This window comes from Diprion similis, chromosome 6 (genome assembly GCF_021155765.1).
Source record: "Diprion similis isolate iyDipSimi1 chromosome 6, iyDipSimi1.1, whole genome shotgun sequence".
Classification (NCBI taxonomy): Eukaryota; Metazoa; Arthropoda; class Insecta; order Hymenoptera; family Diprionidae; genus Diprion; species Diprion similis.
The window spans coordinates 4,922,795-5,066,973 of record NC_060110.1 but is presented as its reverse complement, the minus strand read 5'-3'; the positions used below and the strand labels follow the sequence as shown (position 1 = coordinate 5,066,973).

General features: G+C 35.4%; 8 protein-coding genes across 12 annotated transcripts in view; 3 read left to right on the top strand and 5 right to left on the bottom strand.

The window, feature by feature from the left end:
• Window positions 1–3,674, bottom strand: part of LOC124407253 (multiple inositol polyphosphate phosphatase 1-like) — a 6,123-nt gene extending 2,449 nt beyond the window's left edge. The window contains exons 1-4 of the mRNA XM_046883215.1: window positions 3,597–3,674; window positions 2,561–2,780; window positions 1,886–2,196; window positions 1–67 (exon numbers count right to left, since the gene is read on the bottom strand). The exon at window positions 1–67 is cut by the window's left edge and continues 59 nt beyond it. Of these exons, the coding sequence (XP_046739171.1) occupies window positions 1–67; window positions 1,886–2,196; window positions 2,561–2,732 (550 nt within the window). The 5' untranslated portion in view covers window positions 2,733–2,780; window positions 3,597–3,674. The remainder of the gene's footprint in view (window positions 68–1,885; window positions 2,197–2,560; window positions 2,781–3,596) is intronic.
• Window positions 3,675–5,132: 1,458 nt separating this feature from the next.
• On the bottom strand, window positions 5,133–22,465 carry LOC124407238 (alkyldihydroxyacetonephosphate synthase). Its single transcript, XM_046883195.1, has 6 exons — window positions 22,016–22,465; window positions 15,010–15,099; window positions 11,045–11,325; window positions 9,734–10,022; window positions 7,230–7,551; window positions 5,133–6,372 (listed from the first exon to the last, which is right to left on the bottom strand). Exons 1-6 carry the CDS (start codon window positions 22,192–22,194, stop codon window positions 5,584–5,586), a joined length of 1,950 nt encoding a protein of 649 aa, XP_046739151.1. The 5' UTR covers window positions 22,195–22,465; the 3' UTR covers window positions 5,133–5,583.
• Window positions 22,466–24,334: 1,869 nt separating this feature from the next.
• Window positions 24,335–43,338, top strand: LOC124407236 (serine-protein kinase ATM). 2 transcript variants are annotated; one of them, XM_046883192.1, is made up of 19 exons: window positions 24,335–24,522; window positions 24,943–25,080; window positions 26,812–27,262; window positions 28,107–28,460; window positions 29,802–30,204; window positions 30,583–30,907; window positions 31,247–35,036; window positions 35,160–35,489; window positions 35,749–36,051; window positions 36,659–36,873; window positions 36,959–37,302; window positions 37,439–37,917; window positions 37,998–38,221; window positions 38,440–38,556; window positions 39,616–39,771; window positions 39,936–40,081; window positions 40,795–40,901; window positions 41,631–41,909; window positions 42,678–43,338. In XM_046883192.1, exons 1-19 carry the CDS (start codon window positions 24,451–24,453, stop codon window positions 42,854–42,856), a joined length of 8,412 nt encoding a protein of 2,803 aa, XP_046739148.1. In that variant the 5' UTR covers window positions 24,335–24,450; the 3' UTR covers window positions 42,857–43,338. The 2 variants fall into 2 exon arrangements, with proteins under 2 accessions (XP_046739148.1, XP_046739147.1); XM_046883191.1 differs by having other exon boundaries at window positions 30,583–35,036.
• Window positions 43,339–46,630: 3,292 nt separating this feature from the next.
• Window positions 46,631–56,299, bottom strand: LOC124407208 (sodium-dependent nutrient amino acid transporter 1-like). Its single transcript, XM_046883096.1, has 9 exons — window positions 56,202–56,299; window positions 52,085–52,171; window positions 51,585–51,849; window positions 51,265–51,484; window positions 50,018–50,392; window positions 49,195–49,561; window positions 48,636–48,912; window positions 47,829–47,923; window positions 46,631–46,915 (listed from the first exon to the last, which is right to left on the bottom strand). Exons 1-9 carry the CDS (start codon window positions 56,214–56,216, stop codon window positions 46,781–46,783), a joined length of 1,836 nt encoding a protein of 611 aa, XP_046739052.1. The 5' UTR covers window positions 56,217–56,299; the 3' UTR covers window positions 46,631–46,780.
• An 8,999-nt stretch (window positions 56,300–65,298) lies between these two features.
• Window positions 65,299–82,199, top strand: LOC124407102 (C-type lectin 37Db-like). Its single transcript, XM_046882927.1, has 4 exons — window positions 65,299–65,598; window positions 78,404–78,516; window positions 79,043–79,278; window positions 81,593–82,199. Exons 1-4 carry the CDS (start codon window positions 65,517–65,519, stop codon window positions 81,708–81,710), a joined length of 549 nt encoding a protein of 182 aa, XP_046738883.1. The 5' UTR covers window positions 65,299–65,516; the 3' UTR covers window positions 81,711–82,199.
• A 2,231-nt stretch (window positions 82,200–84,430) lies between these two features.
• LOC124406691 lies at window positions 84,431–86,496 on the bottom strand. The gene is made up of 3 exons (XM_046882219.1): window positions 86,412–86,496; window positions 86,166–86,315; window positions 84,431–84,594 (listed from the first exon to the last, which is right to left on the bottom strand). The coding sequence occupies exons 1-3, from the start codon at window positions 86,431–86,433 to the stop codon at window positions 84,533–84,535; spliced, it is 234 nt and encodes a 77-aa protein (XP_046738175.1). The 5' UTR covers window positions 86,434–86,496; the 3' UTR covers window positions 84,431–84,532.
• Window positions 86,497–108,537: 22,041 nt separating this feature from the next.
• On the top strand, window positions 108,538–111,056 carry LOC124406575 (thioredoxin domain-containing protein 17-like). The gene is made up of 3 exons (XM_046882011.1): window positions 108,538–108,796; window positions 109,292–109,373; window positions 109,768–111,056. The coding sequence occupies exons 1-3, from the start codon at window positions 108,592–108,594 to the stop codon at window positions 109,922–109,924; spliced, it is 444 nt and encodes a 147-aa protein (XP_046737967.1). The 5' UTR covers window positions 108,538–108,591; the 3' UTR covers window positions 109,925–111,056.
• Window positions 110,280–142,921, bottom strand: LOC124406574 (SEC14-like protein 2). 4 transcript variants are annotated; one of them, XM_046882006.1, is made up of 12 exons: window positions 142,754–142,921; window positions 139,607–139,797; window positions 136,211–136,339; window positions 118,968–119,037; window positions 116,476–116,519; window positions 115,281–115,398; window positions 114,327–114,536; window positions 114,127–114,207; window positions 112,561–112,760; window positions 111,296–111,444; window positions 110,801–110,952; window positions 110,280–110,694 (listed from the first exon to the last, which is right to left on the bottom strand). In XM_046882006.1, the coding sequence occupies exons 2-12, from the start codon at window positions 139,760–139,762 to the stop codon at window positions 110,576–110,578; spliced, it is 1,428 nt and encodes a 475-aa protein (XP_046737962.1). In that variant the 5' UTR covers window positions 139,763–139,797; window positions 142,754–142,921; the 3' UTR covers window positions 110,280–110,575. The 4 variants fall into 4 exon arrangements, with proteins under 4 accessions (XP_046737962.1, XP_046737963.1, XP_046737965.1 ...); XM_046882007.1 differs by having other exon boundaries at window positions 142,782–142,909; XM_046882009.1 differs by lacking the exon at window positions 142,754–142,921 and adding an exon at window positions 136,964–137,028 and having other exon boundaries at window positions 139,607–139,746.
• Window positions 142,922–144,179: the final 1,258 nt, after the last annotated feature.

Below are 144,179 nucleotides of genomic sequence, written 5' to 3'. Positions count from 1 at the left end.
GACCGAATAAGCCAATCATAAAATGCTTTGCACTTTCCTCTGCTCGTTGTGTGGGAGTGTATTTTAACTAGAGCAAATGAAAAACTTGATATTTTTTACAAAGCTGCTACTGGTTAGAGGAGCAACTCTTAAAACTAACCGTTTACGACAAATCTGTGAGATGAATTAATATTCTATAGTGCATTTTCGAGATACTAAATTTTACTAATTCCAATTTGTATAAGTATACGTGAAGTTTTTCGTGAGTAAATTTATTCAATGGAATGAGTCTTCGTTGAGAGAAATATAATTTAAAGAGATTGTTTTTATGAAAATCCTCAAATAATATATTAAATATAAAAAAGATTATTTTCGTCATCATGATATACAAAATACGATCAGCATGAATATACACGAAATTTTCAGATGAAAAAAAAAAAAAATTGACATAATACTGACAGTGTAAATGGTGGGATAGTGTAAGTCGGAATCCACCTTCGAAATTTGCATAACAGAAATATATCTTCCAGAGAAGATTGTTACTGTACGCTATTAGTTATATACATTTATAAAATGATTTTTTCAGGCGCATTCTCTACGAAATCTCTTATTTTTTTTAAATCTAGAACACGCCGTTTGGTGGTAGTAGATGTATCGCATGAACTGACTAATATTTAATTATGAATATTATTTTGATCGCATATTTTACCCCGCATTAACTTAATATAGCAAAAGAAACGTTCAAGATCTAGCACGGCGTTCTCTGTGCCACGATAATTAAAAAATTTGCCGAAAACGTACAGCTGATGCCAACCCTCGACGCTACATTTTCCTAACCACACCCACATTAAAAATTCTAATAAAAAACTTCTGAATTCGATTTTGAAATAGGAAGTTGATTTTCACCGTTTGTTAACTAGTTAAATTTCAACCAGATGGCAAAAATTGTAATTAGTCGATTATAAGTTAAAAGTATAATTTGCAATTTAGGCAACAGTAAAGTACGAATTACATTTGTATTTTGTGATTACGTCAAAATAAAATACAAAATACAAAATACATCGGCATATAAATATCTGTACTACACTTATTATTAGTAGATTTACTAATACTCATATACGTTGGTACACATGCGTTGATTTCCGTAGATACCTACGTACAAGAGTTTTGTATTGAATGCATTTATTCATTATATTGAAAAATTATAAAAATATCGAGTAGATGTTAATTACATTTGAGAATTGTAATTGATGTGAATCAAGGTATCAATTTTAATTGGGCCGAAATTAATTACTCATTACACGTGTAACAAAATTTTTTTTTCAGAATATTAAAATTTCAGTATAACTTGGACAACATCAAATTATTGTGACACGTAAAATCGATTGTATTTTATATTACTACAGTTATAATACATATAAACACATAATTGTAGTAGAATACTATAATTTTGTAGTATATTACTACAACCATTATAGCATGAAATACAATTGACAATAGATGTTACGACAATATGATTTCTAGTTTTTATTACACTTGTAGTACTAACAAAAATATCTTTTGTCTGTGTATTTTGTTCAATACTTTGACTTACGTAAAAAATACAAACGTAATCTGTAATTTTTTTTCACAGTCACTACAATTTGTAATTAGATGGTGTCAAATACTGATTTGAACTTATACATCCAGTCCGTAGATATTTACTGAGTTGTATTTTTAAAACGTTGGCCCTGTTCATACTAATACATAACTAGACACGCATCAGATAATAATTATAAATATTGACATCCCGCAAGACGCAAAGTTTAATTTTACATACACAGATTTTGCGTAAGACGAAACTGCACTTGTACTGTACAAAACTAGCGTACCCTTAGAATCAAACAAGGCTTGAATCATAAATTACTTTGTAGGTGTTATTATTGTATATTTCCGGTAACAGGGTGCGAAATCGGGATTGAATCCTTTCAGCGAGATCTATGAACTCCCTTTCGCCTTCCTCAGTCAGTTTCATTGCATCAGCAGTGACCAAGTCAAGTCTCCATTTAGCAAGATCATGGTATGCCTGTTGAGAAATCTTAGATTCATTGTACTCATAATGGTTCATTATTAGCCGCCTTAACTTTGGAAGCTCCTTAATCATTCGAGATGAATCTTTTTTACCGGGAAAACGTGTTCCATGACGCAACATCAACCATATTTTTTTCTCAGTACATCCTGGAAGGCAAATTCGTATCATTGTGGGTTCAGTTGTATCATGTCAAGACGTTTGAGGCATTATAACAGGGCGTAATTGGGTGATTTTCTATTGTGAGACTTTTTTACCTGTAAATCATTTTCAGAAAACAAAATTGGGAAGGAGATTTAGATCTGCTTGAAATGCGGACCAAATTTCTGCTCCGAGTTAGTAATGCCGATAGTATATGGTATAAATATGCCGATGGTATATAAATGGAAAAAAAATGGTACAAACGAGTACAAACGAAATACAATCGATATCAGTTTTCGAATTTTTTTTTCTAAAGTTGGGTGCCAGGTTCACATAAGTCACATATTTAGTAATATTGCAAACCATACATACCTGGATAGTTTATTTGTGAATCGTTATAATTGGCAATGTACCTATATGGTGTTCTAGATGCAAAATGACATTTATAATGATCATCATCAGTTGAGAAACATTTGCAAGTCATTGCGATACGAATAAATGCACAGTAGATTACGAACAACAAGGTAATTGCATTGTAGAACATTTTTGGTAGTGGAATTCCTTGGAAACTTCTAAAAAAAAACAAGGCTGACGTGGGTAACGTTCTTGTAATGAAATATCGAAGATAGACCCACTATTTTGTAACTTTAGAATGGCTGACTAAGTTGAGTCTGAAAAATATAAGTATCTTATTATGGTTTCGTTCAGGTTTACCAAAATCATGTAATCCTAAATCAAACGAACACTAATTTTTCAAATTTCAACTCTACACTAACTTTACAAACTTCAACCTTGTCAAATATTGGATATTTGTAAACCAAACATACTTACCGGTACGGACAAAACGCGATTGTGAACGTTTCATCGAATAACAATATGTTAGAAAATTTTTTCAATATTTCAAATAGTGTGTTTCAACAGTTGCAGTAAGCTGATTAACGTCTCTCATAATCTAAATAACTAGCATGCATTGGTTTCGCTGAACAATATAACTGCATCCATTTTATATTGCAGTGATTTCCTACATTTTGTTGATAGAAAACGATATAGAAGGTTAAAAAAAATGTACAGGCAATAGTCAAAATACTCTGTGGAATTCTAAATTTGGAATAACATAATTTGAGTTTGATATCCAGTAAACCATGATATTGCGAGACATATTCATACTTTGGAAACTCAAAACCTCTCATGACATTCTAAAGTCGTAAAACAGTGCATTTTGACGATATTTCGTAATGTTGAGGTTGCTAAATTCAATCATGAAACGTAACTTAAAATGACTAATAATTAATAAAACGTGACATAACCTTACCGTATAATACTTAGGAAAATTACTGTCGTTTGCTTTCTTGGCAAAATAATCACGTATCGAATAAAAATTGTGCAGCGATTATAGTAACATACATAATTGACATTTCTCGACCGTCACATCACAACATAACACTCATTTCCCTCATTTCGAACGTATTTCACCACTGAAGTATAATACCCATGTAAACACGATGTCGTTCGGTGGTTGTTTGTCAGATGACGTTCGTAGATAAAAGTTGCCTTTTCGCGAGCCAAACCGACAACTTACAGGCAATTTACAGTCAACGAATGTCCATCTGTGAGTTGCTTTTTTCTTGCCTGGACGATGATTCCAAGATGACTTTTCGACACGGATTTAATAACCCAGGTAGCATTTTCTGTAGCGTGTAAGTGTAAACTTGATAATTGATTTTGGATGCTTGATTCTCATTCTAGAGATAATTTTGTGCTCAACCTGGACATGGGGTGTAACTCCGATTGCCTGCCTTAGGCGCACGAATCGTTTCGCTGATAGAAAAACTCACGGCATAAAAATCAGTGCCCTTCTTTCTGCCCAGTAACGAAATATAGCCAGAAACCTGATCAGTTGTGGTAGCTATTCATATAAGAAAAAGAATCAAAATCGGTACAGTAGTTCTGGAGTTATTGGATAAAAAAAATCAGATTTTAAAAATCAATTTCGTTTTCATTTTCTTCAATCAGACGTATAATTTTGTAATACTTTGTAAGTTAGATGGTACTTTGTGCTCGAACTAATTAATGCTTCTATGTACTGAAGAAAATACAGGGAATTAATGCTTTTTTATATGCGATTTTATTATGTACATTTAATAACATTATTAGTTTTATTATACGTGCTATATGTTAAGATAGATTAATTTTTCCCTATTTTTCGACATAAGCAGTCACGCTGTCAAAGTATCAATAAGAGACTCGCTTACTTTCTTCATATAAACCGTGAAAAGAAGACGTATGCAAAAATACAGCTAAGCGACAATCTTTACACCCTATATTCTAAAATGATCGGTTTACTCAGTACAATGTGAAGAACAGAAAATTTCTTAAAATAATTGGAAAATAGTAAATATTGAAGAAGTAATAATTTAAAAGTAATGAAAAAGACATCAATCATATGCAGAATTTTTATCACTGCGTTAACAATTATGTATTTACCTCAAGTGTCAATTTTTTCTGGAGAAATATTCTAACTATAGGGGTTAAAAACTTTTGGAGAGTATATTGCACTCATCGTCTACTTAAAAATCCCTGTAACTAATACCACGTACTTCGTGCTGTGGATTTGTTCAAAGATAAGGGAGAAAACGGTGACTGAGGCCGTAAAACAGAATATTTTTTAAATTGTTTTATTTTTTGAATACTGAACGTATTCCATTGAAACCTTTTATTGGCACATTATTTCAGCATGCATTAGTGAACATTCAAAAAATACTCGTATTTGAAGCAAACTTTGCAATGCTTCGGTTCGTGAACTATAGACGCTATAAAACTGTAATATGAATTTTTAGTGCAAAACGGTCTGAATAGAAGTCAGAAATTTTTCGAGAGTATATAAGTCCAGCCATAATCGTTGGATGCACCTACAGATTTAAAAAAAAAATCATTCTCTCCAGAGTGTCAAACTTTAAAGAAAACGTGAAAATTATTTTGGTAAAATACATTAGAGGGACAAAAAATTCTCACGTCCTATGGTAGCCACACTTATACGTATATACATTAAACAAATTGTAAATCTTGGTTGATCTTTGGTCCTTCGGATCATTCTGTACTGAGCATTTCTTCTTATACACCTCCTTCACCTATGTATCTTTTTAAAAAATCATGATAAATATTAATTTAAACTGCTTATTCATAAGAAAACCAATAGCAATAATAGAAATATCCTTGTTTCGTTTCTCACCACGATGTTTCCCTTCAAGTAAAACCTTACAAGTAACGAATGCAGGGGTAGAACGTGTAATGTTGCTGTGAATGTGGAATGGTGAAAAAGGGGACTCACGAAGCGGAGAATCTCAGGTAAAATTCTGTAATATCCGTATCAAACCAATCGATAGTCCGTTCATTGTTCACAACTTAGATAAGATCGTTTGACTATGTTTGTACTCAGGATCTATATTTCCAGCAGCAAAAATGTTGAGAGGATCGAGATGACTTTTCGCCGCGCGATATAGCGCAACTCCAGCGCTTCCAACCGCTTTGGGATAGTAAGAAGCACGCAGTTTTCCTACGCCATGATGATGGGAGAGCGATCCACCGTTTGCCAATATCTCATCGCGGGCGTTATTTTCGATTCTTTCATAGGCATCAACGGGATCGGCCAATCCGCGATAGTTGAAAGCCATGTAGAAGTATATGCAACAGCCGGCGTCGTAAGTTTGCGTGATACGGCAGGAGATTAAGAAATGATTAACACCAATGGCCTTGCAGTCTCGACTAACTCGACGTTTCACATTACGGCACAAGGACGAGGCGCGGTCCCACGCAACGGAAGTCTCAAAGGACTCCGACACGACATTGTACTCGAGTCCTATGTCGCGTATGTACGCAATGACGAAAGTCAAAACGTAACCCCGTTCGCCGTTAGTTTCACCCGATGGGATCCCATGAAATTGTTTCGCGATCTGGTATATTTTTTTCTCTTGCAGGGCAATATCGTTTGCCTCTCCTTCAAACAGCAGCGTCGCTACGCAAATCGTGTCCCATTGGAAACCCTTGATCTGTGTCACGTAGGCCTGTTTTAATACTTGAGAAATGAGACCGACCCAACTTGCTGCCGGTCGTAGTGCCTGGCCGAATTGAAATTGTTCGTTGTCCATCAGGCGAATGCTAGCTGGTTGACATCGTTGACGCGCCACCTAAAATTCAATTATTATTTAATAATGGAAAACTTATTCACAAGGCCTAGACAACACCGTTAATCGAATAATTGTAAATAACGTTTCGTTTGCATTATTTCATCGTCTATTTTTCACTATCTGATCAGCTATGTTCTGGAAGAAAGAGACATTGTTCGACCATAGCATATAAGTTAAGTATACAAAACTCTTCTCGCCTCAAAACGTCCGAGAACAATTATAAGGGATGAGGGAGTATTTAATATGTATTAGGATATTATTCAATGAATTTTATTATTAGACTTCGATTAAGTGTTTTTCCAGTGTGTTAGTCAAATAATTGAAAAAGTGAGGAGCGATATTTTATCAAAATGGGAGTAACTGAATAATATATACGCGTACGGTTCTTGATAATTTCGGTAATTTTTTTTTCATTAGCGAGAGATTTGTTTCCACTTCTAATAACGCTGTTCCAGTCAAATTCATCTCTACCAACTTGTATTTTACATTTCTGTATATCTTTGATCTGTAGATTTTTCCGACGACACTTTTTCGATAAAATAGTTATACACAAAGACAAATAATAAAAAGTAAGAAAGTTTGAGATTATACTAGGGATGTGCGATTAATCGTAGACTTAGATTAATTTCGATATTTCCAATTATTCATTTCTTCGAATAATCGATTAATCGGTCCGTTAACTCAACTGTTTTTTTGACTAGTGAGCCCTTTTAATTATCAATTCGTTCGATTAATCTGTCCCTTAAATCAATAATTTTTTGATTAATCGACTAACTGCACAGCCCTAACATACATGTGGCTTGTAGCTACAGGATAGCTCGAGTTTTCGTAGGAATATAAAAGCATGATTTCCACACCTCCCGCATCGCCCGGAGTCCACTCTCGAAGTCAGGAAACACGACGCTTCCGTACTTAGTAATTGCTGGCACAGGTCTGACTTTCAAGACGACCTGTGTAATGACGCCGAGCGTGCCTTCGCTTCCTAATATCACATGATCGAAGTCCGGTCCGCAGGAAGAACGCGGCACTTGAGCGCCCTTTTCAAGTGTTATCTTCTCGCTTTCTTCGCCATCGTTTACTCTCCCCGTAACCATCCTGACGCGCACCACCAAGTTCTCGATGTTTCCATAAATATTCTTCTTCATACCGCTCGCCCGTGTCGCAACCCAACCACCCAAACTGAAATAATTTTAAAAAGTTTGCCAGTTATTAAGCGTTCCTAAAACTCAAGAGGTTCAAGTTTGAAAAGTTAGCGCAGCGAATCAATCAAAAGCAATAACTGTTTCGCAACTTTTGTATACTAGTTTCCAAAGGGGTATAATACATTCGAGTATAGACGATTGAAAAAGCCAGTGAATTTGAATAACGTACGTTTAGAACCTTGGCAATCAATTATTTAATTTGATTGGGGTTTGTCTTATTTAAAAGTATGTCGATTGAGTTTTATATACACATTTTTTTATTAGAATTGATCAACGGACAGGGCTTTGCTATGGAGAACAAGGTCATTTAATTCACTCGGTGACATGTCATGTTGTTTTGCAGTGCTCATGATACTTTGAAAATGGATAATGTATGCTTGGATATAGTTTATAAATAAAAGTAGTGTTAAGTTAACGTTAATTTCAGCTTTGTAAATTCATGAGGTTCAAGCTGGTGACACTAAAGCAACGTTTCGCATTGAATGAAAATCACTATTTTGCTAGTGCAGAATTACTTTGATTGAGTAACTTTTACTTCGTTTGAGCTGTAATTTGTGGGGTAACGATTCTTTCTGAGAATGCTTTGTTACATGAAAGTTATGAATTGCAATCTCGTACAATTCATTATGTTCAGCATTCGAACTTTTCTCAAACTAATTACCGTGCACATACGCGCGTTCACACACACATACACACACACGCAAAAAATTATGAAAGAATATAATATGTAATTTGAATTGATTCTACGCGTTTAATTTTAATCACAACGGTGTATTCCAACGACCTATGAGCTACTAACTTTAAACTTATTATACCAAGTGAGATAAAAAAGTTGAAAGACTGACTTGTAATTAAAAGTTTTTTTTTTTTCATAACTATAGTGGTGAGTTTTACTATCCTCTATCAACGTTGTAATTTACTATTGCGGAGATACTAGCCTGAAAAGTCATTGCAAAAAAATTTTCTTTAAGGTTTATAAAACTCTAAATTTCACGATTGAATATTTTGGCCATGATTCAGGCGGAATTTTTTTCTGTGTATCTGAAATTATCAGCAGTTTAGGTGTCACGTCTAGGTGACCTAGCGATGACGCAGCATTTGCATTCGCTTATTTAACGATCATTCATCATTCGTAGCTATGGTCCTGATTCTGTGGAAAGTGTACCCGTGTGGTTAAAATTTATGGTAAATACTCTGAAGGCGAGATAAAGACTTGCTGAAATCTTCAATCTTCAAATACTGGACGATTTCCAAAGAAGTACTGCTCGGTAAAGGAGTAGGCTTAGTAGTTATTGTGAAGGACTTTTTTTGTCATTGAACCAACGTTCTTTACAAAGATTTGAATACCTGCATAATTTATTTATGAGGCAGGTCACGAAGGTAATATATAACTACGTCAAGCTTTACTTTTCAGTCATAGCAACAGCACTTGTCACATTAGAGCAAAGCAATGCATGGAATTGGCAATGCTGTCTTTAGGCATGGGCCCACCGGGGGCCCGGTCCTGGGGCCCCGGTATCGAGCTGAAAGTGATTTTTTGATTCGTTCAAAATTTGACTGCCAACTTATTTGACGTTATTATTTAGCGAATGTTTCTGACGCTGTTTCTGATTTTGAAGTGAAACGTGACGTCGCCACTTTTCAATCTACGAATGCAAATTTTTCGGGATTCCTAAAAACGGCACTGAGAATTGGTCGATAATAGGTAAAGATTTTTTGTTTCATCTCGATGAGCTGATGGTTTTCTTGTGTAATTGATGCCCGCAAAAGCTGATCAATATTATTTTATCGCTGTACTGGAAATACTTTTCCGTGAGAAAATCAACCTAAAATGTATTTAAAAGAAAATCTCATCAGGATGGTAAAAACGCGGTAAAATTCTTCATCAAGTGCTACTAAATTTATCTTGATATAACTAAAACCGGAAACCTCCCTCCTATACGATCCCCTTTCAATACTCGCACAAGGTACGGATAACGTAAACAAGATTAAAACTTTTGAAAAAATTGGACACCGAATTTTCTGAGTGGAAAAATGACCCTAAAATGAGTCCCTAACTCCGTATTACGTTTTGGTGGATTAATTTGTTGCACCTTAATAGTTTAAGTAGTTACATTAGTATTAGTATCATCGTGACGTATTAAAATAGAAGAGCTTACCTTGAAAATTCGTACGAATCAGGTTCGTGACCAACAGTGAGTCTCTGACTTCTTAACTCACGTTCCAGGTCTTGGCCGACGATGCCAGCCTCACAGCAAATGAGCAAATTCTCACGATCGATCCACAATATCCTATTCATTTGTGTAGTATCTAAAGAAACTATCGTGCGAGTTTCGAAGTCCGGACATCTTGCAGCACCGCTGACGCTCGTACCACCGCCAAATGGGATGCAGGCGATCTGGTACTTTGCACAGATTTTCACAATTTTTTCCACTTCTTCGTGGGATTCTGGTGAAATAATTCATATTATGTTTGATGGTAATACTTGATTGCAAATATCATATTAAACGTTAGAACTAAGTGAAAAAAATGTTCAATTTCGGTAAACTTTCTATCTTATATTTCATTAACATACCTCAAAATTCGTATGTTTCTTTTTAATTACGCAACTGACAGAATTTAATCAGCATTGATGTTAGTATTTGGTGAAAAAAGTTTGACCGTAACTTCCAACTTAAATGCAAGCGTAGCTACGTTTTGGGCTGGAATGTATTTCTCGATTAATAATATCGATTACCTATGCTTAACAGTGATTTCACTAATCACACGATTTACTAACAGGCTGATTTTTCTAACAATCCATGACTTTCTGATTAAGATTTTTTTCTAACGCACTACTATACGTGCTAACAGGAAACTAAAATTGGTAATGGCAAGTATCGTGGCCGAATTCAAACGACCTGGAAAACCACAAGTTATAACTATATAAAGATGTTTGCAGAAATGTTACACAGAAATTTCAGATACGATTGTATATCGTCCAACCTTCCTACTTTTACCTTGAAAGGGCGATCATTCAGCAGCAGAAATATTTGTCTGTAAAATTTTAAGTACAACGCTAACCATAAGTATCTTTTTTCCAGAACAACAATTTCCACGATGTGCTCTAACATATCCTTACGATAGCGAAATGGGCTCATTGGTAACACAATGTATATTGCAAATTTACGTAAAGTAACGTTGACGATAGTCAAAACAAGTAACATATAACGTGATCGGTAAAGTCTGGCTATAGCATCCCCTTAAGCCAGACGGACTTGTTACGGCAGACGATGTGCACGGTCGCACGGTTACCATGCTACTATAAATTGTAGTTAAAAATTTCCAAGTTTTATGTATAAACTACATATAGCGATCGATATTCATCTATCTCAATTAATTTATGATCAAGACTTTGAGGACTGGAGAGTAAGCTGCTGCACGTATAACAGATGAAAGAATGGATATAACTTTATTGGAAGATAGCTTACTTGGCCAAACAACGATGTCAGGTATGCGAGGAAAAGTTCCTTCTCTCAGCAGAAATATCTCGCGTAGCGTGTGTCCATGTGCTCTGACAAGCCTGTCGACGCCGTCGGTAGAATACTCAAAATTTTCCCGCCGCAGACAGTCAATCAACTCTGGTGCAACAATGGGATCCGGATAGACTTGCGGCAGAGGTTGGGACGCAACGGGTTTTGATAGATCAAGACCGAACACATCCGTGACCCAAGCAGTAAAGTATGGTAATACTTGATCGCCGATATTGTACCTGTCGGATGAAAATAGGGTAGCTTTTTGAGCTCGTATCGTTGTTCCATGAATTATTCGTTCTATATAATACATGAAAATCATGAAACATGAAGTATTTGAAGTTTAAGTCGATGAAGCTTGATCGAGAACACGAGTTACAGATAATACTAGGCATAATGTTTATAAGACGAGTGAAGACTAGACAGTACATTAACGTATGTTGTTCGTTTTTATCAAACTCAGTTTAGTGATGGGTTTGATTGGTGATGGGATCAAGATTCCTCGATGGAAGCTTCAGGAAGATGTGCAAACACCTCTGAAGGTCTGAAGAGTGTAACTTCCAACAGTGAAGTTACGTCAAGTTGATACAACGGAATTTTCAATCCTAACAAATCTCGAGTTAAGCCAGCAGTATGCATACGTAGTCGGTTACATGAAACGTGTGATCTCTGTCAACCATAAGTCCACGTTGCACAACAACGTTGCATCGCAAGTGTTACCAGGAAAATTGCATCGTGAAGCATCGATCTATACGTGTAAATATAAGGTGACATCATGTTGGTACAGCGGAGAAACGAACTTATGAATGACATTGAATAAATGTGTCTTAAAATTTCAGAGTATACAAGGCATTCCACGTCAAATCCACGAGGGTCTGAAACTAAACCTCATCGATTTGGCTCGCAATTTTGAATATGATTGTTCTGGCGCTCTAGAGCCCTGATTTTTTTTTGACAATTTTTTAAAAAGACCATATTGCTTGAGGGTTTTTTTTGGGGGGGGGGGAGGAGGCCTTGGTTGGGGATCCATAGGCGATGGCCCAGTGGTTCTAGTGGATAAGCCGGCAGCAAGGCAAAAAAATCCAGAGTATCCTCATCGATTACGATATGAATGGAGGGTGAAACGTATAGAAAGATAAACTGAAATTTTCAAAGCACATGTTCTTATTGTTATATAATTGCCAGTATTGCCTATCGTGTTTGCTTTATTGAATATGTCGTAATTGTTTGTATTGCCGGTTGATCGGTTGTACAGTTTCTCTTCCCAACTCGAGGCTGAAGTAATCACACTGTTTACAGAAAACAGCTGGGTCTGATCTATAGAAACTGAAGGAGAGAAAATGATGCGTGCGTACGGGGCATTCCACGGCAAATCAACCTGGGTCTGAAACTTGACCTTTACGATTTTGTTCGCGATGTTTTGTATGATTGTTCCGACTCTCGAAAGCACTTGTTTTTTTTCGAAATTCTCCGAATTCATTGGAATTAGATACAATTTTTGAAAACGACCACAAGGATCGACAGAATTTAAAAATCTTAAATAAATCTGATAAACTATGTGACAGACGTGACAATTTTTTAACCTTGAACCAGGGTGGGCTGGCGTTTCCTTCTTATTTTTTTCTACCTTTTTTTGAAAGAAACTCAGAAAAAAAAATAAAAGAACTGCCGACCCCGAATTAAAAATTATTAAGCTGGTTTTTATGTGTGAATCAATAGTCCACAATTCGACAAGTGTTCTGCCTTTTGAAGTGGTGGAATTACTGTCATTTAATCTTTTTGCAACACAATAAACGCTAAACTATAGGTATGTAAGTGCTACCAGAGAAAATTCTTAATAAAATTTTTTTTTTCTTTCCTATTTCACTAAAAATAGCCTTCTAAAACTTTTTTTCTATCTTCTATATCTGCTTATACTAATATAATTGAGATTGAACCACTCAATAATAGTACGCGAGGTAAAGTGAAAAAAGAAAGAAAGTGAACGGACAGGGACATAAATTTGTTTTGCCAAATTTTTCAGGGGGTCTATCGCACCCCACGTTCTCCTATATGTAAAATAACTTTACCTTTATAAAGCCATAAAAATACATCCCCACATCCATACAAATATCATCGTTTACATTCGTTGAACTATTTGTCTAAAAACAGTGTTGGTGAGCAGGAAATGGGGTTTCTAATCCAAACCAGACATTCAAAGCATATACAGAATTAAAAATCAAACATGTTTTGTCTCAAACTTTCTTTCTACAAGAAAAAAAAAAAAAAAAAAAAAGCAACTCACTGTACCCAAAATATACATTTTTTGATCCCATAAATTTCTTCCAAATTTCATTTCGATATCTTTGCCTGTTCATAAGTTATTTCCAGGATCCCGACGCTTTTTGCATACCCTGTAGATATCTTTATACCTATGTATGTAATACTTGAAAATAGTGATTAGAATGTACAAGAAATTTCGCACATACTTATTGCGCAAAATCTGATCATTAACACCTTACCCTTACATATACATATGATAATATTAATATGTTGATCCTTCTTTTTTGTATACTATTACTTCTTTTGAATTATTCAAAGAAACAGCCAAGCATTTACTGTTAATTTAGAATTTTTACACGTGCGCAGTGTTTTCATAGGCATGAAGATTTTGTCATTTTTACCGCGTTTGTTATTCATACGATAATGATGGCACGGTTAAGCCAGCGATGGTAATAGTTTAATATTCGCGAGGAATATTATGCCACAAATATTCAGTACCGTTGATAAAATCTATAAAAAATTTATAAATTGCTCCGATTAACATTCCACCAAAATTATTACGCTATCATCGCGATCCTTATTTCCAGGTGATTTTGCATAATTATCTAAATTCTTTGTTAGGTGAAAGGCGAGAGCTAGCCGAGAATTATTATATCCCCGGATTTTCACGATAAGTAATCTGAGGTAAGGAGTTTTCACTCTGACATAAAAAGTTCTGACATTTTCATTAATACCTTCGAAAAGATTTACCCCCAAGGATTTTCTGTTGATTAAAAATCATGAAAGAAATCAACTCGAATTGGATCCTAAATTTTAAGAGGTCCAGAATTCTAGTATCATAGATATTTTTTAGAAGCTTCGAATTCTAGTAGTATTTTAGAATATCCATACAATAGACCTTAAAAAATGCCAAACTATTCTGTTCCCACTAAGCTTGTTGTATGTAATGTAGAAACCATTGATGAAACATCGGATGCAAATATCGATTTTTCAGAAAACAATGCCGTTAAATTATTCCAGATTAAATGGTATTTGAAGGTTAAGCGTAAGTAAAAAATTCGTGACGTCGAATATTCCGAAATCGAACATGATGTACTGAAATAATTCGTATTTTTCAAAAAAAAAAATTATTAGCACAAAGTTAGCACAAATAATTATTACTTTTTTCATGACAAAATAGTATAGTTTTACATATTCTTTCGACCTGCTTCGAACCTTCAAACTTTTGTCGGAAACATTTTTCACTCACACTTTTGGTTTTCGAGATATTTGACCGAATTGATTAAAATGAGACACCCTGTATATTTAAGTCTTGAGAGGATAACCTAACACATAAATTAACTCGAATATCTCGGACTATGGACTTGTGTGGAGATTAGAAAAAAAAAAAAAAAAAAAAAAACAATTATCAGTATTCTCCGGTATGTAATGATATTTGAAATGAATCCGCGGAATTTTCTGCTGGAATGCAAACAGAAGTTTTTCAACACGACGTATTTTTTGAAAACTTTAACGTCGAACAATAATTTGATTTATAAAATTACGACATTAATTAGAATCTAAATAAATGACCCGCGTTTCAACATCAGGTATTTTAGATTAGCGAGAAATTTTTTTTAATTCAAATGTTGATCGCAATGTAATATATTTCGAAAACTTACCTCTTTCCAGTGAATTCCAACATCTGTTTTTCGTTCATACGAAACTGTGAGTCCTTGTATCCCCATCCATTCCATTTTAGTAGATCTTGCCTTCAAACAATAAAAAAAAAAAAAATTGAGTTGAATTTATTTTGCTAAAAGCAAAAAGAAGAAAAGTTAGTTAGTTCTTTGAAATTCGGAAATGTAACACCTGTGCGAATCCGTTCATTTTCATTTCAAATTCGTGAACTACCATTCATTTCAAGTTGCATACTACCTATATATGGGGCATTCTCCGTCAAAACGTACGAGAATGGTCACTTTCTCGCACTTGTATCACAATATACTATTTTTCAACTTAGTGTGCAAAATTCGATTACTCATGCCTGCTAGTAGTGTGCGAAGTAATTTATTTTGTAAATAGTAAATTTGGCACATTGACATAAGTTAAAAAAAATAGTGAATATTTACGATGCGCGTGCGCGTACGTGATCCTCGCACTAGTATCGTAACGTGCTATTTACGCACTGTGTCATTAAGGGTGTTACTTAAGCCTTATTTTACGTGCTGTCAGTCGCTCCTTCGATGTTTCTAAAGTCAAACTTTCCTTCACAGATATTGCATAAAATTGCATGTGTTGTGACGTGTACGTGCGGACGGGTAATATCTGCATAATATGACTTGTGTGATTACAGCGCTCGCCTTGGCTCGTGTGCTAAGTTTACACGAGAACTTGTGAAATTGCAGCACTCGCCTTTGTGAAAGCAGTTTTTGCCTTAAAATTACACACTTATCGGAAGTCACCCACTTTCCGCAGTTCCAACACGATATAATTATTAATTTCTTAGGCTCATTAGTCCTTATTTAATTTTTATAATTTACTCACGTTTAATTATTGCAATATATTTTCAGGTCTTAGCATTTTGTTTGTTTTTCTTTTTTGGTCTGAAATCTTCTGATAAATTTCCTGAGAATTGCGAATCCCACTTGGAATAGGAATGACTTATTTTTTGCAATTATTTCAACGGAACCAGAGTTGAAGCGATCGACGATGCAATATTCTTATTTCGTTTACTTACGCATGTTTTTCAGTGTTTCAGTCGTAACGTATCGGTAGTGAAATGCCCATGGCCTATTGAGGATTGATAATTAAATACTAAATGTGTGAATTAGTGCATTTTCGACACATTTTCGTGCGCTAAATACAATGGCACTGCCCGTCTTTTCCCATCAAGTCAGGATTTAGACATATTATGATTAAAAGATGGAAAAAATGGCAAAATTTAGTCGAAATCAACTAAACATTTTGTTAGACTAACAGACCTTGAATTGACTAAAATAAACATTCACTTCGTCTTCTGTGACCACACATTTCTTTGATCAATGAGTTTATTCTATTAGTGTAAATGCAAAATACCTGACAAATACCTAATTGCAGTAATTGCGAATGTAAATAAGGCAATATAATGTAATAAGACACATTACGTCTCACATTATAGTTATATCGACTTAAGTTTTATGATCTTGTGAATAAGTAACTGATTCTATTTTACACAAATTACTTAAAGTAGTTATAAAACAATTTAGCGAAATAGTTAAATGAATAATTCACGCGGCATTTAATAGAAAATTCATTCACAATTTTTCTCATAATTTTACGTAATCAATTTGGAGTTACACCCTCAGGAATTCCAGGAATTATATTTTTTTCAACATATTCAGTTTTGTGAGTTTTAGTCGCGAGTCATTTTACATCAATATGTACATATACGTTCTCAGAACGGTCAGGTTTTCAAATATTACGAAAGTTTGTGAATATATTGTCTTTGCATCGAGAGAAATCTCATAATTTTTTTCGAATTTTGATGTCAGGATTTTTCGAAGTTACACAGGGTCGAAAACTGTCGGTGATCTTTGAATGATCGTATCTCGGGATCTATTTGCATGACTTTATTTATACCAAATGTTCCCTTATATAATCTAGATTTCGTTAATCTGTACAAAGAGGAGAACATTAATTTCCTTACTCTTCACAATATGCACTACATTATTTCGCCATCACAAGAATTTAGGATTTTATTGGATATTAAACGAGGAACATCGTGATATTTTCATCAGAGTTTTGAGTCGTGTAGATCATGGTGAAAAACCTATTTGAATATTTATACCTATGGAAAAACATGTTTAATTAAAAAGGAAGTGAAATTAGCTTTAAAATGAGTCCCATCCGGAAATATGAACGTTTGAAGATTACCGTGTGAGACTATTTTGCCATTTTTTTTATTTATTTTGGTTTTGGTTGTTTTTTTTTCTTTTTAATTTTCAACCCCCGTAACTCCGAAAATACTGACACTGAAATTCGATATAAATTAGAGGAATTTTCTCGGGGCTACAACAACTTATTTACAAGTTTTTGTAATATTTGGAAATATTGATGTAAATTTTGTCCCAAAAAATTTTTGTGCGGTTTGTTTGACGTGAATCGATTCACTTACGAAAAGGAGAAAGATGAATTGTTTTTTATTTGTATACAAAAACTTGGGACGTTTTGAAGATCCTACAAAAATTGATCACACAGAAACCGAGGCATGACTTACAATTAGCGTATATTAGCGTGTAATAATCGAACAAAACTCATTCTTTTATGTCCCTGTCTGGCTGGCGGGACAAATGCCAGCGATTTTAATTTTCAAATTAAAAATTTACACAAAAAATATTCTTAAAAAGTTTTTTTCTTGAATTTTATTTTGATAACTATTGATCTTGGAGAAAAATCTTTCCCACAAAAGTTGTAGAATATAAAAAGACTCATCTTTTATATTCTATGTAGTTATTGCCTGAAATAATTTTATTTACAAAAAAATGGGATGATGCTCCAATAAGTACGTTTTGCCAAAACTCAACTAGTTTTGATATTGGCTACTTACGTAATTTACCGCGGCACGGTTGGAGGTCGGTCTTTAAAGTGAATTTCTCTTTTTCTTTTTGACTTTTGTGTTTTAATACCGTAAAAAACATGAATGCCAAATTTCGCAGTCCGAAGGTTATAATAAATAAGTTGTAGCAATTTTCACAAAAATCCAAATTATTTTAGTTTTATTTCAACATATTTTAATTCACCAAGTTATTCAGTCAGTGAAGTAATCACTGCTTAATTGTAAGTGATAGGAATCAATTCAAAAAATTTAAGTAGTCAACTATACGTCACCTTCTACGAAGAAGAGCATATTTGAGATTCACCAGTTTCTTGGAAAAGCTTGGAACGAAAAATAATTACTTCCCAATTCTCTATTCCGTACAAGTACTTTTTCGATGGTTCAGAAAATGCCTCTTTTTAATGAGAGAGAACAAAAATTATTATATTAAACCAACCAAAAATGAATAGAAAATGGAAAAAAGTACAGAAAGTAATTGAAAAAATTGAAACAAAAGAAAAACGAAACAACCTACGACGGTTCCAAGCCCGAATTCGAAAAGAGGAAGGTTTCATTTCTAACCACTATAACTTTGCGTCTTTTTCTGTAGGTTTATCAATAATATATGACGAACGAAAATGACATGAATTTAGGTTCATTTCAAAATATCCTAATCCGATGCAAAAGAAGTGAACATAAGGATCGTGCATACGTGCATAAACTTCAAAGCTTTTTTTGGAGCTGTAGATCTCAACTTTTGGGGTACGGCGAAGAATTTTTTGTACTTAAAATTCGGCCATTTAATTTTTTTAAAATATTGCGTTTTCGCTCTACTATAATAAAGAGGATAAACGTACTGGAAAAAATCTAGATCATCGAGATATAGTTAAAAATAACGACTCCTTGCAGGATACTGACAAAAAAGTGAGAAAAAGTGAGAAAAGTGACGCACTGTGAGCCCTGCAATAACTTCGTTTTTTCTCTGAAAACTGTGAAACAGGAATTTGTTTGAATGATATAAATCCGAGATTGGCAATCGCGCAACGTATGACTGTTCATCAGCAAGAACGATTTAAAGGTAAAACTGTCTACTATCAATCATCCCCGCTTATGAGATACGGGGGCGGGTCTCAGTTATGATTGGATTAGTCAAGTGAACGATAAAAGTTGAGAATCGTGACGGAAGTTCGAAACATCGTAAGCAAAGTCATTGAAAAGAATCCACTATTTTGCGAATTGCAGCTTTGGAATAGTGTATTTTACACGATGCTGCAGTTGCGAAATGAGTATATTATAATTAAAGCTCTGCTTTATTCACGCCATTTATATTTTCACGATTTATTGCATTTGGTTCTATTCCCAAAGCCCCGAATCATCCATACTTATGAAAAATGTTCCGTTTTATTGATATTAGACGACCTTTGACCTCGTCAAATTTCACATTTCTGTATGTATAGTTTATACACTCTTAGAATAATTTAACTAAACATAATGTCAAACTCATTTCTGTTATTTGTTACATTATTCTGTTGACACAAAATTCTGTAATTTTAGCATTCAAATTCTGATTTCAAAATTTCATTTGGGATATTTTTTTCTAAAAGTGTATTACAATAAACTGCGAGAAAAATCCCGGAGTGAACTTCTATAGACTACAATTTGTAGTCAACTTAATACCATCTGATACTAAATTTTCGAAGTGACCACAATAATTCTTCTACAGCAGCTTACATCGGCCAATTTTCACACCGGATTTTCACCGATCCATGCCTGTATATTATCCGCATACTTTCAAGGACCGTCACCTTTCGTAATGAAATATAAGCCGGTTGCGTGATCATGAAACTCTCTCATTTACTTGCATATTATTTGTACGCGTTCATTTACAGATGCATTTTGTACGTTTAGTTTGTCATGCTAATAAGTACTGTCGACGAAGGTACGTAAGATGTATGCCGAGCGGAGTAAAAGTCTTGACATGGAACGTCGAGTGGAATGAATGATGCTGGTCAGTGTTGAGTAGCATCGACGAGATAATATTCCAACACTCTTTTCTCATTTAAATCTTATATCTGTATACTTAAGTTGGTACTATTTTTATCCGGTATCCTGTACACGGATCAAAATGTTTTTATTTGTAATTGCATCTGAAACTGCAAATTTATTCACGAATAAATTGACCGTGACTTGTCACCCTGAGAAATTAAGAACACTTAAGTCGTTGATGTGTTTTATACGGCGAACTTATATTAGGTCATAGACGAAATTTAGAGAGATATTTTTAAGGAGATCAAAGTTTGATGATAACGATTCGTTTTTTTCTAGGGAAAATTGTTGTTTTAGTAGATTTAAATTTGGCTGAAATTCAGTCATTTATAATAAAGCGAATTAACATGCTCGTATTTTTTTTTGCAAACTCAACAGCTTACGAGTCATTGTAAAAAGTTACAAGAAGCAAAAAATATGAGTCGTTTTTTGCCAACTCAACTCCTTTAAAGACATTCTTTAAGGTGAATCTTTTTTCAATGTTACGTTACCTCGACGTTGCTATATATTTAGCCTCTATTTTTCAAATCTGTAGTGCAGATTCAAATAGTTCCCCTTTACACATTCCTTTGCTTTGAATGAAGAGTGTCTCTAAATTACAGCGCATTCTTTTTTACATGAAATAAACTGATATGAGAGATAAAAAATTAACCGAAGTGACATAGTAAAAGTGTAATAAACCCTTCCGATTTAGGCAATTGATGCATCGCTTTACGGTGCCACGATATTGAAACTGTCGATTTCTTTTTATTGTTTGATCATCAATTGCGAATTAAGTGGCCTAATTTGCTATTTTGTACTCATCGCACAAATCAGAGCTGCGTTCCGTCTCGGAATCGAATGAATCTTTACAGACCTGTAAAAGGGTTAAAAATATCAAACACGCATATTTTTTTATCGGCTGAATTTTACGTCGACTATATTTTCATTCTGCCTGAGCTCTGAACGAAATTCAACAGGGGATTAACAAATTAATGGCAGGACAACGAACCAGATAATTTTAGGTGTAAAAGACGTTCATTAACGTAAATAATTTTAAAGTATGTTACTGAAAATTTTCGGAAGATTTTTTTCTTAAAAAATCGACCTCGATCTTCAAGAGTTTCAATTTTTCATTACACTGAAATTTGCAGATATTTCAATTCCGGATACAATGGTGCATAATACCAATATATTGTTGCAAGTATGTTTTAGGAAATTTCATTAGAACTAGACTAAAAATCTTTCCAATGAAAAGATTAACGTAAATATTCTGATTTTTCTCTCGTGAAAATGGTAAATGATCTGGTTTGATTCGAATTATGGTTATACCGATCAACTTTGGATTTTTAAATTTGATGGGTCTTATACCCTTGATCTGCTAGTTACCTTTAACTACTAGTATTGATAACTGAGTGTTATTCATTCATTCATTTTTAATACTTTCCTGCGGAGAACTGTATTTTAAAGAGTTTGACGTATTTTTTTATCTGTTTTAATTCTTATTTATTAAGCGATTGTAGACATATTTATTTGAAAAAAAAAAAAATGTATTTCACCCCTCCTTATACCCTATCAATAGAATCCCATCAAGACTTCTGAGTTATTGCAAATTCGAAAGGATAAAACATTTGAAAAATATATAACTAGTAGATAATACCTATTCAGTATCTGAATCTCGTTGTCAATTTAGATACTTTCTAGAATCTCATCCAACACTAATACCGAAGATGGTATTACGCTGCAGCCTGCGCTCCTTACTCAAAACTTCCTGCTAACTTTTTACCACGACGAATACCACAATTAAGTAACACGAACGGCAAGAGGATCCTAAAGTGAAATTAGTGAGTCACTCATTTAGGCGTGGCTACAGCCTCTCTGTCAGTCAGAATTGTAAGGTTTGTAACCGCCAACGAGAATGTGCAGCCGAGCAATACACGCGGTACCGAAAACACGTGTACAATATACCATTTGGGCTCAAGTTGCAACGGATCAAACGGAACGGAGTTTTTCTCATTCCCCCTGGCCCGTGACAACGGTCTTCTGATATTGAATGTGTAACAGTTATCCAGAGCGATGCGACTTACCTCTGTTTCGGTATCGTGGCTTTTACCGCCGTGGGAAAGTCAATGTTGATCGGCATGTCCCGGCCGGCGTTCGTCGAATTCGGCACTATTTCGCGTCGCTCGCAACCCTCAGATTCAGCGATTTTTCTCACTTCTCTCCAATTATCTGGCGCAATACCTAACCTAGCGTGCGACGACATGATTACTCTCGAACCTAGTTGCTACACCGCACAACGTCGTGTATTCGACGTGCTGTCCAACAAACCAAATTTAAATCGATAACACCTCGCCCCCCGCTACTCCGCGTCGCTCGTGCAGCTGCATGCTATCGGCAGCCAATCACAGTCCGCTATGGCTTTCCCGCTATTATAACAACTGACTGTAACTTATCGTCAAGCGATGGATTATAGCGCCGCGATAGTACGCTCTTGTATTTCTGTCTTGCGCAAATTTGCTGTCCCAATTATCATTATTGGCAAGAGTAATATTGTCTTCACTTTTCACACGGATATTACTCTGACTTTTACGCTTATTTATGATACAAGCGCGAGGGGGTAGGAGTATCGGTTATGTTATTAGTTTGGCAATTGAAAACTACGATATCTTGGAACATTGAACAATCGGAGGAGGTTGTCCTATTGTTCTCTGGTATCGAACGACACGCTGCTGGAGTTTAAAGCTACAACAGTTGTGCACTTAAGACGGTATTGTAAGAAGCAGATAACACCGGTATCCAGTTTCGTAGGCGTGTTCAAACCGCAATGAGCCCGAGAATTCAGGGGGCGTTGTAGTATATGAACATGCGTCTGCTTTTTTTCCGCTTACTCGCACGCATACGTCGAATGTATAAGAAATGGGTCAAGAAGGGGTGACGGATACGCGATTGAAAATTCGCGTGTGTAGATATTTTTCGTTCATTCGTCATCTTATTCATACGCTAGATCCATATTCAAACTGAGATCCTTCGGGTGTTACGAATTTTTGCCTATTAGACAAGATTAATTTCCCTTTCAAAGTAATAACCAGCGTCCTATCCACTCTGCCATACCTATACATACACTACTGTATTTTTTCGTAGGGTATTAGGGTACCAACCTACTAAACTGCAATATAACTGGAACGGTGACTGCAATGGCTAGGGATAGGACTGATTTTCCGGCGAGTGAGAGGTATAGGACATAACCATCTCTCTCTTTCAAAAAACTTATCCCCTTGTTTCCACGCTTACATACATTATATTTGAATCTGTTTTCAAATCCTTACATTAGCTTATGCTTGATAACACTCTACGGTCTTTTCACGTGATATCAATATATTGTATTGAGATTTTGTATTGTGACAAAAAAATAAAAAAAAATAAGCTGCTGTTCTCTCTTTCCAATTACCGCGCAGTGTATCTGTAGAAATCTATGCAGCAGGTAGGACGATATTAAATCGATGTTATGTGGGCAGAAAAGTAAATATGGATACACGAGCAATATTGTTAATCTCACAACTTTTGCCGTTGGAACGCTGAAGTAACCCAACTAAACTCTTGTCGTTTCCACCGATTATTTTTCTGAGTCTACCCAGAAATTTTTTATGGTAGAGTTTGGGTGAAAAGTTTGTATTTCCAACGCGAAAGGGCGTACCCTCGGTGGTAACGATATCCATGAGGATGGGACAGGGTAAAGCAGAGCTGCATTCTGAAACCTTACTTGAGTTATTCGAATATCATTGTTTCTCTGTTTGATCTTACGCGTTTGACAGAGATACGCCTGTAAATCTATATTACGAATATTTATTCTCCATGAGCATATTTTTTTATTGAGAATCTAGCAGTCAGAACGATGGTATGCCGTGAAGGCAGAATTCTTAAAAATGGTGCGCAGCAGTGGTCAACTTTGTGAATTCTTAAAGGGTATATTTGATCATAGATGAATATTCAAAATAGTAAATATTATTTGATCTAATTGTAAGATATCAAATGTTAAACATGAAGAAAAACCCCGGAGAGAAGCTTTCTCATTGTGATGATGCTTTTTGCATTTCTCTTGTAAGCTGAGTAATGATTGGCTGTTGTAAGATTCCCCCACAGTAAGCAATACTGCTGGCTCAGCGCGTGTTCGAAAATTATTGCACGTGACTAGACGTGAAATTGGAATCGCATGCGATTTGGCCTACGCGATAATTATCTCACGAGTTCGAGAATAGGCCCCCAGGTGCTCGTATGCGAGTGACTGAATACGCATAAGTTCTATGTTTCAAGATAATGATAATTTTGGCGGGCGATGAGTTGTGCGAGCCGGGTTATTAACGTGAAGTTTGTGATACCAAGTGATACTTGCTAGTGAGGTTGAATAAAAATGTAAGATTATAGTTTTCCAAGTTGGTGTCAGAACCTACAAATCGGAAATCACAAAATTCGAAGCTTAAACTGTGGTAATGCGTCTAACCTACATTGACAATTGTCAAGAATGCCTAGATACGAGCAAGCATTTCGCGACGTGTGCTCACTTGCGGGTTCCTCTCGAGTTTCAGATAGAAAGGTATGTTCGACACTTTTAAACAGGCGTTATTCACAGTGCCAGCATATTATTTTCTTCCTGTCGTTCCTCTATTTATGTGAATCGTGTGAATCGTATATCAAATTGTAACGCTCAATCGTAGGTATATTCTGACTCAAATTAGCTGTCAGAGCAGCAGCCACTAGTTGACTGTAGTCAGCAGCCGAATTTGTCAATTATAAACACAGCCACGTGTGATGCTCAACAATAAAAAACTTGTCAGCTGTCACAAAGGCACTAATATATAGCATATCAGATGTAAATTCGTGCTAAATTTTCATTTAAAGTTAGCCTAAACTTTCCTGGTATATTCTAGAATTTACTAGAATTTATTCTTTTTTTTTTATTATGTTGAAATATTCATTTGTCTGTCCCCTCATATTTTATAACTTTATCTTACAGAAATGCATTGTAAAATTAACAGAGCTGTACGACAGTGCAGAAGCTATAGAGGAACTCGACACAAATTCAAAGACTCAAAATGGGACAGCAACTACTTGGACTGCAATTATGTACTCTGTACATAAAGTATTGTTACATGTAAGTGTTTCGAAAGAACTACATGGTCTAGATAATGAAAGTCTATTTCATATCTAGGAAGTGTCTATTTGCGTAACAAAGTGAAACTTTACACGATACTCCAGTCACTTTAATTTTTTTTGAAAAATTTGTGACACGAGAAAATTTGGCATATTTAAGATGTATCTGTTTTGCAAATAGACACAGTCAAGAATTTGAAAAAAGATTTTATAACTAGGGTATTCGAAATAATTGAGCTCTGGTGTTCTTGATTGATCCGACTCTAGTATTTTTGTGCTTATTCTCCTCATTAATTTGAACTCCACATATCGTCTAAATACACCTGAGAAATTGTGTGTCAGGGTATAGTTTTGACATGCAAATATCACTGTTGACGAGCGACTGTTATAGTGTTTTTAAGGTGATTCTTCATCAAAATTAGCAGTCAAAGAAATATACCATTTATGACTAAAATGACCAGTATTATACATGTTCCTGTACGTGGTGGCTAAGACCACGCGACAGTGAGAAAGCACTGGGCGTGAAGTTCTAGAGTTAATATATAGCTTTATGGGACTCACTTCTGAAGCCCTTAAATTAAATAATTTTCATGCGTAAACATTTTGGATGCCATCTAAAAACAAGATCAACATTATTCTTTTAAATTCTAAATAAATTGGAAGACCATTGGTTTGACTGATATGCTGTAAAGATTGTCAAATTTTTAGGTAAAAGTCGAGATTATGCTACCTAACTTCATTCTAACTTTTAAAAAACTAGCTCATAGCATGCGCTTTGTATCTAATGCCAATTTCATGAATCTTCACAAGTATAAAGTAAAACACGTAACAGCATAGACATGTCTTATTTCGATAGAGCACAATATACATCTGCTCAATACGTAAAGTGATGATATAATTACACATTCAGTCAACACTCGTTAAAATGATCGAATTTCGAAAACTGAAAAAGTTATGTCAGTGTAATTCTTGAAATTGAAAAAATGAAAAATAGTAACAAATTTGGAGATGATCGTAGCAGTGTTACGTCTCAGCCGATAATTACAGCAATACCCTCTCTGCACCGTAACTTATTGACGTGCAATTACCATAAGAGAGCTTCACATGCTCATACCACAGATTTAAGATCCATATCGATTTAGATCCAGTTATCATCTTAGTATACAATGATGTTGCACCGACAATCTACATACAACATACGATCCGTTATTTTGCCACCAAGCCTAGCCGCGCGAAATTTTATACAATATGTACATATTTTTTATTCTTAACTTTATATCTTTAACTTCAACTCACAGAACTCAAGTTCATAAACCTCTAACCGAACTTAAGAAACAAGTAACTTTTTAAGGTGCTAGCAGAGTAGTTTTGCATCCAGTATTTCGCAGTTGTAATACTTGACTCAACAAGAAAACAAAGAGGATAAATTTGTAAATAAAAAAAAAATTATGTTTCCATGAAGCATCATTGTTGATGAAACGTACTGAAAGCATGAACCGATTTATACCAGACAGTCAGAACGATTTCTGCCATTGTTAGTATGTTATTGGTTGTTATTGAAGATTTTTCGTCCCATTAACATTCTAGTTCTATCCGCCCCAATAAATGTTCGAAATTTAGTCAACTCTGTCTCACAATCGGATCATTAGAATATATATATATATATAGTGGTAAATTTTATCACGCAATGTATATTATTATCGGAATAACACTGTTCTGTTTCTAAACATAGGAAGCAGAGAGATCAACACGTGTGGACGATAAACTATCAGGTTCCACATCTAAATCATCACGAGCACGTGAAAACAGGGAGTCCGTTCATCGAAATAATTCCATTACTATGTTGGACACGGTTAAAAAAGCGAACAGCTCTGAAATATTCCTAAAATGCGGGGACCTTGTAGGACTGATACTTCAAATTTTTTCTGATCACAAATACATGGATTATCAAAAAATATACCTCACTATTTTGGTAAACCATTTACTGCCGGTTAAACAATACCAAACGAATATGTCCTCTGATCATTGGAAGGAATTGTTGGATAGCTGTATTGGATTGTACAAAAACCCGTACCCTAATATTGACAAGATTTTAATTTTGAGGGCAATTTGTGGTATAGTACAACATGGTTGCACGCAATCACATCTTGCTCTAAGGTTGAAAGGGATTCTTCAATTTTTAGGTATTAAATTGTATCAAGTTCTAATTTTAGACGAGGTTTCTCATTCTGGAGGCCAAGCATTCTGGGTCAGTCTTAACTGTTCATAGTTTATGCAAGCAAGAGGGATTAGTCACTATGTAAAACTGGCTTACACTGATTGCGATTACAAGCTAATTACCAAGATCATAGAAATTGCAGAGATTACATAGATTTCCGAGATCACAAGTGACTATGGAGATTAGGATTACAAAAAATGAGAGATTACAAAGAGATTATACAGATTACGATGATTAGAAGGAAAGACAAAGATTATAGGGGGTACCAAAACAGTGCTAAGATTACAAGGGTTTACAACGGAATGGAAATATCACAAGTGATCACAAAGATTACAAGAATTTCAAGGTCCATAAGGATTTCAAAATTTGAAAAATAACATCAAGAATACAAAGAAAATACAAAATACTACGAGTTATTATCAAGATTGCAAGTGATCAGAAAGGTTACAATGATTACTAGTGATTACAAAGAACGATAGTGTGAAGAATACAAGAGGAATAGTCCAAAGATTACAAGAGATTTAAAACATTACAAAAATGACATGAAGAATTCAATGAGATCATGAAAAAATATAATGGAGTACAATGGATTAAAAAAAAATTACAAGGATTACATGAGATTACAAGAGACAATCAAAATTACGTACGATTGTATGTCAGATAATTACAGTGATTAACCCCTCTTGCAAGCACCAAACAGTTTCTGTTGGTCTTAATTAGACATGATGAACTCAAATGCTAGTAATGTATAAAAACAACCAAATGAAGTAATACTAAATTACACTTACAAATACAACTTACTTTTTTAGTCCAAGTCATCAATGATGCAAAGTCTGACCCAAGGAATCTTTCCGACGACACATTCGTACTAGTAAATGCTGTATGTCAACGAATTGGCCCAGAAAGTAGAATGGCTCTTTGCGAGTTTGGAGAAATTGTTATGCGTTCTGCAATCGATTTGAATGATAACTGCGCTAAGTATGACTGGATGCTGCTAGTAGTCCGAGCTCACCACCCTGGAAGTGTAACGCAAAATCATAACGCAGCCTATGCTTGCAATTGGGATACATGGAATAATATATTGCGTGCAATTTATTGCATGGTTATTAACAACCTCTCATTGGAATTTGTATCGATCAGCTTTATTCAACTCGCTTGTGAAGGTAAGATCATTTAATTTCATATTATACTTTTAATGATCATGGCTTGTAATTTTTTCATACTTTGTTAAGTTTCCTTACATTTCTCGCAGGAATTTGTTGAAAGTATAGACATTATATGTGATAATTGAGACTTTGATTTGGAAATGTTTCAACAAAAAAGTTGATCATTTTTTACTTTAAATTGAGTTGTTATGTTCTTTTCCGTTACAACTAGGACCATAAAGTGATTATTCTCATTGTGCTAATAAGTTAAATCCTGAGAAATAGCAACAAAGAGTTGACTTGCTTTTGCATAAAATGCGTATTATTTTTGCAAAGGAACAGCTATGTGTATATGGAGCTTGTCGTGCTAACTAGACATGCGACATGCCTGACAATTTTTGATTCCGTTATTTGTTTTTTGAAATATCAGTACCCTGTCAAATCATCTTCCATATTTTTTGTTTTTATTTCAACAGCCAGAGGTGTACTTTTATAAAAAAAATATTCGAGAAGTCATTTGAATAGTTGACGTGATTGTATAAGACTACCAAAATGGTTGCTCGAAAAAGATTTTTGTGAAAGTGCAATACGGGATGAAAAAAATAATTCACTAACTTTTGTAAAAAATATCTCTTCTCCGTTGCGTTATAAGACAGTTGAAGTTTTCAATATCAAACTTTGCAAAAAAAATTAATGGCTGGAAATTGAATCGAGGTAATAAACTAAAAAAATTATAGGTGCTACTGTGAAAGAATTTTCAAAAATCCGGTGTGACTTATGAAAATGTTTGAGCAACGATTCATAGTAAAATAACTCCCGCTTTTTGCAACGTTTTTTTTTTTTATTTTCAAAATAAAGCTTGAAAACAATACGAAGGAAAAATCTCTCTGGCCTGCCTCTACGCTTAAAATTTTCGATATCTGACACACGATTTTTCAGAATTTTTTTCAGATTCTTAACTTGTATCGATCAATAAAATCGTTTTAACAAATTATAAAAAATTCAAATCAAGTCGAAGGAATATTAAAAAAAACGGGGTCCTTTTTAAAGTGAGAACAATCGTATAAAAAATCGCGGGCCCAATCCGAAAGCTCAAGGATTGAAGTGATATTGAATGCCCCATAGATACTGGACTATGAAAAGAAATTAACGAAATCAAAAATGGTCATGTTTAATTGCGTATTGAGCTGGCACGGCATTTCCCATGTGCACAAATTAATAGTTGAAATTGAAAAATATTCGTTTCTCACTCACAATCGTTAATCCGTAAATTTGTAATGGAGAATTCATTAATTATGATCATGATAGCGTTGTTTACAAAAACTATACTCCATTGAAAATGTTAATCTTGATTCACAGTTTCAAGGCAACTGAAAGATGATTCAACGTCCATTGACAATGACATTGCCATAAATGAAAGTAGTTTTTTATTGCAACCACCGAAGCGCAGACGAACTGTAATCGGTATTCAAGGAATGATCGATGTTCTTATAACTACCCCACTTAACGAATCTAAATACTCAGTACAAATTTTGAACACATTGATAACAGAGTATTCTGAATGTGTGAAAGAAAATAATTTCCTTCCACTACTTGAATTTCTGAATGCATCACTGAATACATGCACAGATACCGATGTTATGTATCAACTATGGCAATTGGGTAGAGTTATGGTAGAATTTGAAAAAAAACTTTCGACTGACTTGATTAAAAATACTGAAATTCAAGCAATATGGCTCAAGATATGGAACACTACTCTCAGGTAAGAGTAAGATTAATGTGTGAACAGTAAAGTTCCAATTTAAGTATTTACTTACACTGAAATTTCGGTATGGAGTAAAACGGCTAGTATGAAAAATTTTATTCTTATTTTATGCTAACTATCAATTAGAAACGTAAACAGAGCAGTGAAATATATAGCTTTAAATGAATTTTCAATCAAGCTGAATGAATTAAAACTTCAGGAAGATGTATTGTTCATGAATTGTTTATCATCAGGTATATTTGGTTCATTGATTTCAAGCTATTCTGAGTTTCTTGTCAGTATAATATATGTACTTTAGGAATTACAGATATTTATGTAGCATAATGACATTACCATTATTTTTACATTAGGCTACATTTTTTATATTTATTTCAGGTCAGTAAGCAAAAAAGAGAACGACGACCAAGTTCATAAACTCTTGCAGTCTCTTCTGGTAAACAAGAAAGTAATCGATGGCAACGACCTTTTGAACTTATACCTGAAAGATACAGTCACATGGTCAAAGTTCAGTATTCATAGTCTGTTGGTTTTTTGTCAGCATAATATATCACAGATTTCTGCAGAACCACCTGTACATGAGAATAATTTGATGCTACATAATGATGTACCACTAAAAGTACGCCTTTTACGATGGGTTTTAGCCATTCCGCAAAGTAAATGGAATGTTGAGTTTCCTATTGAAGATGTTTGCGAGCTGCTGGTTGGCTTGACATTGAAATCTTGGCACAATGTTGTCGAAGTTAACGTATCAAACGTTTCTCAATCGAGGCTCTGGATGAATAATGAATCCCTATCAAATCATTCCTTGCCATGTAAAAGTACACGAGATAGTCTTACAAGTATGGAGCGTGTTCACTTGTTGACAGCATTTGAAAGTAGCTTGTATGACGAAACCAACATCAACAGTTTTCCACAAAGCAAAACTTTGACAAATAACGTATTGTATGTTAAAACCAATTGTGATATACTTGTCAATGACTTGGTAACAAAAAATACTGCAATCAGTGAGTCGAAATTTGTAAATGTTCTCATATTACAGACAGCAGTCGTTGCTAAGGTGTTTTCAAACTTTTGCCAGTTGAATATCGCACAAGAGAGTATGAAAGTATCATTTGGCACTATAATAAAGAATTCGTTGCAGGAAATATCTCTATCGATCGAAGAAATGATAAAATCTAAGAGGAAACTCAGGGGAAAATCCCTTATACACGTATTAGAAGCTCTATATGTATTGTACAATACACCGTATCACATTGCTATAATTGATATTATTCGGTCGTCCACCGAATCTAATATGCTGAAAAATATCTTATCACTGACGGATGTTGAAAGACTGCGAAAAATAAGTGATGAATCCGAGATGGATAATTGCAATACAAGTATTGGTTACATACAAAATATGAATGATTTATCCGAAAGGCATAGACTTATGAGAAAAAGCGACGAGTTTCAGAAGACTGATTCTCTGTCAGAAGCGAATACTATAAGAATGAAAGCTTGTACAGTATGTGCATCATTTTGTTGTATGGTTAACAGCGATGGAATGACTCGAAGACAGGAAAATTTGCAGATAACTCTTCTACAGTCAGACAATTATGATCTGACAGAAATATATGACTTTAAAATGGCTCTTCAAGTGTTGGAGTCATTGATGTCTGGTCAATCAGTATCGCTTTCTGGAAATGTGATTCAAAGTTTGTTGAAACTTTTACAGCAGTTATGTATAATTTGGCATAAGGATAATGAGGCTGTCATAAGTATTTTAAAAATATTATCTAAACTGCTTTTTCGCATGAGATCTACGGGTAGTGATGTACAACGCCAAAACTTGTTGCGGATTTTACACAAATTCCATCAGCTTCTACAAAGTGAAAATAACTACGGTCCATCGACATATGTTACATTCATTCACTGCCTTGAAATAATTGCAAAAATTGATACCACTTTCGATTGGGCTAAATGGCACACTGATACAGATACACCTGTTGTAGAAGATATTTTAATGTATATCCAAAGTCCGTTTCATGTCGTTCGTCTTCAAGCCGTAAAGTGTTTGCAACTAGTATTTGCTTCAAGTGATGTAAACCTTGAATGGCTGAAAGAATTTTTTTATAAGCTGAAGACTGTCATTAACACTTTGTTCATTGTTCAAGGGGAACTCAAAGAAAAAGTGAAAGAAGACGAAAGAACAAATCGCGTCGCAAGTGCTCTACATATAATGGGTATTGTGATTTCTTCCAGTGCTATATTTCGCAGCGAAGCATTGCTAACCACATTTCGATTGACCGTAGACAAAAATATCAACTCTAAAATTACACAGAAGATGTTAGATAGCATCAGTTCGACTTTAAAAATGAAGGATTCATCTACCCTAGTTGAAAAAAATTTGAACTACCTTCTAACACATTGGCTGGAGAATGGGTGTTCTTTGGAAAAATTTCCGGTACATCTAGCTCACTGCTCGTCTGATCAAGAATTCTATCAAAAGCATATGAACATCGTCGTACCGACAGTCATTCAGAAATGCAGCCTGAAAGAGGCGCACAATCTATGCAATCAATTTGGTATGCCATTTAACAAAGTTGTCGAGGATTGTTTTCCACGGCTCATCGCTTGGCTGTTACCATGTATTTCTGCAGATCCACATACTCCATCTGCTGGCATTAGTGTTCTCGATATTCAACGAGCAACTGGTGTTTTCAATCAATTTTACAAAAATGAAAACGAATTTCAAACAGTTCAAAGAATGTCTACGTTAATTGAAAAGAATCTAAAGAGCGTTATACTCGACATGATTGAACGTTTACACGATGAAGAACATTTCATGGAGTTTTTAACTGTCTCGATTAAATTTTCGTCCAATGATCCGCCACACTTCAAGCATGAAGATATTACGCGAAGCTTCATGTATTTAGATGAACATATGATGGGAGCTGGTCATTCCTTACTTTACCTCCTCGCTACCGAAAAGCAACATGTATTACAAGCAGTATTATTGGATTTAAAATGCAGCATTTACAATGTAAATTCGATTGAGGATAAATCAAAGGCACTCCATCATTACATGTATTTTTCAATAATGTTACTACAGCAAATAGATCGCCATTACTTTGATCAGATGTCGGCGTACATTATCAGAGATATTTGTTACACCTTGATCAATCTCACACAGGAAAATTTAAGGTGTATCACCCAAGCATCTTGCAGTTACCTTTACCATCTGCTCAAGTACATTTTACCTAAGAGGCATACTGATATTGAATCGATCTTGAGATCGATAGTAACGAGTATGATACCAATTGTAAAAACTAATGAAGCAAGACATGCTTCCGAGATCCTGACATTCCTTATTGTTGAGCAAAATCATTTACTTGGAGAAGCAATTGGAAGATTAGATTCGTTCCCCATGGATGAAGTTTTTCAAGTATTGCGAGATATACATTTAAAGTTGAAATATAAGAGCAAACAAAAGCAAAGCTTGGAGAACGAAATTCGACACTTTTTAAATACACGAAGTGAAAACACGGAGGATTACAGTATTGCAGAACTTGAAAACTTACTGGAACAGTTGCAGACTCGGAAAATAGAATTAAAAGAAATCTATCAGAGTCTAGGGTCTGTTCAAAAATTTTCTGAAGATTGTGCTGTCAGTATATTGCATCAATTAATTTGTGCATTAGTGAAATTGACTTCGTCTTCTGATCCTGATATCTCGCTCGGGGCCGCAAAATGCTTAGGTGAATTGGGGCCTGCCGATTTATCAACAATGATCTTACAACCAGAAAGTGATCACAAAGAGTTAGTCGCAAACCCGATGTTCGCATGTACTTACAGAATACTTGTTCTCTTATCAAGCTTTTTGATTCATACCGACGTACTACTTCTAACTGCCACATCTGAAGCCTTATACAAAATCATGGCTTCTTACTGGGGAGCACAAATATTTGTCGAAAAAAGTACGAAAGTACAGTTTGGAGCTACTAAGGAATCGCTGCGAATTGAATACATCAGACCATTCATTACTAGCCTCAGCCAGGCAAAACAAATTTATACAATAGATCAGAGAAATTTCATCAAATGCATCGATCAGGACCAAAAATTGTGGTTCAGTAATTCGTACCGCTCTCACAGTGATTGGATAGCAGACATCACATGTGAAATTCTGAACTGTTTCAGTGACTCTTACTTGAAACATTTGATACCAGTTTGTAGAGCAAATGTATTATTTTGTGAAAAAATATTACCATGGATAATTCATTTGATACTGTACATAGAAAAAAAATTGTGCACTGGAATATGCGACTACATCAATCGGTTCTTTGATCTTCACTTTACGAATACCGATGAGTTAAAAAAGAAGTCATCTCCAAGAGACATGCACTACAATATCTGTCTGAATCAGCAATCAGTTCGGTGCATGCTGAATGTAGTTGATTACATAAGATCACAGTCGGCGGACAATTATCAATTTCCATTAAATTATTTACACATAGCAAAAGCTGCTCAGTACTGTTCAGCTTACTTTACATCCGTGCTTTATGCTGAATTGTGGTGTGAAAAATTACTGAAAGAATGCCCAGTGATTGATTATTCAATGCCCATCGATTACATTTGTGAAATTGAAACTGAAAATGGGAAGGTGTTGCAAGAGATTCTCAGAGAAGCATGTATAAAAATTGGAGACCCTGATGCTATTTATGGATGTGGCAGGTCATATTTTCAAAATGTTTCAGCCAAAATAGAACATTACGTTCAGCTTCGTCAATGGAACAAAGTACTTCTTGCATATGATATAGAAGTATCGCTTGGAAACAAAAAAGCAACCAAAGGTACGCAAACGTATCTACTCTACGAAAATAGTAGCTTTGAAATTACAAGTTTCTCTCTATTTTCACTAACCCTATGACTGATAATATTGTTTTCACCTCATGATTGTATTTCTCTGTCGATAGGTTTACTTGATGCATTGCAGCATTCTGGTCTGCAATATCTTTTAGGTGCCTTTGTCAAAACTGTTGATAGGAGCGAAGAAGACTTAGATGGCAATTGTCGATATGAGTGTGCCTGGCGATTGTCAGATTGGAGTATATCCACGTCCCAACAAATGATAAATCTTCGACAAGAAAACTGCACTAGCCTTCAAGCTTCTGTCAATAATAATTATCCCTTATTTCATTATCATGCACTTAAATCATTTCATGAACTTGACACAGACGGCCTCAAAACTGCTATAAATTGTGGACGCGTCTGCATTATTAATTCATTGCGGAACATCAGTTTGGGTAAGAAATACCATCCGTTTAGTGATTACGTTTATAGGTTCTACGATTAACCTTATAATTTAGGTTCTAGACATTCGATCTTTGATTTTTCGTCAGAAATAGCACAACCAGATAATTTTTTAAAATTAGAGACGGTCAGTCCAGAGGCATTTGAAAAAACAAAATTGTAATATGTTATTTGGCTAATATCGATTACAAAATTTGACTTCTCCAAATCTGTAAATAATGACGATTTCATTTAAATGATTCATTTTTTCAGAAAGTTGTAAGACCATCTACCCTGCTTTATCTCAACTTCAAATGCTGCGTGAAATTGAAGAAATATACTTTGCCAAGCTTGATGATTATAGTTCAATGATTGAAAAATGGAACACACAAGATTCTATGGGAGTTAATGATTTTGAATATATTGAACCGATTTTATCACAACGAATAGTTTTGTTACAATCTAACGAAAAAGGAAAAAATCAAGTTGTCAAAAATGCTCTTGTTGATACATATTTTCGATTGAATCAATTATCTAAGAAGCATGGATATTCTCAAACATCTGCCCGAGCCTTAGGTATGTAAAATTTTAGAATTTGCTCTATAATTTAAATGTTGAATTATAATCCGATGATTGTTTTCCATTTCATATGAGAATATTATATACACACTATTTATCATCACTTTTGCCCATCCTTGTAATTTGCTGAATGGAATTTCCGAATTATTTCTCATCGTATTATTTTGCTCGTTTTACCGCAATTTGTATAAAATTTTGTTTAATTTGTCGGAATAGACAGACCATCATTTTTCTAAAAACTTGTTTTTCGAATACTATACTATACTTTTTCGATCGAAACCAGTAGTTTTCTTTATTTCACCATATATGATGAAATGTGATAAAGAAACTATTTTATGAAAGAAAAAAAATCTTAACAACAAAGATTTTTATCATGCTTCCAATAATTGAATTAGTTTATATGGTAATGAAAAGTAGTGTGTTGAGTGGCCAATTAAGTGGTCAAATATAAACATAAATATCAACTACAGTTGTTTCTGAAATCAATAGAAGTTGATGTAAATTGTTTAAAAGTCTCATAAAAATATTAAGAATTCAGCTATGAATTTATTTAAAAAATGGGAGATAATTGATTAGTAAATTGTGATAATTTTTCATTGGATAGGCAGTTTGGCGAAACAGGTTGAATTGTCAGCTGAAGTAAAAACTAATCTGCAATACGAAGAAGCAGTCTTGGCATGGATGAGCGGGGATCAAGAACTTGGGCGGCATCTTCTTCATAATTTGTTAGTCAACGAGACCTTGAGTCTAAGTATGCAAGCACAGGCATTTACACAATATGGAAATTGGATGGCTGAAACAAAATCAGAAAATCCGCAAGTAATGATCCATTTACTTTGTTCCGAGAGAGATCTCACTAGATATGTCAGCAGAGATGATTAAGGATTTTTTACGATCTTTGCAGAGGGTTATTGACAAGTACTATTTGACCTCTCTGAAGTACAGTGAGAAGATAAAAAATCCAACAGAGAGAGACAAAAAAAATTTGTTAGATACTCAAGCTGCTTTGGCACAATTTGCTGACGTCCAGTACCAGCGAATACTATCTTACATGAAATCACCACAATTTGAAAGCTTTAAGGAGTGTGTGGCTTACTCAGAAATGACTGCTGAAACTTTGTCCACACATTCAAAGGATGTCGACGAGAGGCGAGCTGCTAATCTCAATAAGAATCAAACCAGTAATGATATGGCAGAGTTGGAAAATATTGAAAAAGAGAAAAATATGTACTTGCTGTTAGCACTGAAGTAAGTGAAACTTGAAATTTCAGTATCTATTCTTCTATTCTATAAACTTCTTCTATAAACTTCAGTTACTATTTGGGCGTGAAAATTAGCAAAGTAAATAATACGTACAAGTTGAATAATTTTTATCATGTCGCAGGTATTACATCTTGACATTGCAACAAGGCGAGGATCACAACTTGTTGGTGTTTCGACTAGTGTCTTTATGGCTGGATAATACTCATCATAAAGAATCCAGTGATTTGCTACAAGCATATCTGAACAAACTTCAGTCTTACAAATTTGTCTTACTTGTGCCACAACTAGCCCCACACATGACTAACTCTGGTGATGCATTTTCTAACCAGATTTATGATTTATTACGAAGATGTGCTATTGAACATCCGCATCATACATTGCCAGTACTCTTGGCGCTGATGAATTCGCACAAAGATCATGAATTCCAAAAAGGTAAAAAAAGGCAGAAGATCAGCCCAGAGCCGCGGGTTCTAACTGCACAAAAACTGATTGAAAATCTCATGTCTACCAATATCAATCCCATTATACAAGAAATGCATAAACTGGCACATTCCTTGATCATGTTAGCAAACTTAGAAACGCCAAGAAGTAACTCCCAAAGTATGTATGATTTCCTATTTGCTAAGTTACAAGGATTTAAAATTGAGACGATGTTTAATCATATGTCTTGATTGATCCAGAACTTCCAGTGCCGAACGTCTCTCATTCAGTTCAACAAATTAAAAACTTTAAACATACTCTAATACCAACATTATCGATTGATATAAAACCGAACAAAATTTATAATCGAATTGTTAGCATAGAAAAATATGCGAATGAGTTTGAACTTGTTGGAGGTATTAACGCACCCAAGAAAATAACCTGCCTGGGGACTGATGGTGTTACGAGGAATCAGTTAGTTAAGGTAAACACGTAACAAGTATGAATATTACGTAATTATGCATGAGTACATATGGGGAAGCTCACCAAATATTCACACACCATTCGAGGCTAAACTTTCGATTTTTCTGCAATTTTGATATTTTACAGCATGTACTAAGATATCCATATCCTATAATTTTCTGACCTCGAGCTTTTATGGTTTTCGAAAATCACATTGCTCAATGTATTTTTTTTTTTCAGGGAAGAGATGATTTAAGGCAAGATGCAGTTATGCAACAAGTATTTACCGTTATGAATATGCTTCTCAAAACCAGCAAAGAAGCCAACAAGCGTAGACTGAATGTCCGTACATATAAGGTATGACAAATGATTTGAATGGTTTTAATCACACATGCATTCATTAAGGCCGAATGGGTCATATCATCCGAATCAAAATTTGAGAAAAGAGGAAATTTTCAGTCGCGTTTTTTGTGCTGATTATGGTGATCACAAGAAAAACAATATCCTTACTATGCTATGGAAATAGTTCTGCAAGAGTTTGAATAATACACGCTAATAATAAGATATCCGCAATTTGAAAGAAGGTTTTATAATTAGAACTTTGAAAATTTTGAAATTTCGGTGTTTTTTATTTGATTCTAATGTTTTTAGGGTGAATTTTATTCATTGACCAGATCGCCACAAAAACTTGAGAATATGATCAAAAACACTATAGTTTAAGCATTGTGGACAACGATAATTTTTTTTCAGAATCAGAATCATTTCCATGGGGGTGTCCATTAATCACGTAAGACTTACAGGGAGGGGGAGGCTACTTGAAAAGATTATGACCGGTCACATTAGTGGGGGGAGGGGGGTCTCGAACAGTATCACGCGTATTTTTTGTGTACTTCGTCTCAATAAATAGTGAGGGAATTTAAGTTAAATTTTTGTTTTGGTGTCAATAAAGCTTATTATTTTTGTTCGGTAAATTATGGACATAGTATACATTATTACACTCTATGACATACCGAACCGACTCACAAATTTACCGTATGAGTAAGAAAAATCTACGCGATAACAAGCAGGGTGAGGGGGGTTTGCTAGAACCTCACGGCCAGTCATAAGGGGGGATAGAGGAGTGGGGCTAAAAACGTATCACGTGATTGATGGATGCCACCCCCTGCCCCATTGCACAATAAGGATGTTGCGGGTGTATTTGCCATTAGTGTTGTCGAAGTCTAATTTTTTCATTTGGAATAGGGCTACTTCTTGTGACTCCTTCAAATGCTTTGTCAAGCGTTACCATTCACCTCAAATCCATAGATTTCATTTTGTCATTACTGCAATAAAAACTTCACCTGCTCTTTCACCTTCAAATGCGTATCAAGGTTTTTTGTGAAACAATCAATTGTTCAACCAGTTTACTTTTGGCAGGTGGTGCCTCTGACTCGAAGATGCGGTGTTTTGGAATGGTGCAATAATACATTGCCTCTCAGTGTGATTCTAGAGGGATCTGTCGGGTATTTGGGACTTCATAAAAAATATTATCCGAATGATTATACAACAAGGCAATGCAGAATGAAAATGGAGGTGAGATGAGAATATGTACTATTTTACTGTCTCAATCTTCATACTCCAAGGATGATCTGTAGCTTTAGCGTGATATATTGTTTTTAACACGCGTTTTAAAAAAAATTTGTGTCTGCGCGTGTATAAGAAATCTTACTATATATTTTCTTCTCTTTTCTTTTCAGGCAGTCTTCAAAAAATCAAACCAAGAAAAACTTAGGGTTTATATAGATTGTTGCAAACATCTTCATCCGGTTTTCCATTACTTCTTCCTGGAGAGTTTCTCATCCCCAGAGACTTGGTTTGAACGAAGATTAGCCTATGTACACAGGTAACTCACGTTGACTGTAAGATGAAACATATAACCCCGCGGATGTTTTGATACCTTTTACTGTACTGTATACTGTACTAAATATACAGGGTAATCTGGGATTATCTCCCTATAGGCCACGAATGTATCCCCCATTAAAACTCCAACTAGAACCTTTTTTACTCATAGGATAGAATATTTCTTTTTGTCAATTATAGCAGTTCGAAATTGCCCAATCCGGTAGAATTTATTCACCATAATCAATGAAATACAATTGTTTGAAATTTAGTGGAAATCTGTTGAGGTGTTAGCGTGGTTGTTAAGTAACAACGTTTTTCAAGGACATTATAAGAAATGTTAAAATAACGAATTTCATCTTCTACACAATTTTAACGTATTTTTCAAAGATTGTAGTTTTTCAAAATGTTAAACATTGATTTTTGTCAATCCAAAGTTTGGGAAAGCACTCTAAACAGTAAAAAAAAATTATTCCATCGTAGAACAAAATTTCCGAGAGTTTTGGGGAATTTTGAAACACGTGGGACTATTAATATGTTTGAATGCTTGTACCTCAATAGTCAATCAACCCCAAAAAAAAAAAACTTCTATGAATAAATCGGTTCTGTCAGAAATGCTTTTATAACTTGACAAAGTTTTGACACATGTTAAGGGTCAAAGTTAGTCGATTTGTCATGGAATATCCCATATACACTATTTATTTGTATTTTTATCAGTGTGGCAACAACTTCAATGATAGGGTACATCTTGGGGCTTGGTGACAGGCATGTGAACAATATCCTGGTGGACAAATTGACAGCTGAAGTCATTCATATCGACTTTGGTAAGTTAATTCATCATTATGTTGTTTTTTTCTTCTTTTTTTATTGTGTAGGTCTTATGGCGACAGCCTTCACTAAATCTATACGTAAGTAGAAATAAAGGAATACATTTTACTGGAATCGATCGAATTATATTTTTTTTTCGTCAAGAATCAACTATTTCCATGCTTGCAAATCATGTATCCACAGACTAATCAACTACCCATTCTAATATTCAAAATTGCATCATGTTTAAAATCTTGAAATGGAAATTCTCCTGGATGAAAATTTGTTGTACAGAAAACATAAGATCAAGAAAATCGACTCAAATAGGTTTGCGGGAAATGTGAAATTGGATAGCTTGAAACATTTCTTAATAATTGGGAATGTGTGAATGGTGCTTGAATCGAATTCAATAGTGAAATTGGCTTTGAAAATTGAATCCAATATTCGAGTATTCAAATAATTGTGTCAAACTATTCGTGATTTGGAATTAATTACACATCTCTATTAATAATCATAAAATAAATTTCATGAATTTCCTTCGATAGAAAGATCGTAATAAAGTTAATTAAGCTTTAATACCTTCCATAGCAACAAATTCGTTACAAGTAAAGAAACCACAATTTACTTGATAAATCACTATTCCCACAGTTTTTCACACTAATATAATTTTGAATACTTTCTCTGTGTTATTTCTGTGAAAGTATAACAAGAATATTTTGCAATATCGATGTAACTAATTTTCGTAGGTATTGCATTTGAGCAAGGTAAAGTGCTGCCGACTCCAGAGACCGTTCCATTTAGATTGACCAGAGATATCGAAGCTGCGATGGGTGTATCAGGGGTAGAAGGTGTTCTGAGGCGGAGTTGTGAAGAAACAATAATTGTGCTCCGAAATCATAAAGAAATCATTATAACACTCCTACAAGTGCTTCTTTATGATCCCCTCTTTTCATGGGCCATAACTCCAGCTAAGGCTTACAGTCTTCAAAAAGGCGAACAAGAAGGTTCCTCGGAAGGTCAAGAAGGTTTGTGCAAAAATAATTGTAATCAGTGTGGTATATTAGCTAGATCATTTCATCTAAGTTAATGGCCTTAGACGAATTCATTTTATCTTTTATCTTCTTCTAGATAAACTGTTCAATGTCATTTTTTTTTACATCATAAGGATGACGTAAATTGCTCACTGACAGTTAAGCGATGCTATTCAGAGTAAAGACTAATATAATTTTGCCGAACTGAATAATTCAATAAAAATTTCTTTCCGAAAGAAGCTCTTCGCAATCTACTACCTATACTGAAACATTGGATTGTTTAAGGCACATAATAAGGAACTATTTGCTTTATTAGTGGGCAAAAACAGTTCTTGTTCTCTACTGGAAAAATGGTTTGCCATTTCTCAGAGTTTTTTCTTTCATTGAAAAATGGCAGCCAACATAGTCTATTCTTACGTTTGAGTTCACGAAAAACTACTTCCAGCAACAGCATAGTTTCACACTAACTGCAAAGAAATATTTCGCAATATCAATAATTTTTATCCTCAATTTATTAAGAATTTTTACATTTTATCGTTATATTTTTTATTATCAATATGGAAGTAAGGATGTTTTGATTTTCTATAGAAATAATTGCACGAGATATTACGTTTCATCTGATCTGGATGAATTTTGATATGAAGAATCTGATATTGATCTACATAATAGTACTCATTATCTTGTACAGTACTGAATTTGTAATTGACTTGAACTTTTTGTAATGATAGGGTGCAACGTAATACAATGATAGGTATTTTGCAGCTGCTGGAGAAATAAACAAACTTGCAGAGAGAGCACTCTTACGATTAGAGCAGAAATTGCAGGGGACAGAAGAGGGTTCAGCATCTAGTGTCGCTGGACAAGTAGAGAGGTTGATTCAAGAGGCCCACGATCCAACTAATCTGTCTCGTTTATACTATGGGTGGCAACCCTACCTATGATTTTCCATTTAATCTGAATAATAAAACTTTGTTCTACTTTTGCTGACATGATGATATCCCCTCTGGGAGTTACGAACTTTCAAAGTACCTCCTCGATTTCACAGTGCCATAAAATCTACAACGAGTAAATGAAGGTTTCATTAACTGTTGTGATATTTTTTTTGCTTTTATAATAAAGTTCCGAGTAGTGTTCTCGAAAAACCCCAGATTTCATTACATGAAACTGTACCTACTTGAAGTCGTGACATTTCGAATTTGATAAGTAAAGACGAACCATGTATAGTATACTTCTTATCCCGTATATGTTTTTACATCTTTTTTGTACTGTTATTGTATTACTAACTTAAAAGAATATTGTATTCTTAAATAAATGTGTTTATATCTTGTTAATTCAATACCAGTAAATACATTCTATCTTGAGGTTTTAAGGGAGAGCTATGCACAAAATAGGTTTCGAAATAGATGTATTTTCAGTTCGTAGTAGCGCTGCCAGATTTATCAATTAATTTTAAATCGTTTTTCTTATTGATCGATTAACTCTTTGTTTGATCAAACAATTTATCGGTCAATTAAAAATACAATCATTAGATCAGAATGTCTGATTAACAAATTCATAGTACAGCTTTAATTTGTAGTGAATACATAAAAGTTTTGTTTTCCTAGTCCGTATTCATGATTTTATTATTCTAATTTTTTATTTTTATAAAAATTCAAATGTGAAAAATATTGTCTTGTTAAACAAATGTATTAGAAATTGAATGGAAAAATATTTTCAGAATCTTGTTCAAGTGTCTCATTTATATTATTTACAATGTGAGAAGAGTAGATGGGACTTAGATTCAAGAATTTATGCTAATGAATCTGCGAATTGATTTCAACATTCTTGTGCCCTAAAGCGCGAAATAGGCAAGGGCACGGCGGAATGGACGCTTTGGGAATCATGGTGTAAACGGCGTTTTGCGAATCACAGCAGGATCGACGCCGACGCTTCGCTGCTAATACACGTGCCTCGCCCCGCCACAAACGCCTTATACCGATGGAGGGATTGCGTCTACGGGGCACGTGACGCTCGAAATTCAAACAAGCATCCCACGCCAAGGTCTATCTACACTCAGTCTGGCCACATCTACCAACCGAAATATTTTTTTTTAACCATTAGGTATTGGCCACCGAATATTTCGAGGATTCATTTCTGGGGCTTCCCCAGTGGTCCAGAGTCCCCTACCGAGTCGGTAGAGAACGGCGAACCGTCCATGCACCGCGTCGCAGCCAGTCTAGAATAGAAATGTTAACATTAAATATCCAGCAGGTGAAGCATGGCGAAAGCGGTCCGAACGCGCTGCCCCCTGGTGAGCTCTTTTGCACTACTGCGTCACCAGCCGACAATGACGAGCGCTGGAAACGCTCGACCAATCAGCAGCAGCGACAGCCGTACTCGGTTCTGCCGATCCCGATTTCCAAATCTTTGTTGTGGGAGGGGGGAGAAAGGAGCTCATTTCTATTCTGGGTGTCGACTGCGCTGGACGTCGCTTTTGCATCCGGCACATTTCGTGGAAAAGTCTGTGTTCCCGCTAAGTTTCTTTTTTTTTTGTGGCCCTGCTTTTCTTGCCGTGTTCCCGACGATCTTCTTTACGTAAGTGTGGCTTTTGTTATACCGCTCGAACCACCGAGTATTTTGATTGAATTATTCCAAGAATTATTCTTTTGTTTTAACTGTTTGAGCGAACAGTTGCTCGACTCGGGTTTTCCTGTGGAGTATTATTTCTTTATTGATAATTTGTTTGATCATGTCTATGAGTCGTCCAGAATTTACTCCCTATTCTAATTTTTTTCACTGTTGTTAAGCTTCGAGTGTTGCCGAATTTGAGAAATAAACCGATTGGCGTCGCGTTACGCTTCGTACTCTGTGTTAGATATTCCGCGTCAGTTATCTCTTGTTTTCGCGTTTCTATTAATCTGATTCAGCTTCTTATATTTTTAATCTATAAGTTATGTTTGGTAACGTATGAAATTCTCCCGGACTCGTGTCGCGTTGTAGAGATTGTTTTATTTCGTCTGTTACATTATGTTAAGCACTTTCATTCCTATTAGATAGCTCCTTATCTGTCAATAAAACGCATGCAACGTTAAAAAACTTATCCAGAATTTTTGCGTTATGAAAGGAGAGGACCGATTCTACAAGTTCGTTTCCACTTGTGGCGATCTAGCGATAACTAGCGCAAAATGCTTTTTATTCATCAAGAAATATTTCTTATTTGAAAAGATCAGATCAGACTCACATTTCATAGAATTTCTATGTTTGCTTTGTTTTATAACGGAATCTTGAAAATTCTAAAGATAGAAAAGAAGAAACATAATTACATTTTTGTTAACAGGTGTTTTTAATTTTTAATGAATAATTAATGAAAAAAGTTGACATGTATAGATAGTCTGTAACTAGATCAAAACTTCTCACATCTTATGGAATCTAAAAGAATCAATGATAACGTAGTCTGTAACCTTACTTCAATTATACGATCAATTCCAAAATAAATCAAATTTACTTTTTATCATGTTACGTACTCATCACCCTATCGCACTGACAACTCATTTTTCGTCTGTTTTGCCTGAAAGCCTCTTTATTTCGTCAGACTCAACAATCATTCACACACCCTGTGCACACCTAACTATCTTCTTTCACTCCCAGAATCCTGATCCTGCACTCTGCTTTTCGCCACTCACTGACACTTCGCTCTGTTCATTCGACTTCACTTCCCATCTACCTTCCAAACTGTATAAGCCTCGTCTTTACCTCTATACACCAGGTATATGTTATAATCAATAAATTACCAACTATTATTTCATCTTCGAAACCTATATTTACTTTAAATATCTCAATCGCGATTCCTCATTAGATCCCTAGTATCCGGAAAATAAGTTTGTAGAAAAATAATAGTCCTTTTGTCGGTCTGTCAATCTGTCGTGATAAACTGCCGTAATGATTTCGGAAACTGCAGTCGGGAGCACGTGGTTAGCTGTACCCTCAAATGAGTACACAAATAATAATACTTTATTCAAATATGCTGCGAAATAGTTGCAAAATAAAATATATGCAATGTTTGTTGTTTATTTGATAGTATCTCTCGCAATGCCAGTAATAGAGATCAAAATGACGATCAAAAAAATTTCAGTCAAGAAATCCGGGAAAATCCCGAGATTTTTTTCCTGGAGCTTGTTACACCCTGTTGTGTACGAATCAAGTTTAATAAACCAGTATTAATCATAATATAAAGTTTGTATCCAACAATGCATTCACATAAATTATAAACCAAATATGCCAACTGCTGGCTCGCAACACACTCTGTATATTATACCAGTATACTAAGAGTAAATAGCTCTAAATATAGCAGGGTAAGTGACTGACTACGCATGCGCAAAACAATTGAATTCCAATCGTCTATATCATTGCAATATTTTCGACTGTAAAGCAGGGGAGCCAACTTACTTGAAACGGGGTATAAGCAAACCCTTCTGCGTCAAGTGGCGAATTGAAATAATATGAACAATGAAAGTTTGTCCAGCCTTCTCAAATCACTACATCAACTTTTTAAGATCTGTTAAATCTTAAAAAATTCGCATCATATTTGAGCATAACATCTGCCATCCGAGATTGACAGCTCAAGTTTGAGTTGCCCAACCTGCGTGAAGATCCGACAAAGTTCGCGCGTGCGCAGTCGAATCGAATACTTAATTTGCTAATAATAAGGCGTACACTCTATATAGTTCGGCCAATACCGTATTTCATAGTAGGCATTGCAGGGGTCAAACTTGGTGAAACGGTTTCTCAATTATTTCTATAGGCAGTGACAGATGTAGCCGTGTAATGTGAATGTAGACAAGCAGAGACTACCAATCGAAATGAATCTATAATTTATGTATATAATCTTATCCAAAGAAGAGGTTACGGAGTCCACCGGCAGACTTTTGTCGCCGTTCTTCGCAAAATACTTTCCAGTCTTCATTGTCCTTCGCATCCGCAGGCCCCCAACGCGTACTTGGAGTAAACGCCCTTCGGAAAGTCTGAAATTGAAAATTGAATACGGCAATGAATAAACATATGAAATACGCATCTTTTTCGCTGTAAAACTAATTGATTATTACACATGCATATAGTTTTCCAAATGTGTATAATATAATATTCATATTGTACACCAAATAGTTGGAAAATCGTAACACTCTTCACTGGCAGAAAACACTCCAAGACCCTATATCGTTGAATTACTTATTATAACAGTGGCGGAATTAGCTAACTACCTAATTTCATTCACTGTAGAGTAATGATGCCAAGAGTATGTTCATCTACCTAAATCTTACACTTTTGTAACAAATTGATCAATGAAGCTTAACAGGTTTTTCAAAATTCCAACAGTAACTTTTCTTGCATCTAAGAATGCTAAAGTATCGTTCTTTTGCTGTATTATTGATCAATTCAGCATCAATCACGTTTAAAATATTATTTTTAAATATTTTTTGTCAGTCGGTCTCTGCAAGTAGAATTTTTTCTTTAAAATGCAAAAAACCAAACCTGCGCATAATTCGATAGTTGATAGTCACATTGCTAATTAAATGATTATTCTACATCATGTTACCAGAAAAGCTGTGGAATTATTTTAAATTTTGTTGACAAAAGTGGTGACGTAAAGAAATTTTTGAACTAAGTTTTGGATGATCGGACGTCTGATCGCATATTAGAGAATATTCAAGAGCCGGATATGACAATCTAACCGCCTAAGGCAAGTTACAAAAAAATGTTATCGGAATTTGTGAATACTGGTGACAGATTCAGATGACCAGATTTCTGCCATATAGTACGTATCAATTTTCTTAAAACTGATGGTGGAAAAATCCATTATTAAAGGGTGTTATATATTATTAAACTATATGTCACATTCAACATGGTTGAAAAAATATATATTTTTTAAGTATAACTTACCAACTTAATTGATGATGACCTGTTCTTGATCAGAGCATGGCAGATCCAGAATAGCAGTTGAATGATTCCCAAACTGAAGATAACCCAGCCGAAAGCTGTAATTGATAATGAAATCAGATTAGGAAACATCAGAACCTCAAATTTTGTGTAGACCTACCTTATACCGTTCTCAATTTTACGTTAATAATTACGTAATATCCCAGGTAGCACAAGTTTGACTCACGTTTACCTTATTGTCGGCAGAAAATTAAGTCGTACACTGATGAAAAGGGCGTATTTGAAGCCAACAGTTGACTACATTGTTAACCATGTGTTCAAGAATATCCACAGTCAATAATGTGAAAGGTGACTGTAAATTGATTTGACTTCATCAAAAAATAATCAAACGAAACTTTGAAATTTCTGAAGCTACTAGATTTTTCAAATAGATTCCACTAAGCCATTAGATTCTAGTGATTTTGAAATTTTTTTAAGATATTCGTCGACATACGGGTTGGCCCACCTTCGACTTTTGGCTTAACAGTCATTATCATGTCTTATTGTTAGGCGAACAGTCATCGTCCTGTCGACTTTCTGCCAACTCTTAATCAAATTTTTCATCTGTTGAAATTGCGTCGGCTTCAATTGGTTCAATTATAGTCGATATTTCAACAACTCTGCTACCTAGGATTCCTTACTATCACTTAAAAATCATGACAACAACGAACTAAGTATTGAAATAAGTATTTATACCTAATTTACGAGGAAAAATGGTACACTTTTCACTTTTGCAATATTGATACGAATACAATAGAATCGAATATTTACCGTAAGCAGCACTCGGAAAGTATTCGTCATTGTATGTAACATCCTCGTAAACGGCAAATGTGTAAACGAGAACAACGATCATAAGTAGGGGTGTAATCAGCAGCCAGCACGAACGCCAGTAAATACCCGGTCGGTATCCTAACATGAATTCAACATCGTTGAGAAAGTTGTTGAGTCCGTAAATCCAAAATATAGTTATAACTTCGGTCACTCCAACAATTATCGCTGTAAAAGTTCCGCCGTAATAGTCAACCAAAGTCAAGATCCATTGTCCACCCTGAAATTAAAAAAAGCTATGAGTGTCAAGTAACATTTTTCGAACAAGATTTTCTTTAATTCAAAAACAGAATTTTCATTATATCTATTTCAAAACGATTGATGTACGCAAAATGATTGTGAAAAAGCAAGCCTTTCTACAACTATCCATGACAAACCATGAAATTTTCATAGGAAATCATAGAATTTTTTTCCATCAGTGTCGGAGGTGGTCGAGTTAGTATAACGAAATGCTCCACGTGTTGTTTAATGAGTTGAATGGTCATTGTTTTTGTTTGCTTACCGGAGTGACGTATGTGAGACCCAGGAGAAAGCCGATGATACTGATGACACCGACAACGTAAATCTGTTTGAATGAAGTGAAGCGATCAGTAATCACGCTGGCAATTACGCCGACGAGGGATTGCGCGCTGCCAATCCCTAAAACGAACATCATTATGAAAAACAGAACAGCAAAGAGTTGGGGAACTGCCGGAAATCGCGCCAACGCCTCAGGGTATGATATGAACGCCAATCCGGTGCCACTGCGAACGACGGTGCTGATATCGTCTGTTCCCATCTCATGTGCTAAATTTCCCAGAATCCCGAATATTGTGCAACCAGCCATGAAGCTCGTGAACGTGTCCAATGTGGTAACGATCATTACATCCCTGAAATCATAGTCTGGTGATGTTTTACGTACTACGTGTGTTTATTTGAAGAGGTTTGACTAATAAAAGCAAAAATCGTATCAATTTTTGTTTTCATTCTTTATCATACAAAAATACAGTTTCATGGCATTTGGTTTTCTAGGGAATAGTTTTAACTGATTGTCTGAACCATTGTCGCTTCAAAAGTGTCGGAGGATCTTAAAACGTTCTTTGCAAGAAAAATAGTAGAAAGATGGATACAAGAAAGAGGAAAGTACATGTTACCTTCGAGGCTAGTTACCATGCCTTTGGCGGATAAGCCATTTTCTAGGCTCACTTTTCATCGCGTAATATCACAAATTTTTTATTGGTCACTGGCTCAGGCAACATTTGACAATGTGGAACCTTTCAAATGATTTACCTAACTATCGATTAGAATTAGGAGTATGCGTTTGATAAGTATTGAATGTATCTTACCTGTAGAGATTGTGACGGAAATTGTTGTAAGAGGAAAACATGATGATCGCACCCATGCACACGCTGAGAGAGAAGAAACACTGTGTTATGGCAGCATACCACACCCCTGGTTGATAAAGCTTGTGCCAATCCGGTGTAACAAAGAAGAGGATACCATCCACAGCGCCTTCCAATGTCAGTGCTCTGATCAGCAGCGTGATCATCATCACATACGGAAAGAGGGCTAGAAAGTATGCTGCCTTGCCAGCACTCTTTACACCCCGGAATTGAACGAAGAAAACACAGATCCAGCTAGCTCCAAGACAGAGAGTCAATTGCCACGAAGGAACTCCTATTCCATCTTCGATACTGTCTATTTCTTGGAGGACGATGTTCCTGGGAGTCAAACAAAGATGTCATCAGTTTGTATGAAAAATAGTTGAGGAGTTTCCAGTTATGCTTGCTGGTGAAAAAATGATTTTATACCACGTATTATCGTAGATTCAAACTTGAAAAATAGTTCAGTAATAGTCAGATTTGAAATCTTGAAGAATTGATCAAGTCATGCCTGCTAGAACTGAACAATGCATGCTGCTTCTCAGTTGGCAAGATTTCTGCAAAACTTAGGCTAAACGTTGTCTCAAACTCATGAAAATCATGTTATATTATACTAGCAACCCGTTGCGGCTCCATCCGTGAATATTTTCAAGTACTTTTTGTCGCAAAACTATTAGAGATAGGAATATGCTGTTTCGGAATTTTTTGGAAAACTCATTGAGACCTTGAAAACTCTTGAACCCAACTTACAAGGACGACATTGTTTGATTGATAATACAATCGCAGAAAATTTAAACGTTCCAAATTTAGTAAATTGTTAGATAGTCAGTAAATTTACAGTGTAATTGTCTGAAATTGAAAATTTGATTACTACTTCCAAAATTAACATTGTGATTCTTAAGGCTTTGATCTGATCTGAAATCTGATACTGTTAAGTGTTTTGTATAAAATTTATTATGCATTCAAAACTTGAGTAGATTCACAAAAAAATTCTAAAATTTCTAAAAACTGTTTAGAAACTTTTTGAATACAGTACGTGTGACTATCTTTACTTACATACTATAAAGTAAAACTAAAATTATTCGGGGTGAAGAAACAGTTAGATGTATACAACTGGAAAATAGCAGGTAATGAATCTGTAATATTTGATTGTTGCCATGACACATAATTTAAACTAGATCTTCGGCTCATATGTCTTGCAAATCACTAACCTGAAGTATAATTCAGAAGAGCTTGCTAGTGTTGTATTGCCCAAAGTAACGTTACTTGATCCACTTGCATCGACGCAAATCCCAGCCCATTCATCTCTGCAATAGGACCATGGAAGTGTTGACTGAAAACTCACGATTAGATAGTATATCGTCAGCGCCATTAACGAACAGTAATAAGTTACGACCCAAAATGCTGCAAGTGCATGGCCGTATCCAACTCCTACAAAAAATATGCTGTATTACAATATGTCAATTTCCTTACAACACCCTGAGGTGCATAACGTGGATAATTTGTTAGGATTAAATGTAAAAATACTAACCTTGCATCGCTGGCGATACGGACCAGACATTTACACAGGATTGACTGGTGAACTGTCCCAGAGTAGCCTCGAGATAATAAAATGGCTTTCCGACTACGAAGAGAACTATAATGTAAGGGATCAGGAATGCTCCGCCGCCATTCTCGTATGCAGTGTAAGGAAACCTCCAAACGTTTCCCAATCCCACGGAGGTCGCGATACATGACATTAAGAATTCCCAGCTTGACCCCCATTGAACTCTTTCCGGTGCTTTCGGTGCGGGTGGCTGAAATAATTTCATCATTGGCATTTTCCGAAAAAAAAAGAAATTGAGAACCCGAATCTTATTTATGTATGTAAAGTAGAGAAACAAAATTATTAAATTGTATTTTTCTCTCTCTCCAAGCAATTAAATTTCAATTCATTTTCAACATGTGGATCATTCATTTTGTATGAGATTATATTCTTGTAGTTTTTGTATATTCCATTCACGTTTTGTTCCGTTTGAAAGAGGATCTTACCGGATTGTCGATTTGGAAAGGTGGTGGATTCTCAGTTTTCTTGCCTGTGTCCTCTTCATATCCTGCATTGTCATATTCCTCCTGTTTCTATTACATAGGACATCAGAAAATGCTGATCAAAATACGTGTAGAGTGAACCGTTTGGTTGCGTTTTAATTTAATCTTATTTTAATTGAATTGGAAATCAATCAGTTTTCGTTAGATTTCTTACTATAGATAGACTATAGAAAATGCAGAATATTCAATTGAATCACAAAACCGAGATAATCAAGTAGTCAAGGCTTATTCCACTCTGACTTACTAAATGTAGTACAATAAATTGGAAATCTTATGTTATTTTAAATTCAGCAGATTTGTTCCTTTTCACTCGAAGATGGCTTATTTTACACAGAAGACTATTATTTACAAATTTACTGAAAAAACTGTTTTTATCATGTTGGTATCATTAAATATTTAATTTTACAACCTTTATAGAATAGTTGTATTAAATTAATAATAGAGAGAAAAATCGTTTCCAGTAAATTGGTAGAAACTAGTCTGCCAATAAGATGAACCATCGTAGAGTGAAATCGAATGAAGCTATTATATATTTTTTACTATTTCTGACCAATTTTAAACAAAGCATTGCGAATTCTGAGCTTTTGTTTATAAACTCAGTATTTTCTATTTTTACATTTTTAAAGAAATTTTCGCAGCTTGATATTATAATCGTTTGATAAATACACTCAATGTACGACTATATCGTAATAAAATTAATAAAAAATATCAATCCTTCGGTCAACCAATTTTTTTTAACGGTAATTGATTAGAAATCGAAACTTACAAACATTCGACACGTGTTCGTACTACAATTATCTCGAATATGTTTGATACCAACGTCAGGCAACGTGATCGATCGAAACTTTTTTTGCTCAGCGGATGACTGAAATGATTCGCAGAATGCTGGAAGTCTAGACTTTTGATGGATAGTCGATTCTTCTGGGACTATCTTGATCTATTAAAAACGCTGGTATGACTCCCGCGGAGAAGCGGGAATGAAGCAAAGACGATACTAATTAAAGTTGAGTGAAATTAAAGCTTGCAGATTACCACACTGAAGGATTGATTATCATAATATTATTACGCAATTTTATTAACAATCCCTACAGATACGTGGCATTGCTGATTCGTCATGTTTTAATTTTTTACTTTCAGTAGTTTCTTGGAGTTGGCAAAAATCCCCGTAGAGATTGCTGTAGTTTTCGTTTAACAGGATGCCATATCGTATGCAGAATCAGTGAGTTAACCACAAAATTCGAGAGTGCTAAGTTTGGAAAGGTTTCTTTGAAAAGACACTGAGTTATTGATTTTTATCTGAATTTTTTGTGGTCAAAACATCTGTAGAATGATTTGATGTCTTGGGAATGGTCATAAGTCAGAATCGTAGAAGCGTTAAATACCTAATTGAAATTCTGAATGAATTAAGTGACTGACGTACCAAAGTTCTGAATCATATAATTACGAAGAATTTGCATGAGGTTTTAGGAACTTTTACAAGATTTTCAAAATTCGACTATTCAATCTGTTGACTGTATTCGGAAGTTTGGCATTTTGATATTTTAAACTGTCATAGAAATTTCGGATCTTTGGTAGCTGAAAAGATACGACATTATGATAAATCTGAATTTCGGCAGTTCAGTAGTATGATTGAAAGTTTTCGTGGCCTGAGCCTCTGATATTCAATGTCCAAGCTGAATAGCTAAATATAGTTTTGACGAACAATATTTTTATAATCTTTTTCGCCCAGAAATTTATCCTAGCTGCATTAATTAGTTACGGATTGATATTGACAGTGAAATCATGAAACGCACATATTTAAATTCGAACTAAACGATTATATGAGCTTGCAATTATACGTAAGGATTCGTGACATTGACGCATCGTCAAATTTCGATACAGATGTCCGATTATAATCTAATCAAACTTGCTGCAAGTACAGGTAATATACAATAAAAAGTTTGAATGCATATCGGCAAAAACCGTGAAATAGATTATTTGATCAGGCTTAGTTGACTGTCTTACTTAGAAAAATATATCCCAATATCGAATAATCAATAATAATTCATTAATAATCGTAGATCGTAAATTATCATTTGAGTTGTCACTGAGAACCGTCAGACTACTTATTAAAATATTGAATGTGACCAAAATATTTACTTCACATATGTTGAACAGCAGATGTTTCTGATCTATTGAGCTGTGAGAATTTTTTCTGTACTGAACCAAACTTATTGTAACATTGAAGTTTCAAAATACAATTACGAATCGATTGCAATCAAATTCACTACTTTAAAACAGTTGTCAACCCTTGAATGTTTCTACAAGAGAATGAAAATTTATGTACTCCTTGAATGCAAAAGAAAAATAAATATATGAATTTCAACATTTATTAAAATTGTTTATCGGTTGTAATCGATAGCTTCCGCGTTGATGAAGAAACAGTGAATATAATATATTTCCTTTCAAGCTATTTTGTCATGATTTTTCACTATCAAAGCCGGTGTAAATAATTAAATGAAAGCTGATACGTGATGCGCATTGAGCATACAATAAGCAAAGACAGATGTAAGTGTGCGAGTCACATAAACTTTTTTGAGTATAGAAATATTCAATTTTAGTTCTAGTAAGTCATGCGTCGTTACGTATATCAACTGAGCAATTACCGTAAACCGGAAGTACAACTTTGAAAAGAGGGAAATTTTTATATTTCGAAAATCGGAAGTAGTACTCCCAGTCCAAAGTTACTCTGGTTTGCGCTATTTCTTCCGAAAATCTAAATCTGTTCAACATTAAAAAATGATTTAGCATACCAGCTGAAAATAAGTCGTTGCACAAAATAGCAGAATGTAAATTAACTATCACGCCATTTTGGTAGCGAATCGAAAAACAAAAATGATGTAAAAATTCTTTGGCTTTACAGAGAAAAAACCCAAAGTTTACCGCTAATGTTGAGGGTTAATCCCAAAAGTTAAGATTTTTTTTTCGATAGATTATCAAAAATAATTCCGCGTGAACGTTGAATTCATCGTTTCAAAAGTGAAACTGTTTATAGTTTCCGGAATACCGACTTCTTTTTGTGGGACTTTATTCCCCCATGTCTCCGAATATATATCTTTAAACTCAAGCTGAGAATTTGTCCTGAGTATTAGGGTATCATAAGGTATCATTGGGACCTTTTTCGGAAAAAATCGTGCGGACCCCAAAATGGTCAAAAAGTAGCCTATTTTGCGGAGGATCTTTCTCAACTTTTTTTTGACTGTTTTTGATAAAACTCTGACATTTTCAATCGTACCTGTAGCTAAATTATTCGGTTTTTTAATATGTAATTTGTATGTACTTTATTATGAAGTGTTATCAATTTTTGTTAATCAAAACTGCGTGGCACCTGCTTGTATGACTCCATCGTTTTCTCGAAGTTTCGATTTCTCTGAAATCTTGCTTAAGAATATGTAGGGAGACTCTTTTTTTTTATCAATAAAACATTAAAATTCTAACTTCCACTAGATTAGATTGCAAAAGCCGAGCATAAAAAACGTACTTTGCCTTTTTGATTAACAATCTCTATTATTTTTCTTTCTTTTCAACTTTTCGTATATTCTTGAATGAGAATTGATAAGAAAAAAAAAAATGCAAATCCTTCACAAATTTTGTTGAAGTTGTTCATTTTTAATAAAGTAGGAACCCTTGATCGAAATTTTTTTAATCTCTAGACTTGAGCATGACGATTTACCGTGAAATATCTCAGGATCTTACACCACCTCATACGCGCATCGGAATTTAGGAACTAGAATAACCAGTGCAGATACGAATAATGTCCAATAACGAGAAACAAATCGAATCTGTAACGCTCTAGCATCTAGAAGGCTAGAGTCAATAGATGCAAAACTATCTAGTTAAGATTACCAACAAAGATTATATTAAACCGAGTTTGGCAGATATTAGTAAAATGTTACATCTGCAGACGATAACCGTCAGGAAATTTCGAAAAAAGTCTTTTATTTAACGTGGCTGTGAAAATGAATTTTAGGTACCTAGTATAAAAGAATGAAAAAAAATTATTGACAATTAGTAGTTGCACCTTTCTCGTCTCCATGCCTTTGATCCAAAGTGCGGCCGTCTGTTTTTCGGTGTTGATGGTGAACGGACCGACAAGGTGATTGGACTGACAATGAGCCAGAAGTTTGAGACTCTCGCTTGGAATCTACTACACGCTACGACATTGAAAACAGTGCAAAGAATACTATTACACGGATAAGATAAGAGATAACAGTTGTTCTTACAATCTGTCAATTCCTTTGTCTCTGCTAAAACTTAACGAATTGCTGATCGCAAATCAATCCTAGTGGATAGATCTCTTTTATTGTTGATGAACGACTTAGGTATACAGTTTTTCCCAGCATTTTTCGGACCTAAGAAAATTCCAAAGCAATTACGTCGCATTTCGAAGCATTTAAGCTACGTCGTCAAACACTTTTTGAATTTGCACATCGATCGTTCTTTGAACAGTGTTTTTTTTTTCTCGATAAGATTTTCGCCAGTTGTTGCATGCTGCGTAAAATTTCGTTACATTGGTCAAGCAATTTTCACTCTATACTGTAACAAATGCGATTTTTCAGAGCTTACTTTAGCTCGGGTTGAAAATTACGCGTTATTTTGAGTTGTTTTACCGTGCAAGATGACGATTGAAATTAATTATAATAAACGAAGTTTGGCCTCCTTTCTGTCGATGAAAAGTAGCAACGAAGATTCGGGGTTTTTGATCCAGAACTTCTTTTTGAAGACACGGGGTTTTTAAGCCGTGGCTGTTTATCAAATTTTGGATTCTCCAAGAGCCGTTTACGCCAAGGAATCAAATTGGTTCAAATTGAGGTTTTAATTAATAAGGCAGATCAAAAATAAACATATTAATAACTCAATTGGAACGACTCGATGTAAAACCAAAAACAGGTATAAATAATTACAAAACTAAAATAAAATATTGCAGTATTTGCAGGTACTGTTGCTATTCGATTGTTCTAAGCGGTATGCATGAAGTTACAGCTCGAACTTAATCCTGGATAAATTTAGAGATCGGCCGAAATTTACTAGCTTCTAGAAACGGAAAAAAATTATTGTAACAGGCGCTTTGACATCGAAAATTGAACATTTCTAAACAAATCTAAGTTAGCATGACGCAGCGAGAGCACTTTGGTACCCATGTGGTGACGATTGCTCCGTTCGGACGGCTGGTGGTTACAATACTTGTAATAACGTTGGCCATTAGAGTTTAAGTTTCAGTCATTTGGAGTAGTAATTTTGAAATTCTATTGAAAAATCGAAATGTATTGACATTGATTTCCGACTCAACACACATAAGAGATTCATGAAAATCACTCATGAACTTGAGAGTATTTTTAAACGCTTGTGAAAAACCTTGACGAGTGAAAGATAATATTTTTATTGTCAGCAAATGTTATTGAAATCTGCTGTCCGTACATATGACGTCGCTTGCATGCATTCGAGCAGTATTTGCAGAACAAATCGCGTAATGGTCTTAAGATATGAGTCGTATAGACGTTCCCTAATAAATCAATTAAGATTGCGCGGCAAAATTAGATAATTGCACAAATAACTTGTGCATTAAAATCAAATACTGGAATAAGTTTTACGCAGCCATTTTTATGCAATTTTTCGTTCAGAGTTTAAAATATATATAGCGTTACGATAAATAATAATTTCCCAAGCAACCTTCGGTGCCTCAAGAATTTAGTACTTTTTTCCGTTTTAGATTTCGATGGTATTAACCCCTCTTTTAATTTTGAACTCAATGCGTGTCTCCGTTCAACACTCGTTGAGGTCTCAAGCTCAGGGGCGGAGAAGAAGAATAAGAAGATTTTTCATTTTACATCAACTTTGACTGTTAGTAACGTTAAAACGGGGCCACAGATTCCAATCAGAATCATACAGCAGTGTCAGATGGGCAAGATCTTTCGGTCCTGTGAGTTTCGTTAGAAATTATTCACTCGTTCCGGAGATATGACAGCCTGATTTCGGGCTTTCGTTGGTCACGACACGCTTCTTTCTTGGAGGTTAAAGCCTTTTAGTGAGATGTGTACCAACTTTCGAAAAAAATCCCTATATTGTTAGGGACCTGTGCATATGCCCCTGGCAGAGAGTCGCAAGTTGAAAAGGGAAATAGCGTGTAGATAAATACAAGTTACTCGGTATTTTTGCTTCGTGAAAGTATTTACGAACTATTCCCAATACTGCGAGTTTTTAAATACATTTTTTATTCAATTACACATTTCTAGTAAAAAAATAAATTTGTAATGAGTAATTGAAAGAGACTTTATGACAAATTACTTTTATAATGTGATAACTGAAAATGAATGGTAACTCAACGGCTTGTGATTATTATTGATCGATTAGATTAATGCCGCTTTGCCAATGGTAAGATTATTTCAATGGAAGATAGTTAAGTATACGTTGTTTCTAAAAAAGTTTACTAGAAAATTAGTACGTGTGTACCAACTAAAAAAACACTATGTATAAAATACGTGTACGCAAGTATCGAAATCGTAACATCACGTACGCACATAAACTGCAGTATCTAAAATATAACATGAGACGTGTCATCAAATCATAGATTAATTATTTTAATAAAACAGATAAAGTAAAGCAGAGCATTTTGCAACTGTGGTTAGTAAAAAACATTAGTTGTTTGTTGGACTTGCTACATTACAGATTATTAAATATAAAAATCATATTTGGACTGAAATTCGCAATCAAAATTCGATATTTCATATTTTTACATCGTCGTGAATCTAGGTATAAAAATTATAAATGTAAATCAAATGTAGAAAAATAGGTAAAAGTTTCTCTTCAAAAAATATATCTAGTGCTGCAGAATCTTTTCAACCATAGTTATTTTTCTTTCTACCTGGAAGAGGACAAGTCTCGATTTTTTTTTAAATACATCACCTCCCAAAATCACGCGAAAATCGTAAAAAAAAAATTGGAATTTCAGTTACGTGCAGTGTTTTTTAGCCGCTTCAAGACGAATAATGCCGTCTTTTTTTTCAATATATATTTCGCGGGACGACTTTCCACATATTTCCCGAAACTTTAAATCTAAAAAATTCAGGGAATTAGTTAACAACATTCCTAATTCACAGAGGGAGCTACGGTACGCGTGTTAGTGATGCCATTTTTTAAACTTCATTGCACGTAAATGGTACAAAACGATTCATCTCAGAAAATTGGATTATTGGATCTTTCGTCCTTTATCCATTAACTTGTAATTTTGATAGTTGAAAAAAGTATTCTTTTTGATTAGTATTTCTTATGGCTCACTATCACAATCAATCTTGATGCTTACATGTCTTCGAAACTCCTTGACCCAACGGATGAAGCTAGAAAAAATTCCGAAAAGTCATGAATACTTCAGGAAATAAACTAAAATTCTGAGATGATCCCTTTTTCACTCACTGTCAATAACATCATCCGTATATCTAAAGCATCCTTTTTTACCTAATATTCAAGAAGCTCACATGCAAATTAACGATAAGTATCAAATGTTTGAAAATTATAAAGTAAACCAATTTTATCTTAAAAAAAAAAAAAAAAAAAAAAAACAACTGATATTTTGCGTTCTTCTAAATTCATGTGGATCACTGCGAAAGCTGTCCCGTAAGTTCTGTCCTCGAAAAATAAGTCGCTAAATATCGTCATCCAACGCCTTACTTCAGAGCGCTTACACTCGCATATCATACCTACACCATGTGTGCATGAGAAAAGTGCGCACCTTATGCGCGTGCGTCAAGTCCTTCGAATTTTATTGGCTGAGAAAATGTCCCTAGGACATATGCCCGCAGCTAACGGCGAGCTCCTAGGGATATTTTCTGACACTCGCGATTGGTATTGCATCGGCTAGTCAATCAGGCGGTAACTGTCGGCCAATAAAATTCAAACTACTTGACGCACGCGCATAAGGTGCGCACTTTCCTCATGGACACACGGTATGTATGTGCGAATGATGCATTTAACGACGATTAATTATTGACTGTTGCAGAGATCGAGTTACATCGGATACTTTCCGTAGACTTGACCACTCCGCGTGCGTCGAATCAACCATTGATGCACTCCTGCTGCTTTTCGGAACCCGCGATTCGTCGTTTGTGTACTCTGAGAGTGCGCGGTATGCAGATCGTAATACTGCGACCCAGTGGGGCTGGAACTGCGCGAGAGATACTCAGGATCGTCGGGATGGTTGGAAATAAACGGGCAAGTCACATCACTGCTGGCATCACCACTGGCTGCACGAAGGCCGATGGGGTTCAACGTCGGCGGGAGTTTATACGTTTGATCTTCCGGTAGATTCACACGGCTTCTAGAGAGTAGATGCATATATATGACAATCAAAGGTAAGGATCAGTGGCGGGAAAAATTGTAATTCAAATTACAAATTATATGGTAAGTATAAATTGTAATTGAAATGGCAATAAAATATGAAAAATACGTTTGAAAGGGTATCCCTAGTTAAGAGAGGCCGAATGCCCCGTTGAGAAATGTTTTTTAGGTTAGTATTGAAGCGTACTTTACGTCTATTATGACGGAAAGGAATTGTTTTTACTGTCATCCATTTGTTTCTAATTGATTCCTGAAAAATAGTGTCTAAGTCTATAAAGAGTTTCATTCCGAAGGAAAAGAGTTTCAATGCTAGGCTTGCAACGAAACAGTTCTAGAGATAATTTGGAGTTGAATTTAAACGGCAGTAGTGCCAAATCGAAATGGGCCCTTGTATAGAAATTTATTTTAAAGCTTGTTTTGCCGTACATCGAAACTTGAAAAGGAAACTTTTGTCGTTGGCAGTATCGGAGAGCCCTCGTTTTTGTATATTTCGCAAATATAAAGTGACTGCGTAATTTTTACTAAATCGCAGTATTATTTGCAATTAAGAAACACTAGCGGCTAATAAGTCATCTGATACATTCCCAATGTAAAGTTTTAGTTTTTATCTTCGAGGAGCATCGGCACCGAATAGTTTATTATTTCGCAAACTCATAAAAAAAGAAGAGACCAATTATCCTTGGAAATACGAGAGGAATTTGAAGGTAATATTGATTACGTCATAGGTCACAACGCTCATCACTATAATGTTATCTGCAATCTACAACATTTGGAAAACCGGTTCGGAAAAGGATTTGCTAACTTCTTTTTTTTAGTAGAAATAACATTTGGCGCTTAATTTAATATTCTGGTATTTTGTTCAAACTTCGATTCAGAAAGCGGTTCAACGAATTATATAATCAAAGTCAAGATCTTAGTTTAACATTACACATTTCAGGGTTATGTCACATAAACTTTTGCTGGTCAAAATAATTGTGAGCCGATTGAGTGCTGCAAGATTCCCTGAATAAATGCATCATTTTCAGGATGTAAAGTAAAAATGAAGTAAAATGAAATAGATCGGACGTCAAGCGCGCAGTTCATCAGATCAAAAAGATATTTGAAAATTGGAGCGGGCAAAATTTTTAAATACCCCGTATCTGTATTTTCTAATTGGATTCCCGCAATAATATCGCCAAGGACTTACGACGTATCAACAAGTAAAAGTTCGTCCTCATCCTTGTTGGGCTTGCTGAAAAGGAGAACGCAGATGCCGAGAGAAATACATATCACGAAAGAAGCCGCGAAATCTGCCACCGGGTGTGTGAAGATTGTCTGTTGGCTCCTGGTTTCTTGACTTTCAGAATTTTCATAACCGCTGCTGATCAACTCGAATTCCTGGAGTATTGTGTCCTGGAAAACAGAACCCCATGAGTATGAGATTGTTATTACGAGCTGCACCATTGAGAGGTACAAACCATCAACTAAAACGTCATGTTAATACCGACAACTAATCACCAATCACATTACAGCACTCACAAGGACTATAAAAACAGCTAAAAAATTCTCTGCAGTGATTCAATTAGAATAAAAGGAGATAAAGAAAATCTTGTCTTCGTTTTTTGTACTTTCTTGGCCAATTTTCTTGACTTTTTTTTAATTTTTGAACTCGAACTTTGACTTCAATTACTATAAGGCTTTGATCTTCTCCACAGATTTTTATAGTAACAGAGTGAGTGAAAATTTCACTGTGAGCGCTGCCGTTATTTCTTAAATCAGTATTGCTGTTTGTGCGCAACTGATGCAAGTGTAGGAAAAAAATCAAAAATCAAGGTTAGGTAAAGTACGCATTACGTGAAGGTAAAGGAAAAATTTCTCGATGATATGCCGGAACAGGTAATACGTGTTTCTTAAGCTGTCCATCTCGGTAGCGCGTTAACAACGAGGAATGACCTTTCACGAGTTTACATCACGATTCTTTATTAATTTCAAACATTTCTTTCGAAAAATTGACATCTGATCATGAACTGCACCAAATTTGACAGGTGAGTTTTTTACAGTAGACTATCGTCTTTGAAAACGGATGTGTTTTATTCGAATCGCACGCTGTACTTGTCTCACCTTTTACAGAACTGTACTTTAAATTTTTATCGTATATCCGAATTAAAATTTCGGTTCACAGCGTCAAATGACAATAACGACATTTTTATGTTACCTTAGTTGATCTGGAACTGACAAATCATCTTGAATCGTCTCATAAAATCAACCAACTTCAACGATGTAATAGATTTTCTGTATGGTAACAAAGTGATTCATGCCACAGTATAATGTATTATTGTATGTGCGGTACAGCTTTCTTCCCATGATTTGAAAAGGAAATAATTTTAAGTGCTTGTTGAGTTATTCAATAATAATATTAATAATCAGTCAGTTATGAGTTACGTTACTGTATATTTGTGAATTGTTTAAAAACCGAATGCCTCAGCTTAAAATCCCATTTTCTAACGAAAGCACAGGAAATTTTTTTGGCTGAAATCAAACTAGAAGTCTTGGAAAATTTGCAACCTTCCTTACAGTGGAAATCAAACTTTGGAATTTTAGGCCGGCTTTGATTTTGATAGAATGAGAAAAATCATTTGTCTGTAATTGCAAAATCTGACTCAATGATTGTCGAACTTGATATTTGATCCCTGATATTTTGATGCAAAGTTAAGTTGAGAATACATGATATATAAGGGTTGACCAACAATAAGTTAATTGTACTATGGAATAGCGCAACTGTGCCAAAAACTGGTTATTCAACATTGCCAAATGTATCTTTCGATTATTAACCAATCTTCGAATTAGGTTAGTTTTTATTGTAATTGTATATTTGAGAAGAGAAGCAATGAAATTACGAAACGTTTTTTAAAAATAGAGATTTCACTTGGAGTAATATATACGTATTAATGAATCAATATTAAAATCATACAAGCAGACGTTTTTACGATTTTGTACGAAATGTTACTGTCTGAAATTATAATTAAGTAATATATCGGACATATATATGATTGTGTTTATGGTCATACATATTTGCATGCCTTTAGATATGAAACAACATACTACACGGCGTTCTTCATGTAACTGTATACATATAAACGCATGTATCTGTTAGTCGTAGTAGAGAAATGCGAATGAATAATGAACACAAAGATATGACTGATGAGCATAGCGGAATTGATTTTAATGGCAGTATTTTTGAGAACTATATATCATAGAACGACGATGAAATTAGTAACATTAACGCAACGTAATATCAAAGAAAAAATTATTATTGTGGAATTATTGCATTTAACTTTTAAGGACGTTGCTTTTCAAAGTATGAGTATTATTGGTTTATTATGATTTACTAAACTTCAGACATGATTTTTTAAATTAACTAAAAATCTACCACTCGAAAACAAAAACATCATTTTTCATAGAATTTCGTACAACAATATCATTTTCTAAGAATTTATTAATTCACTATGACAAAATGATTTTTAATATTTACGGGGAAAGTACGAGATTCTTGAATCACCGCTCGATGTATCATCTCTTTCACAAGCCCACTGAATACTGGTTTAAACTCGACGTAGCAGATAATAATTTGTCCGCATGCAAAAACTCTTTTCATCTTTCTTTTATGTTCACGACGGATCTAGAGAATCTGTTGTACATTTTTTAACTCACCTTGTCTGAATAGGTGAGTCTCGTAAAAACAACCAGATAATGGTACATTCCTTGAGTCCGGAAGTCTACGGTATTAAAAAAAATTATGTCCATTTAGACGATTGATTCTGAAAAAACGATGGTAACCATAAAGCCATTCAGCAACTATTTACAAAGAACTACGATAGATTATATCGAAAACACGATCATGTTTTGCAAATTCTTCTAAAATCGTGAAATTTTCTTTCATTCTTTATAAAAGTCACTGAAATTTTTAGCTTTGGTTTTGGATCGAAATGTTCAGAACGTGAGATGATGTCCGTTATAAAAGTATGGAAGACACGCAATCCCGCGTAATGATGTAATTCCTGTAACAGTCCGTAAAAAGGAGGTAAAGTTGTTAGACACGCGATTGAAAATTTGAAATGCGAAAAAAGGTTACCGGACCGTAAAGACATTATGCATACACATGAAAGGGAAAAAATGCGTCTGTTCCAGCAGCATTATTACTTCACATCCGTTCATCCGATCTGATCTAACTAAGTATCTAGCTAACTAGTATCCACTACAATAAGTATGTGTATGTGTATGTGTATAGTATATAGAAAATATCGCCTCAGCCTTACTTTCACGGTATCCTTGAAGGAGTAAAACGTTCAAGGTCGACTGCGCGTGACTGATTGTAAAGGAGATGTCTCTGTAGCTTTATGGAAGAATTCTGGGCATCTCCGTCGGGTGGGTGGATAGGTGAGATTGATCAGAGGAGAAGGAATCGCGTCAACCGCAGCATGCGAAAGTCTCCGTGGCCGACCTGCTGGTGAAATACCTCGGCTATCCATGCAGATACTAGTTTCTGATCGTTCTACGCGAATCCTACTCATACCATTATCTCAGCTCGCGGAAAGTGGGTATGTATGTACGTAACTATCGCTAGTCGGTCGAGAGACAGTCTTGGGTGCAGGTTACACCTTGAGAGAAGACATTCTCCTGCCGTCCGTCCGAGGCCCAGCATCGGGAGGCTCCTGCAGGCAAAACGGGTTAATCGCAAGTCGACAAAGTAGCTTGATTCGAGTCGCGTCGCGCGAAAAAAGTTGTTTTTACATCGTAAATGTATGTACATACATACAAATCGGTTCCGCGGGCGAGTCTTTGTCTTCTGGGATTTTTGAGGAACTTGATATACACAAGTAAAGGAAAGTTTTCTTGATTATTACTCATGTGTAGGTTTGTTCGAGCAGAATTGTCGATAAACGAGTGAATATAAATCAATGGACGAGTAAATACATAAATTAGTTGGTACATAACTAGAAGCATTTTATATATATACAAGGCAATCATGGCACGGATATGTATGACAGTGATTGTTTTCGTTGCTGCTTTCATGGGCGTACTTGAAGCGATAGCCGGAAGACTTGACGGTACGTTAAATTATTTGTATTTATTTATGCGCATATAATTGTTTAGTCATAGAAATTATACGAATATAACCGGCGTGCGTTCAGACAGTTATTTTGCGAATGAATTTATCACGTTACGTATAAAACACGTTGTTTACACCAGTGAAACGCGGGACTGTAATTTTTTTTCTATAGACTCGGTGCATAATTGTGTCACGTGAACTGAAGCTGTGCAAAGAGGAACCTCGGGATGAAATTACAAGTGGCATAAAGACTTGGGACTTTCTTGTTTGCGGATTCTATGCTATATTTTTCTTTTTTTTTTCCACCCCCCCTCCTCTTGTCTAGTAATTATACTTACAGTCGCGCTTTTCCTTCTCGCGACTTATACTGAGTCACGTCTCAGTGATTCCACTCTCGAACGTTTCAGAGGTACAACGGTAATGGTGCATGGAAGCAACGAAAGATGTATTATATAACATACACATACACATACATTATATATATAATATATGTGTGTGTGTGTTTGTTAGATTAGCAACACCAGAAACAGCCGTTCGTAATTTTAAATTGGGCTTAAGAGAAAGGTTGAGTTGATTAAACGAAATTTCACTCCTGATAAGAGTTTCATGATCGTATCTCGCTTATTCAATGCAGAAACTGCTTTGTGCTTTCAATGTGCAAATTTTAGGTCTGGTGAGAAAAAATTATTCTCCTAAGGAAGTCGGTTGGTCAATACCAATGGATAATATTTATTAATATTTTTGTTATTTTTGGAAGGTACGAAGATCTGTTTAAAAATATAAAAATACAAATCACTGAAATTATGAAGAAAAACGTAGGTATATGTATTCGATGCTGCATTCCAAAATCGATTGGAAATTGTTTAGAGTCTAGCGGAATTGTTCGATTTTACTCTATGATCGAAAGAAATTTTCGTAGGATATACAAATACAATAATTTTATAAATACTTAATGTACGAGTATCGCCGGATAAAACTAATAGAAAAGTATCGATTATCGACCAACCATCCTACTTAAAAATCCGTAGACAAGAGGGCGTTTTAAATATCAGTTAAGTTGAAGGGTAACTTTCTTCTTCGATGAGAAGTGAAAAGGTGTAGTTGATTATTCGCAAGCACCCGTTAAACAGCCGACTGGTTATGTGGGTCAATAAGAATGAATCGCAGATCTAAATGAATAGCATTAAGTTCAGAATTCATTATCCTAATATGCGGATCTTGGATCAGATCTCACCATTTCAATTCAATCAATAAGCTACTTCCTTTATCGAGAATTGTAAAATTTTACATCGAACTAAGAAGAATTGTACAACGAAAGTTCAAAAGCTATGACCAAAATCAATTAAGTTGAATTTATTCAAAAAACTAGAAATGCAAAATCAATAATTCAGAAAAATATGACTTTTACATTCAAAGCTTGATTATTAATACGTGACGTCTTTTAAGTCATTATTATCTGAACTTTCTTTATTTGAAATTGCGGTTTTCGATTTCTTTTGTCTCAAGTTGAGATTGTCTAGATAAAATTCAATTCAGTCATCTCGAGTTTCACTCTCACATCCTGATATTAATACGTTTTATTCAATCGAACTTTTTGACGTTTTGAAAAAATAATTCAACATTATACATACTTTTTTCGTCAGCCTAGAAGTCTTCTAGTGTTAAAGATACGCAAAATTGGAACGAAACCATTCATTCCCATATAATTTCAATCGAATGGTACACAGATTTTTCTACTAGAGGAATATAAGGTTACAAAAAATAAATTTTATTGCATGCTGCATCTTACAATTATTAGCTTTCACATATCAAATTGTAAAAAACTTCGTTTCAATGTCGATTCAGCTTTAATTTATAATACTACTATTGAAACTCTTGTACGGCTAAAACACTTTCGTTTGATTCAAGTATACACTACATAATCCAAAAATTAGTGTCACCAATAATCTAAGTGCAGAACTCAGTCAACGATCCAAACAATTAACGAGGAAAATTCATTATTCTGTTTAGACTTGAATTTATTTAACTGATTTAGGATAGTATATGAATTTGTATTAATGCGATTGATATCTCGCTTGTAAAATTTTTTTCTTTGTTTAAATTGAGTTTACGTAAAGTTTACTTACCTCCATTCTTGTGTAATAAGACTTCTCGCATCGTCTAACATGACAAATATTGTATCAAATTTATACCTCGGTAAGAAAAGATCAAAAATCATTATATTGATCGAATTTTCACTCAAATGTAAAATTACTTTGCGAAAATCAATTTACTTTTATTTGAAAAAAAAAAATAAAATAAAAAAATCATGTGATAACGATATCATTGTCTTACGCATGCAGTAGTTATCGAGTTGTAATTTTGTTGGCATGTTGACGATCACGAAAATATTGTATAAAGATGAACCAGAAATGAAAACGAAATAACAAGCATGAAATCAACAACCGGTAATTAATCACATATTCTACATCTCGAATATAATATCATGCGTGGTATGTTGAGCGGCCCTGACCTACAATTTGATTCGAAGTACCGGTAAATTGGTGACCGGTCCTCGGTAACCTTCGCCGAACCGACCGCGAAACTTTCTATAATAATCTTTGCACCTCACCTCACTTATTGGACACGCGTTAATTTTACCAGGTACGTACATTTGAACCAAAGAAATGCAAGAAGATGTGTTTGCTTCTATAATCATCAATGTCTTGTTTAACCCAGTCCGAAAATGTAAAACATGTATACATGCCTGAGTCACCGTCGAAATTTTTTAGACTTTTTTTGTGGTATACCTTGAAAAGAATGTTTTTATTCAACGTGCGGTTAATACTTAATTTCACTTCCAACGATGTCACAGTTTCACCGTTCTTTTACAATATTTATGCAGGTGTAAGTAATGAGGTGAAGAAAATGCCACATATTAATGGTAAAAAAGAAAAAAGAAAAAAAAAAAAAAAAAAATGCATCTAAGAGAAAGAAATTTCTCAAAAGTTTATTCTAATTTGTCGAAGATTTGCGAAATATTGTTCTATGAACTTTCTATTAGCATTTTCTAACCACGTGCGGAATTCTACTTTATGTAATATAATACAATATTTGTGCGCTGGCTGAGTGTACGTAATAAAGAAATTCTATAGCATATACTTACATATTAATTATATTTTATCATTAATGGAATAACTCGTGAATTGCAGTATTTATACCGCGGATATGTAGATAGTCTGTGACAATTATTATTAGATATGCTCCAGTTAAGACCTGCGTTTATCTGCATGAATGAAATAGGGATATCCAAGTGAATTAGAAAATTCCTTACTTCTTGGATTTGCAAAATTTCAATGTAAATAAGTAATAAATCTCTATTAGATCAATTTTCTTGTGTGGAAATAAACTAATTTCATTCTGACCAACGTCTAATTTCTAATGGAAGAAGGATAGAATGGATAGATTTTCAGTTTTGAAAATGCGTAAGACTTTCTTTGACGCTGATAGATCAGATTACTGTTCTTATCACGAAAAAATTGTAAATGTACGACTAAAACATGAAAATAATGCATCAGATTTTCACGGCATGGCATAGCGGCGACGCATTTGCGCAAAATTATCACAATCGCGAATGATGATGAGTTTCATTGAAAAATTGGAGATTATCGTAACGGAAATTTTCTAGTAGCTAACTAAAAAAAATTAAATTTTATTCAGTTATTAATTTACGTAACGCATTATAACTATAGTAATGATACGTGACATGCGAATGCAATAACGTTACTGCATTTGTCGAAATAAACATGAACAAAGTTAAAGTGTATAGTGATCAAGGAAAAACATGTGACTAAAAAATGTAAACATATGGTTATTAATATAGATATATGTCGTTGGGAAAAACAGTTTGAACTAAACAATAAGAAATTTCTTGATCTGCTAGAAAACTTTTGTACTATTCGGAAATTCTAATTCAATACGGATGAGGTTGGGTGAAGTCAGCAAAATTTGATTATCAGTGAAAGTGATGCAACATTTCTTCGCGCAAGGAATGATATTGAGTGCAGTGTTTTGCGCCTATAATTAGAAACCAGTCTGGTCAATTTTTGCTGCACAGTTTTTTTTCAAGATATCCTAATCAGGCGCAAAGAACTGCTCTTGAACCCAATTTCTTAACGTTTCAAGAGTTTATAAATCAACGTTTTTGAATTTTTATCACTCTCATTCCGAAGTAGGTGACCGTTCTTGCAATTATTAGGATTTCAAAATAATTTGTGTACTCAAAATCATGATTCAAATCCCTTAATACAGCTAAGCAATCATTAGTACAAGTCTCGAAGCATATCTCACTGTTCTCAACTGCAAAAATTATGACAAGAATTCCACTATTCAAATAAAGTAAAAATTTCGAGTTTGAAAATAGTTTGTTTGACTATATTCACATAGTTCACTCAACTACTCGTCAACTTGACTGTTTTCCAAAGTAATATATGTTCTGCGCTGTTGAGGGAAAGCGGCCCTATTGCGAGAGGCAATATTGGGACAGTCTCGCGCTGGACTGGACTTAAGTAAGATGCGTACCAACGGCGACAAAATACCCTAGATCGGTGGTGATTAATTGTTTTGACGTTGAATCTGCGTGGGGAAAAAATGGGCGGGACTTAAAATAACTCACACCACAACTTCACATGATGGCATGCTACAGAGAAATAATTCCCTAACAATATAGGGATTTTTTTCGAAAGTTGGTACACATCTCACTTAGAGGCTTTGATCTCGGAAAAAGGGGCGTGTTGTACATTGAACGAAATACAGACAACTACTTGTCGCAGATTCTTTTTCCCACAATAGATTGCTTCCATAGAAATAGAAGATTCTATACAGGATTTCTGCGACAACATTGTCTCCAAAATTACTTCTAGTTTTACTACGCGATATTGTCCGAAATGATGTCAACGCAGAATATGAGACACCTGTCTATAATGAGGTCTTATTTATCTACCAGCGCAGCGTACGAGAAAGTTTATTTACGAACAAATAAGGTGTCACTGCGCTTTGAGTACATACCCATAATAATCAAATGAAACACGTATCGGTTTCCACGAATCTCGGAAGTGGTTACCGTAAATAAACATATTGTTTTATGGCCTGGATCTCCTGCAAATACAAATTTGACGTATACGTTTGAACATAAATTTATTAGCAGGATTATTTCTTGACTTCAACCGAGAATATCATTTGACATTTTTTGGGATTCTTGGGAGGCGTTCCATAGGATATTTGTAGAGATATCGACAGAATGATGCAATACATTTCAAATCCAACTTCCCGACAAGAAAGGAATCGCATTGATTAATCCACGCATACGCAGAATTCGGTGTAATATCGCAACTATGGAATCGATAGATTTAAATTTATGAATTTGTAAATTGCTTCAATCGCAAGAGATCAATATACATACTTTGTTTTTTAGTAATGAATACTACACGTGTAATGTTTCACTCAATTTGTTATTCTCAAGTCATCGGTTCACGGTATTGGTAAATCTATGAACATTATAACACATCTCATATTGAAGCTCTCTGTTGCTTTTTCTTCATGTTCTTGAAACACCAATAATGTTAAATTTCGTAAAAATTTTAAGGAAGTTCTGTATCACAATATTTTCTACGTTTAAAAAGAAAACTTTAACTTGGGTTCAAAGAGCTTTCTAATTTGCAAACACAGGACGAGAGTTTCCCTCTTTGTTTGACTCGACTAAAAGTACTGTTGACTTCTTACGTCATATTCTACACCCCAGATTTTCATATGCTATACACACAGAAGAAGAATTTCTTTGATTTGTCAAATACAGTGATCACATAGGCGAAAGTAATGTTCTGTCGATTCAACAAAAAAGTAATGAGACCAATAATTTGGTTTATGGAGTGAAATCAGATTTATTTTTATAATTATAAAAGTTATCTTTTGTCGTATTTGCACCATATTTGATCAGTATCTTTGGTAATTTCAACAACAAACATAAGAAGTTTGCTCTAAAAATTCAGTTATGTAGCTGTCCTCTGATATTTGCAATGTTCTTCTTAAACGTAAAACTACATGAATTATAAAAGCGATCGTTTCTTAATTATGTATTAAAAAAACAACGATATTAAACAAGGATAGAGTGTGCTAAAAATTTTTTGCTTTTACTTTTAAACCCCGTTGGTGTTTCCAATTTTGATTCCTGAAATTTAAACGTATTCAAAAAATAATCAAGTATTAATTACATCGAAGTGAAATATAACGAAATGATAAGCAAGTATTATATATGTATACAATATGCATTGGGAGCGATAACGAATTCACTCCTTTCGATTCGCTGCTATAACCGGTCTGCCAATTAATCTTGTTCACGTCTTCAATGTATTCAAGAGGTCCTCGCACAAAACTGTTTTCACATTAAATTCTTCTGGTGATCAAAAATATCGAGGATATAAAAGTATTTCAAGTCATCAATAACCAAAGACTGCGTATAGTGAAAATTGAGGGAATGTATTTAAATAACAAAGTTTTATTGACTGGAAATAAGACTGGAAAAAATGTCCCTAGAAACCGTATCTAACGGTGGGCTCCTAGGGACATTTTCTGACAGTCGCGATTGGTATTACGTCGGCTGCTCATTCAGGCGATAACTGTTGGCCAATAAAATTCTAAGGAAGACACGCGATATATAAGATCGTAGTACAGATGCTGCGATCTCTGGAAATCAGCGTAGAGCAGTAATAAAATTACAAGTCCATTCCAATGGCAGCCATTTTGATATTGCGCCTAAATTCCAATTCGCCTGACGAATATCGTAATCGTCAATGCTTTTTTCGATAATGTAAAGCTACATTCCTGATAACGAGACAGCAGTGTAAATATTTTCTCATTCCCAAGAATTCAGGCCCCGACGATTACTTGTTCGTGTGTACATGTATTGTAGAATGAAACTAGTGTGGTTTACTCTTGAAGAAGGTAACATTTAACGATATGCAGTAACGGTTCACTGGAATTTCCTAGACTTCGCCACTTTTGATTTGCACGGGAAGAACGAGCCATAAACTATAACCTCTCTCGCTCACGTGCCCAAACATGCGTTCCTCAGGCACTGCACGTGGTTGAGAAAGTGGTCGCAAAGTCGCGAGTCTCTACTTTATTCTTACGTGAAACGTGATACTTGTAGAACGTACCCAGATGAGGCGATGTTATGCCTGAGCAAATTACCATGATTGCAGGTTTTCAGATTACTCACGGAACGGACAATGAAATATGATTTCTATTCGCTATTCCACGATTACATGTAATTGCTGCTTATCGGTAAAACATTGATTGTCGTTTGCAAACACGGCAGTTGCTCCATTTACCATTGTTTTTCAAATTTTTATCCATTTTTACAGAAATTAGTCCCATATTTCATTAATTATGAATTGTTTATTGTCAGAAAGAAAATTCACTTCGTCACTCCGTTCATGATTATAAATATAATTTATAAACTCATATGGGAGCTTTTAGCCGGCTTACCAACCCTGTCAAATTTCACTTTATTTGGCTATCATCAAAGCCTATTATATACGTATCTTTGATCCGAAAACTGTTAAGAAATGTTGTGTTTTATGCAATAATAATTGCAGAAACATGTATCCTAATGTTTGAATTACCACTAATTTTACTCGCTCGGTAAAGACTGACTACGGAATGCATCATGCGAAATGATTACGTGGAAAATTCCTTTTCCTCGCTTTCTTGCCGTGGAAGGACGAGTACATCAGGTTGTGAAAAAAGAATTAATCAACATTATGCAGTCAAATATGGTGGATATAAAATATGATGGATAAAAGCTGAGTCATCTGTGCTCATGTAGCACTCGAATAATCATGAATATTAATAATAATATTGAAATTATCATTACGATCATCGCTTTAAACATATCAGAATCCCATAATATATATAATAATAAATATATTTATATTTATAATACCGACGTTGTTATCAAATGAACCGCAATTACGTTTGATCTGTCATTTATTGCGGATTGCTTCCTTTTCACATCACAACGCAAGATAAGTATTGTGAGCTGTCATGTCTGTTGCCAATTTTTGACGATGAGTCTTATCTACCGAGCAGAGCGAACTATTGCCTCTTCAAAAACTGAATTCCATGTGGTTGCACCTGGCACCGCACGTTTACCATTCTCAAGTCCGTTGTAAATTCAGTATAAATGATAGTACTCTTAAAATATATTCGATTGTATTTTGTTGTGTCTCGATATCATTTTTTTATCAGCTACTTTTGAGAATCCCTAAAAAATCAGAGTGAAATTTCAAAAATTTCTGATCTTTGCAGAAAGCGGTTTCCAGTTCAGAAGTTATCAACTACCTATTATCTTTACGACTCAGTTTACTATTATAAATTCTTTTGGACGCTTTCAAAAATGTGAAAATAATTGGCGAAAATTCTAAGAAAAGAAAAATTCTAAGGCAAAGATTTTGAGAATCAACCAAAACTGGTGTTTCTAATTCTAAAAATCTTTTTAATAGCCCCTAGGATTTCCTACAATTTTTTTCACATTTATCAAAGCCTCAGGAATAATATAATCTAAACAATTTAATGAAACGCCAAACAAACTCAAATGATTGAAGGCAAGATGTTCAAAAATTTTTGAAAAGTATCTGAACGAGCAGCCATGCATCTGATCCTAGTTCATCGATTACAGAGGTCCTCTGACCTTGCTAATTCGCTCCAAATAAACAGGCTCCCAAATGTTTCTACGGCTGTCTAGATTTACGAAAGATCGTAGAGAAATAATGCCGGGAGCGCCGTCATAACTGCTCTTTAGAGAAAGTTGATCGTGGCCTTGCGATTGCAAGCGGAAGTGAGAGACAACTTCCATCCAGTTATAATCGGGAAAAATATTTATCGCGGAAACGGAGGCTCTTATCGCGATAAAAATTTCGAATAAGGCGAGTCCTGGAGAGACACAGTGGACCTTGGGTGACCGAGGAGACAAGTCTGCCTTGAGAATCACAGGAGAAGAATGAACGCTCAGATATTTAATCCCCGTACTAGTAGTAGAAAAAGAGAAAGAGAAAGAGAGAGAGAGAGAGAGAGAGAGTCAATAGGCGCCTGTGGCCGTTTCATTGAGTCTTACGTTTCGTTGAATGGTTATGGTAGCTCAACCACGAAATCGACCACGAGAAAAAAAGACACATAACATTTTCGTGTATCAAAGTCAACTAGTGTGCCCTCATGTATAATATCCAGAATTGCAGACAAGGTCAAGTTCTTTTAGCTCATAAAACTTGTCGTAAGGTTAACAGTATTAGTCAGTTCATGAGACGATTCGAAATTTCATCAAAGGACAGCAAGCGATCTTGGCGATATTTTTAAATTCTATTTATATTTATTAACTGTTACTTTCTTAGCTCCATATCAAAACATTACAGAGATATTGTCTTGTTCATTCCGAAAAAAGACATTTTGTATATAAATTTGTCGATAAATTTTTGTTTTCGGCTTTCTTAGCAACTTTTTTCAAATGAAAATTTTATCAGAGATTCTGACATTTTTAGAAGGGTTTTATTTCTGATTTTTCTTAAATAAATTTCTCACGTTACTTAATTTTTTTTAAACATTTATGTGACTTTGAATTCTGATAAATATGGATTCAGTGTGACTTCTGTGAATGTACTCAGGATATTCTGACAATTGTTTAATGTTTTTCTTCGATTACTAAAAATTTGTTGTTGAATAATTTTTTAAACATACCTATAATTACGTTTCAAAGTTTTCAGTGGCAAAAGCTTCTGAACATTGATAAAGAATAAATTTGCTACTAATTTACAATAGATTTTCGGAATCCTCACCTGCTGTTACTCATATCAAGTAACCATATACTTCTATAAATTATCCGAAATTTTTACTCGTTGAAAATAATTCCATAAATCTGCGAAATCGCAATGTCTTTCAAAAACCTGATTTCTCCCAACTATGAAAGAAAGAAGAAGTAGCTCTTGGCTTCGATAGTTTTCACGGACTTTGAGACCGTTTTCATGTGAGAAATCATGTCTCGTTGGTACATTACCTTGAATACTCTACTAACTGCCATGTTAACTCATGTATGTCATCCGAGAGCATTGTGTCACGCAACAGTTGTCTCCAGGATAATCATTTTATTGAAAAGAAAGTTCCTTTCGATTGTATAAGACGAAATGAATTAGATTAAACGATAGGTTTATTTTTGATATGTATAGCTTGTACCTCACGGTTAAGTTATATGAAAAAATAATAATGATTCTAGAATCGGGCATTAGTAATGTGAATTATATTTTATAAATAAAAAATTTTCAACCAAACCTTGTAACGTCTGTGAAATATTGCACGGAAAGAAATGTTGCCGAAGTTTCATCGGTATTGTATAATTTTTTTTGTACAAGCTATTACAAAAACTATTATACAGTCATGCTATCGTTATGTTGATGATACTGATGTTTGTACTAAAAATACTTCAATATTCTAGTACTAAAATTATAGTATAACCAGCAATTTCAACCAGGTGTAATTCACTTCAAGATATCGTTAGACAGTAAGTTTTTTTATGTTCCTGTTGCATCAGTTCATTGTAATATTACAACCAAAATGGCCTAGGCTCTATGCCATTCAAATCACATCGACATAATTGGTGAAAGTATAATAACTTTTATACGGTACTTCGTAATTTACCACAAGATGTAATAGAAATAGCAATTATCAGGATTGGAATTTCCGTGACAATTCTCTTTTATTCGTGTAGATTCGAAATGCCACATGAAATGCGAACAGCTAAAATATGGATACAATATTTTTTGGATAAATCCTTTACCAACGTTGAATGCTTGGAAGGTAAATATTTGAAAAACAATTTCTGACATGTTTATTATGATGGTCCTTGTTCAGGGCACGGACGAATTTGTTATCCCCCCCAAAATCGACTACAAATTATTAAAAAACAAGTTCGTAATATTTTCAGATTTTTCATAATTCATAAGATGGTGGATTTCCCGATAAAAAAAAACATTTGTGTCGGAAAATATATTTTATTGTAAGATTAATCATTTTTTTTTTAAATCTGTCTCTGAGATTTTCGTGGGCATTGGTGCTACTATCTGATAAAAAATTCACATCATCATAACAGGCAATCGACGAATTGCACATTCTTTAAATCTCACTTTTTTTTCATTTAGCAATGTGCCATTCAACATATGGAATCTGTTTTCTGGAACAATTCTGTACCATCATTTCGTTACATCCTTTACGTTCTTAATCTGCGATTGATTTCCGGGCCAAATATCTGATACCCTCCCGAATAAATTTGTGTCAGCTAAAATGATTTCGGATCTATACGCATAACGACATGTATTGAGGCTAGAATTGCCATATCAACTAGTTGTCATCTGCATCGATATATAATCAAGCTGATAGTCTACGGTAGTAATCAATGTATTTTCACACGCCTTTTTGATCATATTTTAACTTTCATTTTCATGGCCGTTTCGTAATCGATGGATTATTATGTAGCACTAATTCATAGTTGATTACGATTTACAGAGCCAATTTGTTCGCATCCTTCGCATCTTCACCTGCGAAATTGAGGTTGCTTACGATATAAAATTACGAAATTCTTATTGAATTCCAATATTTTTTAACTACCTTATTTGAAGGTCTAGTCGAGGAATTTTTATTTACTCAAGATTATTTCGGCCAACATCATATACCGACTCGGAGTAGCTCTGCAGACTTTCTCTCACGAATTTTAACAAGGGGAATTCATGTACCGAACAAACCGGTGTGGCAGCAGGTTGTTAATGATGAGTTTCTAATAATATTTGTATCAGACATGCTACGATTCGAGAATTTTTATCTACATACGTGGGCAAAGCTTTCGGCAGAAGGAATAGCTGTAAAACGAAAAAGTAGAATTAATCCGACAGTACGTTCTATATACGCTACACCACGCGCAAAGCGTGTGAGTTCGATTCCTCTGTGTGTGCCAATTTCTTCTACGGAAATCAATTTGCATATTATCGCCTTATAACTCGATATTGAAATCTCGTTTCTCCAGCCATAGCCGGCGAATAACTTTGATAAAGTCTCCCGCCAATACTTCTACACTTCGATTCTTGCCACAGTTTGTCAACTAAAATCCGTATAGTCGAGTTTCTCCTAGTTCTCCAAATTCCTTTGATGATATTATTATTCTTGAAATTCTTACTGAAAAATGAAAAGTCATTATAACTTATAAAATGAATGGCAAGCTCTCTCGACGATTGAAGAATCAGTAAAACGATTCGTTTCAATTTTTTTTTTTTTATTCAATAACAGTGTTTTAACAACTTGAAGTCTTTGTTATCTTATAAGAATAAGAACGAATGAGTTTCTCAACAACGAAAAATATGCAAAAATTTTTTTACTCCTTCTTATCTGAAATCATCAACAGATTTGAAAAAACACTACATAACGTCACTTCACGAACAGACAAAAGTCACAAAAGCTCTTATACTTAGATGCTTTGAAAACATAATATGTGCAAGTGTATACTCAGATCATACAAGTTAATTATTTGCATAGTAATAATAGTGATAATACTTATAATCACTACCAATACCCGCTATACCCGATAGGGTACGCCCCGATGTATCGTTAAATTTGTGCAGAGCAAGAAAGGATTTGAACTAAAGTCCTCTCGTTCCGCAGTCTTGCAAGTTATTTCCGACGATACTATGTATACACTTAGTACTATGATTTTGAAAATTTTTAATTTTCAGATGATTGCCCAAATTGCGTTGACGAACACAACGCAAGCTCGGCAGCATCCAAATGGACCATGCCTCTTCTGAAGCTTGGAGAAAAGAGGTACTACTTGGGTATTTTCTTCAAGGTAATATATATGCATAACACACATACACATATACCGTGTGTCCATCAGGAAAGTGACACAATACCAATCGCGACTGTCAAAAAATGTCCCTAGAAGCCGACCGTTATCTGTGGGCTTCTAGGGAAATTTTCCGACGGTCGCAATTAGTATTGCGTCATCTGCTCAATAACGTGGTAACTGTTGACCAATAAAATTCAAACCAGTTTACGCACGCGCATAAGGTGCGCACTTTCCTCATGGACACACGGTATAGCTAAACAAAATATGAACGTAAGAAAATTGATCAACTTATTTCTCCTAAATGCTAAGACCTAAGGCCTCAGAATGTAAGGATTTTCATATCTCAGTGTACACTGTAAAATATCTGAATCGCAGCCAGATCAAAATTTGGACTTATAAACTTTCTGTCTTATAAACAGTCCTTTTTATCGTAGCACTGCTAAAATTGGACTGCAATGACTCGATTGAAATTTTTGATTTAATTTGAACAACAACGAGCTTAAATAACTTCATTGTTTCTTTCAAGGCAAACTGGTACCGGGCGTCACAATACTGTCGATATCACGGAATGCACCTCGCGAGCATTTCGTCGCAGGAAGAAAATGACCGACTGGAAAAACACATAAAGGACTATGGTCTGGGCCACGAACACTTTTGGACTTCCGGTACTGACCAGGCTGAGGAGGGAGTCTTTTTCTGGATGGCTAATGGCCGCCCGGTTACTTTCGAAAACTGGAATATCGGGGAGCCAAATAATTTCCGGTAAAAATTCCTGTATTTTTCGAATATCTTAACATTTATCACTAATTACTTTATAATGCAATAATCGAAAAAGTTTTGGCTAGAAATAAAACGGGATCGGAATTAATATTTATGAAAATAATTTTCATTCTATTGTATAATTCAAACGTATCTACTTAGATCGAATACGAAAAGGAGAAATCTGAAAAATGTCATGACCTCGTCATGTATTTAGCAACATGAAAGGGCATATGAACAGATATAGCCGGGTAATGAAAGTTCAAACAGGTCAATTAACATTAATTTTGCCAATGTTTTTACGGCTCGAACTGACGAAACGTACTTAAGGCAGGTGATTCTAATAATCAGAATTTTATCGAATCTTAGGGATAAGTAATAGTAAATTTTCTTTTGAAAAAATCGTTTGAAATCCCATGAATTCTTCTAAAGTCTTTCGAAATCTTTTGAAATCTCTTGCAATCTTTTAAAATCCTTTGGAACCATCTGAAGTCTTTTGAAATTTTCCAAAATTCTTTCAAATCTTTTGAAATCCCTGAAATCTTTGTAATCTTGAAATCAGGTGTAGATGAAATCGATGAGTGATTATCTACTTTGCTGTAGAGAAATTCTACTTTTGCTCCAATTCTGCGTAGCAAATCTGTAGTGAATTCGTGAACGTTTTCTAGAGTATACATATAGTAAAAAATTCATTTTGAGAAAGATTATAGAAAATGGCTAATTTTGGAAATGTCCAGTCTTGTAGGTCATAAAAAAATTCTATGAATCTCAGATCAGATACCGATAAGCCAAGTGATGTATACCATAGTTTAATTTCCTATAAGCTTACTAGATAAATCCTTCTCACGACAGAAGATCTTAAACTAATAAGTCGAGAAACCTTACCGATAATCAGACGATTGGCACCACGATTCGGATATCTGAACAAAAATCTGACTCATGTATTAAACTGCTGACTCTGCTCACCAGAGTCAACTTGATCTGGGATAAAAAAAAAACTGTCTGGTTATTTTAAGAATCGCCATAAAATCATCATATAAATTGTCTGATGGCATGCAAAATTCACTGAAAGCAAGAAAAATGTACATTTTGTGTATCGCAAAGTGTAGTCGTCTCATTTATTTTGCCCATTAACAAAACCCACGTATGTATCACCGCATGATATCATCAAACCGCAGTTTACGCCATTTTTCATGAAAGGTCGGATATAAACATCTAAAGAATTTTGTCTTCTCAATTAAAGGATGCTGTAGTCAGTCTTTTCGACTACATTAAAGCCGAGCCTTGTAATAGTATGTGAATAGTTTTGACGTTCACAGATTTTTACCAGCTCATGATTCTAAAAGTTCCACCAATAATTAAACACACTATTTGTGGATTTAATTTAATTTAAGAGATATTCTTCTGAAACTTCCTTTATTCCCTTCAAACATTCCACAGCTATTCCTTTCAATTTTTTGTCTCGCTTTATCGGCTACGAAATTTCAAGAACTAATTTTATAAAGAATGATTCTATAAGCGATTAAATCCTGTAAGTTCTCATTGAAAATTTTCTTCTAGTACTTTCAGCTGTTTGAACGTTTGGTTGACGAAATTTTTTCGAGTTTCAACTAGAAGCTTTTAAAACTGCTGTGATTTGACAAAACTTTTTTTAAACATTTGGTAATAAAAAAGTCAGTTCTGTTTCGCAATCCTATGAGAACCAAAAAATGGCATAAAATACAATTTATGTAACACAGTACGATACGTACTCTGCTATTAGAAAAAAATAAAAAAACAACTTGTAAGTCACACTTTTGTTACATTAAGTATTGCGTGCACCATGGAGGCAAAGTTTTTTTCGTCCTTCGTATTATTAATTTTCGTATCTGACTCGCGCACCCGCTCGCCTACAACTCATAAACGCCGACTTTGCCTCCTTGGTACTCAATCTACTATTGTTGCCAAGTCAAAGGAAATTCAAATAACGAAACTAGTTTTTCATATAGCAGAAATGCTGTAACGCTAGACTAGTTAGACTCCTTAGGTTAATCATTTTTGATGATTGATTTCCCCAATGAATGTTTGAAAAGGAAACTGCTAATTGATTGTGACACTTATTTACACACAAATTTTTCTAGTCACACAAAGCATCATCTGTGATTTACCTCTAAAAGATTAGAATTAGAAAAAAAATAATAGGAATTAAAAAAACTAGATTGCTAGAACAAATTGCGAATAATTTTACCCCAATTTCTGAATCGTAAATCTTCGTATGATTCCAAAACTGTGTTCTGCCTATCATTCCAATTTTTTATTCATTCTTATTTTCAAACAGGTACGAGAACGGAGAGGAAGAGCATTGCCTGGAACTTTGGAATAGAGATGGAAAGGGACTTAAGTGGAACGACAGCCCGTGCAGCTTTGAGACGTTCTTCGTTTGTGAAGTACAGTGATTTGAAATATGTTTACATAGTGGACTGAGAAATATTTCAACCAACTTGCCTCGTTCACCATAATTTGAGGGCTTCAAATCACGAGTACAAAAAACCGGCTGTGGTCAAAGAGTCACCATCCTGTCAGAGAAGTTTAGTCATCGGTGATACTTCAACTAATTTCTGGTTGATACCAAAAATGGATTTTTAAAATACACCAATTGAAAACAACACTCAGTGAAACAACAGATTGGACTGTGCATTTACCTTACTTTACCTAGCGGTTCGCAGCAGCGGAAATAATAATAATAACAACAATCATAATGATGATAACAATTCTTTTAGTTGCATAAATTAACTGGGAATCAGATTAAATATAATTATTTGAAACGATCTATCAATCCTACAGAGTTCTAAGTGCAGTTGGACAGGATAACTTACGGATAACATAGTATTACAAGCCGTGAAATCCAATTTCTCTCGAAATTGATGAGTTCATTGTACGTGTAAGCTTCAAGCGATTAATTTCGAAAGCAGTCAAATTTGATAAATATTTAGTTTCCGTGCATAATATATATTGACTCTTGCACCACTTGTTGAACAGAAAGCTGTTTTTCTGCAAGAAATAAACTTATCTGGACAAAAATAAATTGATTCTGGCTTATGTTTTGGTCCTTAAGTTATCCTTTTCAAAACCATTTCATTAGGATTGTAGGATTGATAGGGAAATAGCTGGATCACCATTCTTAGCTACTTGTGTATTATTCTTGACTGTCATGTTTCTAGTGCAGCTGAAAAATATTCAAACAGTAGTACCCTCGATCTGCCAGAAGAATATCGCAGTACTAGATAAGATATCTCATCACTCATGAGTGCAGCACATGTGATTTGTATTTATCATAGACTTATAAAATCTATGATTTTTATATTATTCACGTCAACAAATCGTTAGCAATTTCATGTCCCGAAAACACTGCCAAAAGTCACACAACGACCATACTGTGCAATGTCGTTAGGTGAAAAACTTTGGTAAAATCATTCAGCCATATAATATGATATAAAATACGGTATCATAGCTAATGACAGTATATAGAAAGATTTCTCGTACCGTACGGCACTTGGAATTTTGAATGTCGTTTACGGAAAGCAGAATTGTATAGAACGATTTTTCACGAAATAGAGCAATATATATATATTTTAGTGCACTGATCACCCTCTAGATAGTGAAACGTGTACGAACATTTTTACATAATATAAATAAATATGATTCGCCGCTGGTCTTTGAAATTCTAAATCCGCAATGTTGGATGCCAACATTATTGATACATGATGGCTTAAGAATTTGTAATTTGAAATATCCAGTATTTATAATTGTATACGTATTCACCAAAGCAACTTGATCAAGCAAATTTCTCTAGATCTTTGATACAAAATTGATCCGTCGACTTTGTAACTTATTTATGAAGCCTAATTCGATACCTGTAGTGAGCCTACGTAGACGCTATGGTGTCAACGAAACTACTCTTATTGCTGGAGAATTCAACAAAACAGAAATTAGAAGAAGAAGAATTATTCATGATTTCGAACATATTGTTACTTCAAAACAAATTATGGTGGCACCGAGTGTCCACTCCAAATCTCTGGCAAAAGCCTTCGAATTATTATTGCGATCAAGTATTCAAAACTTACACTTACGTGAGTAAATAATCATTCATAAATCGAAACTTGCAATTCAACGAAAGCGTTGCCTATCGCAATCTTTAATTTGCACACTGTATGAGGTGTATTATCTTTATATATTTGATTTTTGTTCTTATTTCTATTACGCCACACTTAGCACCCAACACTGTTAATGTGAATAATCCACCGTCCTTAAGTCAAGCAGATTCTGTAATTAGTCTTTACCAGTCGAGTGAAATGTTGCTTATTATATTTTGCCTATTATCAGTGAAAATACGCCAAATGACACAATTTCATAACATGCATTTAATTAATACCAAACGAATATATTGACAAAATTATAGTCTTCTATAGTATAGAATACGCTTCTGGCATTGTTGACGGAAAAAAAAGGAATTTGTTTCTTTTTTTTTCTGTATGTATAAGTACTCAAGCCCTCCACTTATTCTGTGGTTATTCTAAACTGTTATTCACAAGATGTCCTCTCGTAACTTGAACCTAACTTCCCTGTTCCTGTGATGAAAGGCAAGCTCGTCTATTGGGGAACCTTTTGACTCCAGAAACGTTAAGTTATCTCGGGTAAACCCACATCGGGGGAATCTCCAGATCAGATGTTCAAGAGATTTCTTCTGTCCACTCTCACATTGGTCCTCCTCAATTGTATTCATTCTCTTTAAGTGAGCTTTTGTCCTAGTGTGACGGGCCTTTAATTCTGTCGAGACCACCTATGCGCACTCTAACTTGAAACTTGATTTCGCAATCAGCAACTATCATTCACGTCAAGCAAAAACAAAAATTTAGTCGCATCTCAGACCAGGCTCATGTTTTGCATAATCTTATTTGAAATAAAATTAGTGCATCCGGTGATGACTCTGAGGTATACACTTTGAGTTCCATCTGGATATATCCTACCATATGGATTCCGTTGACCATAAAATAGGAAATAAGAAGGTATGCTTAATCACATGCAAGCAACAGGTCCCTGGTTCAGGTATGGCGTTATCAATAACGCAGATACACATTTTGCGATGGTAAAATTGATTAAGAAAAACTTGAAGACAAGGTACAATTAAATTATATATATTTCAACTGAATTGCTACAAGAAGATATTATACAGTTACTGAGTTGCTAAAGCAATACCAGTTATGGGGTACTTGACATTTCAGTCATCCAATCCACAATGTGTTTTGATAGTCGCAACTCGTGGATCATCGGGTCTGTAGACTGAAACGAAACACATGAGATATGAGTGACAAATCAATGAATGATTCTTGTAATCATTAACTTCGGATTATTGTCAGCAGTTTAAAAATTTCTGTTTTTATTTGGAGGGAGAAAAAACAGTTATGTGAGTTATTTTTAAAAGCATCAGTTTGTAATTAAATAACATCCAGTTTGCAAAAACTGTTAAATTTACAAATTTTGATATGCGATCGACAAAAAGAATTCAAATCTTTGGTATTTTTTTTAGTTTTTGCTACTCTTGATTGAAATCGAGGCCGTTTTTCAATTGTCAAAAAGAAGTAGTGAAAGTGAGCAAGCTGAATGATCAACTGCACATAGGCATAATAATTGAACTCTATGGGACGGCTAGATCATACTGTGTCAATATTTTCACATAGAGATAGAGCATGTAATATGCATTCGGACCAAAAATCGATCGATCCATAAGAAGAGACAGAAACGTACGCGGCCAATATCTGTTTGCTTCTAACCAGACACGTCACTCTCATATTAAGTGCTCTTGGAGTAGTTTTTTTTTCGAAAAAGGATAGAAAAAAGACCTTTAGTGTTGCGTACGGTGAATATATTTTTCTTATTATATTTATTTTATCAACCAAGGGTTTCTTTCCGTTGTTCATCATATTAATCAAATGTTTACAGTGCTGTTATTTTGACTCATGTATCGTGAAAGAACTACCTTAAGGTGTACAGAATACGAATAAATAATAAAATTAACATTATGAACATCAATCTCATAAGACGGCAAATTCCAGAATATGGAGCCAATTAAGTGGTGTAATGCAGATATTTGTGGCTTTCGAAAATTCTGTGAGTTGTGATGAAGCAAAAGAACGACTCAGATTGGGAATGTAAGCACAATCATTTCAGGCACGAAATCAATGAAAATATACTAGTGATTATATTTGGCTCAAAGTCAACTAATGTTGTAAGATATTAACATAAGTGTAATTGAACGATGAAAATTTTCCCAAAGATGGCATGAGCAAATTTTACAATGTTTGTCATTAATGTCTTTTAGACATGCATCGTGAAAGAATTGAGAATTGCAATCAGTATTTTCATAAGAATAAATAGTTTCAGGATTGGCTCTCATCTCCGTTATACCAGTATGATCTGTAACTACAATTTAAATTTCATTTTTGCCCCTAATCACACTTGTGAAAGAAAAGTAACATTAGATTACAAGATGAAGAAGTTAAAGATATTTATCCAGTTGCCGACCCACCAGCTATGCCACAATAAGTAAAAAAGTTAAGTATGTCAGAATCCACAAAATAAAAGCTGTAGATCTCTAGCCCAATCGAAATATTTTAGTTCCCGATATGATTACAAATGATGACAAACGCTCAACAACGTTAACCATTGACACGTCTAGTCACTAATTGTTTTCCAACTTATTTGCAAATAAACTAAAAAAAAATAAGCGAAACCAATAAGAGGTTATGTTATGTAAGTACAGCCTTATTTCGATGCATGGTACTAGAGCCAGAGAGTTGAGAAACTATGATTAATACTTTTGAAGTATATATTAAATAACTTGGAACTATTACCAGTGTAGTGAAACTTGTACTTTCGCCTGTGGCCATCGTTCTTATCATAGATATACAGTCCTCCAGCCGAGATACCTAGTCCAAGTAATGCAATGAACGACGATCCAACAATTTCGGGAATTTCATTCCAACTTCTCAGAAGGAGGCCCACTGTAAGAAGGGAAAACAGATTCGTCTCAAATCTATGGTTTAGTGAAGCAAACGTAAATATCCATTATTTCTGGTAAGTTGAACCTCAGTACGCACCCTTCTGGCCCGATGCCGCCATGATTAATCCGTTCACTTTTGCGAAAAAAATTGCCACTTTGAGATTAGGTTCAACCAATGAACATTGAACTCTATACTAACACTTCAGTGGGCTTAAAGCTCCATCCTTGTTCGGAAGTTTGTAGTACAGATAGCGCCACTCGTAGCGTTGTTGTTACTGATCTCTATGCGCTTAGTGTGGCCAAAGACGTTTGTTGGACTGGGAATATGCGCTTATTTTTTTGACGCCCTACGATCAATTCCGGACAAATTAAGACTAGACTCAAAATTGGATCGCGAAAATGAACTGAACCGATAGTTTGGATCACCAATATCGATTAAACACTGATGTATAACGGAAAAGCATCAAAAACCCGCGTAATGGAATTATAGTTTAATTGTTGAAAGTATTGAATAAAAGACGGAACTCGAAAATGATAGTTGGAATGGACTACATGCTTGCTCGAATCAGTACACGTAGTCGGCAACAGGTGACTTCGTGGAACGGCGAAGGAACCGTAGGCAAATTGTTAATGATTGAGAGATTAATTGATGCATTTTCGCTTTTGTAATTAATGAAGAATTTGAATTTTGACTTTAACTTTGATATTTATTTTAAGATTCGGAGTTAAGTTGATAAGAATGAATTACAATCTGATGATAATTCGACTCAAAAATACCGAACCGAAAGTGTACAAAAAATGGGTCAGAGTAACGATGTATCAATTAGAAACTTGAATTAAAAAATGCTCCCTAAGCTTGATCTGCACCAGCTTATGTGGGGCACAGGTCTTCTATGGTCCTGTAAAATTTTGGTTGACAGATTTATCACATCGAGTCACCAGCGATAATTTTTGGGGGGTAGGTGCGTTGCGATTGGTTTGCACCCTAATTCTCTTTGGTTTACACCAGGGTTGACCTGTTCGTGTCTCAGTTGTTACCTTATATCGTCTGCTTCACATATCCCAGCTAACTTCCAGTTTGCTGCAAAAGCTTGCCTTGTTAGGCTTTATGATATTCAATAATTTGATGTTGGATATTTTCGCTGGTGCCTCATGTTAATTTTATATCACTTCCGTAGTCGGGAAATTCTTATAATTAGATAATTTTATAGTTAAACAATTGGATAATATAATAATAGTCTGGCTTAGATAATTGTACGAAACACGGCACAGAATTGTGTGCAAAACTGAACAAGCCTTCGGGATGTATTGCCTACAATTATCTAGGGTAATGTGCTAAGAGGTTCCTTCTCATTCGGTATTTATTCTTCATATTAAATATTTGATATTGAAGACAACATAATATTGGCCGATAGGCTTTTTCATCTACGATTGAATATACCCCTCCGGGTTTCGCAAGGTTGCCAGTGCTGCGTACCATTTTTAAGAACTTAGTCTTTACGACACAGTGTTGGCTTGACGGTGGTACAACATGACTTGACTATATAGGATTGATTTTGTTTTTATCACTTTATACTATGCTTAAGTTGTCTATTTTAAATTGAAATTGAGGTGACAATTATCCTCAAAAGATATCATGGTAGTAACGAAATAAGAATAATACTACAATTAACAATGTTTGAGAATATTCATATTTGAATATTATCATATTAGTGGCGATAACCTAACTTGTAATACAAGCAGATGATGTAAGCAAACAATATTCTTTTTATGGGTATTTTACAGTATTGAAATATCAACGAACAATGCTTGATTGATACTGTAATATTGTGATATGAAAAATGAATATTAATGTATATATACAGATATATTGATATGTGTAGGTGTAGGATAAAAGTATAATACTCTAGGGTATAGATGATGATTACGTCTACGGTATCCTTACCGACAGCACGACTCCGTGTAGAGTGGGATTGCCTTTAACGTGACGTTAGTCTATGCTCTCCTGGTAAGCCTACACTAGCGGTATTCTGTTGGCTAATATTAATGCTAATAATGCTGTCAATGATTTGAATGATAACATCAACGAAGTTTTTTACAAAGTCAATTTTAAGCTACAAATATTTTGGAAAACTTTTGAACCACTTCATTCTTAGTTCCAATTGTTTCAAGAATGCTTCAATGCGGAATTTTTTCGATTTATCCTCCGGTTTTAAGATTATGAATTCAAAAAATTCAATGTCTCAAGTTTTTAATACATCCAAAAAGTTCTAAGACTATTTTATCTTTGATAGGAAAAAGTTAAAAATATGGAGATAACTAACATATTTTCTGAGTTTTTCCTAAAATTTGGAAGCGTTAATTGGGTTTAAACTGAAATAAATTACGCAGATGCTTAAAGAAATGTAAAAATGAATAATCACAATGAATTTCTGCGCTAACTCCGTCAATAACTTGATGAATTTGTAGTTTTAAAAAGCAAAGAGCTTGGAAATTGACTTTTAGAAGTTGAGAACAAACTCTGAATATTTTTTGCTCGAAAAAGTAAAGATAACCGATTTGTATTTTTGGTGAGAATATTGACGATTTTAAAGGCTGCTAGAATCGATTCCCTGACGTACTATACTGACGGGATTTTGCGAGAGGAATCGATTAAGCGCAGTCTCAATACGCTGCAAGCGAGAGCTGGAAAGTTACAGCCGGAAAACTCATGATTTTCATCGTCATTCTTCTGCTGCTGGTCCTACACTCTTTTCAATATGTTTTCTGAGTTCCTGGGGGTCGAATTACTCTAGATATGGTCACACAAATCGATTTCTAATCGAAAAAATCTCGGCTCCGAAAATGAGCAAAAAAGTAAGGCTAACCCCTTTGGATTTTTGGCCAAAACTTCGACGATTTTAAAAAGTGCTGCAATTGATTCTTCAGGGCACTATTCCGACGTAATTTTGCGAGAGAAATCGATTGAGCGCAGTCCCAATACGCTGCGAGCAACGGATCAAAAGTTACAGCGAAAAAACTGCAGATTTTCATCGTCATTTCTCTGCTGTTGGTCCTACGCTCTTTTTAATGTCTTTTTTGAGTTCCTGAGGTTCCAATTAGCCGAAAAACGGTCATACAAATCAATTCCGAGACCAGTAATTTTCGGCTCCAAAAATCGCAAAAAAAGTAAGGTTAACCCCTTTGGATTTTTGTCGAAAATTTCGACGACTTTGAAAAGTGCTGCAATTGATTCTGTGGGGCACTATTTTGACGTAATTTTGCGAGAGAAATCGAATGAGCGCAGTCCCAATACGCTGCGAGCAACGGATCAAAAGTTACAGCCAAAAAACTGCAGATTTTCATCGTCATTTCTCTGCTGTTGGTCCTACGCTCTTTTTAATGTCTTTTTTGAGTTCCTGAGGTTCCGATTAGCCAGAAAACGGTCATACGAATCAATTCGGAGACCAGAAATTTTCGGCTCCAAAAATCGCAGAAAAAGTAAGGTTAACCCCTTTGGATTTTTGTCGAAAATTTCGACGACTTTGAAAAGTGCTGCAATTGATTCTGTAGGGCACTATTTCGACGTAATTTTGCGAGAGAAATCGATTGAGCGCAGTCCCAATACGCTGCGAGCAACGGATCAAAAGTTACAGCCAAAAAACTGCAGATTTTCATCGTCATTTCTCTGCTGTTGGTCCTACGCTCTTTTTATTGTCTTTTTTGAGTTCCTGAGGTTCCAATTAGCCGAAAAACGGTGATACAAATCAATTCGGAGACCAGAAATTTTCGGCTCCGAAAATCGGAAAAAAAGTAAGGTTAACCCCTTCGGATTTTTGTCGAAAATTTCGACGACTCTGGAAAGTGCTGCAATTAAATCTTTGGGGCACTATTCCGACGTAAGTTTGCGAGAGAAATCGATTAAGCGCAGTCCCAATACGCTGCGAGCAACGGATCGAAAGTTACAGCCAAAAAACTGCAGATTTTCATCGTCATTTCTCTGCTGTTGGTCCTACGCTCTTTTTAATGTCTTTTTCAAGTTCCTGAGGTTCCAATTAGCCGAAAAACGGTCATACAAATCAATTCGGAGACCAGAAATTTACGGCTCCAAAAATCGCAAAAAAAGTAAGGTTAACCCCTTTGGATTTTTGTCGAAAATTTCGACGACTTTGAAAAGTGCTGCAATTGATTCTGTAGGGCACTATTCCGACGTAATTTTGCGAGAGAAATCGATTGAGCGCAGTCCCAATACGCTGCGAGCAACGGATCAAAAGTTACAGCCGAAAAACTGCAGATTTTCATCGTCACATCTCTGCTGTTGGTCCTACGCTCTTTTTAATGTCTTTTTTGAGTTCCTAAGGTTCCAATTAGCCGAAAAACGGTCATACAAATCAATTCCGAGACCAGTAATTTTCGGCTCCAAAAATCGCAGAAAAAGTAAGGTTAACCCCTTTGGATTTTTGTCGAAAATTTCGACGACTTTGAAAAGTGCTGCAATTGATTCTGTAGGGCACTATTTCGACGTAATTTTGCGAGAGAAATCGATTGAGCGCAGTCCCAATACGCTGCGAGCAACGGATCAAAAGTTACAGCCAAAAAACTGCAGATTTTCATCGTCATTTCTCTGCTGTTGGTCCTACGCTCTTTTTATTGTCTTTTTTGAGTTCCTGAGGTTCCAATTAGCCGAAAAACGGTGATACAAATCAATTCGGAGACCAGAAATTTTCGGCTCCGAAAATCGGAAAAAAAGTAAGGTTAACCCCTTCGGATTTTTGTCGAAAATTTCGACGACTCTGGAAAGTGCTGCAATTAAATCTTTGGGGCACTATTCCGACGTAAGTTTGCGAGAGAAATCGATTAAGCGCAGTCCCAATACGCTGCGAGCAACGGATCGAAAGTTACAGCCAAAAAACTGCAGATTTTCATCGTCATTTCTCTGCTGTTGGTCCTACGCTCTTTTTAATGTCTTTTTCAAGTTCCTGAGGTTCCAATTAGCCGAAAAACGGTCATACAAATCAATTCGGAGACCAGAAATTTACGGCTCCAAAAATCGCAAAAAAAGTAAGGTTAACCCCTTTGGATTTTTGTCGAAAATTTCGACGACTTTGAAAAGTGCTGCAATTGATTCTGTAGGGCACTATTCCGACGTAATTTTGCGAGAGAAATCGATTGAGCGCAGTCCCAATACGCTGCGAGCAACGGATCAAAAGTTACAGCCGAAAAACTGCAGATTTTCATCGTCACATCTCTGCTGTTGGTCCTACGCTCTTTTTAATGTCTTTTTTGAGTTCCTAAGGTTCCAATTAGCCGAAAAACGGTCATACAAATCAATTCCGAGACCAGTAATTTTCGGCTCCAAAAATCGCAAAAAAAGTAAGGTTAACCCCTTTGGATTTTTGTCGAAAATTTCGACGACTTTGAAAAGTGCTGCAATTGATTCTGTGGGGCACTATTCCGACGTAATTTTGCGAGAGAAATCGAATGAGCGCAGTCCCAATACGCTGCGAGCAACGGATCAAAAGTTACAGCCAAAAAACTGCAGATTTTCATCATCATTTCTCTGCCGTTGGTCCTACGCTCTTTTTAATGTCTTTTTTGAGTTCCTGAGGTTCCGATTAGCCAGAAAACGGTCATACAAATCAATTCGGGGACCAGAAATTTTCGGCTCCAAAAATCGCAAAAAAAGTAAGGTTAACCCCTTTGGATTTTTGTCGGAAATTTCAACAACTCTGAAAAGTGCTGCAATCGATTCTGTGGGGCACTATTTCGACGTAATTCTGCGAGAGAAATCGATTGAGCGCAGTCCCAATACGCTGCGAGCAACGGATCAAAAGTTACAGCCAAAAAACTGCAGATTTTCATCGTCATTTCTCTGCTGTTGGTCCTACGCTCTTTTTAATGTCTTTTTCAAGTTCCTGAGGTTCCAATTAGCCGAAAAACGGTCATACAAATCAATTCGGAGACCAGAAATTCACGGCTCCAAAAATCGCAAAAAAAGTAAGGTTAACCCCTTTGGATTTTTGTCAAAAATTTCGACGACTTTGAAAAGTGCTGCAATTGATTCTGTGGGGCACTATTCCGACGTAATTTTGCGAGAGAAATCGATTGAGCGCAGTCCCAATACGCTGCGAGCAACGGATCAAAAGTTACAGCCAAAAAACTGCAGATTTTCATCGTCATTTCTCTGCTGTTGGTCCCACGCTCTTTTTAATGTCTTTTTTGAGTTCCTGAGGTTCCAATTAGCCGAAAAACGGTCATACAAATCAATTCGGAGACCAGTAAGTTTCGGCTCCAAAAATCGCATAAAAAGTAAGGCTAACCCCTTTGGATTTTTGTCGAAAATTTCGACGACTTTGAAAAGTGCTGCAATTGATTCTGTGGGGCACTATTCCGACGTAATTTCGCGAGAGAAATCGATTGAGCGCAGTCCCAATACGCTGCGAGCAACGGATCAAAAGTTACAGCCAAAAAACTGCAGATTTTCATCGTCATTTCTCTGCTGTTGGTCCTACGCTCTTTTTAATGTCTTTTTTGAGTTCCTGAGGTTCCAATTAGCCGACAAACGGTCATACAAATCAATTCGGAGACCAGAAATTTTCGGCTCCGAAAATCGGAAAAAAGTAAGGTTAACCCCTTTGGATTTTTGTCGGAAATATCGACGACTTTGGAAAGTGCTGCAATTAATTCTTTAGGGCACTATTCCGACGTAATTTTGCGAGAGAAATCGATTGAGCGCAGTCCCAATACGCTGCGAGCAACGGATCAAAAGTTACAGCCAAAAAACTGCAGATTTTCATCGTCATTTCTCTGCTGTTGGTCCGACGCTCCTTTTATTGTCTTTTTTGAGTTCCTGAGGTTCCAATTAGCCGAAAAACGGTGATACAAATCAATTCGGAGACCAGAAATTTTCGGCTCCGAAAATCGGAAAAAAAGTAAGGTTAACCCCTTCGGACTTTTGTCGAAAATTTCGACGACTCTGGAAAGTGCTGCAATTAAATCTTTGGGGCACTATTCCGACGTAAGTTTGCGAGAGAAATCGATTAAGCGCAGTCCCAATACGCTGCGAGCAACGGATCGAAAGTTACAGCCAAAAAACTGCAGATTTTCATCGTCATTTCTCTGCTGTTGGTCCTACGCTCTTTTTAATGTCTTTTTTGAGTTCCTGAGGTTCCAATTAGCCGAAAAACGGTCATACAAATCAATTCGGAGACCAGAAATTTTCGGCTCCAGAAATCGCAAAAAAAGTAAGGTTAACCCCTTTGGATTTTTGTCAAAAATTTCGACGACTTTGAAAAGTGCTGCAATTGATTCTGTGGGGCACTATTCCGACGTAATTTTGCGAGAGAAATCGATTGAGCGCAGTCCCAATACCCTGCGAGCAACGGATCAAAAGTCACAGCCAAAAAACTGCAGATTTTCATCGTCATTTCTCTGCTGTTGGTCCCACGCTCTTTTTAATGTCTTTTTTGAGTTCCTGAGGTTCCAATTAGCCGAAAAACGGTCATACAAATCAATTCGGAGACCAGTAATTTTCGGCTCCAAAAATCGCATAAAAAGTAAGGCTAACCCCTTTGGATTTTTGTCGAAAATTTCGACGACTTTGAAAAGTGCTGCAATTGATTCTGTAGGGCACTATTTCGACGTAATTTTGCGAGAGAAATCGATTGAGCGCAGTCCCAATACGCTGCGAGCAACGGATCAAAAGTTACAGCCAAAAAACTGCAGATTTTCATCGTCATTTCTCTGCTGTTGGTCCGACGCTCTTTTTATTGTCTTTTTTGAGTTCCTGAGGTTCCAATTAGCCGAAAAACGGTGATACAAATCAATTCGGAGACCAGAAATTTTCGGCTCCGAAAATCGGAAAAAAAGTAAGGTTAACCCCTTCGGACTTTTGTCGAAAATTTCGACGACTCTGGAAAGTGCTGCAATTAAATCTTTGGGGCACTATTCCGACGTAAGTTTGCGAGAGAAATCGATTAAGCGCAGTCCCAATACGCTGCGAGCAACGGATCGAAAGTTACAGCCAAAAAACTGCAGATTTTCATCGTCATTTCTCTGCTGTTGGTCCTACGCTCTTTTTAATGTCTTTTTCAAGTTCCTGAGGTTCCAATTAGCCGAAAAACGGTCATACAAATCAATTCGGAGACCAGAAATTTACGGCTCCAAAAATCGCAAAAAAAGTAAGGTTAACCCCTTTGGATTTTTGTCGAAAATTTCGACGACTTTGAAAAGTGCTGCAATTGATTCTGTAGGGCACTATTCCGACGTAATTTTGCGAGAGAAATCGATTGAGCGCAGTCCCAATACGCTGCGAGCAACGGATCAAAAGTTACAGCCAAAAAACTGCAGATTTTCATCGTCATTTCTCTGCTGTTGGTCCTACGCTCTTTCTAATGTCTTTTTTGAGTTCCTGAGGTTCCGATTAGCCAGAAAACGGTCATACAAATCAATTCGGAGACCAGAAATTTTCAGCTCCAAAAATCGCAAAAAAAGTAAGGTTAACCCCTTTGGATTTTTGTCGGAAATTTCAACAACTCTGAAAAGTGCTGCAATCGATTCTGTAGGGCACTATTCCGACGTAATTCTGCGAGAGAAATCGATTGAGCGCAGTCCCAATACGCTGCGAGCAACGGATCAAAAGTTACAGCCAAAAAACTGCAGATTTTCATCGTCATTTCTCTGCTGTTGGTCCTACGCTCTTTTTAATGTCTTTTTCAAGTTCCTGAGGTTCCAATTAGCCGAAAAACGGTCATACAAATCAATTCGGAGACCAGAAATTCACGGCTCCAAAAATCGCAAAAAAAGTAAGGTTAACCCCTTTGGATTTTCGTCAAAAATTTCGACGACTTTGAAAAGTGCTGCAATTGATTCTGTGGGGCACTATTCCGACGTAATTTCGCGAGAGAAATCGATTGAGCGCAGTCCCAATACGCTGCGAGCAACGGATCAAAAGTTACAGCCAAAAAACTGCAGATTTTCATCGTCATTTCTCTGCTGTTGGTCCTACGCTCTTTTTAATGTCTTTTTTGAGTTCCTGAGGTTCCAATTAGCCGAAAAACGGTCATACAAATCAATTCGGAGACCAGAAATTTTCGGCTCCGAAAATCGGAAAAAAGTAAGGTTAACCCCTTTGGATTTTTGTCGGAAATTTCGACGACTTTGGAAAGTGCTGCAATTAATTCTTTAGGGCACTATTCCGACGTAATTTTGCGAGAGAAATCGATTGAGCGCAGTCCCAATACGCTGCGAGCAACGGATCAAAAGTTACAGCCAAAAAACTGCAGATTTTCATCGTCATTTCTCTGCTGTTGGTCCTACGCTCTTTTTAATGTCTTTTTTGAGTTCCTGAGGTTCCAATTAGCCGAAAAACGGTCATACAAATCAATTCGGAGACCAGAAATTTTCGGCTCCGAAAATCGCAGAAAAAGTAAGGTTAACCCCTTTGGATTTTTGTCGAAAATTTCGACGACTTTAAAAATTGCTGCAATTATTTCTTCAGGGCACTATTCCGACGTAATTTTGCGTGAGGAATCGATTGAGCGCAGTCCCGATACGCTGCGAGCAACGGATCAAAAGTTACGGCCAAAAAACTGCAGATTTTCATCGTCATTCCTCTGCTGTTGGTCCTACGCTCTTTTTATTGTCTTTTTTGAGTTCCTGAGGTTCCAATTAGCCAGAAAACGGTCATACAAATCAATTCGGAGACCAGAAATTTTCGGCTCCAAAAATCGCAAAAAAAGTAAGGTTAACCCCTTTGGATTTTTGTCGGAAATTTCGACGACTCTGAAAAGTGCTGCAATCGATTCTGTAGGGCACTATTCCGACGTAATTCTGCGAGAGAAATCGATTGAGCGCAGTCCCTATACGCTGCGAGCAACGGATCAAAAGTTACAGCCAAAAAACTGCAGATTTTCATCGTCATTTCTCTGCTGTTGGTCCTACGCTCTTTTTAATGTCTTTTTTGAGTTCCTGAGGTTCCAATTAGCCGAAAAACGGTCATACAAATCAATTCGGAGACCAGAAATTTTCGGCTCCGAAAATCGCAAAAAAGTTAGGTTAACCCCTTTGGATTTTTGTCGGAAATTTCGACGACTTTGGAAAGTGCTGCAAATCATTCTTTAGGGCACTATTCCGACGCAATTTTGCGAGAAAAATCGATTGAGCGCAGTCCCAATACGCTGCGAGCAACGGATCAAAAGTTACAGCCAAAAAACTGCAGATTTTCATCGTCATTTCTCTGCTGTTGGTCCTACGCTCTTTTGAATGTCTTTTTTGAGTTCCTGAGGTTCCAATTAGCCGAAAAACGGTCATACGAATTAATTCGGAGACCAGAAATTTTCAGCTCCAAAAATCGCAAAAAAAGTAAGGTTAACCCCTTTGGATTTTTGTCGAAAATTTCGACGACTTTGAAAAGTGCTGCAATTGATTCTGTAGGGCACTATTCCGACGTAATTTTGCGAGAGAAATCGATTGAGCGCAGTCCCAATACGCTGCGAGCAACGGATCAAAAGTTACAGCCAAAAAACTGCAGATTTTCATCGTCATTTCTCTGCTGTTGGTCCTACGCTCTTTTTAATGTCTTTTTTGAGTTCCTGAGGTTCCAATTAGCCGAAAAACGGTCATACAAATCAATTCGGAGACCAGAAATTTTCGGCTCCAAAAATCGCAAAAAAAGTAAGGTTAACCCCTTTCGATTTTTGTCGAAAATTTCGACGACTTTGAAAAGTGCTGCAATTAATTCTTTAGGGCACTATTCCGACGTAATTTTGCGAGAGAAATCGATTGAGCGCAGTCCCAATACGCTGCGAGCAACGGATCAAAAGTTACAGCCAAAAAACTGCAGATTTTCATCGTCATTTCTCTGCTGTTGGTCCGACGCTCTTTTTATTGTCTTTTTTGAGTTCCTGAGGTTCCAATTAGCCGAAAAACGGTGATACAAATCAATTCGGAGACCAGAAATTTTCGGCTCCGAAAATCGGAAAAAAAGTAAGGTTAACCCCTTCGGACTTTTGTCGAAAATTTCGACGACTCTGGAAAGTGCTGCAATTAAATCTTTGGGGCACTATTCCGACGTAAGTTTGCGAGAGAAATCGATTGAGCGCAGTCCCTATACGCTGCGAGCAACGGATCAAAAGTTACAGCCAAAAAACTGCAGATTTTCATCGTCATTTCTCTGCTGTTGGTCCTACGCTCTTTTTAATGTCTTTTTTGAGTTCCTGAGGTTCCAATTAGCCGAAAAACGGTCATACAAATCAATTCGGAGACCAGAAATTTTCGGCTCCGAAAATCGGAAAAAAGTTAGGTTAACCCCTTTGGATTTTTGTCGGAAATTTCGACGACTTTGGAAAGTGCTGCAAATCATTCTTTAGGGCACTATTCCGACGTAATTTTGCGAGAAAAATCGATTGAGCGCAGTCCCAATACGCTGCGAGCAACGGATCAAAAGTTACAGCCAAAAAACTGCAGATTTTCATCGTCATTTCTCTGCTGTTGGTCCTACGCTCTTTTGAATGTCTTTTTTGAGTTCCTGAGGTTCCAATTAGCCGAAAAACGGTCATACAAATCAATTCGGAGACCAGAAATTTTCGGCTCCGAAAATCGCAAAAAAAGTAAGGTTAACCCCTTTGGATTTTTGTCGAAAATTTCGACGACTTTGAAAAGTGCTGCAATTGATTCTGTAGGGCACTATTTCGACGTAATTTTGCGAGAGAAATCGATTGAGCGCAGTCCCAATACGCTGCGAGCAACGGATCAAAAGTTACAGCCAAAAAACTGCAGATTTTCATCGTCATTTCTCTGCTGTTGGTCCTACGCTCTTTTTATTGTCTTTTTTGAGTTCCTGAGGTTCCAATTAGCCGAAAAACGGTCATACGAATTAATTCGGAGACCAGAAATTTTCAGCTCCAAAAATCGCAAAAAAAGTAAGGTTAACCCCTTTGGATTTTTGTCGAAAATTTCGACGACTTTGAAAAGTGCTGCAATTGATTCTGTAGGGCACTATTCCGACGTAATTTTGCGAGAGAAATCGATTGAGCGCAGTCCCAATACGCTGCGAGCAACGGATCAAAAGTTACAGCCAAAAAACTGCAGATTTTCATCGTCATTTCTCTGCTGTTGGTCCTACGCTCTTTTTAATGTCTTTTTTGAGTTCCTGAGGTTCCAATTAGCCGAAAAACGGTCATACAAATCAATTCGGAGACCAGAAATTTTCGGCTCCAAAAATCGCAAAAAAAGTAAGGTTAACCCCTTTCGATTTTTGTCGAAAATTTCGACGACTTTGAAAAGTGCTGCAATTAATTCTTTAGGGCACTATTCCGACGTAATTTTGCGAGAGAAATCGATTGAGCGCAGTCCCAATACGCTGCGAGCAACGGATCAAAAGTTACAGCCAAAAAACTGCAGATTTTCATCGTCATTTCTCTGCTGTTGGTCCGACGCTCTTTTTATTGTCTTTTTTGAGTTCCTGAGGTTCCAATTAGCCGAAAAACGGTGATACAAATCAATTCGGAGACCAGAAATTTTCGGCTCCGAAAATCGGAAAAAAAGTAAGGTTAACCCCTTCGGACTTTTGTCGAAAATTTCGACGACTCTGGAAAGTGCTGCAATTAAATCTTTGGGGCACTATTCCGACGTAAGTTTGCGAGAGAAATCGATTAAGCGCAGTCCCAATACGCTGCGAGCAACGGATCGAAAGTTACAGCCAAAAAACTGCAGATTTTCATCGTCATTTCTCTGCTGTTGGTCCTACGCTCTTTTTAATGTCTTTTTCAAGTTCCTGAGGTTCCAATTAGCCGAAAAACGGTCATACAAATCAATTCGGAGACCAGAAATTTACGGCTCCAAAAATCGCAAAAAAAGTAAGGTTAACCCCTTTGGATTTTTGTCGAAAATTTCGACGACTTTGAAAAGTGCTGCAATTGATTCTGTAGGGCACTATTCCGACGTAATTTTGCGAGAGAAATCGATTGAGCGCAGTCCCAATACGCTGCGAGCAACGGATCAAAAGTTACAGCCAAAAAACTGCAGATTTTCATCGTCATTTCTCTGCTGTTGGTCCTACGCTCTTTTTAATGTCTTTTTTGAGTTCCTGAGGTTCCGATTAGCCAGAAAACGGTCATACAAATCAATTCGGAGACCAGAAATTTTCAGCTCCAAAAATCGCAAAAAAAGTAAGGTTAACCCCTCTGGATTTTTGTCGGAAATTTCAACAACTCTGAAAAGTGCTGCAATCGATTCTGTAGGGCACTATTCCGACGTAATTCTGCGAGAGAAATCGATTGAGCGCAGTCCCAATACGCTGCGAGCAACGGATCAAAAGTTACAGCCAAAAAACTGCAGATTTTCATCGTCATTTCTCTGCTGTTGGTCCTACGCTCTTTTTAATGTCTTTTTCAAGTTCCTGAGGTTCCAATTAGCCGAAAAACGGTCATACAAATCAATTCGGAGACCAGAAATTCACGGCTCCAAAAATCGCAAAAAAAGTAAGGTTAACCCCTTTGGATTTTCGTCAAAAATTTCGACGACTTTGAAAAGTGCTGCAATTGATTCTGTGGGGCACTATTCCGACGTAATTTCGCGAGAGAAATCGATTGAGCGCAGTCCCAATACGCTGCGAGCAACGGATCAAAAGTTACAGCCAAAAAACTGCAGATTTTCATCGTCATTTCTCTGCTGTTGGTCCTACGCTCTTTTTAATGTCTTTTTTGAGTTCCTGAGGTTCCAATTAGCCGAAAAACGGTCATACAAATCAATTCGGAGACCAGAAATTTTCAGCTCCAAAAATCGCAAAAAAAGTAAGGTTAACCCCTTTGGATTTTTGTCGAAAATTTCGACGACTTTGAAAAGTGCTGCAATTGATTCTGTAGGGCACTATTCCGACGTAATTTTGCGAGAGAAATCGATTGAGCGCAGTCCCAATACGCTGCGAGCAACGGATCAAAAGTTACAGCCAAAAAACTGCAGATTTTCATCGTCATTTCTCTGCTGTTGGTCCTACGCTCTTTTTAATGTCTTTTTTGAGTTCCTGAGGTTCCAATTAGCCGAAAAACGGTCATACAAATCAATTCGGAGACCAGAAATTTTCGGCTCCAAAAATCGCAAAAAAAGTAAGGTTAACCCCTTTCGATTTTTGTCGAAAATTTCGACGACTTTGAAAAGTGCTGCAATTAATTCTTTAGGGCACTATTCCGACGTAATTTTGCGAGAGAAATCGATTGAGCGCAGTCCCAATACGCTGCGAGCAACGGATCAAAAGTTACAGCCAAAAAACTGCAGATTTTCATCGTCATTTCTCTGCTGTTGGTCCTACGCTCTTTTTAATGTCTTTTTTGAGTTCCTGAGGTTCCAATTAGCCGAAAAACGGTCATACAAATCAATTCGGAGACCAGAAATTTCCGGCTCCGAAAATCGCAGAAAAAGTAAGGTTAACCCCTTTGGATTTTTGTCGAAAATTTCGACGACTTTGGAAAGTGCTGCAATTAGTTTTTCAAGTAGCTATTCCGACGTAATTTTGCGAGAGGAATCGATTGAGCGCAGTCCCAATACGCTGCGAGCAACGGATCAAAAGTTACAGCCAAAAAACTGCAGATTTTCATCGTCATTTCTCTGCTGTTGGTCCTACGCTCTTTTTAATGTCTTTTTTGAGTTCCTGAGGTTCCAATTAGCCGAAAAACGGTCATACAAATCAATTCGGAGACCAGAAATTTTCGGCTCCGAAAATCGGAAAAAAGTTAGGTTAACCCCTTTGGATTTTTGTCGGAAATTCCGACGACTTTGGAAAGTGCTGCAAATCATTCTTTAGGGCACTATTCCGACGTAATTTTGCGAGAAAAATCGATTGAGCGCAGTCCCAATACGCTGCGAGCAACGGATCAAAAGTTACAGCCAAAAAACTGCAGATTTTCATCGTCATTTCTCTGCTGTTGGTCCTACGCTCTTTTTAATGTCTTTTTTGAGTTCCTGAGGTTCCAATTAGCCGAAAAACGGTCATACAAATCAATTCGGAGACCAGAAATTTTCGGCTCCAAAAATCGCAAAAAAAGTAAGGTTAACCCCTTTCGATTTTTGTCGAAAATTTCGACGACTTTGAAAAGTGCTGCAATTAATTCTTTAGGGCACTATTCCGACGTAATTTTGCGAGAGAAATCGATTGAGCGCAGTCCCAATACGCTGCGAGCAACGGATCAAAAGTTACAGCCAAAAAACTGCAGATTTTCATCGTCATTTCTCTGCTGTTGGTCCTACGCTCTTTTTAATGTCTTTTTTGAGTTCCTGAGGTTCCAATTAGCCGAAAAACGGTCATACAAATCAATTCGGAGACCAGAAATTTCCGGCTCCGAAAATCGCAGAAAAAGTAAGGTTAACCCCTTTGGATTTTTGTCGAAAATTTCGACGACTTTGGAAAGTGCTGCAATTAGTTTTTCAAGTAGCTATTCCGACGTAATTTTGCGAGAGGAATCGATTGAGCGCAGTCCCAATACGCTGCGAGCAACGGATCAAAAGTTACAGCCAAAAAACTGCAGATTTTCATCGTCATTTCTCTGCTGTTGGTCCTACGCTCTTTTTAATGTCTTTTTTGAGTTCCTGAGGTTCCAATTAGCCGAAAAACGGTCATACAAATCAATTCGGAGACCAGAAATTTTCGGCTCCGAAAATCGGAAAAAAGTTAGGTTAACCCCTTTGGATTTTTGTCGGAAATTCCGACGACTTTGGAAAGTGCTGCAAATCATTCTTTAGGGCACTATTCCGACGTAATTTTGCGAGAAAAATCGATTGAGCGCAGTCCCAATACGCTGCGAGCAACGGATCAAAAGTTACAGCCAAAAAACTGCAGATTTTCATCGTCATTTCTCTGCTGTTGGTCCTACGCTCTTTTGAATGTCTTTTTTGAGTTCCTGAGGTTCCAATTAGCCGAAAAACGGTCATACAAATCAATTCGGAGACCAGAAATTTTCGGCTCCGAAAATCGCAAAAAAAGTAAGGTTAACCCCTTTGGATTTTTGTCGAAAATTTCGACGACTTTGAAAAGTGCTGCAATTGATTCTGTAGGGCACTATTTCGACGTAATTTTGCGAGAGAAATCGATTGAGCGCAGTCCCAATACGCTGCGAGCAACGGATCAAAAGTTACAGCCAAAAAACTGCAGATTTTCATCGTCATTTCTCTGCTGTTGGTCCTACGCTCTTTTTATTGTCTTTTTTGAGTTCCTGAGGTTCCAATTAGCCGAAAAACGGTCATACGAATCAATTTGGAGACCAGAAATTTTCGGCTCCAAAAATCGCAAAAAAAGTAAGGTTAACCCCTTTGGATTTTTGTCGAAAATTTCGACGACTTTGAAAAGTGCTGCAATTGATTCTGTAGGGCACTATTCCGACGTAATTTTGCGAGAGAAATCGATTGAGCGCAGTCCCAATACGCTGCGAGCAACGGATCAAAAGTTACAGCCAAAAAACTGCAGATTTTCATCGTCATTTCTCTGCTGTTGGTCCTACGCTCTTTTTAATGTCTTTTTTGAGTTCCTGAGGTTCCAATTAGCCGAAAAATGGTCATACAAATCAATTCGGAGACCAGAAATTTTCGGCTCCAAAAATCGCAAAAAAAGTAAGGTTAACCCCTTTCGATTTTTGTCGAAAATTTCGACGACTTTGAAAAGTGCTGCAATTAATTCTTTAGGGCACTATTTCGACGTAATTTTGCGAGAGAAATCGATTGAGCGCAGTCCCAATACGCTGCGAGCAACGGATCAAAAGTTACAGCCAAAAAACTGCAGATTTTCATCGTCATTTCACAGCTGCTGGTCCTACACTCTTTTTGATGTGTTTTCTGAGTTCCTGGCGGTCGAATTACTCTAGAGATGGTCACACAGATCGATTTCTAAACGAAAAGTTCTCGGCTCCGAAAATGAATAAAAAAGTAAGGCTAACCCCTTGGGATTTTTGCCCAAATTTCGACGATTCAGCAAAGTGCTGCAATTAGTTTTTCAAGTAGCTATTCCGACGTAATTTTGCGAGAGGAATCGATTAAGCGCAGTCCCAATACGCTGCGAGCGATAGCTGAAAAGTTACAGCCGAAAAACTCATGATTTTCATCGTCATTTCTCTGCTGCTGGTCCTACGCTCTTTTTGATGTGTTTTCTGAGTTCCTGGGGGTCGAATTACTCTAGAGATGGTCACACAAATCGATTTCTGAACGAAAAGTTTTCGGCTTCGAAAATGAGCAAAAAAGTAAGGCTAACTCCTTCGGATTTTTGGCCAAAATTCCGACGATTTTGAAAAGTGCTGCAATCAATTCCACAAGGTGCTATTCCGACGTCATTTCGCGAGAGGAATCGATCGAGCGCAGTCCCAATACGCTGCGAGCGATAGCTGAAAAGTTACAGCCGAAAAACTCATGATTCTCATCGTCATTTCTCTGCTGCTGGTCCTACGCTCTTTTTGATGTGTTTTCTGAGTTCCTGGGGGTCGAATTACTCTAGAGATGGTCACACAAATCGATTTCTGAACGAAAAGTTCTCAGCTCCGAAAATGAGCAACAAAGTAAGGCTAACCCCTTTGAATTTTCGGCCAAAATTTCGACGACTTTGGAAAGTGCTGCAATCAATTTTTTCAGGCAATATTCCGACGTCATTTTGCGAGAGGAATCGATTGAGCGCAGTCTTAATACGCTGCGAGCGATAGCTGAAAAGTTACAGCCGAAAAACTCATGATTTTCATCGTTATTTCTCTGCTGCTGGTCCTACGCTCTTTTTGATGTGTTTTCTGAGTTCCTGGGGGTCGAATTACTCTAGAGATGGTCACACAAATCGATTTCTGAACGAAAAGTTCTCAGCTCCGAAAATGAGCAAAAAAGTAAGGCTAACCCCTTCGGACTTTTGGCCAAAATTCCGACGATTTTGAAAAGTGCTGCAATCAATTCCACAAGGTGCCATTCCGACTTAATTTTGCGTGAGGAATCGATTGAGGGCAGTCTTAATACGCTGCGAGCGATAGCTGAAAAGTTACAGCCGAAAAACTCATGATTTTCATCGTCATTTCTCTGCTGCTGGTCCTACGCTTTTTTTTATGTGTTTTCTGAGTTCCTGGGGGTCGAATTACTCTAGAGATGGTCACGCAAATCGATTTCTGAACGAAAAGTTCTCGGCTCCGAAAATAAGCAAAAAAGTAAGGCTAACCCCTTCGAATTTTCGGCAAAAATTTCGACGACTTTGGAAAGTGCTGCAATTAATTTTTTCAGGCGCTATTCCGACGTCATTTCGCGAGAGGAATCGATCGAGCGCAGTCCCAATACGCTGCGAGCGATAGCTGAAAAGTTACAGCCGAAAAACTCATGATTCTCATCGTCATTTCTCTGCTGCTGGTCCTACGCTCTTTTTGATGTGTTTTCTGAGTTCCTGGGGGTCGAATTACTCTAGAGATGGTCACACAAATCGATTTCTGAACGAAAAGTTCTCAGCTCCGAAAATGAGCAAAAAAGTAAGGCTAACCCCTTTGAATTTTCGGCCAAAATTTCGACGACTTTGGAAAGTGCTGCAATCAATTTTTTCAGGCAACATTCCGACGTAATTTCGCGAGAGGAATCGATTGAGCGCAGTCTCAATACGCTGCGAGCGATAGCTGAAAAGTTACAGCCGAAAAACTCATGATTTTCATCGTTATTTCTCTGCTGCTGGTCCTACGCTCTTTTTGATGTGTTTTCTGAGTTCCTGGGGGTCGAATTACTCTAGAGATGGTCACACAAATCGATTTCTGAACGAAAAGTTCTCAGCACCGAAAATGAGCAAAAAAGTAAGGCTGACCCCTTTGGATTTTTGGCCAAAATTTCGACGATTTTGAAAAGTGCTGCAATTAATTCTTCAAGGTGCCATTACGACGTAATTTCGCGAGAGGAATCGATTGAGCGCAGTCCCAATACGCTGCGAGCGATAGCTGAAAAGTTACAGCCGAAAAACTCATGATTTTCATCGTCATTTCTCTGCTGCTGGTCCTACGCTTTTTTTTATGTGTTTTCTGAGTTCCTGGGGGTCGAATTACTCTAGAGATGGTCACGCAAATCGATTTCTGAACGAAAAGTTCTCGGCTCCGAAAATAAGCAAAAAAGTAAGGCTAACCCCTTCGAATTTTCGGCAAAAATTTCGACGACTTTGGAAAGTGCTGCAATTAATTTTTTCAGGCGCTATTCCGACGTCATTTCGCGAGAGGAATCGATCGAGCGCAGTCCCAATACGCTGCGAGCGATAGCTGAAAAGTTACAGCCGAAAAACTCATGATTCTCATCGTCATTTCTCTGCTGCTGGTCCTACGCTCTTTTTGATGTGTTTTCTGAGTTCCTGGGGGTCGAATTACTCTAGAGATGGTCACACAAATCGATTTCTGAACGAAAAGTTCTCAGCTCCGAAAATGAGCAAAAAAGTAAGGCTAACCCCTTTGAATTTTCGGCCAAAATTTCGACGACTTTGGAAAGTGCTGCAATCAATTTTTTCAGGCAATATTCCGACGTCATTTCGCGAGAGGAATCGATTGAGCGCAGTCTCAATACGCTGCGAGCGATAGCTGAAAAGTTACAGCCGAAAAACTCATGATTTTCATCGTTATTTCTCTGCTGCTGGTCCTACGCTCTTTTTGATGTGTTTTCTGAGTTCCTGGGGGTCGAATTACTCTAGAGATGGTCACACAAATCGATTTCTGAACGAAAAGTTCTCAGCTCCGAAAATGAGCAAAAAAGTAAGGCTGACCCCTTTGGATTTTTGGTCAAAATTTCGACGATTTTGAAAAGTGCTGCAATTAATTCTTCAAGGTGCTATTCCGACGTAATTTTGCGTGAGGAATCGATTGAGCGCAGTCCCAATACGCTGCGAGCGATAGCTGAAAAGTTACAGCCGAAAAACTCATGATTTTCATCGTCATTTCTCTGCTGCTGGTCCTACGCTTTTTTTTATGTGTTTTCTGAGTTCCTGGGGGTCGAATTACTCTAGAGATGGTCACGCAAATCGATTTCTGAACGAAAAGTTCTCGGCTCCGAAAATAAGCAAAAAAGTAAGGCTAACCCCTTTGGATTTTTGGCCAAAATTTCGACGACTTTGAAAAGTACTGCAATTAATTCTTTGAGGCGCTATTCCGACGTAACTTTGCGAGAGGAATCGATTAAGCGCAGTCCCAATACGCTGCGAGCAACGGATCAAAAGTTACAGCCAAAAACGATCGACGCATACTCTCAATTGATTTGCTGCTGGTCCTCGCTTCGTATTTTCTCTGCTGTTGGTCCTCTGCTTTTTTTGCCCCGTTTTCCGAGTTTCTGGGATGTCAATGAGTCAAGAAAGTGTCATACCATTCGATCCGCAGACAACTCATTTTCGGCCCCAAAAAAAATCATGCTAACCTCCTCAGATCCTTATAGAAAAATCCGACAATTTGATTAATGCCGCAATCAATTCTTCGACGTACCATATCCACGTAATTTTGCCAGAGGAATTAATTGCGCAGTCTCGACTCGCTCGGAACCCTAGTTTGAAAGGAATGGCTTATAAACATGAAATTTGCACCAGGTTTGTCAGAGAGATGTGGATGGGAAAATAAGAAATCACAGGTAGGAAGTGTTGCTCCAGTTTCGTCTCAGTATATTCATTTTGCCCCAATCCTAGTGAAAGTTTTTTGGTTTTACTGTGTAATACTTGAACAATATTTTCAATAATCACAAACGACATAAGAATATCCTGACAATGATCAAACATTAGATAATAAAAGCTGACTTTTATCTGAGGATGAAGGTTCAATATAATACACACCACCTCAAGCAGCATATGAAAAGTACCGTTTGAGATAGTAAATAATGAAGTTAGTGAGTACAAATTACGCTTCGCCCTGCGCACAGTTTCAATGCACCTCCGCATGATACGATATGTTAACTGTTGTATTGTTACATTTAAACCGAATCAAAATAAAAGAATGAACAACTTTCTGTGTGTTTTCCACGTATTTCCTCAAAGGTCAGTCCCTCGCTTCTTTAATTTTTTCTCTGCGTTGCTCAGCGTCCGATCCGTCAAGAGTCATAAAAATCGATTCTGAGACGAAAAGTTTCAATTAAAAAAAATGGTAGGCCAAACTCCTTGGGTCTTTGGTGAAAATCTCGACGATTTGAAAAATTCTGGGATCAACTGAAGATTTATAGTCAAAAAACGAAATACTTCCTTCTGAATCAACATTGCTGAATGCAGCCGAGAAATGAATTGCCTTGAATGAATCTTTTTAATCGGTTATTGTCATTTCATATTCATAACAATATCCTACACTACACCATCCATCTGGGTACATACATGCGATGGTAACGTTACTTTTCGTCGTCGTTACACACTGATAGTTTACCGACTTGAGTTGGGCGATGCACAGGGCACTGCTTGACGATGAATTCATTTTGTTCATTTTCGGTTACCGAAAGCCCCATTAGGCTAGCAGTCTTGATACTGCACTTTCAGCCAACGGAGGAGATATGTCTCTTACGGCCTCCCCTGCCGATTGTAGTGGCTGAGGTGCTAGTACTCGAGTCTACGGAGAGCGAAGACTGATTGTTAGGTTCAAGTCCCCGGCCAATGAGGCTCTGAACGGCAAGTCTCCAAAATTTAAGACGGGTCACGCCGTTCAGGCGCTAAGTTGCTGGTCGGTGATTTGAAATCGTGTCCGGTTACATCCGGAGAAGGTTTTCGGCAGTTTCCCTTATTCCTTGAGCGAACGCGGGTGTTTCTATTTGCGACTGCCAACCTGATTATTCCATTCCCTCACTCCACAACTTCACTACCATGATTGTAATAAATAAAGACTTCTATTATTATCATTATTATTATTATTCCTTCCTGGAATTAGGAATACTCCGTGACGTTGTGAATTCGGATCATTCGCTTCAAAGCTTCAATTGCAGTCCGCCGAAGGAGTGGCGGAGGTATACATATATCCTACCGATCCCTACTTTAGACATATCTTCGCGTTACAAAAAAAGTGGTCTGAAATGCATGAAACATACCATTCACTAGATTTCAAGCACTTCGATTTTTTACCGCTCGACAGCGCTCTGCGCCACAACGCCTATGTGAAACCAGTCTTACCACTGAATATTTTGGGGGCGTGCGAAACTAGTGGGAGTTACCCACAAGCACTGACATGTAGGATATGTACATACACACCGACAGGTCATATTATAACTTGATATCGTTCGAATGTAATTCCAGGAGGTTAACTCCGGTCGTTATCGCGATAAGACAACCAATTGCTTTTTTGTTACTGCTCAATAGATCCAAGATCTTCCGACCTCGTATGTTATCTGCTACCATAAGAACTATCACGAGATATTCATCAACGACACAAAAGTCGGCGAAAATGGTTGTTCGCCATCACGTTGAAGGTTATGAAAATTTTCAAAAATTCATGGAAGCTTTTCCCAAAGATGACATCGTTTACGTCTTATTCAGTGGTAGTAAATTACCCAATGGTAGCAGCTGGTGTCCTGACTGCGTTGAAGGTAAACCGTAAAATTTCAGTATTCTGAATTCTGCAAGTTGTCGTATACAAGAAATTTTCAAACGCACGTAATTCGAACACTGTAATTTCTACAGTAGAAGTTTTCATTGGTTTTAGAATGTATGTACTATCTGGAAATATTCTCCACCAATTGCCTGTCTAATACTTATTGTTGATAATACAAACACTTTAAATTCCTAAAGTTTTGTTTGGTTATTGCTACGCTATGAGAGTGCTGCTTAAATTTTTTTTTTCATTTTTATTAAAGCAAGCATCTACGGCTAGCCTCACAAAATATCCATGGTATAATGAAAGTACCATATTGCTCCGAGTATAAGCCGACTCCCAATTCTGAGACTGTATTTGATGATGTTTGAGGATGTTACTTTAATTGAGGATTGATGAACAACAAAAAAACTTGGCTTATATCAGGAACAATACTGTATGTTTTCTGTAATTCAAGACACTCCATTTTGAATTAATACTCTAATTTCAGCTGAACCATCGATTCAAAAAGGCTTAGAAGCAGCACCAGAATCATCTCATTTTATTTACGTCGAGGTTGGAGATAGATCCTTGTGAGTCGATTAACTCTTCCTTATTACTTTCCAACATTTGACTCTTATCCCTCTTATTGTAATCACTGATTTTTTTTTATCTATTCTTATCCTAAACATTTTCGGTCATCATCAAATTTCAATAGTCATTTCTGTAGAGAAATCACTAGCCATAAGGCTATCGCCCAAAACAAAGAATCGTTCTATTTCAAAACTTGTTAGGAAAAGTGCATTGTCCTTCCATTAGACAGATACTACCATCAATGAAATGTAGATAAGAGTTTTGAGTGATGAAAAAGCGATTGTTTCAAATTTCTATCGTAAAACCTGTTTCAGAAAATAGTACTTGCATACCATGATATTTTTCATTACTATCATGCAGTTAACTTGAATTTCTATGTATTTCTTCTTATAGTTGGAAGGATCTAAAATGTCCGTTCCGAACGGATAGTAAAACCAACTTGAAAGTTTTACCCACCTTGGCAAGATGGGGAACTCAGAAACGATTAGAGGGTGATCAGTGTTTGGATGTTGAACTTGTGGAAATGTTGGTTACGGACGAAGATGAATAGATAATTAAGTAACGTATACTCAAAAGTATATTGCACAGTGTAATACGTGATCTTGATTTGTAAGCTCATAATTTTCCTTATATATGTAAAAAACGACTTTATTTATAGATTACTTGTCAGCTCAAGGCAGTGTGGTCATAAATGATTCTTATCTACTTGAGAAAATTAGGAGGACAAATATTTCAATCTATATCAATCGCTTTTGAATAGCCTTCACGTTATGAAAATAATATTTTTATGATGCGTTCAGTAACTTGGCTGTTAGAAATGAATGTAAATAGCTGATTCTAGACCAAAATTTGAACCTGCGATATTTTACTTGCCAGCTGCCTGCCATACTGATTGAGCCATACCATTTTGAGTAACTTAATATAATCATTTATTGATAAGAGAGACCTTTTTACAGCGTAAGATTTAAAATTAATCACAGTTCACCGTAATAAGCAAAAGTATCTATAAAGGGTTCCGAAAATTAATAACAATTGTAAAATTTTTAATACTAATAAATGAGAATATATATGTATAGATACATAAAAATGAATTATTATTTACAGCGTTTTTCAATTACGTAGTCCTACACTCATGAATACATGTTGCGTTATGTGACAGCTGTATGACGTTGACTAACTTCGTCAACTTATAATACATGGTTCAATTGTTGGACAAAGTCAGTGCCTCGGTAACTGTTGGCAATGGAGGTGTAACCTGCACCATATAGTGGATTTTTTTGTTTCTCAGTATGCTGTAACTATTGTCAAATATAACGGAATCTGAAATGGCAAAAAAGAGAAACAATAAAATTTCAGTAATTTGAACATAAATATACAGAAACACAATTATGAATTTTTTCAAGCTTTCACTCAATTTGTGACTCACAAGTGGCTGGGGCTTTACAAGTAATTACTCCAATTTCGTCCATTTGATGAGCAGGAACTCGATGGATTGGAATAACTTCAGACTGTGTTCCCTCTTCATTCTTCTCTATAACTCCGAATTTTATATCGTGACTTTCGGATCTAAACTCCCATCTGAAAAACAAATATTCATAGTTATTAATTATCGTGTATGTTGCAGTTTCTGAAATGCGGTAATTCGAAAAAAAACTTCAGAACAGATTTACAGCTAGAATATTAAATTCCAGTCTGTACGACTTCAGTTTACAAATCTAAAAACAAATTGAAAACAAATCCTAAGCGTGTATTGGTTTGAAATTATCATGTCAGGTTGAAATTATATTAAATGTATTTATTATAACATAGACATAGGTATCAATTTTGATCTTACTTTTGTAAGATCCGCTAAGGATGCGATATGACGTTCTTCAGTATTATTATATACAAGTATTTCCGAGAGTATTTCATGTTTTCATACCGTAAAAAGCTTCCTTCTTCCGCTGTTATAAAGTTCAAAGTAAGTTTGTCTCCTTTTTTAATGGTTGCCGTTTCCAGATCTTCGTTGAGTTTGTCCTTTTCTGCTTTGCTACTGTACATGTTCTTAGGGATTTTACCACCTTGACAGATCTGTCAGAATTTAAACTCGTTATTAGCGTGCTATACGATATTATTATCTCACGGATCTTCTTATACTACATGAATTTTTTCTGATTCGACTAGGACTATATTTAACTTGCAAAATGGTCTATCACGTAATGTTTCAAACGAACCTAAACATAATCTGTATCTACGGCTTGGAGTGTTTTAATTGAATCGTTATTCCAAAGTAAGATATTTCCCTCGGACATACACTCAACGCTTAACGATCTTTACTTTTCATCTCCTATGGTCATAATTTCAATGAATTATTTACGTTTTCAGACCTCTTGAACCCAAAAAAACGGGTTTTAGAAAAGTTACGCAGAACAACCATTTTTATGGCTTGTCCTTAACGTTTTATGAAGAATTTATAGATTTAACATCCAATCATGTTACTCGATTATCAGGGACTTACGAAATATGTATATAGGCCTTAAAAATATTGTCTAGCTGTGGTATGCAAATATAAGGTAACCAACCAATTTTATTTAAAGAAAAAATTACTGGTGATAATCTGAAACGTATTTAGAACTACGTAATCCTTGACGGCAGAGGAAGTTATTATTCATTAAGTCACTGAAATTTTATTTTCAGATATGTGTTTTACTGTATTAAGAGTTACCTTTCTCATTTCCAAGAAGAAATTCATAAATTTCATACAGTGATAAAATAAATTCAAAGGATACAATAGAAATATAAAAAGTTTGATTATTCAAAAGACAAATAAATCGAAGTAATAACTGCGAATTGTAAGCTCTACTGTGGCATTAATACTTTAGCCATATTTAATTTAACGTGGCTTTAGGTAGCCAAACGAAACCTCATTTGGTGTTGAATTTGCGCAGAAGAAATCCTACGCAAAATTTATATGAACACTATTTTCAAGTTACCGTGTCTTCGAAATACATAATCAAAAAATTTTCAAATATTGATTGTCCATGGAGCTAAAATAATTCTTCAAAGTAACTGCTTTCCAAAATGGTTTGCGATTTCAACAAGTCAATACTTCCTCCATTTTTTATGTGAAAAATACTCATATTTTTTCGACGACTTTTCGGTATAATACATGCCCAGTTGTGAAAAAAAGTAATAAAAAGGATTTGCCTTGGTAGTCAGTCTTGGATTACCATCCGGGTCAGTCAGAGTTCCCCCAAAGTGTTTGGGCAATTGATCGGCTGGAATGGTGCGCAGCAACGCAGGTTTCCATTTTGCCGGATCGGCTTTGTGAATTTGTATTTTTGACAGCGTGTACTCGTTAAGAAAATTCTTAACTATGGAAAAAGCGAGAGCAAAAACCTTCGGCGCTGTAACAATCGGTATAAAATTACAGTCTGAGTCACGATCATAATATTAAAAAAAATTTGGTTTTGCAAGCAATGGTATACGTTATTGGTGTGTATCGGGTTATTTCGTGGAAATGTCTTATGGGTAACTTAACACAGCGTAAATCTGCATTCACATAATTTAAGGGGACTCGTAAGTAAAATTCTAGCGCTACGATACACATATGCTACAAACCGCTGTTTTTTTTTGCACATGACACGTCAAAAAATAAGTCCAGCAACATCTTAGGTATTTTCGAAATAGCTATTTTTGAACGAAGAATAATGTTACAAAATCCATGCGTGAAGCTGCTCGAATGAATTTCTATTGACTTTTCCGTCTCACTCCTGCTATTTCCGCTACTTCTAGATCTATATCTCATGACAATAGAAGTCACATTCACTACGTAGAAAAAAAAATCAGCGGCTTCGTAATATACAGGGTATCCCAGCTCCAAGTGACCAAACTGATAGGTGTTATAGAGAAAGTTGAACTGAGTAAATTAACCCAGACAACATGTGGGCTCCAAAGTCACGTTTACGAGATACGAGCGGTTAAAAAAAGACCCTCCAAGCGCCGGAATGTAGGCAACCGAGCACACTGAGCGCCGGAATTTAGGCAACCGAGAAGACAGCAAGCAGCGGCTAGCGATCTCGTTGATGCACGCTTGACTACTGCTGCGAAACATAACGCTTTTAAATTCACGATTTTCAAACGAAAACATTCTTGACATTGAATTTTTGCCAAACCCAACAACGAGGACGTGCGATGGAAATAGCCTTATCATTTATCCGCGTTGATCTGTGTACTCGGTTATCTATATGCCGCCAGTTAGTGTGCTCGGTTGCCTAAATGTCGGTGCTTGGCGGAACTTTTTTAACCGATCGTATCTTGCGAACGTGACTTCGGAGACCACATGTTCTTTGAGTTAATTTACTCAGTTTGACCTCCTCTACAACCTCTATCAGTTTGGTCACTTGGAGGTGGGACACCCTGTATATGAATCGTAAGACTAAAATTTGACTTGCAGGATCTCCTTCAAGTACAAATGTATTTTCAGTTGCCTAAGGGTAGGCGGACACCCACTATAGTAAATTGTCCATATGATATTTCCAAGAGAATCCCATAAACCAATTTCGAGATTGAAAACCAAATGTTGTATGTTTTTTCAATTCGGAATGTTTACATCTGATTCTTTACTAATCAACATTGCGGGCTATAACTAATAACGTTTAACTCTTAAACAATGTTTCCGAACCGAGAACTGGCCCGTAAAAATTGAAATAATGAAAATAAAACTGAAATTGAAAATAGAAGTTTGTGTAGCTGCATAAATAATTTACGTACCATTTATGATGTAACACATCTTCAGAATTTCTGGGTAGTTTGCTTCGTACATTTGGATTAACGCAATGACGAGTTCTCCGGCTGAAAACATCAATATTCACACATTTTAATTATGCTGCAGAATTCAGATGCTGAATATATTCGATTCTTTCAATACTGCATCATTTATGGAAGTGTGGAAGCTGCTAAATAAGACAAACCTGGTCTCCATGCGTATTGCCTCAAATTGAAGTCTTCCATGTCAAAAATCACGGTTACTTGATTGGCAATTTGACCATGCTTTTTGCTTTGTTCTTGAGCGATTTTTAGGTATAGCTCTAAATACTTTATCGTTACTTTCATCATGTCGTTCTTTGATATGACGTGTAAAATTCCGTACATATCCAGCCCAGCGAAAGGTGTTATCACAACTGTAAATCAGGCTCTTATTACGTAATTATTTATATAGTCACATGAGAAATTTATACAAACAAAGGCCCAAAAGAAGGTCAACGGAATTTTGCCCTAAAACCTTCATCAATCGGTTGTCAATTTTTCCCCTCATTCGGCCTATAAAATGATCATTTGGATTGCCTTACCAAATTTTTCCATGAACCGTTCGAACAGTTAAATTATTATCTTCTGTTTCCAGAAACAAAACCATAAACTCATTTTATACATACATACATACATACATACATACCTATATACAATATACATACATACATACATACCTATATACAATATACATACATACTAACATTTCAGTACAGAATAAAATATTTTCTCCTTTTCTTGATCTAGACAAAGAGAAAAAAAAACTCAAATCAATCTTAGGCAATCTTGTTTAGTTCTTTTCATAAAAAGACGTTAAAATGAGTTTCACAAAGACTTTTGATAATTAAATATCTTTTTGAGTGATTAACACTATTTGAAATTCTTCCCCTTTGCGAATTAAAAAATTGATTTATTAAGTACTTTCATAACTTTGTAAAATTGTAATTGACAAGTAGATAGTAAAAAATAGTTTACTCAAATCTCTGTTCAGACATTGAGAATCCGGTCAGAAATTCGAGAAACAGCTGACAATGAGCTCCAGAGAAAAACCCACCTTTTATGCTCGTTATAGAATTTACAGATAGAGAAACTATAGTTTTGAGTTATTTGTTACTTACCCGGCGCGCCATCTTTGTCGAACCCGCTCAATCCCCGGGGTAAATAATCGTCAAATATTGGAGGTTCCACCCATTCGTGTATTTTATCCACCTGCCATATTTTTCTCCACTCCAGTGACTGAAAATCAGTTAAAATGATAAAAATTCAGTTATTTTTTTTACAAGATAATAACATGCGGCATGTACATACAATTTATATACTTGTCACATGTAACAAGAAATCGAAGTATGATATTTTGCTACGGCAATATTTAACCATCGTAAATCACAGGAAAATTTATGTCGACTAACTAATGCATCCTTTAAAAAACAAATTTAAGCTTAGATGATCAATCCTAAATTAAATTTTCACCGCGTTTCTTTGCAAAGCAAACAGCGAATTTGAGGAATCTCTGTTTTTTACTCTGCACCAAAGGTAGACACAAAAATTATTTCGAAACACACATAATCTTAAACTGAGCAGGTTAGATTACTTTCCGACTCCAGTTTCTGGAAAATTCTAAAAACACAGTTTCAAGTTACCCGTATTTAGAGCTTCCACCACTGGCTAGATACAATTTTTGTCATACTCATAGTAATTCTTAGGTAGTCTGCTCATATTCCGAGAGCAGGCATTGGCCTTTTTTTTCCCAAAAAACTCGTTTAGCCCAATCATTTCGCCGAGTGTTTAACGCTTATTTTTATGACCATAAGGTTAAATCGATTGTGTAAAAGTTTGAAAAGGAAAAAAACCGTTTGAAAAATCTGTACCAATATTACTTGTGGCACTGATAATAACGGTGGATAGAGACGAATCTGAAAAATACACATCGAATGGCTCTCCCTTAATAAATTCTACTCACAATTTCATACGCATCATATTCGAATGAATCTGAATTGCCAAAAACATCATCGCATGTGCTTGATATAAAATTGAAATCCACGATCAACCAATGAAACTAATATTCGCGTAAGATAGTGTTAATATGAGGAAACTGTCTAATTATGGGATACTTCCGTCAACTTTCGTGTCCACTTATTGAACTAATGATCTTGAAATTCTTTTGCTTCACGGATGACCAGTGAGAAATTGGTCTACTAAAGATTGATAATATTTTGAAAAGTATGATCATTTGTGATGTTATATTTGTCATGTAATCGAGATTTCGTATGAAGAAGTCTGAAACGAAGTATAGAGATACATTCTTAAACTTACGTCTCGGAGCATCTTTTCAGCAGCGGTAGCGTCCCATTTTCGTGCTGAAACATAAAGGCTATACTGTATACCTATAATATCACGGAAGTCTTTAATGCACACGTATCAACCGGACCGCGGAATTCCAAACGATTTTATGTATTAAGTGAAATGCGGTAAACCGCTTATATTAAACTGTACGATAAAATTCACAGAGAAAAACAAACCCCACTGGTTTATTTCCTAGATAAAATGTGAGACCTTTTAACTACCAAGAAAGTGCAATCGTAAGTAATAAATATTAAAGTCTTTGTTAATATTTCTCGGTAAAATTAGAAATTTGTATATAATTTCTAACCAGGAAGAACTGTCGGTACATGCTAATTGTATACCTATGTATTGTTAATTGTAATTTAATAACTATGTAATTAATTTAATTATCAATTTGGCGTGGTAAAATTGCTTCCTTACAGAAATTTACGGCTTGAGATGACGCAATTATAAAAAAAAACGATACTGCCGAGGATTTGTGATTAGTTTATCGGTTGTAGGCTTTGTCATTTCAAGCCAGAGGAGGTTCAATTACATTCAGAATATGAATGTATGTAATATCTGCACCAGAGTGGGCACGACTTTCGCTAACCTAATGAAGCTCACAGATTTTTTTGTGAAACCAAAAAAAAAAACTGCAAAAAATTTGATGAATAAACCTTTAAAAAAAACCAGTGAATTTTTTTCATGCATGTTTCGTGAAGGAAGTAAAACATGAATAGACTTTCTAAACTGAATACACAGGCACATTTCATTTAATTTCATTCATTAGGCACATTTTTATTCAATAAGTATACATATATGTATACTGTATATATATGAAGATTATTCAAAATACACAAAACCTTAAACATGCCGAAATACATTACGAAGAAAAATTAATATGCACTTCGTAGAATAATCAATTTTGATTTACTTTTCCCGATGTTCACCGATAGGCATTAGCAGGTACACGCGAGTAAAGTCGACCCCCCCCCCCCCCCGCAAGTTTAACGGGTCTGAAGGTTGCAGCATTAGCATGTAACACACGCCAAATCCCTGCTCAAACGAATCATAGACTCTCATAGAAGTCTAACCTTTTTTCTATGAGAATGTATGATTTGATGAAATCTTACGAGAGACGCACAGTTTTCTGATACGAGAGTTTATGAGGAAGTATATGTGTAGTATAATTCAACAACTTTATAAGAAAATTCTTACAATATACCCATCAAGACGGATGAGGGTCAAACTTCAATGCGATTTGAATTTTTAAATTAAAATTCGATACGATTAAGTAATAAAAATAATCATATACATGCTTTATCAGTACATTCTGATACGTTTTTTGAATCAGAAATTTGATGAAAATTCTAAAATAATGAATTTATAAGATTGAATAGGTTTACCCATTTTCGGTCACGTATTAAAGTTTACGAATTTCAATGAGTATTCTATATCATGGATTCCGCTCAGCAGTTACCCATGTGATTCATGTTTATTGATACAAATAATCTCTACCATTTTCGATCTGTTATGATAACGAAACGATTATTAAACGAGTAAATATTAAATTGTAACGCGGTGATCTAGACTTCTAGACAAACGAACTCTTCCCCATGATTGTATTAAGGAAAATTTCAAAGTTCCGTATGAATAAGTTACACAAGCTACTGTAAGGGTTTTATTCCCGACTCAACTGTAATGGACACTTTATTTGCCTGAAAAGCGGGACAGAAGTAACACGTGATTCCATTTTATAGTTTTTCTCCGGCTAATCGGGTGATCACGTTTCAAGTCAATAAAGTGGCTACAGTTAAGTCGGGAATACAATCTTATATGCAACACGGGAATAAAACCGCTTATTCCCTCGGGTGATTATCTCGACCCTAATCTTCGACTTTATTGCCTTGTTAGATAATGTACCGTTTCGGCATTAAAATTTTTGAAAATCTAAGAAAAGGTAGTGCTCCCGTCGCACTTTTTTGCTCTTTTATTATTTTCGCATTACCCTATTAATTACTTGTTAAGTTACCGAAAGTTTTATTATTGGAGCGTTACTGTAACACTGCATGTTGGGAAAAAAATCGTTACTTTGCACCTTCAGGATTTTCTGATATTCAGTAAATAATTATAAAATTGCAAAGCAATAATTTTTTCCCTCATGTTTCATTACGTTAACGTTACTAACTTCAGCCTGGTTTAATTTCAAATGTCGATATCTCTGGATAAAAGACAAAGAAGGAGGCAAAGGATGGTCGAATATTTTAATTAGTTTAATGAGGTAAAAGACATATGAATAAATATTAAATTCTTCACTATTAGTATTGCCAAATAATAATTAATTAGTGTAAGGACGTAGCAACTAATAATTTATATGTTTTCCGGAAGAATTTTCTGTATAGTTACAGGGAAGAGCGATAAAATGAACTTGTAAAGATCAGTAGATTCAGAATATTTTTCAAGAGTCTGTGTGAACATACCTCTGAGCCATCGTAGTAGAAAATGGTCGTCATGATGCGGTTGCAGGACATCGCGAACGTTTCGTCTGAACTGTAAAATTGAAACGAAAAATCAAAAAATTAGAAAAAGATCCTAGATAGAATTGAATATTCCAAATCCTTTAAAAAAAAAAAACTGCAACTAGAGATTTGTTACAGATTTCTTGATTTTAATTGTATGTGGAACAACCGGTACATTTTTCACAATAAATAATCTGAATATAATAGAAAAATATTGTCAATAATTCTCTGCAAGCAATCCCTGCTGCGAATAGATCAGAGATCTGAATGTATCGATCCTTTTCCTGTAAATCCAATTAGATTCTTATGTAACCTTGATCTCTTCGACAAAAATTTTCGAAAAGAGAGTTTAATATTTTATTTTATTTGTGAACTATTATTATTACTATAAAAATTAAAGATAGTTCGTCTTTCTGTACGACTAATATCTGGAGATATTTCTATAGTCCTGGCACTTATTTGTCTACTGTTTCTCCGAAGTCTTCGCGCTTAGACTCTCGCAACCCTTTCTCATCGATTCGAAACAGTTACTGGTACAATTTTGTTGTTTGAAATACTTTCAAACGCTTGTTTTTCTTTTCCCTTCGAACTTTCTCCTCAAGATGACTCTTCCTCTTATCTATCACTTCTTTTTCTATATCAAGGACCTGCATACTTTTTGCTCCGATATACTTTTACTCAGACTTTTTCCCTTTCATTTAATGCATATGTGTCTATACAGCACTGCACTTTTACAAATTGTTTTTTTGCAAACTACTGTAGTACGAATATGCTCCACTTTCACTCTATTTTAAATCACCGACTAATCATGTTAACTGTAATGCCTTATCAAATAGCCTTTATCGCTTAGATGTATTAACACTACCGTGTACTTGTGGAGTTGACTCCGATGTATTCAAATCGTGTTTTCTTTAAGTGTCGAGACATCTAATTGTTCAGTAGAAATTTCTAACACCTGTGTTTCTTCAAACTACACTTTGCAAAAACAAGCTCATTCGACTCTCTCCTGCAGTGGCATACCTTTCCGCTACTGATCTTTACAATGTAATTCATTTCTCGGTGCTGAGAAAGCAGAGAAATACCAGAATTACTTGCGATAATATCCCTCGCAAAACATGTCTGACAATGAAACGTAAGCTTGAGTTAGTCTCGCGACCAAAAGAAGTTAAATTGCAGTTCTTCGTAAATCGTACCCTGCAGCATTTCTGGGTACTGAAGAAACTGTAAATAATTGTGGTGCGCCTGGCACTGCAATAAAGGACGCAGTTCAAAGAAGATATTGCGAAATGTCAAAAACAAACAAACAAACATTCTTTTGCTCTCAACTCGTAAACGATGTACCAAAATGAAATGGTAAAACTTAGCAAATTAGCGCCAGACTGCGCATGCGCGAGTTTTGTCATCTTTTTATGCAGTTATGGCCACCAATCAAGCATCAGCTTTTTAATACTGCTTATGGAAGTTTCAGAAAAGCTTGGCAAGCTTTTATTACGTGATTGATGACTGATGAATACTACGAGTTTTACAGCAATATAATTTCAATTCACCACTTGACACTGGAGAGTTTAACACCTCGTGTCTTGTTTCGGGGAAGTTGGCTCCCCTATCTTGCAGACAAAATATCACTTCAGTGCGGAATCACTGACCAAAAAAGTGGAATTATTTTGCGCACGCGTAGTCGATTAAGTTTCACCACCGTCTTGCAACTCAAGCAGAATTTCGATAGGAGGCAGTGACGCCAGTGACTCCACTGTTGAAGAAAAATCCAGATGGCGCTGCGATCGAGGGATATATAAACATAACCTAAATCGTGCGTGTAATCGACGTACTGCGTGTTAGTTTTTTTTACATTTTCAATAATGTATGTATCCCTGGCTCCCAGCGACGCTAACGTCTTGTCACGTTAAGAGGCCCACGTCGAAACCCACAGTTGCAGAACCTGTGTGAAGACCGTGAGTTTCACTGACGCCTCTGGGTGCATTTTTTGTGTTAAATATCGAAGTAGCAAAAAAACATGAGAAATTAATTCCTACAACAAAAAAGTCTGTACCTTTACCTGCCGTATAAGAAGCTGTAGTTATTGAATAAATAGCGGCGAATGGAAGTCAGGATCATTTTTTTAAGTATTTTAAAAAACAATGACGTAGCGGGTTTAGTGGCTTGGTCGTTTGAATAGTAGATTTTTTTCACATGAACTCGAAATTGTAATCAATATCCGTATTTTGATTGACACAACTTGTTTCCTATAATATTATATAATACACTTCTGTAGATGTTTGTTTCTCGAAACCACGTCGATTTCGATTCTCCGCAATCCGATAAAGTGAATCTGCAATGTTGTTGAAAATAAAATACATCCCTTTTCTACATAATATCAAACTCAACGTTTCTCTATGACTTCAAAACTGATGAACGGATTTTGATTTTTTTTTTCGGTGTTAGCTGCATCTTTTGGCAAGGTTATAAGCTATACATATATAATATCACACACTTATGCGAATACCGAGTAAAATCTTACAGATAGAGACAAGTTATGTGCAAGAGTTTTCAAGGTCTCGATGAGTTCTACGTAAAAGTTCCCAAGAACATATGGCTATATCGAATAGTTTTGTCTCAAGAAGCATTCTAATATATTCGTAGGCGGAGACGCAACGGACTTCTAGTTTGACGATAATTGAAAGATCTTGGAAATAAACAATGTATAAGGGAAACGCACACTGGAATTTCAGTTGATTTATTTAAAAAATACAAAGTAAAATAGTATAATAAGTGTCCGGTAAGGCAATTAATTGCCTATAACAGATCACTTTTGAGGATAACCGCAATTATTGATAAACACGATTGACAAGATAACAGAAGCGTATATTAACTATTTTTGTGTCAAATTCAGCTGATCGATTCTCATTATGCCGATTTTATATTCAAATTAAGTTTCTGATTGAATAAGACAATTTATAAATTAAGTTCAAATTAATGATTGAACTACAGCAACTTATACAGATACGATTGGAAATGTCGGTCAATGAACTGATTCATTAATTTGCGGACAAATAAACGTCATGCGAAACGAATTGAAAACTTTCGAGAACTATTCTAGTAAAACAAATGAACCATACACTCACTTCACGTGCTAGAAAGCATTTTCGGCCGAGAAAGTATAACTTCTTGAGAAAATTCTCTTATAAGAGATCACATCTACCTAAGCAGGTTCAAAATTTTTTTTTTTTAGCACTTTACGAAAGTTTCACGTCTTGAGAATGTTCCCTGCAAATTTCACATTGATATTCACAAAGTTGACATAGTTCTGCCATTTTGGATGAAACGTGCTCGATGATTTGAGCGCTCGAATGCTCGAGATCGCAAGAAAAATCACTTGCACTTTACTTTTTATCTCCACAACAACCGCAGAACCACACTTGAAACTTTAAACGTGTTTTTCCGAGACACTGGTTTCGAAGCGATATCTCGAGAACCGCACGATAGATCTTTTTCAAATTTACTGAAAATACGCGGAAACATACTCAACGACATGACAATCTTACTTTTTCAAAATCGACCTTCATTTTTTCAGAATTTCGCAAGAACAGTCAAATTTTATATGAACTTTCAGTACTGAAATTTCAATCGCTCACCATTCAAAGAAAAAGTAGAAAATAAAAAAATGGTGACCGCCAACGACTCGTGAAATATAATGACTTGAATATCTCGTTTCGTTTTTTGTTTCATACGAATCGTTTCAACGGCAAAGTGTCCACCGCTAAACATACGACAAAAAAATACGTTCTTCTTCCCGCGGCCGATTTGTTTTTTGAAATTTTTGAATCATTTTTTTATACGCTCGAAATATGAGAAAAAAAAATTGTTGCTAGTCATAAACTGCAACGTATCTCTAAAGTAACGCTTCTTGCACTCCTCGCACGTTATTTGATGAAACCCATCTTAATCCATCAAGTTTCTATCAGAACAAAATTGCAATTATAGATTCTTATGTCTTGCATTTTTCAATGTGAAAATTATCAACTTTAGCCCAAGTTGGTTGACTGCGAGAAAAAAAAGTAGCAATCATAAATTTCTCATAATCGTAATTAATAGAATAATTGAATCGACTTCGGCGTTTGGACGATAACATTTTCCTAGTCATAGCACACAAATATCATGCAGAATTTTGCGAAAAAGAATCCGAAAGAAAAGTACAATCTAATTATTTATTCACGATTGAAATTGATATGCCGCTTTTCGTGTTTGTTTTTGAGGTAATACATAGAGTCAAATGTTTAATTAGTGGAAGCTGAATCTGTTGAACATCATCTAATGATATTATATTTCATCAGTTGATACAGTGATTCGCCACTTGGGTATATGTAAATAAATCCTAGGCCGTGATTATTAGTTTTTTCTAGTAGGTACATGAGATTTGAATTGATTAGCATACTGTGATGTAGAATTTTTACGGCATTTATTTAAAACTGATATTTGTATCTATGATTTGTCACTAGTCTACCTACCTAGGAAAACCTGTAAACCTAGGAAAAATCTGTCTACAGCCTTCTTGACTCTTGACATTTGAATCGCTGGACGATTTAGAGTGACCTTCCCAGATTACGTAACTCCCGTAACACACACAGAAAGAATCACCGAGGTTGATGATGAACGGCTGACTCCGCCATGTTCTTGATATTTCTTTCAACATATCTGGGCCTATAAACTGTAATATTTGCGGTACAGAGCGAATAATTATTGGAAGAATCCGACCTAGCTGCACCTTGACAGGTGTGTAAGAACTCTCAATCAGAAAGCCAAGTGAAAGTCTGCAGGGTGACTGCAATTACTTTATACTGGTAGGATATTGCTTCAATATTACGCCATAATGTGTGTATAACTATTACTGAAGAGTTGACGGTTTATATATAGAGTTGAAATTTCTGAAATCATACTTTCAATGTGAATGGAATCTGAATATGAATAATCTGCGAATTTAAATATTTCGTAAGCTTTTTTATCCCTATAGATATCGCGGTATAATCGATGAAAGACGAGCGATAGGTCTTTCGACTTAATACTAATAACAAGCGTAACTGCCAGACACTGATGGCATTGCACTCGTAAAATCCTCCGGGTACCGCGAATGAACGTTTGTTAGTATGGACTCAACGCACCGGCATTATGAAAATTGCGAGAACGCTTGAAAGTAACGGTGATTGAAAAAAGACAAGCAAGTACTTTTACGCTTCGAGGCAATTCTGCAGCATGTTCTTTCGCTGGTGTTATTACATTCGAAAGAAAGAAGTTGAATCTGCAAACAAAATCCCAGGTATTCTAAGTTTGTATATATGTGTAGCTGGAAATTCCGATGAATACGTTCGTACGAGGCGTTTAGCTGTGATATTCTCTAAATTGTGGAAGTCGCTGACAAAAAATTGATACTTTTCATTCGGATATTGATGCTACATTTCAGATGGCTTCGAATGGATTAAAAATCTAATAAATCGTTCAATTTCGCTCTACAATAGCTTATGTTTTATTCAAAAGATTTTTTTTACAGTATTGTAAGCTACTGAGATTCAAAGCATTTTGAAACCGTTTTAATTTTAGAAATTTCTGTCTTTTTACTTTTCAAAAGATCTTCGGAGTTTATAAATGCAATAATTTGTGTACACTTGGCTGCAGTGATTCTAAGACGCCCAATTTCTTCGACGAGTCGGTTACGCTAGCAACGCAGAACCAGTCAAACGTAACATAACCTATGACCATCAAATCTGACCCAAAAATACAAATAAACGACAGTTGTGTTATGCTTACGAAAATTAAGTTCGTTTGGCGGCTGGCCGGAGGTGGCGCTGCGGATTGATTTTGCATTACCAACGTAACGAACTCGTCCAAAAATTCATTTTCGACCAACTAACCTCCGTAAATGTAAAGAAGAGCAAAGGTATTGAGGTGTACGCATATCCATATCCAAATTCCTATTGCGAGTATAAGAGCTGCGCAGCAAATATTCGTTCGAATAGACGTCGCGTAATTGAAAGGATTACATAATGTACTTAAATACGTGGATACAAGATTCCCTGTACGCTCGGCTTGCTACAAGTCGTGTTGCAATTGAGCTATATCCCGCGGCATTAAATATGTATACTCTGTGGAATATTTCGACAACTTACATTTCGCAATGAAAACACGAAACATTACAAGTTTCGCAAATTATATTAATTTTTTTTTTTTTTTTATACATTCTTCTTCTATGGCTATATTTCTTTGCCGTCCTTGCGAAATGAGAATGGTTTGAGAATTTTTAATTTCGCTCATCATACAGTTGGTATAGCTTGATATAGCTATACTGACATATTTACGAGATCTAGGTTTGCCGATGTAAATTCATTCAGTTATTCATTATACATTCATTTCTTGTAATTTTTTATTTTCTCAGAAATGATATCCTTTGCAGAATTTATCAAAGTTTCTTGAAAAATTGTGCAACTTTCTGTTTAAATTTATCGGTCATTCGGCTTGAGTTATAGAGTTAACAACTATGCTTTCATTCTTGACATCCAAAAATCTTGCCAATGTTTCTCTCCCTTTCAAGTTACGTAATATGTGAGCTCTGCCACCATCATTGGCACAGTATTAAGTTCCAGAGATTCGTCGTCAGTATGTATGTAGAATATCATGATTATGTGATTAATTGAAAAATAAACCGATTAATTGGCTGATCAATTAACCGTTTTCTTATTTATCCGATTAATCGGCCTTTTTCATTGATTTTCTCTTCGACAAATCGATCAACCGAAGTCTACGATTAATCAATTACTTGCACTTAATCGATACTTTTTTCTATGAGTGCTTATCAAGAATTATATGAGAAATACTGAAGATCAAAGTTCACGAAAAACGCGAATAACGAAAAACAAAAATTCAAACCACCGTAATATCAATTACATATAATAAAAAGTTTTGTGAACTTAATTACTATATCAATCTCATTTATTTAACATTAACGCAGTTCCGTTTATAAAGTTGTATTCAGTTATAACAAACAATAAATTGTGCTGACACCTTACTTAGCTTATTTCATTTCCCAACAATTTCATGTAAAATATGTGTTTACGTACGTACACTGTTGCTTGTATACTTTTGTTTATTCTTGGAACCGGCCAATTAGTATAATAATTCAACTTTCGTTGAAAACCGCAATAGATTCATATACTTGTATGTAATATACGTAGACACGATCCACGTGTTTATATATTGCATAAAAATATGTTTTGTAAATGCTTGACGGAAACTTTTTATGGCACGTATTTCTTTTACTTTTTCTTGAATTTATAATTTGCTTCGGCCTTCACGTTTGGTATATATCTATATATATATATATATATATATATATATATATATCAATGTATAATATATGTATATCGATAACAACAATCGTGTTTTCCGATTGCTGTTGATAGTAAAAAATTACGTTACGTAAACTGTGCAAGTACATTCAACAAAGTTGTCAATATTATACTTGCGGTATTTTACAATTTCATTGGAAATAGGTTACACAAACGTAAAATTGCATAAAAATTACCCATAAAACGTATAAAAATTGAAACCTATATTATCGGTTTTGAGCGTGAGTAAATTCTCGAATGTTTAGCTAAAAATAAGAAGATATCAATTGTCTGGGTATAAAATATACAAGCATTATATCAACTTGGAATTTGATGAAGAAAATATCTATTATTTATTCATTATTTTATCTTCACGACGAAAATCAGCAGATATTACGTAAAGAGAAGGACATATCAGAAAATAGTCATCGAAATATAGGTAAAGGAACTCATGACGGTACACAATGTCGAGATATAAAGCAAATGAAAGAGAGAAACAAGCAGAAGAAGGTACATACGTCAAGATTCGCTAAAAGAGGCCGACGGATGGATGAATACAGTTGAAAGTATGCAAACCAAGTCCGTTTTGTGTTACCTTTCACACTACTACTACTACCACTATTACTACTCATACTATCACTTATAACACAACTATACGTATTATCATCGTCGATTCATTACGCGCGTACAAGACTTCGTATGTCTGCGCCCCACAAACGCGTGGCTGTACGGTGTTAAAATATAATGACAAGACATTGTTCATCGTCGATGCAAAATGTTGTGTATGTGTATAAAAATTAATAACTTACCTTCATCAGAGCGAAGACTTGATCGTCAGGTAATCCAAGCTTCGACGCCATCCTCACAGATTTATACTATCTATAATAATCATTCACTGTTTAAAACTGATCTATTACCTACAATTCCCTACAGTAAAGAATAATTAACTGACGATGAGCATTATATGTTATTCCTCGCAGTATACGTGTGTATTTGATAATCAAGATACAAGTTTACTGTATTTATACACCAGAGTGTGCTCGGAATTGTGAGTACTCATGTATTACTACTGCTTCACTTGCGATTTGTATCGTTGACGGTCAATCTTAGACTACTTTTCATCTGCAACTATCGAGGAGAGCCGAGCGCGATGCCGTTTCGTTTGGAATCGAGAGCCCCACTGCACAAGCCGTGCGTATACTCAATGAGTATGGATGAAGAGAATACGTGAAAGCATCACCGTTCCGCAAGGTTTTTTATTTTTGTTTTTTCTTCGTACCTCCGCAGATAATTTTATTCACCACGTAAACAAATCCGAAGAGTTTCTAACTGCGGAAGATCATTCGAGTAACAGGTTCCATACATTCACCATATTGAGGTTGTTCGGTTCAGAAAATGCCGCGGGCATTTTTCATCTATCAGACTCCATGGATTGACCTTCGAATCCGAAATACGTAATCATCGTTGTGGATATGTCATTATTATGCTATTAATTCACAGCTGAGCACTGCAACTGGATTTTTCCGATGTTATATTATTTGAAATTATAGGTATACGAAAGTAAGAGCATGTTTTGTTCATCATCGTTTACTAAATTTCACACATTCCTAAAGTGTGAACTAACGGTTTTTCCTAAATATGCATCGTGACAGTAACGTTTCTAACTTCATGCTCATAACATATCGTGTTGACAGTGCCACGATATGATATATGAATAAATCAAATACATTGACGTTATACGAGAAACTGTCACTATGAGGGAACAAATTTGTTAATTACAATTGAATTCGTTTCTATTGAATCCATTTTGCACGAATACAAAGTATATGTGATTTGACGAAATGCTTATATTTACTGCTTTATATTGTAAACTTGATTTGTCGGAGAAGGCAATTAATTCAATCAAGCGCGATTTTCTTTCTTACAGTGTCTACCAAAATATATTGGTTTTTAAAAGTTGAATACGCAATTGTTTGTCTTCAGTGAATAAATTAGTCATTTATAATAGATGAAAGCGGTGGAAGAATTATCAGTAGGAACTTTATCTATTCTTGATATATTATATTATATATATATTAGATTTGGATCGATTCTTTTTTCAATCTATGGATCAATCGATTAACCGGAAAAACGATTAATCGAAATCTATGCAAACCTAGTAGGAAGCAGACATTTGATTTCGAACCGGCGGAGTAGAATGCACATCTGTTTAAATCTTTCTCTCGAATCGGCCCTTGGATAATTAACATATTCGCTTGCAGACACGAAATTCCAAACATCTAATATTTATCAAAACAAGGTTAACCTTTGCGTAGCTTTCACTTCCTCTAAAGTCAAAACAAACTGATAAGTTTGGGTAAACCCGCAATACTGAAACAATCTTGATAGTCTTATGTATAAACAATTATCACAAATATTATGACGACATAAATTTTTATATGTAAGCCACTTGATGTATATGCTAATCTACACTACATTTACTCTAATCATAAATTAATAACAAATAGGATTGCGTAAAAACATTTCAAGTACCCTTATGTCTGAGCAACTGACAATGAGCGAAATTAAATTGAATCCTAATCACGAATTGTGAAAGAGTGTGAATATGTTGTTATAGTAAAAATGATTAAACTGTTATCGCATACCTTTAGTTGACATAATTGGCCGCAGACTATAGGTATTCCAAAGTGGAAGCGCTACATTCGAAAATTGAACGATCAAATGAACTCACCTGTCATAAAGTTCGATTGTAAGTATATGAAGAGAATGGTTGGAATGATAAGTATGTAGTACCGCTACTTCATACCTGATAATGCCACGATCTTCAACTAAAAACAAAAGAGACCCCCCCCCCCCCCATATGCCGGAGTGCCCTGTTTCTTCATAACTATTGTAATCTATTATTCAAAAACAGGGGTTGTGATGCAATTATTGGGCCTCACCGATAATTCAATTATATTCTAGCCGCGTTCTCATGATAACTATGCGGATTTTAGAGAGTCTTCTAATTAGTTAAATTCAGTATTCAATAATAATAGTTCGTTATTATCTGAACACAAGAACATTTTTTTTATTTGGCCTCAACATTGGCTGTATAATAGTTTCAACCCGTACTTGAAAACTAAATTATGATAGCACTTTAGATAGGTTTATAATGGATTCGAAGGCTGCGTATTCCAGTTTGGCACCGCTACCGCACCATGTACTTATTCCGATAAAATTTTTCTAATGACACGTAGAATCATCGAAAAAAGGAGGGAAGGCATATCATTTCAATCTAGAGTAAAAGTATTAATGCCACATGCCTTCGGATTACGATGTCAAGAACAAAAACTTGGACACTTCGCATTATTCTGCGATGGGAATAAGTCAATGTTGGAACATACCAAAATTATCGACGATTTGATCAAAAGCTTCAGCTGATATTTCCCACTTCTGTGTCAACTTTTTCTTTTGATCCTGATAATCGAAGATGCATCAGTGAATCGTTTCATTTCTGAAGTTATCAGTTTGAAATTAATCTTAAACAAAAAAAAAAAAAAAAACTTATATAATAAGAGATCTTTAGTGACATACAAGTGAGATCATAGCGGAATGAACTATGTCGTGTTTGTCTAACCGTCTTATTACTTACTGCGTTACACAAAAAGTGCGTAGCCGGTCGAACCGGTTCCACTCCGAGCGAATCGGATCGGATCGCATCAGATCCCATCGGATCGGATCCACAACAGTGAGCGTTAGCCTTATCACAACCAGTTGTCAAGATGTACATAAAATCAAAATTCTATCTCTCTCTTGTAACTAGTTAGCGACCGGTTTTATAATCTTTATAAAAATTACGGGAGACGTACACAAACCAAAAGGAAGACAGAGAAATTCATACAAATGACCGTTCCAAGCGATTCTCAAACATGTTCTCGTATCCGGGTAAATTGAACTCATAAAATATGAATCTTGTAGACCTAGCTTCGCCATAAATAATTCCTGAGACAAGAACCTAATTAGAACCACATTTTGAAATGGTTAACAAATAGGAACTTGTTCAACTTTTTTACATTCAAAAGAAAGCGATTCGACACATTTGATTCTTTAACCATAAATTAACTAGAAATTAATTGCCCACTACACGGTAAAAAAATCAAAATTGCTCCTGATTTAATCAAACGATGTATGGCCTCCACAGAAGACCGGTGTGGCGGTTTTATGAATTTTAATTCATAAACTTCAATTACGTCCAAAACAGAATTGTTTGAATTAATATCAACCACACGTTAAAAGATCATTTTAAATGTCCTGCACTCACCGTTACTGTTTTTATGCCAGGTTCGATGCACCGTTCCGAGCACGATGCTGAACCTGGGTTTTCCGAAGACCTTAGTTCTGCGAATTGAATTGACGGAAATTATTTTTCGATATGTTGCCCATCTGAGGAATCACTCTATGCAAACCAGTCTCGACAAATCGTGAATTACAAAGTGTTTCATGATTACTGACGATGTAAAAAATTTAAAAAGGCTTGCTTTACGCACTTGGTATACAATATACTATTCCGTGATAGTAGGTGGGAGGTACGCAACCAAGGTCGGAGGGAAGAACATTTGGTGGAACATGAATTGAAACGAATAGAAAAAGGAAAGCTGAACGGTTAGGGTGGGGGCGCAACGCCGTTGGGGGGTTGGTGGGGCGGAGACCTAAGCAAAAATACTCTGTGAAAATTGGAAAAAGCAATAAGAGAATAAATATAAGTAAAAAAAAATATATTATTGACGAAAAGTAGCTTTTATTGGATGTAATTCATATTTTTATTGACAGTCGCGAATAATTTCGGAGGGATAATGTCACGACTGTCTATATTTTGATCTTCCATAATGACTATTTAAAATCGCGAAAATAACTATTTAATTAAAAGCTAAATATATAATGTTGAAAACACTCAGCGACGGCACTAAGACCTGGTGAGGCTCTGCATATAAGAAGTAAAAAGAATTATTTCTTTCAGACGAATGCATGGAATTTATTTTAGTACGGATAATATTATGATTTATTACAATAAGAAAAATAACATACGTCCGGTATTAAACCACGCTATAGTAATATAAACAGTCCAAAGTTAATGTTAGTAACTCATTGACTTTTTAGTAAAAGTTCGCAGGTTTTAACATATTTTACTGTGTTGATAGATACGGTTTTAAACGAATTTATATTAATAAAATTTAAGTGAAATATGTCTGCACACACACTGTGTCAACTTTATCAACTGTTTTCTGATTCTGATACTTCTTCAAGTAGAGTGTATGTTTGATAAGGCACTAGTAAAAATGGCGAATCCACGAACATAAAATAAACTCAACAACACGTAACAATTAATTGTATTTGAGTAAGTAGCACAGTAATGGCGCATCACCTTGCAATAAACACGATCAAACTTAAATAGGTTTATTGTGTCGAAGATGAATTGTAAATGTAACTTTACATGTTATTTATAATTTTTATGATTCCAAGAGGTATTCAAAAGACAATGTCGATGTATTAAAATTAGTGATTTCTTCTATAATCATGAAGTTAGGCATTTCGTGTGATGGATTATTTTGGTAGCATAAACAAAGAATAACACTAATTTTCAAAAATAACTTGTTTTCAAACAAAGCATTCATCAAAAACTTGATGAGTCATTGTTGCAAAAGTATTCTTACGTTCGGATTCCATACCAATACAAATTCCAATTATTCAGAATTTTTGTCACAAAGTATGCAAAACAGTTTATACATAATGAATTTAAGATTTAATTATAATAACATGTGAGACATACGTTTAATGGGTTTTGCGCTAACCAATATTATTCTCATCTTAAAGTTAAGTCACTATGCACAAATGGGAATGTTTTAATAATATTTATATTTTACAGTGATTCAAATGGATTTCAATGATCAAATTGCTCGTTTAATCACTAGGCAAGCAAAAGTAAGATTGTCAACTATTCATATATCACGGTCTTTTTTTCATAAGATGCAACTGAGCAAATAAGATATTGAAAATTACTGAATCAGAGCTTCCACTACATTATGTGTGAAGTCTTTCGTAGAGCCTATCATAACAGAGACTCCCTTTACGTAAAAACAAATATTAAATGTGGAAGACGTTCTCAGTGCAATGGAGAAATGTATTACATATCAAAAGGATCATAAACTATTGCCATCAAATACTCTATGGCTCATAAACTTACGAAACGCTGCTTAAGGATGTTTAGAACGTACAGGCTTGTAGTATAAAAATGAGTTAAATAAAAAATAATACAATGAGGGTTTAAAAATTGAAGCAAAGTTACTTCATTTGTATTTTATGAAAAGAATCTCTCCTTAATTTAAAAGAGTAGATTGTGCATCAAGGAGGCAAAGTAGGTCTTTTTAAACTGAGTATAAGTTTGCAATATGAGTTATGGAGGAGCATGTGCATAATCTCAGTGCATAATCATTTTATAACAAAAAACTTGTGCACTAAATCATTAAAGGTCATAATTAAAAAACTTATGCTTGATTTAAATCATGGTAACACTACTTGAACATCATTTTGGGTGATCTGCAAAACATCCAAACACGAACAAAAAAATCCCTGATCTGTTGGTGTTGGAAAAATGATATGATTTTACTACTAAGAAAACCAAATAAAAAAGTTACTTATTTTCAATTATTGATAACTACACTTTCTTCATTCGAATTTACGGGTTTACTTATTCATTTGATTTTATTGTTGGGAAGACATTTCTGTAATAATCGTTCTGTAAGACATCCTGTATAAACTTACATTAATTAACTTGAGTTCAATTTTATACTACTGAAATGATTTTCGACTGTTTCTTTCACTGAACTGTAAAACCTGAACATCCTTAAAAAAAACATACTGCTAAGAACATAGGAAATCCTCTCGTCTGTCCACTCAATTTCTCAGCGTTGAAAATATTAACTATAATATAACGGAAAATATTAACTAGATGACGACTGTCATTAATGTAAATATTCTAGAAGGTTTCAAAAATGATATACAGTTAATAATCATGTAAAATATCCGCACTTAAAAATTATTAGTCACGTTCATCTAAAATTTGAAACATTTTAATGATTAATAGTTTGCACGTGTATTGCTTTCGTTTCAATTACAATTTACAAATGTATCTTGTAATTTATTTTGAGATTCAATGAAACGCATTTTTTAGAGTAAAAATTTATAATAAATTACGTTATGATAGCCGCAGCCAGGTGGCACAATGTTCATTAATAACTTCAAACAACGACCGGAATTATAGAATTGTACTTCCGATCTTAGATATCCTAAAAACGTCGGTCTACAGACCTGCAACCCTTCAGTTGCAGGCCATTCGAATGAAACGAAATATCATATCACATCTGAGAGCCTATTGTAGAAAACTTTACATTGATTTATACAGTTGACTCATGCTCGATGAAAAGCGACAGAAGAAACCAGATTTTTAGTCATGGTAAGAAAAATTAAATCAATATATTTTCTTATAGCTTTTGTATTACTGGATCTGTTGTTTGTTAAGTTTATGAGAAATTAGAGTCCATAGTTACAGTAAATAAGGACCGTTCGTCCATTGAGGCATTTCAAAGTAACTCTGGCGATATTCATGCATTAACATGAGAATTACACCAAGAATGTGGCGATAATCCAAGAATTTAGTGGCCCAAAAAAACGCAGATTAGATAATGGCGATAATAATGACATTTGGATTTATTCTGGTAATTTTTTATGATTGTGATGTTAATTACGACTAGATTTTAATGCTCTTCAGGTTTAATTCTAGTTATTCTTCACTGCAGAACTTGCAAGATTCACCACCAGAGAGAAAAGATGTACTTAAGCTTGCTCCCTACAAAGAAGAAACTGAAGCGAAACTAGCAAATTAATTCTTAAAACTATCACTATGGAAGTGTCACTGACGAATTATTCATCATATTCAAATGTTTCACAATTCTGGACACATCTTTATTGTCGTAATAATTTTGTTGTTATAACCAGCTTCAGTTCATACTCAATCAAAGAATTCCGTAAACTTTATATTATTCAAAGAAAACTTGAAATGTCGATTGTGACGTTTTCATATGAATGAAAAACATACTTCCTACACTGTTAAAATATATTATTACTACTTTTACGGTAATAGGCCGGGATTTGAGCTCTTTTATGAGTTTTATTTTTGCTTATTCAGAATAAATTTTAACTACCAGAAGTGAACTATATGAATCGTAAAATAAGGTTTTTGCATGAAAAAAATTTCTGCACGTATTACGCAAAGAAAGCAAAAATAGATAGGTCATATAGGTTCTTGTTTCGATTAATCAAAAATTTTTGAAAATACAACCTGTTCAAAACTACAACAATATGATGATGTCATCCATGCTGAAGTAGGTTAGGTTAGGTATATCTATAATCATTACTAAATAGGTGAAATTCAATTGCTTGTAATACTGCAATTATTAATTTATTTATTTTTGAAGAAAAGAAACAATGCGACCTAATTACTTCGTGTTTCTCGGCATTACACATAAATAAAAAATGATTTTTTTTTTCGAATGCAAATACCCAAGCGTTTCAAACTGACAACATCTCCTAATGCAGCAAAATGTATTCAACATACAGTTGAAGTTTCAGAAAACTGACTCAACTTCTGTGTTGCCGAATATTTAGTTTGAGAAAATTATATCTTTCTCTTCCGTCTTTTCAGTTTCCTATTTTATTCTATGGTACTGAGGACAGTACAACAATGCCATAAAATCTTAGAAAGTAAGCTTAAAGAATGTCTTATACAATATGAATGGAACTTTGCAATGGGTTCATTCCATTTCGGCCTTCAAGATCAGCGGATTCTATTTGTTCTTTGAGCAATTCGAGTTCTCTAATACCACTTGCGGTGACTTCATATTTGTGTGCTACTAAGCTTCTATAAAAGTGTATTGCAAATGCCAGAAATACAATCAACACTGGGATTAAAACTATACACGCTGCCCACGATGCAGCCTCGTGAATTTCGTAAAATTTTACCCAACACAAAATTGCAATCTCTAACAAAAATAACAATAATCCTAGCAGTGTTGAAAATGCCCAGGCAATTTCAATGTACCAGTGAAGTCGTTCGTGTGGCGATTCGTGGACGAGACTAATACTGTGAAGATTGCATATTGCTTCGATGTTTGGAAGGATGCAAGTGGATATCATAAGAGCCAGCATGTGAACAGACACCAGTAATGTTGTACAGATTGCGAATGCAATCAGCATTGGCTTGGGCACCGTTGTATTCTTATCCAGCTGTACTTCAACCATGGCCACCTGTCGATCAAATTTTTTATTTACGTGACGTAATTGCCTATTTTACTTTTAATTACCGAGCATGATAATATGGATGCTTTGCATTCAAAAAGTACATGGTAATCATGAGTGCCTATTATTCCAATTAATGATGCGCGTCAGTCATAAATTATCAATAAGCCTATTACGTAATCCTGCAATTCCAGGTACATTTTTTCATTCTGGTCCCTTTATTGTATATTAGCGCAGTTGTTGAGAAAATGTTAGAAGTAAAAAAATATTTACTCATATCAGTGAAAAATTCAAGTAAAGGGGAAAAAAAAAAATCAACAAATTATCCCTAACGTGCATTTTCTTTATAATTGAGTTGAGCAGCATAGCATGAACTGTTCGTTTTTTCAAAAAAGCATTTTCTATAATTACATAAACTGAGATTTTTTCAAAATTATATATCGAATGTTTCATATCAGTTTCGTTACATCAATTCAAGAATAAGTAATTATATCTTACCATGGCAAAACCAGAAAGTAGAGCTGAAGTCTTACTAGAAGCTTTGAGTTTGGCTCTGCTTAACTGCAATTTCCTCCATGATAGATAACCCGGTGTATGTAGCCCATCTCCTGACTGTGACATCTTCGACTAATGACAAAAAACATCGACTGACTTTTTTGGGTACAGATTCAAAAAAAACTGACAGCTAAATCGAAGGTGAAATTTGATTAATAGCCTGCCCAAAAACAATTTGCAGTTCTCGCTGTTCATACAACTAAGAGTATGATGACTTTTCCTAGACTGTATTACAAAATATTGTTTGAAAAAAAGAAATTTAAGATATCGTAATACGAGCAATCGTAAATAGAAGGGACAAAGAAATTGCGCCTGCACCTATGACTGGATTTACGTAATATGTTAGTTAACAGAGACTGTAATTGTAAGAGATGAAGTATTGTTCCCGAACAGGGCACAGAACTGAGGTTTAAAACTAATTACTCCAAACATTGTGTTGCAATGATATCATGATTATTTTAGAGAAGAATAAATCTGAGCATAAATTTTTCTCTTAGCTAGTAAATTTGGTTAAGTGCATGCATCCAAGTAGCGGTAAATAATGTTAATAAGATATAAAATCTGTCTTAAAAGTGGAGAAGATGGATTGAAAAAAAAATACCATCACAAAATAAAAAGCAACTATCAGTCACTGATGAAACGTTATTAGATAAAATTTTTCAAAGAATGGTATTGAAAATGTCAGAGAAAACGTACCATATGATGTTGCCAATAGAAGTGCGTCTAGCAAGTCCCACAGAAGGTAAAATAACCAACAGGTGCTGAACCAAAGAAAATACGAAAATAACTAAGATTAATAAGAAAACTAAAATTGTTTCTACATTTGTGTTCCGGAGTGAGTCAAGTGCCTTCATTCATGGTAAGTAACAATTACCCACAAGTGTCAAAGGACTCTACAAATCACATTCCTTGTAAATTGCAGTACATTTTGTAGTTCATGAAGCGAACATATCTAGTTTGTTGAACTCCAAGTTCATTCCCGGTGAAATAATACAAGATCGCGTCGCCCAGTAAAATAAAATATGATTTCCGACTCCCGATTTCGAGAAGAATGAACAGTGTTATAGAATTACTGTGACACAAGTACGTGACCGTGGTATAGAGTACTGAAACAGCAAATAATATAATACATGCAAAAATTCAAAAGATATCATTAAAATGTAGTGTTGAACACAAGAATAAGAGCAGACTTGGTCTCGTCTTGATTTTCGAGACGAGACCAAGACAAGATAACAATGGAAAAATTCAAGACGGTACCAAGATTACCCTGAAGTCTCGACAAGAGTCTCGTCAAGATTAGCCAATGTTCAAAGAAAAGCAGTAATGCATAATATCTGACATTTCATTATCCTAAAATTATATAAGTTTCTCAAAGTTACAGATGCTTTCTATTTAAATACGTTTTACTTCAAATAAATATACTACGTTTTTTCTCATCCACCACAATGAGAATTTTCATAGAACCAATTGATGCATTTATTTAAAAAAATTCGAAATTTATATAGGGCTGTACCTGATTAATTGAATGCCAAGGAATCATCCAACAAGTCCAAGACCATACAAGACGAGACATGAAAACTGAGCTTTTTCTGAGATAAAGACAGAGACCAAGACATGAAGTGAAAATGGAGATTTTTTATAAACCGAGACAAGACTCAACAAAGTCTCGTCTCGTCCTGTGTCCAGCACCATTAATATTACATAGCAATTGTGGTTAATTGAACAGTGATATTTGTGCACATCTTACCATAAAAAATCTGAATAAAGTTAATTAAGTATTAACGTTAATAAACTGGATTCAGTTGTGCAGTACAAATTTTGTTGTTTGAAAAGCAGAATCAATGAAAACGAAAGTTTGCGAAAAAAGCCTCCAGCACCTTGTTAAAATTTTGTTCATTAAAAGTTTGAGCCTACTTACATATTGCTAAACTACCAGAGTGTTATAGTGCATTGATGCATGATTGAGACAACACTTTACATATGAATCAAATTAAAGTTACCGATTAGCATCAAAGTTTATAATTTTTTAACATACTAACTGTTTTTTTCCTGTTAGTTACCTGAATTACAATCTGAGTTAGCAAGTAAAATTTAAAATAATGTAAATTTTCCGTTAACTTATTCTGCAAATAGTTTAGGGCTGATGGGATTGAAATTCGTTACGTTAATATAACAATGCACGTTTTTTCAAATCGTTACTCTGCAACTTTAGGATTATTTGAAATTCAGTAAACCTTGATACAGCGTTAATATACTTATTATTTGCCAGCTCACCTGCTTCAACTTATTCCGAAGCAAAAAAATAATTAATTTTGTATTAAACGTTTCATAATTATGTTCATTTTAGTAACTTTGACCTCGTCTGATTGTGAAATGTGTATATTTGTAACTCTCTGGATACAAAGAAATATGAGCAACTTAGTTTTTACTGAAATGTATTCATTTCTCATTCAAATTTGAGAATATTTTCCAAACAGCCTAGGCTGCTAGATTGGATAAATAAAAATTAAAACTAGTTACAGAACCTAAGCTCACAATCCTCTGTAGCTCCTTAAACATATCTACATCTCAAAAAAAACGATGGTGGAAATGTAAGATAAGTCGTGATAACGGATTACTTTATAAGAGGAGATACAGATGATAAGATGAAGTTTTGCAACTAAAAACTGGACAAACAACTCTTGCAGTGAATTAAAATATCAAACTTATCATTCATTTCGTGCAACGATTCCATAAAGTATTGTAACATAATTAGTCATATAATAAATATATTGTAGCATAAAAAGTGAAGGACTTTGTTATGAGAATTTGAGGAACCAAATATCATGACTGTTCGCAGTAGTAATTCTACGGCTAGTTCACGGTGCCTTTCATGCTCAAGGTGCTGATCGTGGCACAAAATGACTCTGTACGTCAGATACAAGCAGACCCAAAAATGCAGATTGAACATCTACAGGGTCATTTTTTCATTGCTGAACACAAGTGCAAAGGACACAGCTGTTCTACCTAGCGCATGTATAAGCTTTTTTCTTACACCCAAGTCTTGCATTCAGCTACGAATAAATGATCGTACATAGATCATATGTAAAGTGGATATACAAACAAAATATAACTACGTCTTAGCTACGTTTGTTTGAAAAGAAGGAATAAACAAATACTACAAATATGAACTTTGCAAAGTTGCAAAATAAACAAAATGTATAAGAAATAAACAAAAGCTAAGATTGATATGTCTGAATTAATTATAAGTTTGTTATTTGCAGGAATTTTGGTAAGTGCAGATACCAAACAAAGATGGCTAGTTAAATGATACACGCTTAAATATAATTTATATCATACCCGACAACTGTGGGTACGATTGTGGAAGCAATGGCCGTTATTGTTGCGCTGTTCAGTATGTACATGTGCGTGAACAGGTATGTGAGAGAGAAGAGATGGTGCACCCTCCGCAGCAAACACTGAGTTGCGCCCAGTGCTTGTTGACCATACAGACATTAGGCCAAAATGATGTTGAGCAATCACGACCAAAACTAAAACAAAAATCAATAATTATAAATCAAATTCAACCATAGTTTTCTGGGTTTAGACACAAACAATCTGATAAATGTGCGAAAAGGAATATTTTTGGGAGTGGTATTCAGAGAAATTAGATTTGCATTGGTATAAGTTGAAATATTGAAACTTATATTCGTACATGAGTACTAGGCTGAAGCTAGTAGTCAGAATTAGCAGCCAAACATTCTAATGTTCATTTTGATAAGGTAGTGAAGTCCGAAAATCTAAATTTTCTGAAATACCATGAACTTTCAATACTTCTATAGAATTATAAGGATAAAACTGAACTGCATGCTTCTTTGTAAAAAAAAAGTTTAACACATTTGGCTGCTGATGATAGGTGCTAGATTCAGCTTCATACATGAGTTCGAGGTTTACGAAACAATAGATTCTAGTTTACAGTAACAACCTCCAGTCAATCAGGCTGAAGTTCCTGACATTAATTTAATGATGCGCTTTGAAAAAAAAACGTTATTTCGAAACTTTAAGATTATTTGAAATATGCTAAACCGTGATAGAGCAGCTTATATTTATATTTCACAAGTTAAGCTCGTTTCAAAGTCATTCTAAAGTTGTAAAACAGTCATCTCGAATTTACGATATATAAAAGGAAGCGCTCTATAGGTATTACATCATTACAAATTTACATCGTGTGCATGAAAATCATTGCCGGATTTTCCAAACAAGTTAGCTAAACTATTTTGACTCAAAGATTTCCCAATGTTCTCCTATTTTCCAAATGAAAACGTTCTAATTAAAATATTTGTTTCAAGATTTATTTCCTTTAGTTCCCATGATTCTCATTTCATCACAACTTCACCGAAAATTTGCAAGTAGCCTAGGTTAAATTACCTGATCAATACCTCATCGGTAAAATCTAAGCCATTAATCTAGAAGGTTACAAATTGCTTGAATAATGCATTCTTTTATTTAATATGTCAAATGTTTCCAAAACGACATGAGATTTTCAACATTCTTAAACATTCTATTTGTCTAAATTTCCTATTCCCAATTAAACTTTCACATTTCTTTCCGATTCCAACGTTTTTTTAAGGGAATTATCAATCTACTTTCACGACTAAGTGGCCCAGTGTTATGGCACGCGTAAACAATTTAGCCGTTCTCTCAAACAAACAAATAACAAATAATGTATCAAGGAGAAAGTAACGGTACCGACTGCATCGATTGCTATTATGTTTATAGGTCAGGGTGACAATGTGTAATGTAACATCACTATCTACAATCGTATATTTATTGTCTGATATATTATTAGAAAACTGAAGTGTATTCGCAGGGTTTCCATCTATTTACGACTGCCAATGCGCTTACTCTACTTTATAAACACAATTGTAATTAATAAGATTATTATTATTATTATTATTATGTTCATCAATGTGCCCCCTCGCAATAATAACTAAATGTACGTTAGTGTTTCATCATAAATTAGTTCATGAAAGCTTCATGCAAAGGTTTGTATATTGTTGACAGAGAAATATTAGAAATTAAAAACTGAGAAAACCGTTTTCAATGTGACCTCAAAATTTATTGGATCAAAATTGAATTATATCGACAGATTGATCCTATGAGTACTCCTTGATCAGTCAGGATTTATTTTAAAATCAGGGGAACCTCATCTTCAAATTTACATTTCCAGCCTGACAGGCTTGACACTTTATAAATCATTATGCTGAGTAAACAATCTAGAGTTCTTATCAAATATAACGTTTACTCGTGAGTATTAGCCTTAAGACAATGGAATTAAAGTTAAAACTGCATGAGATAAAATAAAATATAACTTCTACAAATATTAGTTGAGTGTAAATACTCATACTTGTAATATAAGGAATAACTTGTCACATATCCTTAATCTACACATGTATACGGGTGAGTGATCGGGATTATGTGGTTATACTTCTAGGATGGTCTATATTAATTTCCTTCAGATGTGATTTGTTATAATTTTCCTTATCTCATTGAAATAAAGAGGTTGAAGTTTGCAATGTTGGTGTCAAAGATCATTCATTTTTATAATAATTTGTTATTTCGCAACTTCAGAATCGTAAAAAATTCAACAAATTATACAGAAGCAAATGATACCATTCATGTTTTTTGCAAAATGAGGTAAATCAAAATAATTCTCAATTTACAAAACAGTGATATTTCCCTAATGATCATTATAGGTAGTTATAACTTTGTTAAATTCAATCTTGTTTGAAATAAGCGTGCGTATAAAATGCACATTCATTTGAAGATTGGTGAACTATAAAATAATTCATTGCAATAAGAGAATCGAGAATATTATTCATACAAATAGATGAGAGCAGTTAGTAGTTTGCTTGTGAATAATATTCGTGTTAGCTTAATGATGTCGCTAATGATACGTGTAATAGGTGTATTCAGTACTGCATTGTGAGAAAATTTTGAAAACACCGTTAATGAGTCATACAGTAAAAATGAATTACCATTTGTTTCTGAAGTTTGACAAGAATCATTTGGGAATAATGAATTGAGTTTGTATCACAAAGATCGTGGATTATCAAATTGTACGTATATAACGAAAGCAGCTGTCGTTTTTTTTTTTTTAGAATTTGAGTATCAAGAGGGTTATCTGCGGTTTTCTTCTATTACGCATTTATTATATCAGCTGCTCTCACGACTCCGAACAGTGTTAACATAGGTAGAACAAAAGAAAAAAAAGAAAGTGAACAAGGTTACAGTGCGAAAAGACAATATGCTATAGTATAAATACGGCTAAGAATATCGCATGAATGTTGAATAAAGTGGAACAGCTGATCGTAATTATAGATAAAAGCGAAATTATTTTTGGTAATAAAAGAACCATACTTATATGATGTATTGGCAAAATAGGATGTGTAATTGGAATCTAGTTTCTCATCTACAGTTTAAAAGAAAATTAGATGATAACATTACCATTGTCAGAAAAGAGTGTCCACCGTACTTTCAAGTCATAACTTGATACGCACAATTAAGGTCAATTATTCGTGTAATCACGGTGTTAATCACAGTGCGCGTATTTTAGCTTACACCACCACCATTATCCCCGGGATAGCATTTGTTGGCAGTTCCGCGGTGCTTGCCGTACTCAAAACAAGTGACGATCGAGAGCCAACAACTCTGCGAAGGGCTACGAACTTTACCGAGAATCTACGAACTTCAACGAACGCCTATCGGCTAGCTGTGGCAGGCGTGCGAATAAAAAAAAAAAGTCACCATACACCAGTAAGTAGTAAACTTGAAAGTCGATCGCATGCGGATAGCCAATTGAGAGAAAAGAAAAAGAGTAGCGTGCATCCGTCTCGAGCCTCTTACAAAATTGAAATAATATTAATAATAATAGACTGATAAGAAATAAGTTATTTTTCAATTACGGAGTGGCTTTGAAAATAAAATGAAAATAAAAAATTTTTAGTGAAAAAAACGTTGAGTTATAATTGGTGTTAAAAACCGAGTGATTTTCTGGGAACAATTACTAAAATTCTTTCCAGATTTGTGTTTTGTGTTTTTTTTTTTTTTTTTTCCTATGCTGTCGATCTGAGAACCTCAGAATTTTCTAGTTGAAAATCGAATCAATTTTGTGTAAAAATACTTGCAGTTTTTGAGAATTTTATTTTGTTTTTACAAATTTGAAAAATCAAGTTTGTTGTTCCTGTATATTTTCTGGAAGTTGGAGAAGATTTTTAGGGGAAAATGGAAGTTTTCAGAAAACAGTGAGAAGCAATTTTTCTGAAATGGGGTTAAGAAAATTTTGACACTAGGAAGTTTTCAGAAACTTTTATCGTAAAAGAGTTTATCCATGATTATGAATCTGCTGAAATTAATTTCTTGCACAGTAATTGAGATATTTCTATGAAATTCCAATAAATTATTCTAATTCGTGAAGTAACTGTCAGAATTTCATGTTTAGAATAAATTCGTGCAAACTCTGCAAGTTTTTGAAAATAATTTTTCTACAGAATAACCATTTTCTAGGGATTAATTTTTACTAATCACGGAGTAGAAGTAAATATATTTGAAAGTAACTACGAATATTTGTCATACTGATTTTTTTTTTTTCTCTCTGAAATTGCAAAGCTCGTCAACTTTGAGTTCAAGGAAATATCAAACAATCGTCCGTTAGCGGCACAGTATAACAGGTCCAGCACTCGTTAACTATTGTGAGTTTGTAACGCCACATTCTAATGAACGGTAATTGAGACGATCAGCTCAAGTAGTCAATTTCAAGTTTGATCAGGAGCCTGGTTGCCTTGCGCAATTGGTTCAAGTTATTGGAGTTCCAAGAGTCAATTTATCATACACTTTGTAAAGTTTACCCAATTGTGTATCAAGTGTGCATTGC

Excerpts from the sequence above, each read along its gene's own strand:
- LOC124407238 (XM_046883195.1), bottom strand. The coding sequence starts at position 22,194 with ATGTCGTCGCACGCTAGGTTAGGTATTGCGCCAGATAATTGGAGAGAA. Across the intron at positions 15,100-22,015 it reads GCCACGATACCGAAACAGAG|GCAAGATCTACTAAAATGGA; the intron begins GTAAGTCGCATC and ends TATTGTTTGAAG. Across the intron at positions 6,373-7,229 it reads GACTCCGGGCGATGCGGGAG|GTGGCGCGTCAACGATGTCA; the intron begins GTGTGGAAATCA and ends ATTGAATTTTAG.
- LOC124407236 (XM_046883191.1), top strand. The coding sequence starts at position 24,451 with ATGCCTAGATACGAGCAAGCATTTCGCGACGTGTGCTCACTTGCGGGT. Across the intron at positions 28,461-29,801 it reads TATTCAACTCGCTTGTGAAG|TTTCAAGGCAACTGAAAGAT; the intron begins GTAAGATCATTT and ends CTTGATTCACAG. Across the intron at positions 35,037-35,159 it reads AAACAAAAAAGCAACCAAAG|GTTTACTTGATGCATTGCAG; the intron begins GTACGCAAACGT and ends CTCTGTCGATAG.
- LOC124407208 (XM_046883096.1), bottom strand. Across the intron at positions 51,850-52,084 it reads CTTTCCAAATCGACAATCCG|CCACCCGCACCGAAAGCACC; the intron begins GTAAGATCCTCT and ends AAATTATTTCAG. Across the intron at positions 48,913-49,194 it reads GTCTCACATACGTCACTCCG|GGTGGACAATGGATCTTGAC; the intron begins GTAAGCAAACAA and ends TTTTAATTTCAG.
- LOC124407102 (XM_046882927.1), top strand. The coding sequence starts at position 65,517 with ATGGCACGGATATGTATGACAGTGATTGTTTTCGTTGCTGCTTTCATG. Across the intron at positions 65,599-78,403 it reads GATAGCCGGAAGACTTGACG|ATGATTGCCCAAATTGCGTT; the intron begins GTACGTTAAATT and ends TTTAATTTTCAG. Across the intron at positions 79,279-81,592 it reads GGGGAGCCAAATAATTTCCG|GTACGAGAACGGAGAGGAAG; the intron begins GTAAAAATTCCT and ends ATTTTCAAACAG.
- LOC124406691 (XM_046882219.1), bottom strand. The coding sequence starts at position 86,433 with ATGGCGGCATCGGGCCAGAAGG. Across the intron at positions 86,316-86,411 it reads GGCGGCATCGGGCCAGAAGG|TGGGCCTCCTTCTGAGAAGT; the intron begins GTGCGTACTGAG and ends CCCTTCTTACAG. Across the intron at positions 84,595-86,165 it reads GTACAAGTTTCACTACACTG|TCTACAGACCCGATGATCCA; the intron begins GTAATAGTTCCA and ends GTTTCGTTTCAG.
- LOC124406575 (XM_046882011.1), top strand. The coding sequence starts at position 108,592 with ATGTTATCTGCTACCATAAGAACTATCACGAGATATTCATCAACGACA. Across the intron at positions 108,797-109,291 it reads GTGTCCTGACTGCGTTGAAG|CTGAACCATCGATTCAAAAA; the intron begins GTAAACCGTAAA and ends CTCTAATTTCAG. Across the intron at positions 109,374-109,767 it reads GAGGTTGGAGATAGATCCTT|TTGGAAGGATCTAAAATGTC; the intron begins GTGAGTCGATTA and ends TTCTTCTTATAG.
- LOC124406574 (XM_046882006.1), bottom strand. The coding sequence starts at position 139,762 with ATGTCTGTATGGTCAACAAGCACTGGGCGCAACTCAGTGTTTGCTGCG. Across the intron at positions 114,208-114,326 it reads GCAATACGCATGGAGACCAG|CCGGAGAACTCGTCATTGCG; the intron begins GTTTGTCTTATT and ends TGATGTTTTCAG. Across the intron at positions 111,445-112,560 it reads ATCCAAGACTGACTACCAAG|ATCTGTCAAGGTGGTAAAAT; the intron begins GCAAATCCTTTT and ends AAATTCTGACAG.